The 128,138-nt window shown below is 38.1% G+C and overlaps 2 protein-coding genes across 6 annotated transcripts in view; one reads left to right on the top strand and one right to left on the bottom strand.

Annotated features, from left to right (window-relative positions):
* Positions 1 to 19,896: 19,896 nt before the first annotated feature.
* On the bottom strand, positions 19,897 to 118,943 carry LOC121952187 (rho GTPase-activating protein 26-like). Of its 3 annotated transcripts, none has more exons than XM_042498712.1 (25): positions 118,572 to 118,932; positions 118,217 to 118,496; positions 74,989 to 75,084; positions 72,817 to 72,878; positions 72,435 to 72,506; positions 66,828 to 66,929; positions 66,599 to 66,709; positions 65,764 to 65,868; positions 64,738 to 64,867; positions 64,170 to 64,270; positions 62,769 to 62,863; positions 61,195 to 61,273; positions 59,158 to 59,194; positions 58,786 to 58,851; positions 57,699 to 57,773; positions 57,525 to 57,609; positions 56,603 to 56,661; positions 45,337 to 45,442; positions 42,906 to 43,065; positions 40,953 to 41,097; positions 40,500 to 40,680; positions 27,242 to 27,277; positions 27,038 to 27,148; positions 25,183 to 25,274; positions 19,897 to 21,657 (listed from the first exon to the last, which is right to left on the bottom strand). In XM_042498712.1, the coding sequence occupies exons 2-25, from the start codon at positions 118,368 to 118,370 to the stop codon at positions 21,569 to 21,571; spliced, it is 2,349 nt and encodes a 782-aa protein (XP_042354646.1). In that variant the 5' UTR covers positions 118,371 to 118,496; positions 118,572 to 118,932; the 3' UTR covers positions 19,897 to 21,568. The 3 variants fall into 3 exon arrangements, with proteins under 3 accessions (XP_042354646.1, XP_042354647.1, XP_042354648.1); XM_042498713.1 differs by having other exon boundaries at positions 118,217 to 118,499; positions 118,726 to 118,932; XM_042498714.1 differs by lacking the exon at positions 27,242 to 27,277 and having other exon boundaries at positions 118,217 to 118,943.
* A 7,378-nt stretch (positions 118,944 to 126,321) lies between these two features.
* Positions 126,322 to 128,138, top strand: part of LOC121952412 (putative fibroblast growth factor 1) — a 4,453-nt gene continuing 2,636 nt past the window's right edge. Inside the window, exon 1 of one of the 3 annotated variants that reach the window (XM_042499075.1) lies at positions 126,322 to 126,453. In XM_042499075.1, coding sequence (XP_042355009.1) covers positions 126,412 to 126,453 — 42 coding nt within the window. In that variant the 5' untranslated portion in view covers positions 126,322 to 126,411. Of the gene's footprint in view, positions 126,454 to 126,923 lie in introns of those variants that run through there. The other 2 variants (XM_042499076.1, XM_042499077.1) reach the window with 2 other exon arrangements.

The raw sequence follows: 128,138 nt of genomic DNA, 5'->3' as shown, positions 1-128,138 counted from the left end.
AATGTCTATCATGGTTTTAGGTAGAAACTGGCATTACATCACCTTCAAAGTAGGCTTTAACCAGCTCCTCACAGCATGTCAGTGTGTCAGTGTGGTCCACCTACATGTTATAACACTTTTTGTTTTTTAACTTGCTTTTCTAACATTTGTTGGGATTCTTCCCCTTGTCATAACATTTAACTTTACATGTCACATTTAAATTCTGTTGTGTTGATAACAAAAACTGTGTTCGCTATTGTTTTCACTTGGTTCCTTCCTCTTTAGTGCAGGTGTGAACAATCAGTCTCTACCACCTGACTCTTCCTCGGCACAGGTGTGGGCAGTCAGTCTCTGAAGTGAGTATTTAGCGAGGTAAAGTCTGGCACAAGCCTTCTTAGGAAGTCGAAGGGTGAGTGTTAAACTGAACAGGGAGAATGTGATGAGAGGGTGGATACTGGGTGTGCACCCCCAGTGAAGCCACACAAACACTGTTATTTGTTTGATCCTTTGTTCAGTTGTTCATGAAAAGTCATAGTACAATATATGTATGCAGTGAAAAATCATATTATAGCATATTGTGAAAAATACAACATAGTATACAACATGTGACTTACAATGTCATTAAGAATATCATAAAAAGTCATAGTTCACCATGACATAAAAAAATATAAAAATAAAACTCAGTATTGTATGATGTTAAATCATGATGTTAAAGTCATAGTAGAGTGTGCTATGAAAATATCACAAAGCGTTATAGTATAATGTGACATTAAATATATTAATATGAAATTCATTATATAGGCTGGCGTTAAGAATATTATTGTAATGTCTTTTAAAATATAGTTTAAAAAATCATGAAAAAATGCCATAGTATAGTATGTCGTCACAAATGATGAAGAAACAGCTTAATTTAACATGTTTAAAAAAATGGCTGAAATCGACATTATATAGTATGTTGAAAAATGTCAAATTGACATTTGTCATCATACTGTAGTATGGCATTTTCTGCCGATTTTAGACATGCAATGCCAGGGTGTTTTTGACTGTTTTTGGAACACTGCTATGCTGTGTTTCGGCACGCCATTTTATGCGGATTTCAACTGTTTTTGGGACATGTCATATTTTGACATTTTCATACAACAATAACTTCTAATGGGGGGTGTTTTCTGATTTGCTGTTGTTTTCTTATTTTCACTTATGTTTTCTGATTTGCAGTTGTATTTTTTATTTTCGGTTGTGTTTTCATATTTGCAGTTGTGTTTTGTCATGTGCGGATGTGTTATCTGATTTGTCGTTGTGTTTTCTGTTTTACGGTTGTGTTATCTGATTTGTGATTGCGTTTTCTAATTTGTTATTGTGTTTTCTGATTGCAGTTGTGTTGAAAAGCAATTGAGAAGGCCAAAACCCTAAAAATTTAACATGTCAAAAAAATGGTGAGAAAGGCAATAGTATAGTATGTCGAAAAAGTCAAATTTTGACTACTCCCAAAAATGGCTAAAAACAACATAGAATAGCTTGTAGAGACGCGTTATAGTACACAAAGTAGGAAAAAAAGTCCAGAAAAGGCTAAAAACCTACTATTTTAGCATGTTAAAGAAATGGCAAGAAAGGCAATAGTATAGTATGTCGAAAACGTCAAATTTTGACTACTCACAAAAATGGCTAAAAACAACCTAGAATAGTTTGTAGAGATGCGTTATAGTCCACAAAGTGGGAATAAAGTCCAGAAAAGGCCAAAAACCTACTATTTTAGCATGTCAAAAAAAATGGCGAGAAAGGCAATAGTATAGTATGTCGAAAAAGTCAAATTTTGACTACTCCCAAAAATGGCTAAAAACAACATAGAATAGCTTGTAGAGACGCGTTATAGTACACAAAGTAGGAAAAAAAGTCCAGAAAAGGCTAAAAACCTACTATTTTAGCATGTTAAAGAAATGGCAAGAAAGGCAATAGTATAGTATGTCGAAAACGTCAAATTTTGACTACTCACAAAAATGGCTAAAAACAACCTAGAATAGTTTGTAGAGATGCGTTATAGTCCACAAAGTGGGAATAAAGTCCAGAAAAGGCCAAAAACCTACTATTTTAGCATGTCAAAAAAAATGGCGAGAAAGGCAATAGTATAGTATGTCGAAAAAGTCAAATTTTGACTACTCCCAAAAATGGCTAAAAACAACATAGAATAGTTCGTAGACACGCGTTATAGTATACAAAGTGGGAATAAAGTCCAGAAAAGGCCAAAAACCTACTATTTTAGCATGTCAAAAAAAATGGCGAGAAAGGCTATAGTATAGTATGTCGAAAAAGTCAAATTTTGACTACTCCCAAAAATGGCTAAAAACAACCTAGAATAGTTCGTAGACACGCGTTATAGTATACAAAGTGGGAATAAAGTCCAGAAAAGGCCAAAAACCTACTATTTTAGCATGTCAAAAAAAATGGCGAGAAAGGCAATAGTATAGTATGTCGAAAAAGTCAAATTTTGACTACTCCCAAAAATGGCTAAAAACAACATAGAATAGTTCGTAGACACGCGTTATAGTATACAAAGTGGGAATAAAGTCCAGAAAAGGCCAAAAACCTACTATTTTAGCATGTCAAAAAAAATGGCGAGAAAGGCAATAGTATAGTATGTCGAAAAAGTCAAATTTTGACTACTCCCAAAAATGGCTAAAAACAACATAGAATAGTTCGTAGACACGCGTTATAGTATACAAAGTGGGAATAAAGTCCAGAAAAGGCCAAAAACCTACTATTTTAGCATGTCAAAAAAAATGGCGAGAAAGGCAATAGTATAGTATGTCGAAAAAGTCAAATTTTGACTACTCCCAAAAATGGCTAAAAACAACATAGAATAGTTCGTAGACACGCGTTATAGTATACAAAGTGGGAATAAAGTCCAGAAAAGGCCAAAAACCTACTATTTTAGCATGTCAAAAAAAATGGCGAGAAAGGCAATAGTATAGTATGTCGAAAAAGTCAAATTTTGACTACTCCCAAAAATGGCTAAAAACAACATAGAATAGTTCGTAGACACGCGTTATAGTATACAAAGTGGGAATAAAGTCCAGAAAAGGCCAAAAACCTACTATTTTAGCATGTCAAAAAAAATGGCGAGAAAGGCAATAGTATAGTATGTCGAAAAAGTCAAATTTTGACTACTCCCAAAAATGGCTAAAAACAACATAGAATAGTTCGTAGACACGCGTTATAGTATACAAAGTGGGAATAAAGTCCAGAAAAGGCCAAAAACCTACTATTTTAGCATGTCAAAAAAAATGGCGAGAAAGGCAATAGTATAGTATGTCGAAAAAGTCAAATTTTGACTACTCCCAAAAATGGCTAAAAACAACATAGAATAGTTCGTAGACACGCGTTATAGTATACAAAGTGGGAATAAAGTCCAGAAAAGGCCAAAAACCTACTATTTTAGCATGTCAAAAAAAATGGCGAGAAAGGCAATAGTATAGTATGTCGAAAAAGTCAAATTTTGACTACTCCCAAAAATGGCTAAAAACAACATAGAATAGTTCGTAGACACGCGTTATAGTATACAAAGTGGGAATAAAGTCCAGAAAAGGCCAAAAACCTACTATTTTAGCATGTCAAAAAAAATGGCGAGAAAGGCAATAGTATAGTATGTCGAAAAAGTCAAATTTTGACTACTCCCAAAAATGGCTAAAAACAACATAGAATAGTTCGTAGACACGCGTTATAGTATACAAAGTGGGAATAAAGTCCAGAAAAGGCCAAAAACCTACTATTTTAGCATGTCAAAAAAAATGGCGAGAAAGGCAATAGTATAGTATGTCGAAAAAGTCAAATTTTGACTACTCCCAAAAATGGCTAAAAACAACATAGAATAGTTCGTAGACACGCGTTATAGTATACAAAGTGGGAATAAAGTCCAGAAAAGGCCAAAAACCTACTATTTTAGCATGTCAAAAAAAATGGCGAGAAAGGCAATAGTATAGTATGTCGAAAAAGTCAAATTTTGACTACTCCCAAAAATGGCTAAAAACAACATAGAATAGTTCGTAGACACGCGTTATAGTATACAAAGTGGGAATAAAGTCCAGAAAAGGCCAAAAACCTACTATTTTAGCATGTCAAAAAAAATGGCGAGAAAGGCAATAGTATAGTATGTCGAAAAAGTCAAATTTTGACTACTCCCAAAAATGGCTAAAAACAACATAGAATAGTTCGTAGACACGCGTTATAGTATACAAAGTGGGAATAAAGTCCAGAAAAGGCCAAAAACCTACTATTTTAGCATGTCAAAAAAAATGGCGAGAAAGGCAATAGTATAGTATGTCGAAAAAGTCAAATTTTGACTACTCCCAAAAATGGCTAAAAACAACATAGAATAGTTCGTAGACACGCGTTATAGTATACAAAGTGGGAATAAAGTCCAGAAAAGGCCAAAAACCTACTATTTTAGCATGTCAAAAAAAATGGCGAGAAAGGCAATAGTATAGTATGTCGAAAAAGTCAAATTTTGACTACTCCCAAAAATGGCTAAAAACAACATAGAATAGTTCGTAGACACGCGTTATAGTATACAAAGTGGGAATAAAGTCCAGAAAAGGCCAAAAACCTACTATTTTAGCATGTCAAAAAAAATGGCGAGAAAGGCAATAGTATAGTATGTCGAAAAAGTCAAATTTTGACTACTCCCAAAAATGGCTAAAAACAACATAGAATAGTTCGTAGACACGCGTTATAGTATACAAAGTGGGAATAAAGTCCAGAAAAGGCCAAAAACCTACTATTTTAGCATGTCAAAAAAAATGGCGAGAAAGGCAATAGTATAGTATGTCGAAAAAGTCAAATTTTGACTACTCCCAAAAATGGCTAAAAACAACATAGAATAGTTCGTAGACACGCGTTATAGTATACAAAGTGGGAATAAAGTCCAGAAAAGGCCAAAAACCTACTATTTTAGCATGTCAAAAAAAATGGCGAGAAAGGCAATAGTATAGTATGTCGAAAAAGTCAAATTTTGACTACTCCCAAAAATGGCTAAAAACAACATAGAATAGTTCGTAGACACGCGTTATAGTATACAAAGTGGGAATAAAGTCCAGAAAAGGCCAAAAACCTACTATTTTAGCATGTCAAAAAAAATGGCGAGAAAGGCAATAGTATAGTATGTCGAAAAAGTCAAATTTTGACTACTCCCAAAAATGGCTAAAAACAACATAGAATAGTTCGTAGACACGCGTTATAGTATACAAAGTGGGAATAAAGTCCAGAAAAGGCCAAAAACCTACTATTTTAGCATGTCAAAAAAAATGGCGAGAAAGGCAATAGTATAGTATGTCGAAAAAGTCAAATTTTGACTACTCCCAAAAATGGCTAAAAACAACATAGAATAGTTCGTAGACACGCGTTATAGTATACAAAGTGGGAATAAAGTCCAGAAAAGGCCAAAAACCTACTATTTTAGCATGTCAAAAAAAATGGCGAGAAAGGCAATAGTATAGTATGTCGAAAAAGTCAAATTTTGACTACTCCCAAAAATGGCTAAAAACAACATAGAATAGTTCGTAGACACGCGTTATAGTATACAAAGTGGGAATAAAGTCCAGAAAAGGCCAAAAACCTACTATTTTAGCATGTCAAAAAAAATGGCGAGAAAGGCAATAGTATAGTATGTCGAAAAAGTCAAATTTTGACTACTCCCAAAAATGGCTAAAAACAACATAGAATAGTTCGTAGACACGCGTTATAGTATACAAAGTGGGAATAAAGTCCAGAAAAGGCCAAAAACCTACTATTTTAGCATGTCAAAAAAAATGGCGAGAAAGGCAATAGTATAGTATGTCGAAAAAGTCAAATTTTGACTACTCCCAAAAATGGCTAAAAACAACATAGAATAGTTCGTAGACACGCGTTATAGTATACAAAGTGGGAATAAAGTCCAGAAAAGGCCAAAAACCTACTATTTTAGCATGTCAAAAAAAATGGCGAGAAAGGCAATAGTATAGTATGTCGAAAAAGTCAAATTTTGACTACTCCCAAAAATGGCTAAAAACAACATAGAATAGTTCGTAGACACGCGTTATAGTATACAAAGTGGGAATAAAGTCCAGAAAAGGCCAAAAACCTACTATTTTAGCATGTCAAAAAAAATGGCGAGAAAGGCAATAGTATAGTATGTCGAAAAAGTCAAATTTTGACTACTCCCAAAAATGGCTAAAAACAACATAGAATAGTTCGTAGACACGCGTTATAGTATACAAAGTGGGAATAAAGTCCAGAAAAGGCCAAAAACCTACTATTTTAGCATGTCAAAAAAAATGGCGAGAAAGGCAATAGTATAGTATGTCGAAAAAGTCAAATTTTGACTACTCCCAAAAATGGCTAAAAACAACATAGAATAGTTCGTAGACACGCGTTATAGTATACAAAGTGGGAATAAAGTCCAGAAAAGGCCAAAAACCTACTATTTTAGCATGTCAAAAAAAATGGCGAGAAAGGCAATAGTATAGTATGTCGAAAAAGTCAAATTTTGACTACTCCCAAAAATGGCTAAAAACAACATAGAATAGTTCGTAGACACGCGTTATAGTATACAAAGTGGGAATAAAGTCCAGAAAAGGCCAAAAACCTACTATTTTAGCATGTCAAAAAAAATGGCGAGAAAGGCAATAGTATAGTATGTCGAAAAAGTCAAATTTTGACTACTCCCAAAAATGGCTAAAAACAACATAGAATAGTTCGTAGACACGCGTTATAGTATACAAAGTGGGAATAAAGTCCAGAAAAGGCCAAAAACCTACTATTTTAGCATGTCAAAAAAAATGGCGAGAAAGGCAATAGTATAGTATGTCGAAAAAGTCAAATTTTGACTACTCCCAAAAATGGCTAAAAACAACATAGAATAGTTCGTAGACACGCGTTATAGTATACAAAGTGGGAATAAAGTCCAGAAAAGGCCAAAAACCTACTATTTTAGCATGTCAAAAAAAATGGCGAGAAAGGCAATAGTATAGTATGTCGAAAAAGTCAAATTTTGACTACTCCCAAAAATGGCTAAAAACAACATAGAATAGTTCGTAGACACGCGTTATAGTATACAAAGTGGGAATAAAGTCCAGAAAAGGCCAAAAACCTACTATTTTAGCATGTCAAAAAAAATGGCGAGAAAGGCAATAGTATAGTATGTCGAAAAAGTCAAATTTTGACTACTCCCAAAAATGGCTAAAAACAACATAGAATAGTTCGTAGACACGCGTTATAGTATACAAAGTGGGAATAAAGTCCAGAAAAGGCCAAAAACCTACTATTTTAGCATGTCAAAAAAAATGGCGAGAAAGGCAATAGTATAGTATGTCGAAAAAGTCAAATTTTGACTACTCCCAAAAATGGCTAAAAACAACATAGAATAGTTCGTAGACACGCGTTATAGTATACAAAGTGGGAATAAAGTCCAGAAAAGGCCAAAAACCTACTATTTTAGCATGTCAAAAAAAATGGCGAGAAAGGCAATAGTATAGTATGTCGAAAAAGTCAAATTTTGACTACTCCCAAAAATGGCTAAAAACAACATAGAATAGTTCGTAGACACGCGTTATAGTATACAAAGTGGGAATAAAGTCCAGAAAAGGCCAAAAACCTACTATTTTAGCATGTCAAAAAAAATGGCGAGAAAGGCAATAGTATAGTATGTCGAAAAAGTCAAATTTTGACTACTCCCAAAAATGGCTAAAAACAACATAGAATAGTTCGTAGACACGCGTTATAGTATACAAAGTGGGAATAAAGTCCAGAAAAGGCCAAAAACCTACTATTTTAGCATGTCAAAAAAAATGGCGAGAAAGGCAATAGTATAGTATGTCGAAAAAGTCAAATTTTGACTACTCCCAAAAATGGCTAAAAACAACATAGAATAGTTCGTAGACACGCGTTATAGTATACAAAGTGGGAATAAAGTCCAGAAAAGGCCAAAAACCTACTATTTTAGCATGTCAAAAAAAATGGCGAGAAAGGCAATAGTATAGTATGTCGAAAAAGTCAAATTTTGACTACTCCCAAAAATGGCTAAAAACAACATAGAATAGTTCGTAGACACGCGTTATAGTATACAAAGTGGGAATAAAGTCCAGAAAAGGCCAAAAACCTACTATTTTAGCATGTCAAAAAAAATGGCGAGAAAGGCAATAGTATAGTATGTCGAAAAAGTCAAATTTTGACTACTCCCAAAAATGGCTAAAAACAACATAGAATAGTTCGTAGACACGCGTTATAGTATACAAAGTGGGAATAAAGTCCAGAAAAGGCCAAAAACCTACTATTTTAGCATGTCAAAAAAAATGGCGAGAAAGGCAATAGTATAGTATGTCGAAAAAGTCAAATTTTGACTACTCCCAAAAATGGCTAAAAACAACATAGAATAGTTCGTAGACACGCGTTATAGTATACAAAGTGGGAATAAAGTCCAGAAAAGGCCAAAAACCTACTATTTTAGCATGTCAAAAAAAATGGCGAGAAAGGCAATAGTATAGTATGTCGAAAAAGTCAAATTTTGACTACTCCCAAAAATGGCTAAAAACAACATAGAATAGTTCGTAGACACGCGTTATAGTATACAAAGTGGGAATAAAGTCCAGAAAAGGCCAAAAACCTACTATTTTAGCATGTCAAAAAAAATGGCGAGAAAGGCAATAGTATAGTATGTCGAAAAAGTCAAATTTTGACTACTCCCAAAAATGGCTAAAAACAACATAGAATAGTTCGTAGACACGCGTTATAGTATACAAAGTGGGAATAAAGTCCAGAAAAGGCCAAAAACCTACTATTTTAGCATGTCAAAAAAAATGGCGAGAAAGGCAATAGTATAGTATGTCGAAAAAGTCAAATTTTGACTACTCCCAAAAATGGCTAAAAACAACATAGAATAGTTCGTAGACACGCGTTATAGTATACAAAGTGGGAATAAAGTCCAGAAAAGGCCAAAAACCTACTATTTTAGCATGTCAAAAAAAATGGCGAGAAAGGCAATAGTATAGTATGTCGAAAAAGTCAAATTTTGACTACTCCCAAAAATGGCTAAAAACAACATAGAATAGTTCGTAGACACGCGTTATAGTATACAAAGTGGGAATAAAGTCCAGAAAAGGCCAAAAACCTACTATTTTAGCATGTCAAAAAAAATGGCGAGAAAGGCAATAGTATAGTATGTCGAAAAAGTCAAATTTTGACTACTCCCAAAAATGGCTAAAAACAACATAGAATAGTTCGTAGACACGCGTTATAGTATACAAAGTGGGAATAAAGTCCAGAAAAGGCCAAAAACCTACTATTTTAGCATGTCAAAAAAAATGGCGAGAAAGGCAATAGTATAGTATGTCGAAAAAGTCAAATTTTGACTACTCCCAAAAATGGCTAAAAACAACATAGAATAGTTCGTAGACACGCGTTATAGTATACAAAGTGGGAATAAAGTCCAGAAAAGGCCAAAAACCTACTATTTTAGCATGTCAAAAAAAATGGCGAGAAAGGCAATAGTATAGTATGTCGAAAAAGTCAAATTTTGACTACTCCCAAAAATGGCTAAAAACAACATAGAATAGTTCGTAGACACGCGTTATAGTATACAAAGTGGGAATAAAGTCCAGAAAAGGCCAAAAACCTACTATTTTAGCATGTCAAAAAAAATGGCGAGAAAGGCAATAGTATAGTATGTCGAAAAAGTCAAATTTTGACTACTCCCAAAAATGGCTAAAAACAACATAGAATAGTTCGTAGACACGCGTTATAGTATACAAAGTGGGAATAAAGTCCAGAAAAGGCCAAAAACCTACTATTTTAGCATGTCAAAAAAAATGGCGAGAAAGGCAATAGTATAGTATGTCGAAAAAGTCAAATTTTGACTACTCCCAAAAATGGCTAAAAACAACATAGAATAGTTCGTAGACACGCGTTATAGTATACAAAGTGGGAATAAAGTCCAGAAAAGGCCAAAAACCTACTATTTTAGCATGTCAAAAAAAATGGCGAGAAAGGCAATAGTATAGTATGTCGAAAAAGTCAAATTTTGACTACTCCCAAAAATGGCTAAAAACAACATAGAATAGTTCGTAGACACGCGTTATAGTATACAAAGTGGGAATAAAGTCCAGAAAAGGCCAAAAACCTACTATTTTAGCATGTCAAAAAAAATGGCGAGAAAGGCAATAGTATAGTATGTCGAAAAAGTCAAATTTTGACTACTCCCAAAAATGGCTAAAAACAACATAGAATAGTTCGTAGACACGCGTTATAGTATACAAAGTGGGAATAAAGTCCAGAAAAGGCCAAAAACCTACTATTTTAGCATGTCAAAAAAAATGGCGAGAAAGGCAATAGTATAGTATGTCGAAAAAGTCAAATTTTGACTACTCCCAAAAATGGCTAAAAACAACATAGAATAGTTCGTAGACACGCGTTATAGTATACAAAGTGGGAATAAAGTCCAGAAAAGGCCAAAAACCTACTATTTTAGCATGTCAAAAAAAATGGCGAGAAAGGCAATAGTATAGTATGTCGAAAAAGTCAAATTTTGACTACTCCCAAAAATGGCTAAAAACAACATAGAATAGTTCGTAGACACGCGTTATAGTATACAAAGTGGGAATAAAGTCCAGAAAAGGCCAAAAACCTACTATTTTAGCATGTCAAAAAAAATGGCGAGAAAGGCAATAGTATAGTATGTCGAAAAAGTCAAATTTTGACTACTCCCAAAAATGGCTAAAAACAACATAGAATAGTTCGTAGACACGCGTTATAGTATACAAAGTGGGAATAAAGTCCAGAAAAGGCCAAAAACCTACTATTTTAGCATGTCAAAAAAAATGGCGAGAAAGGCAATAGTATAGTATGTCGAAAAAGTCAAATTTTGACTACTCCCAAAAATGGCTAAAAACAACATAGAATAGTTCGTAGACACGCGTTATAGTATACAAAGTGGGAATAAAGTCCAGAAAAGGCCAAAAACCTACTATTTTAGCATGTCAAAAAAAATGGCGAGAAAGGCAATAGTATAGTATGTCGAAAAAGTCAAATTTTGACTACTCCCAAAAATGGCTAAAAACAACATAGAATAGTTCGTAGACACGCGTTATAGTATACAAAGTGGGAATAAAGTCCAGAAAAGGCCAAAAACCTACTATTTTAGCATGTCAAAAAAAATGGCGAGAAAGGCAATAGTATAGTATGTCGAAAAAGTCAAATTTTGACTACTCCCAAAAATGGCTAAAAACAACATAGAATAGTTCGTAGACACGCGTTATAGTATACAAAGTGGGAATAAAGTCCAGAAAAGGCCAAAAACCTACTATTTTAGCATGTCAAAAAAAATGGCGAGAAAGGCAATAGTATAGTATGTCGAAAAAGTCAAATTTTGACTACTCCCAAAAATGGCTAAAAACAACATAGAATAGTTCGTAGACACGCGTTATAGTATACAAAGTGGGAATAAAGTCCAGAAAAGGCCAAAAACCTACTATTTTAGCATGTCAAAAAAAATGGCGAGAAAGGCAATAGTATAGTATGTCGAAAAAGTCAAATTTTGACTACTCCCAAAAATGGCTAAAAACAACATAGAATAGTTCGTAGACACGCGTTATAGTATACAAAGTGGGAATAAAGTCCAGAAAAGGCCAAAAACCTACTATTTTAGCATGTCAAAAAAAATGGCGAGAAAGGCAATAGTATAGTATGTCGAAAAAGTCAAATTTTGACTACTCCCAAAAATGGCTAAAAACAACATAGAATAGTTCGTAGACACGCGTTATAGTATACAAAGTGGGAATAAAGTCCAGAAAAGGCCAAAAACCTACTATTTTAGCATGTCAAAAAAAATGGCGAGAAAGGCAATAGTATAGTATGTCGAAAAAGTCAAATTTTGACTACTCCCAAAAATGGCTAAAAACAACATAGAATAGTTCGTAGACACGCGTTATAGTATACAAAGTGGGAATAAAGTCCAGAAAAGGCCAAAAACCTACTATTTTAGCATGTCAAAAAAAATGGCGAGAAAGGCAATAGTATAGTATGTCGAAAAAGTCAAATTTTGACTACTCCCAAAAATGGCTAAAAACAACATAGAATAGTTCGTAGACACGCGTTATAGTATACAAAGTGGGAATAAAGTCCAGAAAAGGCCAAAAACCTACTATTTTAGCATGTCAAAAAAAATGGCGAGAAAGGCAATAGTATAGTATGTCGAAAAAGTCAAATTTTGACTACTCCCAAAAATGGCTAAAAACAACATAGAATAGTTCGTAGACACGCGTTATAGTATACAAAGTGGGAATAAAGTCCAGAAAAGGCCAAAAACCTACTATTTTAGCATGTCAAAAAAAATGGCGAGAAAGGCAATAGTATAGTATGTCGAAAAAGTCAAATTTTGACTACTCCCAAAAATGGCTAAAAACAACATAGAATAGTTCGTAGACACGCGTTATAGTATACAAAGTGGGAATAAAGTCCAGAAAAGGCCAAAAACCTACTATTTTAGCATGTCAAAAAAAATGGCGAGAAAGGCAATAGTATAGTATGTCGAAAAAGTCAAATTTTGACTACTCCCAAAAATGGCTAAAAACAACATAGAATAGTTCGTAGACACGCGTTATAGTATACAAAGTGGGAATAAAGTCCAGAAAAGGCCAAAAACCTACTATTTTAGCATGTCAAAAAAAATGGCGAGAAAGGCAATAGTATAGTATGTCGAAAAAGTCAAATTTTGACTACTCCCAAAAATGGCTAAAAACAACATAGAATAGTTCGTAGACACGCGTTATAGTATACAAAGTGGGAATAAAGTCCAGAAAAGGCCAAAAACCTACTATTTTAGCATGTCAAAAAAAATGGCGAGAAAGGCAATAGTATAGTATGTCGAAAAAGTCAAATTTTGACTACTCCCAAAAATGGCTAAAAACAACATAGAATAGTTCGTAGACACGCGTTATAGTATACAAAGTGGGAATAAAGTCCAGAAAAGGCCAAAAACCTACTATTTTAGCATGTCAAAAAAAATGGCGAGAAAGGCAATAGTATAGTATGTCGAAAAAGTCAAATTTTGACTACTCCCAAAAATGGCTAAAAACAACATAGAATAGTTCGTAGACACGCGTTATAGTATACAAAGTGGGAATAAAGTCCAGAAAAGGCCAAAAACCTACTATTTTAGCATGTCAAAAAAAATGGCGAGAAAGGCAATAGTATAGTATGTCGAAAAAGTCAAATTTTGACTACTCCCAAAAATGGCTAAAAACAACATAGAATAGTTCGTAGACACGCGTTATAGTATACAAAGTGGGAATAAAGTCCAGAAAAGGCCAAAAACCTACTATTTTAGCATGTCAAAAAAAATGGCGAGAAAGGCAATAGTATAGTATGTCGAAAAAGTCAAATTTTGACTACTCCCAAAAATGGCTAAAAACAACATAGAATAGTTCGTAGACACGCGTTATAGTATACAAAGTGGGAATAAAGTCCAGAAAAGGCCAAAAACCTACTATTTTAGCATGTCAAAAAAAATGGCGAGAAAGGCAATAGTATAGTATGTCGAAAAAGTCAAATTTTGACTACTCCCAAAAATGGCTAAAAACAACATAGAATAGTTCGTAGACACGCGTTATAGTATACAAAGTGGGAATAAAGTCCAGAAAAGGCCAAAAACCTACTATTTTAGCATGTCAAAAAAAATGGCGAGAAAGGCAATAGTATAGTATGTCGAAAAAGTCAAATTTTGACTACTCCCAAAAATGGCTAAAAACAACATAGAATAGTTCGTAGACACGCGTTATAGTATACAAAGTGGGAATAAAGTCCAGAAAAGGCCAAAAACCTACTATTTTAGCATGTCAAAAAAAATGGCGAGAAAGGCAATAGTATAGTATGTCGAAAAAGTCAAATTTTGACTACTCCCAAAAATGGCTAAAAACAACATAGAATAGTTCGTAGACACGCGTTATAGTATACAAAGTGGGAATAAAGTCCAGAAAAGGCCAAAAACCTACTATTTTAGCATGTCAAAAAAAATGGCGAGAAAGGCAATAGTATAGTATGTCGAAAAAGTCAAATTTTGACTACTCCCAAAAATGGCTAAAAACAACATAGAATAGTTCGTAGACACGCGTTATAGTATACAAAGTGGGAATAAAGTCCAGAAAAGGCCAAAAACCTACTATTTTAGCATGTCAAAAAAAATGGCGAGAAAGGCAATAGTATAGTATGTCGAAAAAGTCAAATTTTGACTACTCCCAAAAATGGCTAAAAACAACATAGAATAGTTCGTAGACACGCGTTATAGTATACAAAGTGGGAATAAAGTCCAGAAAAGGCCAAAAACCTACTATTTTAGCATGTCAAAAAAAATGGCGAGAAAGGCAATAGTATAGTATGTCGAAAAAGTCAAATTTTGACTACTCCCAAAAATGGCTAAAAACAACATAGAATAGTTCGTAGACACGCGTTATAGTATACAAAGTGGGAATAAAGTCCAGAAAAGGCCAAAAACCTACTATTTTAGCATGTCAAAAAAAATGGCGAGAAAGGCAATAGTATAGTATGTCGAAAAAGTCAAATTTTGACTACTCCCAAAAATGGCTAAAAACAACATAGAATAGTTCGTAGACACGCGTTATAGTATACAAAGTGGGAATAAAGTCCAGAAAAGGCCAAAAACCTACTATTTTAGCATGTCAAAAAAAATGGCGAGAAAGGCAATAGTATAGTATGTCGAAAAAGTCAAATTTTGACTACTCCCAAAAATGGCTAAAAACAACATAGAATAGTTCGTAGACACGCGTTATAGTATACAAAGTGGGAATAAAGTCCAGAAAAGGCCAAAAACCTACTATTTTAGCATGTCAAAAAAAATGGCGAGAAAGGCAATAGTATAGTATGTCGAAAAAGTCAAATTTTGACTACTCCCAAAAATGGCTAAAAACAACATAGAATAGTTCGTAGACACGCGTTATAGTATACAAAGTGGGAATAAAGTCCAGAAAAGGCCAAAAACCTACTATTTTAGCATGTCAAAAAAAATGGCGAGAAAGGCAATAGTATAGTATGTCGAAAAAGTCAAATTTTGACTACTCCCAAAAATGGCTAAAAACAACATAGAATAGTTCGTAGACACGCGTTATAGTATACAAAGTGGGAATAAAGTCCAGAAAAGGCCAAAAACCTACTATTTTAGCATGTCAAAAAAAATGGCGAGAAAGGCAATAGTATAGTATGTCGAAAAAGTCAAATTTTGACTACTCCCAAAAATGGCTAAAAACAACATAGAATAGTTCGTAGACACGCGTTATAGTATACAAAGTGGGAATAAAGTCCAGAAAAGGCCAAAAACCTACTATTTTAGCATGTCAAAAAAAATGGCGAGAAAGGCAATAGTATAGTATGTCGAAAAAGTCAAATTTTGACTACTCCCAAAAATGGCTAAAAACAACATAGAATAGTTCGTAGACACGCGTTATAGTATACAAAGTGGGAATAAAGTCCAGAAAAGGCCAAAAACCTACTATTTTAGCATGTCAAAAAAAATGGCGAGAAAGGCAATAGTATAGTATGTCGAAAAAGTCAAATTTTGACTACTCCCAAAAATGGCTAAAAACAACATAGAATAGTTCGTAGACACGCGTTATAGTATACAAAGTGGGAATAAAGTCCAGAAAAGGCCAAAAACCTACTATTTTAGCATGTCAAAAAAAATGGCGAGAAAGGCAATAGTATAGTATGTCGAAAAAGTCAAATTTTGACTACTCCCAAAAATGGCTAAAAACAACATAGAATAGTTCGTAGACACGCGTTATAGTATACAAAGTGGGAATAAAGTCCAGAAAAGGCCAAAAACCTACTATTTTAGCATGTCAAAAAAAATGGCGAGAAAGGCAATAGTATAGTATGTCGAAAAAGTCAAATTTTGACTACTCCCAAAAATGGCTAAAAACAACATAGAATAGTTCGTAGACACGCGTTATAGTATACAAAGTGGGAATAAAGTCCAGAAAAGGCCAAAAACCTACTATTTTAGCATGTCAAAAAAAATGGCGAGAAAGGCAATAGTATAGTATGTCGAAAAAGTCAAATTTTGACTACTCCCAAAAATGGCTAAAAACAACATAGAATAGTTCGTAGACACGCGTTATAGTATACAAAGTGGGAATAAAGTCCAGAAAAGGCCAAAAACCTACTATTTTAGCATGTCAAAAAAAATGGCGAGAAAGGCAATAGTATAGTATGTCGAAAAAGTCAAATTTTGACTACTCCCAAAAATGGCTAAAAACGACATAGAATAGTTCGTAGAGACGCGTTATAGTACACAAAGTGGGAATAAAGTCCAGAAAAGGCCAAAAAACTCATATTTTAGCATGTCAAAAAAAATGGCGAGAAAGGCAATAGTATAGTATGTCGAAAAAGTCAAATTTTGACTACTCCCAAAAATGGCTAAAAACAACATAGAATAGTTCGTAGACACGCGTTATAGTATACAAAGTGGGAATAAAGTCCAGAAAAGGCCAAAAACCTACTATTTTAGCATGTCAAAAAAAATGGCGAGAAAGGCAATAGTATAGTATGTCGAAAAAGTCAAATTTTGACTACTCCCAAAAATGGCTAAAAACAACATAGAATAGTTCGTAGACACGCGTTATAGTATACAAAGTGGGAATAAAGTCCAGAAAAGGCCAAAAACCTACTATTTTAGCATGTCAAAAAAAATGGCGAGAAAGGCAATAGTATAGTATGTCGAAAAAGTCAAATTTTGACTACTCCCAAAAATGGCTAAAAACAACATAGAATAGTTCGTAGACACGCGTTATAGTATACAAAGTGGGAATAAAGTCCAGAAAAGGCCAAAAACCTACTATTTTAGCATGTCAAAAAAAATGGCGAGAAAGGCAATAGTATAGTATGTCGAAAAAGTCAAATTTTGACTACTCCCAAAAATGGCTAAAAACAACATAGAATAGTTCGTAGACACGCGTTATAGTATACAAAGTGGGAATAAAGTCCAGAAAAGGCCAAAAACCTACTATTTTAGCATGTCAAAAAAATGGCGAGAAAGGCTATAGTATAGTATGTCGAAAAAGTCAAATTTTGACTACTCCCAAAAATGGCTAAAAACAACATAGAGTAGTTCGTAGACACGCGTTATAATATACAAAGTGGGAATAAAGTCCAGAAAAGGCCAAAAACCTCATATTTTAGCATGTCAAAAAAATTGCGAGAAAGGCAATAGTATAGTATGTCGAAAAAGTCAAATTTTGACTACTCCCAAAAATGGCTAAAAACAACATATAATAGTTTGTAGAGATGCGTTATAGTACACAAAGTGGGAATAAAGTCTAGTAAAGGCCAAAAACCTACTATTTCAGCATGTCAAAAAAATGGCGAGAAAGGCAATAGTATAGTATGTCGAAAAAGTCAAATTTTGACTGCTCCCAAAAATGGCTAAAAGCAACATAGAATACCTCGTAGAGATGCATTATAGTACACAAAGTGGGAATAAAGTCCAGAAAAGGCCAAAAACCTACTATTTTAGCATGTCAAAAAAAATGGCAAGAAAGGCAATAGTATAGTATGTCAAAAAAGTCAAATTTTGACTACTCCCAAAAATGGCTAAAAACAACCTAGAATAGTTAGAAGAGATGCGTTATAGTACACAAAGTGGGAATAAAGTCCAGAAAAGGCCAAAAACCTACTATTTTAGCATGTCAAAAAAAATGGCGAGAAAGGCAATAGTATAGTATGTCGAAAAAGTCAAATATTGACTACTCCCAAAAATGGAATGAATAGTTTGTAGAGATGTGTCATAGTATACAAGTTGGGAATAAAGGTTAAAAAAGGCCAAAAACCTCAAAATTTTGCATGTCAAAAAAATGGCCAATACAGGCAATAGTATAGTGAGTCGAAAAATCTAATTTTGACCGCTCCTAAAAATGGTTGAAAATGACATGGAATAGCTTGTAGAGAAGTGTCATAGTATACAAATGGGAATAAAAACAAACAAACGCCACAAACCTCAAAATTTAGCATGTCAAAAAATGGCTAAAAAGGCAGTAGGCAAATGACAACACAACTGCAAATCAGAAAACATGACAGTACTTATCAAAACAAAACCAAATAAAAAAAATGCCACCACAAATAAGAACACACAAATACAAATAATTAAATGCAATATTAACTTCTACAGGGTTGTGTTTTCTGAATTAGAGTTTCTGTTTTTATTTGCAGTTGTGTTTTCTGATTTGTGGTTGTGTTTTGTATTTGTAGTTGTTTTTTCTGATTTTTGGTTGTGCTTTCTTATTTGTGATTGCGTTTTGTGGTTGTGTTTTGTGATTTGTCGTTTTTTTTTTTAATTTCACGGCCACGGTAAAAAACACCCTTAAGACCACAAATGCCATACAATAGTATGCCAAAAAATATGACATTTCAAAAACAGCTGAAAACTGCATAAAATAGCATGCAGAGACACATCATAGCATAGAATGTTGCAAAAAGGGCCATAAACACACTAATATGGCATGTCGAAAATGACATGTTTGGCAAAAAATGTCAAAATATGACATGTTCCATGTGATAATAATAAAGCATGTTGAGACGTGTCATATTATAACATGTTCAAAATACGTCCAAAACGTAACATGGCATGTCAAAGAAATAGCTGAAAACGTTTTTCATGGTTTTTGAGCGGCATATTATTTTATGACCTTTTTGATGATGTTTGGGCAACATACTATACTATGATGTTGTTAATGAGTTTTGTTGAGTTTTGATGATTTTTGAGCGACATCCTATCCTATGACAGTTCTGATTATTTTTTCAGCAACATACTATACTTTGATGTTTTTTGATGATTACTGAGCGATATACTATACCATGACCTTTTTTTTATGATTTTTAATGATTTTTGAGTGACATACTATTCTGTGACGTTTCTGATTATTTGTGAACGGTATACTATACTATGCATTTTTAAAGATTTTTGTGTGACATACTATACTATGACGCGTTTAATGATTTTTGGGGGACATACTATACTATGATGTTTTTGAAGATTTTTGATGATTTTTGGGGGACATACTACATTATGATGCTTTTTTTTCATGAGTTTTTGTAATTTTTGACGTTTTTCATAATTTTTTAATGGCATACTGCACTATGACTTTTGTCATAATTTATGTATGGCATATTATGCTATGATGTTTTTCATGATCTTTGGAAGACTTACTATGCTATGACTTTTTAAATGATTTTTAGACAACATATATCATAGCATAGTATGTCATTTCAAAAATCATAAAAATGTCAGTGCAGTATGTGATTCAAAAAATCATGAAACATCACATAATAGTATAGTACGTTGCTCAATAAAATTGTCAAAATGTCATTAATTTATGCTTTAAAAAAACATTGATGTAGAAGTATAGTGGCAAATCTGTGTTCTCATGTAGAAATTATTAAATCTCATTCATTTTTACATAAGGACAGGGACATTTATCATAAAAGCCCAACGTGACATATATGTAACTTTTCAAATCTCTGACTCTATGGATAGTACTTCAATAAAATTTGTTTTATTTTATATCCCCCATAATTTCCCTTGAAGGAGAAATGGTACCAGGTTAAGACAGTTTACAGTTGGTCAGTGGAGTGAATTTTTGTACGAAATCACATGCAAGTATAACCACACTGTGCAATTTGAATTTGCAGCTGCAAGCAAATTCATTTATTGCTGCTTTTCCATTGTTATTACTTGATTTCTATCTAAATTTTCACTAATGTAGATGCTAGTGTAACTCATTTGACACTGACGTCACACTTAAATACAAAATAAGCACTGCAGTATGTATGAATACAGCCACAGAATAAATATCTAGAAACTAAATCTGAAAGAAACATTAACAACCCCAGCTGCAACTGGTGAACATTTAGCTTTAATTCTGCAGAATCTTGTCAATTCACCAAAACATCTGAAAGAATACTTAAGGCTGTAGATAGACTTAAATGATACAAAAATCTGGTCAACAAAGATGAAATTAAGGAATTAAGTTAGTATACTAAAATACAAAATATAAAATTTCATACTTAAAAAAATTATACCTTATCAAATGCTGTGTATTTATTTACAATGTCAATAAAACACCTCAAAATGAATACAGTTCAGGATTGAGCCTTTAAGAAACTCTCATAAATAAGAAGTTCAGATATGAACAAAGTAGTCTCATTTCACATTAAAGTTTTTTTTGACTTAATCATTTGATTTTCCTGTTAAAATGCTAAAATGTCTTCCAATATTCTGTCCTAACAAAAAATAATCAATTGAACAAAGTAATTTGATACAGACGCTCACCAAGATGGTCAAGGAAATAGTTCAGCTTCGACTCATGAAATGAGGACAGTCACCGGTGCCCCGAAGCAGACCAGCTTGCCTATACGTATTTTATGTATTTCTGAAATAAGGTAAAAAAAAATTAGTCATGGTTTGGTACACAGGTGCTTTGTGATGAAAAAAATACAACATTCTGAAAATGGTGAAAACATGACTTAAAACTATGTACAATACTGGATTCAATTATTTCCAACATTCAAAAAGTAAGTAAGCTGGGGAAGCAGAGCGAGGCCTCACAGCTGGGCTCGTTTTCACCAGCAGGTATCAGTTGTAACTTCTATGCTGCAATGTAAACCGCTGACCTGCTTGTGGAGCTTGTTTTGAAATTTTTCACATTTTTGTAGGGGCTCTGCAGGGAGAGGCATTAAATAAGAATAAACCCAACTCTGCTGTTTAAATGGCGACCTCATCCTGTGCTGATCTGCCCCAGGGCTCCTGCTGCTGAACTGGAGATCTAAAATATTAGCCAAGTTCAGTCTTGTCCTGGGGAATTACCGGACCGCCACAGTAAGTGCTCACAATCACATTTCGAGCCATACAACCAAAACCCAATCACTAAAATTGGCTTTAAAAGCTCCAGTACCCTCAATGGGATTAGCAATCATCCAAACAGCGCACAGTGAGGAGATGAACTAGCAAGTCCAAAGTCAAAGGCCATTTGCTTTTTCTCTTGTTCCCTGTCATCATCTCCATCATCTCCATGGGAAGATTTTTCTATTTCTGGATGATAAAAAGAGGAGATTCTGAAGCTATGGCAGTGCAGTTCAGAGTAATAAAGCAAGGGCTAAAAAGCCTTATAGCTCAATATAAACTCATTCATATATTTGAATTTCTCTAAAATCCTCCAGTTTTTTTCACCCGCACACATTCTAGGTTAATTTCCACATCTTCTCTGCTAATCTAATAACAACTGGAACCACAGTGGAATTCATCTCTATTTTTTTTTGTGTGTGTTTTTTTCCAGTGCAATCCATGGGTTTCTCCTTCGATCCTGTGTTATATCCCAAAGATGCTGCTTGGTCCAGTTTCAATTTCCCAGTCCATTCGAGCCTCATTAACAATGGTCTAGTCCAGTATGATATATGATCAATTAGAGCCACCTCAGTCCTGTGCAGTCAAATCAAGTCCTCTAGTGTCCCATTTGGTCAACTTGAGTCCAGGATTGTCCACTTAAAGTCTTTTTTTCTTGGCTCTGGACTATAAAAACTCCACATAGTTTTCTGGTATCAATCCTGTGCGGCCGTCCAGGGTCCCCTCCAGCCAACCGGGTTCCCTGGAGGCATGAACTGGGGGGAGAGGAAGAAACATTAAAATTGTTTAAATTTCTCAAGATAGAGGGAAAAATATCCATAGAAATGTGACACTTTAACATATGGATGAACACATGAACACAGGCAAATGTACAGATAATATAAGAGAGAAAGAGTGGCGGGATGGCGTTGAAGCAACACGCCAATAACTGAGAACAGAGCAGTCAACAATTTCACATGTTCCTCATTATCAAAGTGTTTCATATCTAAATGTTTTCAACAGGCATCTCTGGCAGGGACATCACACAGCAATAGCTGCTAATAAGTGAGCATGCTAGATGAGAGATGAGGTGTTTCCAACAGCATCAACTATTTTCCTCAACTGTAAATGATGGTGAGGTGAGTGGTGATTAGCCTTGCTTTGTTTACTTTATATCTAACTATTAAGTGTATTTAAAATGTAGTTATATTTACTTGCTTTTGTGAAATTGTTGCAACTTAAAAATGACAAGTTTAATTACATCAATCTTTATACGTTTTAGCAACTTCAGTAAATCAAGTTTACTGTGCTATATATCTGTAATCTGCCGGTTGCATAATAGTCAATCATATTTGTGTTTTCTTAAACATGTTAAAACAGAACTTGCAGTTCTCCTCACTTCAGCTTTTGCAAGATCCTCTTTGTGATGATCAAGTTAAATCAGACTAACTTGGTTTACTGAAGTTGCTAACACTTAGGTAATTACACATCATTTTTAAGTTGCAACAACTTGACAAAATTAAGGAAATTCAGCTCATTTCTAAGTAAAGTTAACAATTAGATATAAAGTAAACATAAATTAAGATTAATAGTTATATTTACTTCCTTTCAAGGCAATCAGTTTCCAAGATTATTTTCATTAAGATCAAAGTATCAGAGTTTACAATGTGCTGAATTAATATTTTGGTAAAAGGTGTTAAATATTATTAAAAGCTGTGGTTTGCTGTTGAGGATTCTACTAAATTAAGTCCAGCATTATTAAATTGCTAGGATGTGGCATTCATGCCACTTGTCCTTGTCCTCTTAGCACTGTTTTTGTACAGTGTAGGTGCTTTTTTGTTTCAGCAAATGCTGGTCCACGTTGACTGTTTATCAGAAAAGTGCATAAACACCACTGTATAGTCTAACATGAATGGTGTGCCAAAGAAGCCATGGACAGTCTAATCTTCATGAACCTCTCAGGTTTAATGCACTTTTGTTTTGATTTTGGAAGAATATGGTATGTTATACAACTTTAACGTTCCTCAAACCATTAAAGCTGCAAGCAGCGATGAATGGGCCCTCACAACAACAGATATGTTGTGAACTGGTGAACTCCACCTAAAGCAGTCGTTCATTCTGTAAAAATCGGATAATGCACGCAGAGAGATTGGACCCTGGAGTGTGATAGTTCACGTGATTTAGTACTTCCAGCGCCCACTGGATGGCACTGGAGGGCACATAAGTTTCACATTATCTTGGTGTACATCATTCGTAGGCCAAACCATGAAAATTTCATGTAAACTATTACATTAATTAATATATATATACATACATACATATATATGTGTATATATACACACAGTATATAACATATACCTATTTGGAATGTTGAGTTTGAACTTTACCCAGGGTAGGTAAGTTTTACAGGCCGCTTCCCAGAGAAGAGTCTGAAGAACAACTTCAAACACACAACAAGGAGAAAGTTGTGTGTTTTTTACTGTTTAAGTGCTCATTGCAAAGTACATCATCATTGACTTATATCAGCAGAGCAGACAGATATATCAGCTGATATTTTATTTTATTTATGCCATAAAAGTCAAAAGTCACCTGTCCCAGCTAAGACTTGAACCAGCAACCTCAGTGAGACTTTCACAGAAATGAATGGCCGCTTTAGCTGGAGTTCACCGGTGCCCTGACATATGGGTGGGGTGCAAGGGCCCTTTCATTGCTGCTTGCAGCTTTCATTATTATTTTCATGCCAAATGAATCACATTTTTGGAGTTTTACCTATAACTATGAAATTCGATACATTTATGTATCATGCCCTGATGCACGAAAAAGCCAGTTAAACCCACCCGCCCAAACCCAACAAGAAGTTGGCTATTTTGAATTTTGTGCAAATTTTGGGCGTTTTTGGGCATCGTACTTTTGCGAACTTGTCCTACCGGATTGTTCCAATCGGCTACAAATTTGGTGTGTCCAATCTTAATTCCTTGGTGATGAAAACTTGCCAAAACAAAACGTTTTCCCGTGGTGCGACACAGAATTTTGATGTTAACCAACTTTGGTGTACATTGTCCGATCTGCCTGAAACCTCATAGATTTCAGACATCTGCATGACAATATTAACTAATTGTAATAGTGCCACCTACTGGCAACCGGAAGTAAGCCTTGAGGGACAATTATCATTGGATTTATATGATATTTAAATGCTTTGGTCTACAAATTATGTAAACCAAGATGATATGGAATTTGTGTCACTTCCACAGCCAACTAGTGGCCATTGGAAGTACTACACCATGTGAAATAGCTCACTCAAGGGTCCAAACTCTCTGCGTGCATTTTCCGACATTCACATAAATGAACGATGGCTTTAGCTGGAATCCCACCAGGACCCCAACATATGTGGAGATGCGTGGCCCTTTCATTGCTGTTTGCAGCTTTAATTATCCTTAAATTTGTGAATATATGGTCTTCATTAGGAGAGTTGAGCCAAAGAAAACTATGGGGAGATAGATGTGATTTATAGTTTTGGGCTTGAGGTTGTGGTGGCTGAAATTAGGCTAGAGAGGGCCCAGAGACTTTCAAAATCCCTACATGGAGGGGAAAAAGACAGAAGGGAATCTATTGGAAAAATAGGGGGGAAAAAAAAACTTTTATGTGTCTGTGTTATGTGTTTGTGTGTGTATGCAGGGTTACTTTCATATATTTACCTGTTGCTATTTTTGTTTTTTTGCCTAAAACAAAGAAAATTACTCAGCAGATCTGAAAGATATTAAGTACTTGGCTACATGCAAAATCAATGCATAACTGCATCTGTTCGACTCCAGTCTGCTTTCCGCCTCTAATATTCTCAGGAGAAGTGTGCAGTAAAAGCGAGTGCACATCCAAGCTTATTTTAAAGCCAGGTGTTGGATTAAAATTTACAAACAAATAATATGGATTCAAGCACTTAGTAAGTAACTGTAAAATGTCAACTAAACATCCAGCGTACCCTACGACTTTCCTCGCACATGACCACCACACTTCACTAAAGGAAAAAAACTTTGAGAAATGAAAGGAACGTCCACAATAAAAAAAAGGTAATCAAGGGAAAATGGTGTTTCAGTTATAATTTCTGGGCTAAATCCCTTCACTACTTGGATAAATTCAAACATATTTTAGGCCCCAAAGATGAAATCCAACACCACGGCTAAATGAAGTCCAGCGAACTCCCAAGGCTGACTTTTCATTTTGACAGTTATTGTTTGTTTTTTTCAAATACCAACCCACATTCTTTCCTTTTTCCTCTCTGCTCACAATTCCAGAGCCTGACTCACCGTTCTCAAAGATGGTACCAGCGATGAAGGACAGCTCAGAGTTATGCTCTGCTTTGCAGGCATATAGTGCTCGAGCCTTCCTGCCCGCAATACTGAAGAGAATGAGAGAGTGAGACAGAAAGGTCATTCAGGGAAGAAAAAAAAGGCAGTTTTCAGTTTGAAACAATTCTTAATTTAGACCACTCAAACCATAGATAGGTCGTTAGTTTACAAAACTGTTTTTTAAGTACCAAGTGGCTGTATTTACAAATGACAAATGATGTTCCACCATGAGTCAAACTTTGAGGATGTGATCTTTTTTGCAGTTATGGATTTACAGTTCTGATGTTTGCCCTTGTAATGCACACATAATGCCCATATACTGGCCATTTAAGGACACAATAAAGACTAGTTTTTGTTACACCACATTTGTTTACATTCCTACAACTTTCACAGAATGAGGGTTTGCTGCAGAATCTGCAAAGTGCCATGTTTAGGGTAGTGGTGGAAGGAAAGGATGGGGATTAGAGGGTACAAACCAGTATCAAGAAACTAGCAAGAAGTTTTGGGTGACCCTAAAAGCCTGCTTAATGATGAACTGAAGCCATCCTCGACATAATCCCTCCCCCACTATATAAAAGGAAGAACAAGCTGTGACACAACAGACTCTGGTTAGCAGCTAACTCAGCAGCACAAAGCAAACACGTCCCCCAAGCCAAAAAGCAAGCTGCCGTGCAGCTACAGACTGTTAGCAGTTTAACTGATAACAATCCACCCCTGGTGGAAGAACAAGACCCCCTTGCCTGGTGACGGACTCTCATTTTGCAGTTAATAGCAGCTAATTTTGGCACAAAGCACGCACTCAAAGCAGTGAGCAGAAACTGCCAGCAGACAGGGTAGCCAATCTGGTTAAAATGAATAAAAGGTATGTTAGTGATGAATATTATGCTTGTGTTTATATGATTGTGGCATTTAACAGACTTGTTAATGCATTTATTAGACTGAAAGAGCTAAGGGGGCTTTTAGAATTAAATAAACTCACAGCTCACACAGGGGGATGAATGAAACGCCAATATATAATTTAATGCTACAAGCTCAAACCAGAGAATACTGCTCTTTGTTTCATGATTTTGAAATTTAATTTCATATACATGGCATTGGGGCTTTTATTGCCTGTATTTGATAGGACAGGTTAAGCATGGAAGGGGGAGAGAGGGGGGATGATGTACAGCAAAGGGCTGTGAGTTCGACTCCAACCCAGCCAGGACATAGCTTTTGTACATGGGGCACCTGCTCCACCAGGTGACCTACTGGGCAACAACATGGCAGTTTTTTTAAAACCATTCATATTTGGCTGGGTAGTTCAAAAACAAATTGTGTGTGGTGTACAAGACTCATAACACATATTTATTTTTGCTTTACCTGGACTTTAAGAGCTTTTTTTTTTAATTACTTAACTTGCTGTTCTTCAGGAATTCAAAGGCAAGTGGCAACAGTAAAAATACCTGATATGATGAATTTTGAAGAGCTACTTATGGTAATAATAATAAAAATAAAAATAATAATAGTAATTATGCTAACATACTATTATGTTAGCATATTTCTAACAGAATTCATATAATTTACTGAATGATGCTTGATGAGTGCTTGAATCATATTGTCAGCACTACCAACAGTGAGAAGTAGAGCTTTTTACATGTAAAATAAACAAATGTTCTTTTTTTTCCCCTTTCCTGTCTTCTCTCTCTGCCTCGCAGACAGTCACACACCTTTGCTGCTAAGAAAGAGTTTCCCATCGCTGCGACAGTCTTTTAATGCTTGCCTGTGATTCATGACAAGCTGTGATTAAACCATTATACAAACAATGTCAACCAACCTGACAGGGGAGGAGTCACTGGAGGCGGAGGATGTTGGCTGAGGACTTGATGGGGCTGAGAACATTGGCCAGGAGGGCGAACGTGGTGACGTGGGGCTGGGAGACATTGCGCTGATGAACACATACACACAAAACGTGCAATTAATAGCACTGGCAGTTTTATACCGATTAAAAACTATATTATCATCAGCTGTGACCTGTTACCTGGTTGGTATGCTGCCACGACTCTTTGGGTTCAGCCTGGAAACACAAGACGAAACAAAAACCAGGATGAAGTAATCCATCCTAATGAATAAGCTATAAGGTTGAGTACTAAAATGCTCCTGGATTTGTATAAACAAAGGAAAGCTTTTTTAACCAGCCTGATATTAATTTGGACATTAAGTCTCCAGAGAGATCATATTACTGAGGGGGTTTCCCTCACACTGTCCTCTGGCTGAGGTCTATTTGCATTAGCTATCCAGCACATAAGGAACACATGACAAGTCCGTAGAGAAGACCTCCCAGCTTGCTTCTCTAAAGAAAAAAAAGTTAAAATAAAACCCAAATAATTTAGCTGCAAGGAGAAACTTATTCCTTAATAGCTCTCAATGGGTGATGTGAGCTGCTTTACTGTGCTACAGCCTTGACTACACTAACAACCGTAAATGAAGACTAATAGCCATGATAAAAAAAACCAGTACATTCAACAGATGAGGGATTTAGCTGACCTCACTTTAGATACACTCCTTGGCCCCGACATGATTCTGGTACCTGCATAATATATGAACTAATTGCTGCATTTCACAGTTTGTAAAAAGTGAGGACAGGTAACATCAATATGAAAGAACTAACTAATTTAAAGTTGGTTCATCTACCAACTGTAGTTACACATAGTTGCAGTGGGAGTGTATATCCACTAGAGCTGCAACAATAATCAATTAGTTATCAACTATTCAATCAATCCCCAACTAATCTGATACTTGAGCAATCAGTTTGAGTAATTTCTAAGAAAAACAAAGTCATAATTGTCCAATTCCAGCTTTTTTAATGTGAATATTTTCTACTCTTGTTTACTCTTCTATTACAGTAAACTAAAAATTTTTGGGTTGTGGAGAAAACATTTGAAGACGTTGTCTTTGGGCTTTCTAAACAAGCGGCATCCTCCCAAGCTGAAAAATAAACCCAACAGGGAAGTTTCAAAAACAGCACTTCTTTAAACAGCCACTTGAGGCTGGCTCTAAAACCGAGTCAATCCCCATAGACCTCAGTATTAAAATGCTCAGTGTTACAGCAGAACTACACAAGTTTACAACCTGGTACAAAAAATCCTTTTGGTCTCTATAGCTACTTTCCCCATTCATGAAAACTGTACAGAGGATGAATTTTTACATATTTTTTTAATATATAAATTTGATTAAGGCAAAAAGTTTTGAAAATTCTGGCTTAACGTCCAGCCTCGTGCAAATTTGGTCATTTCTGGTTCCAAAAATTCAAGATGGCGCAGGCCGGAACGCCAAACTCAAGGCTTCAAAATGCAAGTCCATTAACCATTAGGTGATGTCCCTATAGCTACGTCCATTTTACAGTTTATGTTTGGGAAACACTGATCAATATACATTTTATTGACCCCAAAACAAACTGATTAATCAAGAAAACAATGAAAAGATTAATTGATAATGAAAACCTATTTTTATTTCCAAATGGACGGACAACAATAATTCACTCTTCCATCTAAGCAAGCCGTGTGCCTTCATCAATCCATGCGTCATTCAAGCCATCTGATCTCACCCAGCAAGATGCCAAACACACACACACACACACACACACACACACACACACACACACACACACACACGTTGGATATTTCAAGTCTCAGTTTCTCTCTCAGAGATGACATGCAGGTCGCTATCCATCAAAGGCTGCCCTTAAGGATGAATCATGGTCTAGACTTGGTGAAAGACACAGAGAGAGAGAGGCATGTTGAAGATTCGAACAAGGAAACAGAGAGGCGTAATAAAGCAAGAAATCAAGTAAAAATGTGTCAAATTATGTAAAGGCTCGACTGGGTTTTCTAACAGGCTTTGAGATTATTTCTTTTGAGTTAATATCTTCCGTGATCATGCAGCCTTCGCAGAAAAATCAGTCATGAACAGAAACAAGGCCAACAGAGTCATGAGGACACCACTCAGCCAGGCTGCTGTGCATCACAACTGACTATGTGTGTTTCAGGCTAAAATGAGATTTTATGCTGCCTCCTCTTCTCCATTATCACACAGCCCAATGCGAACTGAACATAACACTGAAAAAGCCTTAAAGGCTGGATTCACTCATTGTTCCATCTACAGTACATCAACTGATGCTGCCACTTGTCTGATTTTAATAAAATTTAAGCAAGTGACAATAACAACTTTCTGTTAGAGATCTTGCAGGCCTCCTTGCTCATGAACTGAACTGCAAAGATAATCTTCCTTTATTGTTTAAAGGCTGGAAAACTACTTCTTGAGCCTTCTTCCCCTCATTCGTTCAGGATATATGATGTGAAATCAAGAGGGTTCCAAGCTGATTAGTCTATTGAGTTTAAATTACACTCAGTGCACTCTGACTGCTCCTATAATAACTGACATTTTATTGCAGCGACTGAGATAAATGGTACTATTGAAGTTAATAATGATGTTCACATCATGCTTTATTCAAGTTAAGGTGTGGAATAGACAATCTCTCCTAGAGCCCTATATTACCACACCCCACTGCTAGATGCAAGCCCACATTATTCCACTGACGTGCAAGTTGTGGAAAGAAAATTAATTTTGGCAAAGTTTTCTGGGCTTTTAAAAAAAAACATCTCAGTTTTTTTGTTTGAAATGATGCACATATCCAAAAGCTGCAAGAATAAATAGAAAGTGTAAAATTATGAATTATGTTGCCCTTAACTAGGGATGCACCAATTTATCAGCTGAACATCGGTGTCGGCTAATATTCGCCTTGCTGAATACCATCAGCCTAACTGCAGATAAGATTGCATTCAATGATGGCATTGGCAGATGCTTTAACATTGTGTCACATCAATATTCTGCAGTCTAAAAATTCAAAACTAACGGTTCTCCCAGACACAATATAAAACATGTTGGAGACATGTTTGATGTTATGACTCAAGAAAAAAATAGAAATCCTCAATTTGATAAACGTAATTTATAATATTAAATGAGTCTTTTTTTAAAAAAAAAATTAAATCAATTTTCTTTAATGAATAAATGTAAATGTTGGTGCTATTAGATTGCTGATAGACCATTACATTAATGCAGGTGCACACATGAAGAGCAAACAGTTTTGATGATGACCAGACACCCACAAATATAAACTGAAGCAAAATATTGTATTGGTAGGTAAAAATATGTAGTACATTTTGAAAATGGTCACTACTATCTGTTTCAATAATTTTCTATTTTTGGATTTCACAGCAATCTTAAGTTATTGGCAATGTTTGGATCAGACGAGCCAGACCTGATCTTTATCTGCAACTGATTTAAATAAATGAATAGACATGCAAAAAAAAGACAACATTTAAAACACTTAAATGCTTATTTAGACTCTGAAGGTAAACTTTAAGTTTTGAAGCTTCAAACTATTTCGTACAGTCATAAACTGCCTTCAGGTGATAATTATTTGCAGCTCACTACATGAATCCTTTCACATTAAACACAGTCATCCATTGTTAACATAAAAATACTGATTTAAGCAGCTTTAAGGTATATTGTTTGAAAATAAATGAAGTCTTCTGCAGCAAAGGCAGAATAATATTATTATATTTGCCTGCAGTGTCACACAGTTCACTCCCTATCGCATTTAGGTGAGTCAGGACATTAGTGCTTTTTTTTTATTTCCTATCTACCTCTCGGTACATAAAATCAACTTAATCACAGCAGAGCCCTTTTAATAGCACAGACTTTCCCTTTTTTTGATGAGGTAAAAATGTGGTTGCCATGGTGACACTACTATATCCGAAGGCTAGACTTGGGATCATCATCCACTTCAATAACCACCATTAATACCATCACTCGTTCAATAAAAAAAAGAGGAGAAGTGATGAATGTACATGCTGTAAGGAGTCCATTGGCTGATGCCAACAATGCACTCCAGCAGATAATATTGGCGATAACTGCAGTGACGTTTCAAGTTTCCAACATAGACATAGACAGAGTGATGGCTTTGAGATGGATTTAAGGTGGAAAGTTCAATCTTGACTTTGGAAACAGCAATTGTCAAAAGTGTTTCACCATGTGGTCTATTCAGTGGCTGTTTTGGAGCTTTGCAACATATCAAACGGATGATGGATGTTTGCAATGACAGCATTTTTGGACGGGATATCAACATTATAAAGTGACTTTGTAAATTTCCAAAATTTTGGATTGAGATTCTCAATAAATTGATTTTTTTTGACTGAGTGTTAAGCAGATGGTGCTCTGACTGATATCCCAAATGGATTGGAAACAGAACAGGAAATAAAATCAATTTTAATTCAGTGATACATTGCGAAACTGACCCGTTTTTTTCTTTTCCCCTTGACAGATCTCAATATTGGAACATGAGCTGTGGTAATAACTAGCCAGATGAGGCATGCTGTTTAGTATAAATAAGACTAAATAAACAAGCTCAATAAAACATATTAAAGCATTTTTTCCAGTGTAGATTCAACTTATCGGTCTGAACAACTTTCTCTATACAGTTCTGGTCAGTATCTTGTGTTCATTTTTTTTTTGGGAGATTGCTTTGTAATGTAGACCTAAAACTCAAAGGAAAATCCAGTAAAAAGTTGTGGTTGTGTTCATTCTTTATTTATTAAGCTGTCAGTCTGAGTGACTGTTTTAACGATCTACCTTCTCTCTTCATTTGTCACTCACTGCTTGTCTGTCAGCTCGCACTCTAATCTGCTTCCTCTGTTTCAATTTCTTTCCACCCTATCTATCTCCCTCCAACCCATTCTTCTTCTCACTACTCCTCCAGCAGAGCTGTTGGAAGAGACGAGATGGGATGATTTCCAGCTGACAATCAAGATATTTTGATAGAATATATAAATCAATAGAGTTTTCTTGTCTGAATTTCCCCCCTTTTTTCAGATAAGACTCACACATTTACTGGCATGGAGCACAAAAAAATGATAAACATTACAGGTGACAAAGTGAATGATTTTGTTTCAGGTGGATATTGTCCCCCATCACACTCACAGCACATTTGACAGCTAATTTAATTAAACCTATCCCTCATTTCTCAACACTTCTCCCTAACAGGCCATCAATTCACTGTGCTACAATGCACCCACACACTCAGTGCAAAACAAACACACATATAGAGTCACACACTTCCATCTCATTAAAAGTGAATGCAAAGACACGTGAGAGCTGCCAACACTGACATTAGGTATGTAAAATTTATAGACATGTAAGCAATTGACCTTTTCACAACCTTGACACTAAAAACAATAATCTCAAACTAAAGTGAAACAATATGTTCACCACCAATATGACATCAATTAATCTGTTTTTACTGCTGACATAAGCATACACTAAAAGCAAAATTTATTAAATACTGCTGCACTGAAACAACAGCATATGCATGTTTCCCTGTTGATTACATCTCTTACGGTGCATAATGAGGGAAGGGAAAGCATAGTTTTTTAACCAACCTAACTTGTTCAACCTCCTGCCTGTCCTCTGTATTGCTGTAGTTCACGGCATCTTGCTTTCATTGTAAAAATCTTAAGATAATGTCAGTGTTGCTTCTGTGACAACAGGAGAAACTAAAATTTATGATGCTCATTACGGAAATATTTCTGAGAGCTGTTCGCACCCTTGTGTTTTTTCTGGAGTCCAAACTTGATATTTGCAGGTCGTGCAGGTCACCCAGATTTATTTTGCAAAGTGCCTTTGAGCAGTACTCGATACATTCCTACTTAAAGAACCCTCCTTAGGTTATAAGCTTAAACTGTATTTGTCACCTTAAAAGGACATTTTATATTTATATGAATGATACGCTATAAACCACTATCTCATCGTTTTACTGTACATCTGAACTCTTTAACCCTGAGCTCCTGAAATGATTTACCACAATGGCAGCAAGAACTAGGCCTTTTTTTCCTTCTGAGGCTGCACAAAATATTGTTTGGGTTTTTTTTAATTTAATTTTATTTTTTTAATTACCATCAGGATGTCAATATGCATGATAAACACATCATTAAAGACAACAATGAATAAAACTATGCTGTGGGTGCTCTTTTGTCTGATAGGTGCCATGCTGTTAACTTTCTGGCCAATCAGACAGAGCTCTCACTGCTAAGTATGGTCTGATTGGTCAGACTGAGGGGCTAGAGTTGTGCTGCCATATTACTCATTTAAAATAGTTAAAGGAAAGTGTGAATGCCAGAGAGCAACTAATAGTATGTTGACCATATCTGACAATATTTTAGATAGAGGAGAAGCTACGTGGCACAAGCACAGGTCATGTTCAAATTTGAATCAAGAGCTGAGTACACTCACATATGTCTGTTTATCGCATAAAAAACTGTAATCACGATATTCAGCATAATGGCATATTGCCCTCATTCTTACTGTCCCCTGCTTCCCAGTTTAAAACAGGCTGAAATCTTACTTCATGTTTAACTGTAATGTCCATTTCCACAGAGCTTATTCAATTAGTACAACAGTCATGTCAAACTCATCACTTGGCTGCTCTGAATTTTTCTTCTCTAACAGAAATATTGTTTTCATTCACAAATTAATTCAAGTCTTTTTTCTGATTTTCCCAGTCAATGAATGGAACACAAGACCTGCAGATTTTTTATATTAAAAGTCTTCTAGCCTACTCATTACTGGTGGGATTTTAATGCAGTAAATCACCAGTAAAGTGTTGACTTTCATTAGCGGAAGCTTGACGTTAATTGGGAAAAAACAGAAAAATGTAAAAAGATTTCAAAACAGCAAAGTGGTGAGATTGGCCTTTGAGAATTCACAGCAAAAGATGTTTTATACTCATTCAATTGGAAAATAAGGCTTACTCACCTCTTGATTAATTTGTCTGCTTACTGATTATCATTTTGACTGTTTATGGTGAGTTTTCATCATCATTATCTCCTATACAGATCGAGCTGTAACACACTGCCACACTCATAACTGTGCAGCTTGAGTTGGTGGTCGGCATTACAGGTTCTTACAACAGATTAATTCTGTTTTCAGTGTTTTAGACGAGAAGGCAAGCCGCTAGTGAAGGCAGAGAACAGAAAAGGTCAGAGGGAGGAAGTCTACCCAGAACATTGTCTGATCTTAATGCCTTGGGCAAAATCAAAAATACCAAGTGTTATCAGGGTTTCAGCCTTATAAAACCATTTCAAAACTAAAGTGAATCCCTCATGAGCGACTGCCAGTGCTCGGTGTAATATCTGAAGATCAAAGAGCATGACAGAGAGACGTATTTTGTCTGTATAGTGCTGAAGGCAAAAATAGAGGAATAATAAATAAAATGGGAATGAGAGAAAATATCAAGAAACAGCTCATCAGTAAAGCCTCCAGACGCAGAGCCAAGCCATGTAACCTAGTGAGTGGCACTGCGTGTGTGTGTGTGTCTGTAAATGGGTGTTAGCTGTGGGGAGGAAATATTTCTATGGCAGGTTTTGTACAAACTTTCTAGTAACAATGGGGATTATTTTCAGCTTTTCACCGTGGCGTGTGGTTTTTTTCTTTTTTTGTGGAGGTAATTCAATTTTCCAGCTCTCTTTCTCTTTCTTTCACTCTATTCTCTCTCCATCCAATGCTCGCTCCTCACTTCTCTTTTGCTTTTTCTCTCAAATGCCAAACAGACAGGAGGAATAAATAAAAAATCACTGACTTTCCTCCAGGGACACAAGGAAGACAGAAAGAGACATTTTGCCATTTATTCTTTCACCTTAGTAGATCAAGTCCAAGTCCACGGGGTTAGCAGTCATATTAATCACATATGCTAGTGTAGAGTGTGTTACAGAGTCAGAGGCCAGACAGTAAACTTCTACTCACTTGCGCACTCGCCACATTTGCCAATAGGCCTTTGTTTTTCTTTCTTATGAACTTTTTTTTCCCTGCATTACTAGAAATAGTTATACTCATGTGATCTGCATGTGAGAGAACTTTAAAGAGAAATTATGAAAGAGGTGCAGGTCCTCCAGGCATTTCCCACCTGAACACAAACCAGAGTAGATGAACATAACCCCGGAAATGTATTTGAGGTACCAAAGCTGAAAATAACATCAGCCTCAGGGAGATGTGAGGTTTTTGAAGACCCAGTTGTTAACCTCTGTCCTTTGGACCCCTGCACTGTCTGTGATGAGGGTGCAGGCTGGCTTTTCTTGGAAATCCATACAGTTCAGGGAGACTGAAAATGGTCGAGCCTAGATTTGAGTCAAGCTCTCCAGACAGTCTCTGTTTACTGATTGTTGAAAACTGGAGACATTTTATGCTTTAAAAGGGCTTCAGTAAATCGAAATTTGAGCAGCTATTGTAAAAACATAAGCTACTTGTTCAAAAGAAAACTATCAATCATTGACTTTGCATGTAAAATAGGTTTTGTTGCAGTGATACTCTAAGTGTTACTGCTTGAAATGATGTGTTTGAACTGTATGATTTCAGCTGATGTTTCAGTTCCTGAACTTTATAAGAGCCTTTAAGGTACCTTGACACTATGACATTTGGAGTCTGGGCCGGGACTGCCTGCACACAGCTCTCATTTCTGATGTTACAAGCAAACATGGAGTGGCTGAGCCAAAGTGGCGGCTAGCTGCGCTAGCAGCGTTAAGCGTTAATACGTTAGGAATGTAACCGACATTGTAACTGTCTCACGAGTGCAGTGCAAAGCGGCAATGATAAACTAGCCAGTGGTACATGAATGAAACAAAGAACAAAGAAGCTCAGATTACAGCAGACACAGAGGAGGTGTAACTTCATTATCTGCTCAGGACATTATTACACTATATTTACATAGCAAATAGTTGTTTGCTGCAATAATAGTGTTCAAACTCTCATATATAGAACCTTTTATGAAATCAGTTTTCATTAAAGGTTCTATATATGAGAGTAGTTTCTATTGATCTTGACCTCAGATTCCTTCAAACTTGAACTCAACCCCCCATCAAAAGTGATACTGAGGCTCTATATCCTTATTATAATATCTTTAGAAAACTCATACAGCACACTGGTCCAAATATGACTTTTTATCGATGGAATGCGGTGAAAAAAATAATTGTGGTTCATGTCAAACTAAATCTAATTTGTTATGGCACAGTGTTTCTGTTAGTGTGAGCGTTTCTTCAAAACACAAAACATGAGGTTAGATCTGTTTCTTATAATTTGTGATGAGCTGAAAAGCCCCAGATTTTTTTTCTTTCATCCCATTTATCTTATTTTCTTATTCCTTGCATGATTAGATTGAATGGGTAAATTAGAACAACTTACATAATGTACAGCAAATCAAAGAGCCACATATAATCTATTTATCGTTAAGTTAGAAGTCTAGAGGACAGCACGGCCACTGTGCACAGACAAAATATCTGTTTGACCAGTTCTTTTTACAGGGACAAATTTTATTATCTTAAACTCCCATCCATCTCAACTGCCATTTCAAGATCATTTTACTGAGTCTCCTGGCTTCAAATATTTTACAATAACTATTTTAGTACAATGCTGAGATACATTTTTTCTCAGTAGATGCACACAGGCAGGTGTCTAGTTTTTGTTTGACCTATCATGCATTATTGTGATGCTCATATAAAACCTTTCATGTTCATTTCATTATCATTACCTGCAGACTTAAGCAGCAAGAGTGAGTAGCAGAGTGCATATTTATCTACATAAGAGTCTGGCTTATTACATCGAACAACATCAGAAGTAATACTTAATCAATTAGATGTTTGGTCTATAAAATGCCAAACAGTGGAACATATTGATCAGTGTTTCCCAAAGCCCAAGATGACATCCTTGAATGTCTTGTTTTGTCCACATACTGTTACTGTCATAGAGGAAACTAAGAAAATTATCACATATAAGAAGCTGGAATCTGAGAATTTTTGACTTTTCTTCTTAAAAAATTCCAACGGATTAAACAATTATCAAGTTAGCTGGCCATTATTTTAACAGCTGACGACTAATGGATTGATTAACCATTTAATTTTAGCAGCTCTACAATGGAAAGCAGCATGAAGGCCAGCGAAAATGTTATGGGTTTTCTCCACCTTTATCTATACTACTTCTTTAATCTCTTTCAAACTCCATGCCAACAAATATGGAATGATGTTCGCGTGCTGCTTGGACACAGACAAATGGAATTTGCAGCAATGTGTCCTTGCATTGCAGGAGAAAATGGGCAAAAATGAGCTCATCCACACATGTGTCATTTTGCCATAGGAGCTTGAGCTGACAAATACCTGTGGATACTAGAGTCATTTGTCCCGAGAATGAAGGCTGATTGTGACCTTTCACACTAAAGACAAAAGCCAGATGTTAGTGGGTGTGTTGGGGTTCTTTGTCCCTTGGGAAAGGGGCCTAAGAAGATGCACACTTTTGAGACCAATGCTTTAAAAACGACAGGTTGATACAATCTTGAGAATTTCATCGGATCTTTCTAGGCCTTGACAGCTCTTTTGAGATATGCATTTCACTGACTACTCCAGCTACACAGCTTTGGCAATACATTTTCTTTCCACCTTAGCCTGTAGTGTTTTCATTGTGGTTGGCTGCTGAAAGACTTAATATCACTCAGCAGCACTGTCATTTAATCTAAAATAAAATGTGTCCACACTAAGCTATGAGACTTTGGACCACACATTGCCCTTTTCCTGTTAAAGGCATTAAAATTAAATTTATCCTAGTGCAAAGGGTGTAAAGACTTCCATCTGAGAAATTGCAAGATGCTAACGACTAATAAAACACTTGACAGCACTCTATCCCACACAACCGTAACCTTAAGAGGAGAAAAGGCACACACAAAAAAATTGGATAGAAGATTGTGAACATATCATTTCATGCATCATTAGGTGCCTCATCAGGACCAACAGGTTGTTCACTTCAGTCACTGAATTTCTCTTTAGTGTGACTCATTTGTTCTCTATGTTCTTGAATATCTCTTTTCATGGCTCTACTGTTTTTTTTTTTGTCTTTTTCTCTTCCCTCTTCATATCGCCAACAAGCAGTTTTAGATGCTTTCTCTCCCTCTCTTTCTTATTTTTGCATAACATGCTAAGATAGACCCTACCCTTAGTTCAAGAAATGTTAAAAAAAAATCAATATTTCAATATTTAGAGCATGTGCTTTTGTTGCCTCAATAAAAAGCAAAGTAGAGAGTAGGAGAGGACTTTTATCTTCATAAAATTTAAGACATTTCCAACATAAATTGGTGCAGAAAAATTAACCCAAGGGCAGGAAATCAGGTGATTAATGCTCATAATATTTTGGAAGAGGACCCCCAAACGGGGGGGGTGCTCAACCCAATTTGGCACACATGGCCTCCTCCATTGTACACAAACCAAGTAGCCAACAGTTTGCAAGGTTGTGGGGTAGGTTGTGGTGGGAAGGAGAAACACACATTACTTATGAACATTTTGAAAGACCTGGATATCAACGGGTTTTTGGATAAGCGCAAGTATTAAGCATTTATTAGGAGGTACATCGTTGAGGTGTAAAACCTCAATCTAAGTAAGAACATCTGCATTTAAATAGGAATATTAGTGTAAAATTCATTTTCATTAGCCATGTAAACAGCTTATTGAAAATATTGTCTTTTTTGAAATAAGGGCAAAAACCAGAGTTGCCACCTACATTAAGAACTCTGCACGCATATATAAAGATATGTTCACTTTTACAAAGCAAATGACTTGAGTTTATTGCTGCAAGTGTGGTGGATGTTCAAACATGTTGCTTAAATTGATCACGTCAGTCAGATTATGGACTGATGCCCTCATCAGTGAAAGAGCAAACGACCCAAGGGGTATCCCATGAGTGGACAGACACACAGAGCAATGAGGAGAAATAAATACCAGACACAGAATTCTTGGCTAGAGGTGAGTGCATAAATAAAAGTTGGGTGTTACAACCTTCTGTGAATGAAAGATTAAAAGAATGAGTATGGGTGGGGGTTAAGGGGAGATGGAGTAGAGGTGGCAGTGGGGAGACAGAGGGAGAAAAGTAATCAGAGGGGATGTGCAATCGTTTTAGTGACAGACTGCACTTGAAGGATTCTTCGGTCAATAAGTGTGATGACTGGTAGTTTGTATCTTCCCTTGATCAAACAAGGTGTATATCAACATCCACGTGGCTTGTAGAAAAAAAAACATGAAAGATGCATGATGACAGACTCTGTGTGTTTGTGTGTTTGTGTGTGTGTGTGTGTGTGTGTGTGTGTGTGTTCAGCCCCATGTTGCTGTGAATTCCATATGCAGGCGTGTGTTTACACCTGTTAATAACTTCATCCTGACTGTGGTGCTTTTTCAGACCAGTGAAAATATTTTTTGTTTTAAGTTGGTCTTTGGTTTTGGCTGTGTGAACTGCTGTTGAGACAGAGAAAGCCTGAAAAGGGGGCACACTGTGTAAGGTAATCCAAAACATATGCCAAGTACCTGCTACATAATATATTTGTGTGCGCATGCATGTGAATGGTATTTTGTGTACTCATTTTAATTTTAAATTTCCCTAACTCAGAAGAAGTAGACTCAGTCTTCTATTGTTGGTACAATTGAAGTTCAGTTGCTTTTGAAAAAAGTTTCCCCGATGCTTTTGGGGTTTAAACCAACAACCTGCCTGTCATAAGACTTGATCTCCTAGCTCTTAGCTGCTACGTATGCATGTGTGCGTGCTGACATGTATGCATATGTGCTTGTGCATTCCTGTAAATTTCCGTGTGTGCTTGAAAAAAATGGGTGTGTACATTCTTGAACCTATGTGTTTGTGACTGTATTAGAAGTTCATGTTTGCATGTGTACATGTTTGTCTCTTTGTGAATACAAATGGGTCCAAACACCTGAAAATCCTTCACCTCTCACTCAAAAACATCTGCGAAAGTGTAAATCTATTTTTGCTTTTGTTGAGATTTCCCTTTGTGTTGTTTCTCTCTTGTCTTTTTCATCTTCACATATGCATCTTTCTTGATGTTGTATGTATGTCCATCCGAAAGTGTTTCCTCCAACACTAAAACACCTTTTCACTTCAACTTACAGTAACAATGGATAGCTCAGAAAATATTACAGGCAATAGAACATTTAAAATATGGGAAAATATGAAAAGGAGATCTCTTAAAGTTGTTAACTAACTCAAAAATGGTTGAACTGCAGTGACTCTGAAATGCAAGTAGTAGTTTTAAAATCGGGCTTTCACTGTTTTTCATTTAAAAATAAAAAACTGTAAATAACAGGGTCTGCAGCAGGTAGGTTACCACAAAGGTTAAATGCTGCTTCAGATTCTGAGAAATCACTCACAGTGAGCTGGGCCGGATTTGCCGGGTGTCCTGCTCTCCGTCGTTGCTGGTCAGGCTGTGTCTCGGGGTTCGACCTTGGCTGCTGCTGCTGCTACTGCTGCTGCTGTTACAGTTGGTTGAGGAGGAAACCGGCTGCTGCAGCTCGGTGACTGTGGCATTGACAAGACTGTTCTTCTTTTCACCTACAAGAATAAAGAAAAATGTAGATAGTCTTTTGTGTTTTCAGCCAGAGAGTGCTGTCGATGTTTTCTCTAAGTAGCCACTTTCATAGTGACATGCGCCTACAAGAGAACTTTCGGTGACCAGTGTGAACTCAACAAAAGGAGGTGGCTACAGGTCTTTTTCTCTTTCAAAGCCAAATTAAATGATAAAACCCAGCAACAGGGGGGAGAAAAACAACTTATCAAGAATTATGACTATTTTAATCAGGGGATAACTGGGTGGTTCAGCTCACCTTTCTGGGAATGTGTTGGTGTGTGGAAGAGTGTGAGAGGCCTCTCACTGCAGGACGGAGCTTTACTCTCTGCACTTCTCCTCCTGGACAGGTTGAGCTGCATGTTGGTCGGACCGCCTGCAGAAGTCGGCACATCCCTGAATATCTGCACAAACAAAACAGTCAAGTGTGAGTACAACTAAAGAAACAAAATATAAATTTACAAAAAGAAAATGCCAGTGAAAAGCTGAAAATGTATATATGTTTTGTCCATTGAACAACATGTGTCCGACATGTTTTTGCTGCTGTCAAGACATTCATAGTCTCGTATGTAAATGCAGGGAAATGTGGCTTATCCCATTTAAGACAGATATAGTGATCACAATGTTGTGCTTAAATGTTAAAACCTTTACATCAATGCAACAATATGCAAGGTTGTGATTTGACAGAAAAACAATTCTTGAAGAATATCTATATCTTATATTAATTCCTGAATTCATGGTAGTGAATTGCAACCTTTTTCTTTTTTTTGTGTCTTTTTCTGCTTAACACAGTGACAAAGCTACTTGTCGAAAAGTTGTGTTACATATATAATTACATATGGAGAAACTTAACAACGGGGGACATTGTGTGCTTCCGTTGTGGCACTTATTGTGACTGAAATGTATTTCTACTTGTTGTAGCACTATTATGCAAGATGCACAAAACACCATGCTGTGATAAAAGTATACTGCACACTGTGTGTTTTTTCACACCATCACTTACTTATCTCTTGATTTTTCAAACTTGATGTTTTTTCCTCTAATGCTGCTCTGCTTGTATTTTTTTTTCTTTCAGCTTAAGTAAAACATAATCATCCCCACATCCATTTAACTGTCAGCACCTTTTTCCTGCTTTTCAGCCATATCCACACCCATAGCTCCACTCAAGGCAGAAAGGGGAGGAATAACAGATTGGAGTGCTGGATAACCCATTTGAACATATTGGATTTTGTTGTTTTGGTTGCAAAAGAGCACAACAAAATGTAATGAGTGGGATCAAATGAAACCTTCAGATGTTTTAGTTCAGTACATGAGTGTATGAGAATGCTTGGGTAAATAAGGTTAATACTGTTTACACCTAAATGAAAACTTTTCATTTTATAAGACAATTATATATCCAAGGAGGGGGAAATAAAAAGCACTTTACACAAGCTACAGGCTGAAATCAGCAAACAGAATGCACAAAACGTCTGAAAAATGGAGCTAATAATCCTTTTGCTTGTGTAGAGAGGGCAGATATGTGAAGTGCGGGGCGTCATTATTCTACAGCGTCTACAGCAGGAGGCAGTGACACAAGGACTGTGATGAGATGTCTTTAAGGATTGAGAGCTGCTCTGTTGCAGCATGTATACTCCGTTTGTTTTGTTTTATTGCACTAGAGACAGCTGTTGTCTAGGCAGTCTGGATGAGGGACAGGTGTGTGTTTGTGTATGTGTGTGTGTATTTCAGTCTTTCAACACATTGGCAGGTGTCAGACATGTGCCATTTGTGTGTATGACCATTTGTTTCCTTTGTTGGCTGAACATACTCTGTGTGCATAATTCTAGGGTCAGAAACAGTCATGCTGATTTGTCTGTTGCCATGGTGACATCTGTAAGCAGCTTTGCCTATCAATAAGCTACTTGGATCTTAAGGAGATATGAAATTAGCTTTGAAGTGTACATATAGTATATTTATAGTTATGGTGTGTGTGTGTATGTGTGTGTGTGTGTGTGTGTGTGTGTGTGTGTGAGCGTGTGTGTGTGTGTGTGTGTGTGTGTGTGTGTGGCAGGTGCTCATTCAGATATAAAAAGTTACTTGAATTAATAGTTGTTTAATGCACAATTTAACAAATGTTTACCCCCTTGACAAAGCCAAGGGATTCATATAACTCTCAACCGACTCTGTTGCTTATGTGGTTCACTTGTACACATTCACACTTGCACCCTCTTACCCTCTCATGGTGCTCTATGAGGATCTCGACTACAATGTTCTGGAACTTGATGTCCATGATGGCTGCCACCGTCTCCTCCTGCGGGCGGAGCAGAGTTGGCCCGAAGACCACGCCCAGATTGGCGATGGTCATCAGGTTCTGCTGATGGTGATTGGCCACACTGTTGAGGTGGGGAAAAGTGAGAGGAGGAGAGTTAGTGAGTACCATTTGTATCACCGTCGGTAGGCTAAATAAAAGAAACACCTCTCTAAAATTTGGGACCCCTTTCTCTCCTACATTAAGTCTCTACTTCAATAGACATTTTATCTGATTACTACCTCTCTCCATATTTGTTTGTTTTTGTTTTGTCATGATTCTTTTTTTTCTTCTTCTTCCTCATCTGTAGCTTTGTGTTATGTGCCTGTTAGGACATGTGGGAGGGTGGGTGGGAGGTTGATCCTGGAGTGAAGGGTTTGCACTGTGCTGTTTGTTTACAGGTCAGAAGATTTAACATTTCAGAAAAATGTCATACTTCTGTTTTGCAATTAATATCATTTCTTTCTATAACATGCTTTCAAGTCTGTTTAATAAAGCATTTTTCTTTAAAGAAAAAGGAAAAGACAAACCCCTCTGTATAGGGCAAAATACAGCTCAGGATCCTGCAAAATGGACAGGAAGTTAAAGGTCCCATATTATGCTCATTTTCATACTTGTATATTGGGTGTCTACTAAAACATTATTTTATGCTTTTATGTTCAAAAAAACACTGTATTTCTTTATTACGGTCTGCCTGGTTATACCTGGATTCACCTAGCGCCTGTCTCTTTAAGCCCCCTCCCGGAGAAGCGTGGTTTGCTCTGATTGGTCAGTGTTTCAGAGTCAACCACATCTGCGTGCTTGACATCTTTTCACTGGCATTGAAGCCTGGGAATGTGACATCACAACTTCACAGAAGTCCTGACAGCTTGTTTAAAGTCAAAGATCTCTGAGTACAGACTGTGCATTTCTCTGTGGATTTGGTATTTTGATACTTCCACAGTACATATAAAGTATCTATATCTGCTTTATATTAAACAAGACATTGAAATCTGACTTTTTACAAAAAGAGACCTATGAAATTCACACATTTCTAAAACATTTTAACTTTATTGAAGGTAGTATTTATTGTTGTGTAAGTTTAGTAGACAGAAAGCTGAGAAAAGCTAAAGTGTGTTTACTGTGATCCCGTCATTCAACCTGTAAGCCAGTGATGATGATGACGATGAGCACCAGCAGGTATAATCCACTAAGCAGGTAAAGATGTCTATGTCTTCAGAATGCACTTATGCTCACGTACATGTTGTATAACCATGGCTGACGTCCCATTTGTCACACATTATATCAAGCTGCTGTTGTTGAAGAAAAGCCTGATAAAGCGCAGGGGGATTAGACGGGGCTTTGGAGTGAAAACACAATGCCAGTCAGCTGCTTTAGAGGAATAATTACATATAAGCCAACTGTGCCATGCCCTGCTTTTTAGCTTATGGGCTGCAGCAGCTTGTGGTTATGTAATCAACAGACAGATGACCTGTTTGATTTACAAAGTCTCTTGTCTATACAGTTTATTGTTGCTGAAACCATCCAAAATGTGGAGGAAATGGCGGGATTCAAGTCCTAGGAGGGAAAAAATGAAGAGGCAGTAGTCAGGGAACGGCCTTCATAAGAGAAAAATTAGATCTTTGCAGGAGTCTTAAAACTGACTTGTTGAACCCAATGAACCTGAGTGCTCATCAGTATCCGCCCCACTGAAATGTCCTTGAGCAAAACACTGAATTTCAATCAACTCAAAGGGTGAGCAGAATCCTTTTATCTCCCAGTCAGCACTGATTTGTCAGAAGACATTTAGATAAAAACTGGGCTGAATTAGTTTGAAATGTTTTTGAACGTTCATGTTATATATAAGATTCTTTCAACAGCATCAATGACTGTGAAGTATTTAGTGGTTAAAACTAAAGCTATATGTAAACTAAATGTATGAAAACTTTATCATGGGGACATCTTTTGCCCTGCAAATGGCAGAATAAGACCTCACTGGGCTACAATCATGGCACCTCCTACACTTCCTGGCATCCACATTAAGACCTGCACCTGACCATTAACCCCTCTTTCCCTTCAAGGGATAAGTCGGAAAATAGATTTGGCCTGATGGCTGCTGGATGGGTTTCTATTTTCAGAACCCACTGCCTTAATGCATGTGGTCAAGAGATTACGGAGTCCTAATCCTCCTCGAGGATGGACAACAACAACAATCGAAACAAGGAGTATTACTGCAATGTGGTCAAAGAAAGAGGAGAGGGCATGAGAGAAAAGGAGAGGAGAAAGATCCCTATTGCTGTTAACACAACATAATAAAATTAAACACTGCCGTTTTTAGGAACATAATGTCTGATACGGCATTTGTTTCTCCACCTACTTGGCCAGGTGCTTCATTAGCAGCTCCAGCATCTGTCTGTTCTTCTCAGGCAGCCGGTGCACCAGCGCATGGATCTCTGTCACTCTGGCTTCTTGGTTATCCAACTCTGTACAAAGACAGGGACAGACTGTTGAAGACTTAAGCGAGTCACATTTGATGACTTCTTTAATGCACATTCATGTATGGAGCAAAAACAAACACTGAATTGGGTGAAATAAAGTGTCTTCCACTGGTATGCAACCATCCGTTTATTCTTGTTACAAAGGTGAGACATAATGTGTGTTCATGTGTCTGACATTTGAAAGACGTTGGTGTTAACACATACACTAAATCACATTCTATAAGAATGAGCTAAGAATAGAAAAGATTCAAGTACAAGGACTGTAGGTGAAATAACAGCTCTTTTTATGTGGTAAATATCAGTCATATTTAATGTATGTGTTATGCAGAGGTCTTCATAGCTATAGTATGTGAATATAATTGCTCAAGATGTGAAGGACTAGGCTGGAGATAAAATCACCAAAACCAACAGTGAATTGCTCTGTCTAACACACAGTATCTATGTAGTGAAATTCTGATATGACTTATTCCTCTGTCCCATAGTGTTTCACTCCTTTCAAAAAACAATCTAAAAAAGCATAACAGCAAGCCTCAGCATTGCACTAGCCGACAAGCTTTTTCAATGCCATGAACGCAGACACTGTATTTTACTTTAAGTTAATCCCGCATATACCTTCCTGCTGTCCTACATACTCTGTAGAGCGTGAAATGTGTATCAATCTGTGACTGAAAATAGTCCTAAACAAATGCACTATTTTCTCCTTGTTGAGTAACTTCTGTTAGAAACTATTGTGCTCTGTTGTTTTAGGTAATTGTTTAAATTCAACAAAACAAGAGCTTATGAGATATCAACACAAAAATCCACCTTCTTTTCTCTCTCTCTTTATTTTGTAACGTGTCCTGGATGGCTTCTTGCCTTGTCATTTTCTTTTACTCCACTGCTCTTCTCATATACTCTACTCCACCATACCCATCAATTCTTTGGATGATTCTGGATGATTTTCCCCTTCTTCTATTTTTTCATATTTATTTATTTATTTGTTTTTTTGGCCAACCTCTCAATGGCATCCTGCAGGATGGTAGGTAGGAAGATTCGCCACTGAGTAAGAACCAGTGGACTTGGGGCTGGGTGCAAAAGATAGTGAAGATGTATTCAGGGACTACTGCATCTTTTGTTTTAGTCTTTTCATTGGATTTGATGACAGTAAATAATACAGAATTACGCCAGTCTTACGCTTGAAGTTTGAATCAGAATTTAGTTAATTAGTAAAGTAATATTGAACACTTTCTAACACTCATAACACAGACTAACAGACCGTTTTGCCTCTATAAAACAGAGGAACAGAGATTCAGACAAAAAGACTACTGGAGTCAGACAAATGAAGAGGTCTTTCAGTCACTGAGTGTTTAACTCCGTTGCAAAGTGCAAAATCTCTGTGTCCTGGTGATTAACAGGTCATGCAGAGCAGACAGACAGGCACAGAGATCTATTGTTGATAGATGACAATAACAAGTATGGGCTGCAGAGCTAGTCGATTGAGAAATGACAGCAGACTCATAATAGATCAACCCTCAGGCCTTGGCTGTCAGCGCCAGGCAATTCACTCGCTAATGGCACAGTATCTCACACACAAACACACACACGAACACAGACACACAAGCAAAAACAAAAACACACCAACACTTAAATATACAGTGAATGTAGACCAAATATTTACAAGTATTTGCCCTCACATAAAAAGAAAATAATTTAGTAGATGCACGCAAACAAAAAATCATGTAACCAGTCAGTCACACACACAAACATACAAACTGAAATACCTATAACATACACAAGCATGTACACTTCCACTGCACCCATACATACCTCCAAACAGATGCATGCACATGAAAACAGCAACACTAGCGACTTTATTCTTGTAATTTCCGACTTTTTGTCTTAGGAGAGTATGACTTTATTCTCGTTAAATTACAACTTAATTCTCATAATATTATGATTGTTTTCTCAAAATTATGAATTAATACTTGCAATATCATGACTTAATTCTGAAATGATTTTTTCTTCAATGTAGCATTAATGATCCGTTGTAGAATTTAAAGCTGATTTCAACATTTTGTTTTTACACTTGATTTTCTATTCCAGTCCCACTAATGTCACTAATACAAGGAGACAAGTAAACTGAATATAAATTACTCATAAGCTACATATTAATGTGCATGATATTAATTACTTGTATCAACTAATAACCAAGACAGCCGAAAATGTAATGAACATTGTGTTTCGGGTGCTTTCAGAAGTGTATAAACTACAGGCATCCAATTGTTATAATTACAGTCGTATTTTCAGATAGACTGAATTACATTCTTAGGTGTACTTTCAAAATAATCGCTACTGCTACTCTTTGCAATCTTCTTTGCCAATCCAAGAGCAACATTGAGTATTCTCATTTTGTTTTCTTGTTTACATTTCTAATTTGAATATTTTTTTTAATATAAATTTCAAAATAAATTCAGTCTAAAAATACATACATTTACATTTTAATTATACATTTAGGGCAATGGACAAGGATCAGTATGTAGATGCTTCATGTAGTTGAAATACTGATAATTTAGTCTTTAATGATATCAAATGTCACAGACATTCATTCCAAAATTCTTTGGGAAATATGCTTATTTCCTTTATTGCTGGGAGTTAGATGAACTTATGGATATTAACCTCAATAGACACAAAGCTGAAGCCAGGAGGCAATATAGCCATGTAGCTGTTTTCATACCTGAATCAAAAGAAAATCACTTAAAAGGATTCATAATAAAATAAAAAATAACATTTGATGGGTTTTTTCTATTCACATATACTGTGCACACACTCACTCACACACACACACACACACACACACGCACACGCACACGCACACACACACACACACACACACACAGCAGCAGCATCTGTGATGAGTCAGAAAACAAAACACACGCACTAAACGTAGGCTGAATGTCTATGTAACACTGCATTCAGTAGCTATGGTGCTGAGTCACAAGTGATTACACCAAGCAGAAGTCATTTATCATCGCAGCCTCCAACTCATCCATCACTTAACAGATGACCTTTTCAAGCCACTTTCCTTCTCACCTTGAATTTCAGCCCTTCAGACAAACGAATAAATAAACTATGTTCCCAGTATTCATGGCGTGTCTTCTAACATACTGTGGGGGTGCAGGCATTTGAACAGCCAGCAGCTGCACCTGCACACAAGGACGTTGATATTCACAGAAAACATCTAATCAAAATGCATGCATATTCTCTTCTTGTCATACCTGCATGTTTGCATGTCTACGTGCACATGAATTCAGCTGAAACTGAATTTTCTGGCAGCCACTGAATCAGATAAGAATTCAGCAAATAATAAGAAGTTTCATCCATCTCAACTGTAATCAGCACAGGATCATTTCAGATAGCATAAAATCTGCTTTTTTCTGCAAATTAATTGTGCTTGAATGTAATTGCAAATGTATTTAGAGCAGAGCATACCTATAAAAATAATAGCCAGCATGTTTCCATAGTATATGCACACTATGTGCAATTTGGGATAATCAGGACATAAAGTATCCACATTGTTTGGTTATGATTTGCTAACACTATCTAACCCAGGCAGGCTGATAGCAGTGGTTCCCAGCAGGTGGGTCAGGGTACAAAATTGGGTTGCAAGTTATTTCTGAGTTGACAGCAAGAAACTCTAAAGTTGGCAATTTTGTAAAAAAAAAAAATCCAGCACAGAGCTTTTAATTTGAAGTGCCACTTCTGTTTATTCTTGTTATAATTTCCTTGCGTTCTAAGCCGATGTATTGTTTACATTTTGTGAAATAAAATTGAATATGTGGCAGTTTATTTAATGTGTGGATCTTGAATCAATAACTAGGAAGAAATCTGGACCTCATGCCTGTACTAGAAGGGAACCACTGGCTTAGTTGCTAGTTTTACAGACACTTCTAACTTTTAATTTGAAATCAAATACATGAGCATACCTTTAGTAAACTACCACCTTCCTTAAAGCTCATGGCTCTGAGAAATGAAATGAGAAAAAAACAAGTCTGGGTGTCCCTTCATCAAAACTTCATCTGTACATCTCTTAAGCAAGAGGCGATTTTGATTATGCATGGAGAACACGCTTTTACAATCAAAGGCGGGAAAGCAAACACCCACATACAATAAATGAAGCATGCCTCACTTCAAGAAGCTTGCCACATCTGCTGACCATTAGCTGATTCTTAACTCCAGTACTCCCACCTGTTCTACTTTTTACCATTCATTATTCATACTGGACATCTCTCAGTCTGCACAGTATATCCCATTTATTTTCATTTTCAACCAAATTGCCAAGTTTTTTTAAGAGTGGGGTCCTGTGTATAAACTGTATGTTTCACATTTTTATATTAAACCAGAACAAGAGACCAGATGATATTAATTTATCCAGAGCATGACTGATAAAATTTAAGGAAAAGAAAGTCAAATGTTTTCCATTTCCTTAAAGACACTATTGAGTTCTTAAACAATATTTCTAGGCTTAATTTGAAATGTATCTTTCCAAGTAGTTACTGTCAACTAAATGCATTATCTTCAAAGCTGCACTCATTCATCAATATATAACAATGGGTGAAACGATTCCATGTCATGTGGTGACAAACCAACAGAGAATTATCACCAGACTCTTCACTCTATCGCTTATCGTAAGGTGAGTATATGTCAATGTTGTGTTTCCAGCTTGTTCTGCTACCCCCAAATGGCCAATTAAATTAATCAATACTGCTTAAAATAAGTATTTTGCCACAGGAAAGATGATTGTTTCATAAAACTGGGCAGTCTATGCAGTGGAAAGATGGAAATGCTTTTGAAACTATTGCTATATGGCCAGAGAAAACAGAGAAAAAGGATGATGGCATTTGTTTTTGCTCAAGAGGTAGAAAACCTACAACTATCAAAATACAGAATGATGCACCTGATGGGTGACGTAATGCAAACTTCTCCATTTGACACAGTGCTGGCTAGATGGTCACAAACAATCTTGTATTAAATGGAAGGCTAAAGAATATTTCTGAAAACATTTTAGGCAAGAAATAGGCAGTAGAAATAGACCTAGTTTTACTGTTTGATCAGAGTTTGGTCTGAGTTTCTGAGTCTGAGTTAGTCTCTTGGTCCACTTCTGCATGTGAAGCAAGCATTTCATTTCAGTAACAGGCATCAAACTTCATGGACTGACTGTCATAAATCTGAAAGCAAAACGATGAGGAGGTGGCTGACGTATGGGTAAACAACAGGTGCTTGTCTTTGTCTCAGTAAATCTCCAGTTCTCTGTTTCCCATTTCATGTAATCTATGTCTTGTCAAACTGAAAGCTGGGGGCTGCCTGGCTTTCACTGGCCGAGATGATCAGAATTATTATGCAGGAGATGAGAAAACATTATGTTTGACCACCGTTTTAGATGCAGGCTGAAATCACACCACCTGGCTAGGAACAACATAACATTGACTACATCTGGGAATGAACACAGAGCAGCATGAATTTTTGACTGCCAAGGCTCCTACAGCTTAAGGCAAGGTAGATTCAAACTTTTACAGACTTTTTTAATTCTATTTTGAATTAAGTTTAAGACCAATTTTTCAAATAATCAAAATTGAAGAAAGACAACTGCTTTTTGGTCTCATGGAAAAGTTTGATCATCTACGTCAAATGTTGGAAAAACAACCTTTTCAGAGTGGAACGCATGGAAGACAGTTCATATTATCACAAAGGTTCCTATTTTGTTTACAAACAGAAATAGAAAATATCTGGCATTTCTGTCATGTTTTCTAGACTATTTTGTGTTTCTCAATATGCATTTGAGATTCCACTGCTTGAATTCCCATCATGACAAGTTTACGAAATCATAAAAATAGATGTTATCATTTATTTCAAGATTTTACAATGCAATGCCAGAGAAAAAGATTCATAAAATTATACATCCCATGTCTGAGCATTTCTAAGACTTTTGAAACATAAATTTAAGTCACTATAATACCAATTAAGACCTTATTTTTAGATTAATGAACTCAATGCCTTTTAAGAGTTTTTAAGGATCCGCTAGAAGCCTGACTACAGTCTTTTTATTGTTGGGACTGATGCCAGCATGCTTGCTGTTTAGTGGGAAGATAATACTGTTGGCCAGGCTTTTAGCTCAGCTCAAACCCTCACTGTAATGTCCCTTGAAATGTCATCATATGCCATGCTTCAAAAGATGACATCCAGTGACACTTTCTAACAATCTGATATTCTCCTCTTTGTCGCAAAGCCATGTCGGTCTTTCCAGCAAACCTTCACAGCGAGTTAAGTAGGATATTGTGATGATTAATAATGAAAACATACCAAGGAAACAGAAAAGGGAAAAAAGAGGGTTGGTTGGAGTATGAGATCAACACATAGATTGCTACAATGTGATCTGTAATGTGGGTGTCTCAGTTTTCCAGCTTATTTAAATACCATCGCTCACCTTGGGTTTGTGAGCTCAACAGAACAGAGTGAGAAGTTGAGACATTTAAAAAGCTCTCTGGGCAGAACTACTGATTTTTTTTGCTTTGAAAACATGCCAGTTGAGGTGGGTCAGGCTTCTGATTAGTATGCTGCCTGGACACCTACCTGTGGAGGTACTCCAGAGACGTCCAACTGATAGGAGACCCCGGGGCAAACCCAGAACATGCCAGAAGGATTTCTGTATCTCCCCTGGCCTGAGATTGCCTTGGGATCCCCCAGGAGGACCTGGAGGAAGTAGCTAGTGGGCAGGGCATCCAGGCTACTTCGCTTAAAGCCAGGGTATTCTCTTGAAATCAACAAATTCAGACCACATCTAGGTGAAAAGCCTACCATTGCAGAAAAAGGCTTAAAGACTGTTTTTTTTCATCTGCATTTGTCGCATGTGTAAAACTACAAACTCATGTTGTTTCAATCATGTTTGCATACTGACTCTAAAACTTTTGTCCATTGTTTAAGTTTTACAAACAGGTTCAAATTGCTTCATTTTTCACATCTGTCAAAAGCATTTAGCAAATGTGGCAGCAGGACACATCAGTGTCAAGAGAGTGGAGCGGAGCACACTGTATCTTCCCATAACTCAAAGATGACTCACTTTCAGCAGGTCGGATAGTAATATTCAGATGGACAATGATGCCAAGAAGGAGGAGGACATGGGCTGCACACAGACAGAGAAAGTGAAAGTGTGGGGACAGAGAGGACAGCTCAGTCCATTCATACGGCTGCAAAACGCAAGACGCAGGCAGAGTGAGGTGAGATAGAAGGGTACCTCGAGTGAAAAGAAGCAAAGGAGCAAATGTGTCACATATTGCCAGTTTTCACAACCAACAGAACAATTAAACTCATCGGACTCAGTATGGTTTCTGTGTGTAACGTTTTTGTTTTTTTTTCAGATGACAAATTTAAAAAATGCATAAAAAAGGAATCAGTGTGCAAAGATCTTATTGCTGAAAACTACTGCACAGTCTCTAAAGCAATGGGTTGTACACACAAAGAGCAATGGAAATAGTGTGAAGAATGAAAAAAAAAAGTCCTACATCCTTTGTCAAGCATTGCATGAAGTAAGTTGCTTGACGGATAGTTGGTTCAGAAAGTTAAAGAAATTGCTGAATGCAATCACACTAATTTAGACATTGGAAAGGTGTAAGGGGAGCAGGATTCCAGACCCTGTTCGACAATCCAACAACAACTTCATCTGATGGAGGATGGATAGATAACAAGATCATATTTTGATAACAAAAAAGTAAAATGAAACAAAACAAAAGAAACAAAAGAACCCCCATCAGCTCAGTTGCTTGAAAAGAGTAATAGGATCTTTTGAAGCCTGTGAAATATGTGCCACGCAGGTTAGACTCTCAATGTCAAACTGTACAATGGCTTTAAATTCAAGTCACGGTCATCATCTCTTACCCGTAAAGCATCTCTTGTCCTTTCATCTCTTTCTTTTATGTACTAGGTATAAAGCAGAAAAATTAGAATGAAAATAAAAGTGAATAATGTCCGGTCCAGCTTTTTAGTACCTCAACTGAACCGTCACCTTGCAGCACTGAAAAGTGAAGGCCAATGAGAAGTGAGGTGGAGGAATTCACGCAATTTACACAAGAGAAAAAAGAAAATAATGGTGAAATATGAGGACCAAATTGATGAATAAAATGAGACAGAGATACAGCAAGCAAAATCTAATGACTCGAGACAGAATAATTACTGTATGTGTGTTTTCTTGGTACTGGGCTGGCACATGCCCGAGGCAGGTATGTGTAATCCAGGTGGCACTTCACCCTCCCTCTTTCCATCTCCCTCTCAAAGTCTACATTTTATGGTCTAAATCAGTTAGAGATCCCCAAACTTCATTTTGAGACTCACATGAGAAGATTCATATACACTTAAATTATTGCAATGACTATTTGAAAGTTTAAGCAATCTATCTTCAAAACAAAATAACTTATCCTGACTCCGCCCACCGCACAAATTTTACAGCTGCTGTTTGACCCAACTAAACCTCAAAACATGAAGCTCTCCACTTAAAAACAGACATTTAAAACCAGATTAGCATGGGATGGGAGAAAGTAAGCTGAGACGAAACTAGAGACAGAGGTGCATGTAAGGTTCACGAGCAGGCTTGTGGGAGGAGCTGAAGAAGATCGTCAGAGAGAAGGAAAAAAGGGAAGAGCAAAAAGAGTGAGCTCCATCAGGGACATTGTCCTCAAATCACCCTGCTGCTTCTGCAAAATTTGGCCTTGAATAAAAATACAAAAGAGCACTTACGTAAGCAGACACAATTCTGCACATACGCGTTCACGCACAAAATCATCACATGCAAATGACAGACACCCCTATAAACAGAAACTGATGAATGGCAGAGGGAAGAAGAGAGATAGGTTCTATAGAGGGAAAGAACTGAAGTGAAATGAGATATATAAATCTGTAAACTTATATAAGTAGTTGGCGAGTACATGTAACATTTTACAGTTATTACAAATCCATGAATGCATGCATTATATAGTTTGGGTGATCCAAGTTGGTATCAAACCAATTACCTTGGCCTTCATAACTGCCACGCTCTACTGCTTTCCCTGCATACACACTTTGCTCTTTTTCTCTCCAGCTGGCCTCACTATGGGACCATTTCCTGGTACCGTTGCCACAGACACACGGTCATTTCCTGGAGTTCCTTCCCCTGTCAGTTTGGCTTTATAGAGGCTTAGCTACCAACAAACAAAAAAAACAGGTCAATGACGCATTCTGTATTACATTAAACCAGACTGAACTGGACCAACTGCACCTGGGCTCGCTAGAACATCACTAACTGTAAAAAGTAGATATACAGTAGCAGGATTGGACTAGAGCATACAAAGCCGAGCAAAGCTAAACTAGACCAAAAAAGGCCAGACGAGACCTTTAAATATTAAGTACTACATTCTGCAGCGAAGAGTCCTCATATAAAGTCTCTTTTTTATGTTGTAGATCAATTAGTGCTTGTAAATGTTTATTTTGTAGCCTAGGAGCCACATGCTAAAAATAAAATATGCTGAAATAATTGCAGTGACTGTTGGAGAGTTTAGGCAATTTGTCTTCGAGACAGTCAAGTGTTTTTTTTAAAAAAATCTGATTATGTAACACAGCTCAATACACCACACCCATCAGGTGCTGGTGAATAAAATTAAAGAAATTCAAAGATTTTGCAGCTGCTATTGAACCCAACAGACCTGAAAACTCCCTTCAGCTTTTTTGATCAGCTCCCAATCACTTTTTCTCTTCCTTAGGAGTTTGGATCTCATATAAAAACTGTGTAAAAACACTTGACACAGCAGATCAGTCACATACTGTGCATACTAAACATAAAGCAGCAGTCAGAGGGCTCAGCTTACAGAGCGAATGAATAGACAAAGGCGACCTGGTGGCACAGTGGATGCCCTTTTATCTCAGTAGGTGAACCATTTATTTGTTACTGGTTTAATAGGAAGTTGTGACCTCACTCATGAGATGATTCATGTGATATGTGGTCATTCTTTAAATTAAACTGAGAAGGAATGCTTAAGAAATTGCTTTAAGCAGACATTCATTCGGAGAGGAAAGAGGACAAAGAATCCCTGTTTCAATAAAAATGAAAAAATCATCTGATCTATCTGTAATCCATTCATAAGATGTACATACTACATCAACATGACATGACTCGAGGGGATTTCATCTTAATTCAATAACAAACCAAAGGCTATTTAAGGATTATCCTGTTTAGCCTAAAGCATAGGTTTCATTTAAATATTTTGGGGGGACATATATGAAACTGTGGGTTTGGGGTTCAAACACTCTATTTCCTGCATGCTGGTGAATATTTATGCACAACTTTTTTTGCATTTTCTGCATCAACTTGTGGTGTAAATGTCTTGAATTTTGTCAAAACAAAAGTCCTCTGGTACTTGAAAATCGAAGCCAACGAGAAAGTCTGAAAAAAATCTAAAAACTGTAGTTCCATGAATGGCCACTTGAGGCTGGCTTGAAAAGCGAGCACCCAAACACCCAAATTTATAGCAGTAGCCTGGTACAAAAAAACAACAACAAATCAATTTTAAAAAAAAACTGTTTCAGTCTTTGTAGCTAATTTTAACATTAATGACAACTATCCTGAGGGTTGAATTCTTAAATACTTAGTTTGCACAATAAAATTTCATCAAAGCTCAAAGTAATGCATTATCAAGCACAAGTCATGTTGAGTGACGGGCAGTCTGCAAAAGTGTCCTCGGCCTGTCAATCAGATCCACCCTTCACTTCCCCACTCTGCCATTGCCTTGCCTTAATATGGTTATTTCTGGCTCGAAATAAAGATGGTGACAGATGAAATGTTGAACTCTACGCTTCAAAACAGAAGTCAACAAACCAATGGGTGACATCACTGTGGCTGGCTACGACCATCATATTTTCAGTCTTCTTTTTTTTCTGGGAGGGGAGGATGCCCTTGATGTAAATATGTGCACGCCCAAAGCAGAAATAGACACAGCTTGTTGTATTCTCTTCATGTAAACCGGATGGTCCATTATATAGTACGGTTAACCTCAGTGGGAAACTAAAAACCTTAAACTGCAGGAGAGTCTGTTTTCGGCTGAACCCACATTGTAGAGGCAAATAAGACACATAAAGGAAAACACTCACTGGCAGCTTTGATGAAGCTCCTCTGGTACTGGTATGTCATAAGAGGAGCCGGCAGCACTCTGGAAACACACGAGAGGGAGACTTCAGGTGCAGAATGTCAGCTTGGAAAATGGAGCTTTGCAAAAATTAATAAATCTGGACAGTTCTGGAAGCACACCCGTCTAACTATGCTCTCCTCGACTTATCTACACCGTGCCTGCTTGCACAGCTGGACATCAGTTTATCGCTGCTGCCTGAGGAATGTAATGACTCCTGCTGGTTGTCAATGAGGCCTGATAATCCTAATGCTGTTAATGTTTAGTATGGTGACTGAGTGTGGATAGTCAGTCTCTCTGTGAAGCAGTCCATTTATGTTCCAATGAAGCACCTGTGTGTGTATGAATGTGTCTATATGTGAATGTTTGTTTACCAGTGTGTATGTGTGTTGTTCACAGTGTAGATTAATTCAGGTACAATAGATTGCACACAGCTTGAGCACCACTTCTCTCTGTGCCTCTCCTTCTACTTGGCCGCCTACTCCTGGCCTCCAAGGAAAGATAGTCATTTAAAGGAATACATCAGCCCCCAAATGGTGAGGTGTATCCCTTTATCAACTTCTATACAGTGACCAGCAGGTAAGACTAGGGCTATACTGTGGAAATATGATTGTGATCAACTGTGTGAATAGAAAGTATAAGAAAAGATCATTTGTGCTACAATTAATTGGAAAAATAAAAACAAGAAAATACTGTTAAAAAGCTGAAGAATTAACAAATTATTGAGCTGGATCCAGGCCAGAGATCTGTTTTTTTTAACAAAATGCTGAGACTGTAAGCAGCATCATGCTTTTATTCAAGACCTCAGAAATTTGTGTTTCCCAGTATTTGCTTTTTTAAAAAATTATACATTGTATATGAATTTCTTTCAGTGTTTTCACACAAACCTGAGATAATGCTTGATAGCACTCGTGATAGTCTTGATCTCCCACTCTTGGTTTTCCAGCTCCACATCAGCACATGTCTTGGGATCTGATGGACAAAAACATGAAGATTACCAATAGATAAGGAGAAAATCTATTTTACTTTTGGTTTTCTAAAAAATATGTGTTTGTGTTTACCCATTGCGAGGCTCAGTAGTTTTTGGACTCTTGAGTTGACGCCAACGATTCTGTACAAGCCCTGGTCATCGATACCTGGTATAATTAAGGTAAAGGCAAGGTAAGGCACACCATCGAGAATCTTTCTACTAAAATGTTAATTCACCCTCTTAGAAATCAAATCCTCAAAATTCAAGCACTTTAAGCACCTATTACAAACCCTGTGATAATAAGATGCCACATCTCTATGCTTACATAGAAGCTTTTTTTTTAAACCTGGCACCACCCAAAGACTGCAATTCAATTAATCTGTCACAGAAAATCAAATTGCTGAATCTAAAAAGGGGTATGAAGAATGTTATCTAGTGCAGTGTACATTCCTTTTTTAAAATTCGTTTTCATCCTTATTTATCACTTATTTCTTTTCCTTTTTTCTCTTGCTCTGACTCTTGAGCTACTGTAACGTGTAAATTTCCCCAGTGTGGGATTGATAAAGTCTAATTTTACACACTTAATGGGGAATAAGAGCAGGAAAGCCAGCAAGGTTTACATCAGTGATGAACTATTTCAGTGCATCTCAAGTAAATTTAGCATCCAAGTACATATACATTTGCCTTGACATTTAATATATTAACATCCAGTTTTTTTTTTTTTTTGATCCACTTCTATTTCATATACGTCCCTCATGTAAAGCGCAATCCTGGCAGCTCAGAAACACAAGGGCCATCATTATATACAGTATAAATGGAAATGCATTTGCGGTGCGATGAAAAGCCAAGGAGGGATCTGTAATAGATGCTCTTTAAGCAGCCGATGTGCTGTGACATTTCAGGAGAAAATCTGTAGAGAGGGACCTCCAGGTGCATCACGAGACAATATGCTCAGAGGGTGGAGGGTTTAAATCCCCCTGATGACCTTTGACATCTGTCATTTCAAACCCCCCTTGACAGCTTCTGTGTTGCACAATTGGGTCTTAGATGAGTGTATATATTTTTATTTCTACCATACACATCTCTTACCAGGAAGTCTCTTAATATTGGATTGATTGTCAAGCTTTCACTGGCAGGAAATCCACAGAACAAAAAAAATAAAACATGTATCTGAGTACCTCGAGTCTCCACCGCGTAAATGAATTTTTTCATCACGTTAAACCCGATCACATCCAGCTGAGCCACTGGCAGAGAGGGAGACAAACAGAATGATTACAGTGAGAGAAAGAAAATATTTGTCAATTTGAATTTGCTTTGATTTCTTCAATGACATAAAAATATAAAAATGAAAGAGTACTGAAATACTTATATTGTAGAGATGTTGAATCAAAAAGCTCAGATATTTTTCGGCCAAATCAAAACAAGCAAAGTATTTTGAATACTCAAATTGAAATCTAGCATCCATGTCAATACAGAAAGGGAGATGATAACGATAAATCATACTCTACCCTTGAATAAGCAGTTATATGATACCCATTCGAGCTACTTACTGCCTTCAGCCTGGTTGTCTTTGTTCAGATTGTATACCTGAAAATAAAAAACACCAACTCCTTCAGACAGAAAATGGTTTACAACTTAGCCTAATGAGGGCAGAATATTTTTGTACATCACAACATCTGTAGTCAACATTTTACTGACAAAAAAAAGAAAAACACACCTGTTATGTTCTGTTGTGCAGTTTACAAGCTATTAGGCTTTGAATGCTTGTTAGAAAATGCTGCTTATTCCACTACTGAGGAAACCTGAACACATTATCTGTGATACATCAGGACATTGGAAAACGTATTATTTGTTAAATGTTTATTCTTGGCTTTTCTGCAATCTACAAAAACTCAGTTCCCATAATAATGATGAGAATATTATGCTTATTGAGGCTCTTTGTTAATTCCAAAACTTTTCATTTTTGAAAAACAAAAAAACATTGTTAGAGAATATCCATGAGTGGCCAAATGTAGAATTCACAAGTTTTTCACATTAAAATAATAAAAGTAATAAACCGACTTTCATATAGAAAATACAGTAAATATAAAGTACGTAACTATTTGTGTTCTAAATCCACCCCATCTGTATGGGTTTGTACAGAATGAACTGTACCTGATGTGGTTGCATTGTGCAGATGTGGTTACAGACAACGAAATAGCAGACAAAAACAAAGGTCGGGTGAGTTTAAGTGAAACATGAACATGAACCTCTCTTGTTTTATTACAGATTGCCTGAGCTCAGCAACTGCTTGTTTGAGCCTGCGGTGGCTTTATTGACAGTGATTACCTTTGCACGTTTGAATGTAGACATGGGGATGAGAGATGTGTTGGGACATGAATGTGACTAAATGAGAGTGTGGAAAAAAGCACTAACACAAGCTTCAAGCCTTTAAGCTGAAAATTAAATAGGTATAAACAAATACTTGGGGGAACAGGCTGTCAACTTTCCTATTAGGACCATGAACACCAAAATTATCTATGGGGTAATGACTCTGTGTCAGTGCCATTTTTTTGCTTGCAACTCTTCAAATGAAGCCCTCATTGCAGGTTGCATACTATATGTGAAGGGTTGTGAGCAGCTCCACCCAAAGACTGATTTTCCCTTCCAACCTTTTCAGATAGTTTCTTTGTTACACGCCCAAAGTAGCTAAATCACCAAGTATTTGGCAAGAAAAAGAGGAGAAAAAAGTGCTGAGTTTCCCCTTTTGCTATCTGATTGATCATAATTTGTTCTCCATTTTATCATGTGAGTCCTCAAGGCCAAGACACACCAAACCAGCATCAAAAACTAGTGGCAATGATGTTGCATTGCCTCATGTCAACTGCGTCATGGCCAAAAAACTGCACTTGAACACACTGCGAAGACTAAAGCCAACAGCCATCTAGCATGTACTGTATGTCCTGCATCTGCATGAGAGGAAATAGATCTCCATAACAGCAGGCGGCAGTAATCTGTATTCTTCATTAAAAAAGCAAAACTGGAAAACTGATGGGGTAAATTCAAGATGCTAGTTATCTAGTACATGAACACTACAGCCTGACATAATAAATTTGTTTTGATCTCAAGACCTCTTGACTTTAGTCATTTGTTTGCTCTCTTTACTTCTGCCTCTCTTCTTGTGCACTGAGCTTAAGTGTCAATCAGAGTGATTACATTCACGCCATCTCCAACGCTGATTCAACATGCAGATTCAGCTGGGAAAAAAGGCAGACAACGGACAGCAAGTGCCAACGATGCATAACACACCAAATAGTAGGATGACATGCTCACTGATGGCCCAAGACTGACCGACAACCGAATGTCAGCTTGGTGTGTCAGGGCACTGAGAGGTGTCCTGAGCTCCTGACTAAGAAGCAGTGCCTTGTATTAGCAGGTGACATCATATTATGTACATCCTGACAGCTTGTGCAGAAGTCAAACCAATGCCACAAAAATCATTCTTAACATCAGAGCTCTTGTTTTGCTAAACAGACTTGTTGTCCCACTGCCTCTCTCTCTTCACTCATTTGTCACGTATGAACAAACTGGTAACCGTGGTAACCTACCGGTTCTCTCCCATCCATGGCCTCCATCCACAACCTGCGGTCTTCTTCTGACAGAGCCTGCATGGTAATTACGCCTGGCCTTCACACACACAAACACACAAACGGTACATAGGCTTTAAAAACATCAAGATTTGAATGGCAAAGACAGACCATTAAATGCAACCAACAAGCCTCACAAATACTGGCCGAACACGCACACAAGGATGAACATGCAGATACATCATTATAACAATTATAATATATAAAAGTACACCTAATTAAAAGTACTTTATTTACACTGTTTTTGAATGCCCTTCAGGTGAACAGACTGTTGTTGGGGAAAAAAAAAAAAAAAAAAAAGATCCCTGCATGCAAATGTCATACTTATTCAAAAGCAAAGCATATTTATTAGTGGGTGCCAGAGGTATGACTACTGTATCACCTTCCAGTAAAAACAGATGATCAACAGCTTTTTCACCATAAAAGGATCCAAAAAGGACAAAGAATTTAGCCAGACAATTCACTGAGGATTAAATTAACTGAGCAACTAAGATATATCAACCTGATACAGGCAACCTTCAGTGTGCAAACACACACACACACAGTCTCATTGGTCATGTGCATGCCAGTCTTCTAAGGTTTCCAATTGGTCCTATAGAGTCTGTCATCCTGTCACTGGCAGCAGTCTCACCTTCAGCTGTCACCACCCAAACTGCCCCCTCCACACAGACCAATCTATACACTGTCCTTCAATCATGACATACCATCCGCAACACAATCGCACTCAGGTGCATGTGTACAGACAAGTTCTGAACATGGGTGCAGAATCCATGCAAAGTAAAACAAATGTTTACAAAAAATGACTTAGTCAAATGTATTCATGTAATTATGCAATGCACAAATTATGTGTAAACACACAGTCTGAGGAAATACCACCTACACTCATGACGGTAAAATAATTAAAGGCACAATAGGGAAACAAGTAGAGGAGATGATGACAAGGTGAACTGATTTGATGGAGGAAGGTCAAAGTTGTTGAGGAGTACACAGGAAGGGGGAAAGAGGAGGGTTTAGGAGGAATGGATGAAGTGAAGCATCACAGGAGGCCAAGCCTGAGAGGAAAAACGGCAACAATGTCTCATCTTCAGCTCCAAATCAACTGAGCACCCCCATGTGTTTGTTAGCTTTCATTACACCATAAGAGCACTGACGCTGTAATGAGCTACATGAGGACGGCATTTACTGGTGTCAAATTCCTCAATGCTTCCATTACATTCGACAACAAAGCCCTTAATCCCTAAGCCCAAAATATCTAACTCTTTCCTGGCTTCCTTGTGTGCTTTTCCACTACAGCTGTTGGGTTGCTGGGAAGAAAATCACCTAAAAAAACATTATCTAATTAAATGTATGTTTGAAACAAGTTGTGAAATAGAATCTGGTGTATTCATTCCCTGACATTCCCAAGAGAATTTGACAAATTCCCTTTTTTTAAGCTGCTGTAGATTTCCACAATATTCTGGAGATGGAAAAACTATGAAATAAAAGCCTTCATGTCCCTAATTTAAACAGGAGACACAAATCACACACTCACTGACCTGTCCACAGCCTCCACATCAAAACAGAACCTCTTTTCTATTGAGTCTGTCTTCCTCCTGGTGCACGACTTGAGGGTAAAGCTCTCCTCTTCTCCCTGACAAAGAGAGTAAAAGAGAAAAAATGTCATATTACTTTAAAACAGTAATTTTGATGCATGCATAATAGCATGTACAGCCTAAAAATGGTGAGAAAACACGCTGGTTATTTTAATGTACTCAACACAAGAAAAGAACAGCCCTAACAGTAGAGCAACCACATCATGGGTGTTAACTGAGATAATGGATGTTTTCTTGAACAAGACTGATAATTCTGACATATTGAGCAAAACCCTCTGTAATTTTTTAGATTTAATATGCTTTTAATACTTTATGACTCACTTTCATTCTTGTCATGTTGGATACCAACTGCTCAACTTCCAATTGGAAGAACATTGAGATAATTTTGGACAAACACTTCTGGTGTGAGATGGGCAATAACACAAATCTCTGCAGGAGCTGGATAACAAGACATGAGTTTGAAACTGAAAAAATGTTTAAATAGTTTGTTTTATTCATTTCATTTATTTTTCTAATCTCTAATTAAGCACCATGTTTAAACTACTGCTTTATACACATTCAGCATACATGCACAGCATTGCTGTTTGAAACAATAACGGGCCCCTGTCTGATGTTATCATCTTGACTCTATGATCCGCTATATGTTCTTTAGATATTACCGTGTGGGAGCTGAGAGGCTTTCTGTGACATTCAGTGTTTCTTCTTTGCCTTCAGTTATACATTCAAAATGCTCTGTTAAAGCCTTCAGAAAACAGGCCTGAACTTGCACCAGCTTTAGGTTATTTAGTGTGTAGGTGGAGAGAGTGATAACAGATAGCACTTTGAGAAAATAGTTGGAGTCATGCTGCCTACTCAAAACATCTTTGACGACGCTGAACTCTCATCTTTTGAGGCTGCCACTGTGGGAGAAATTGTTAAAACTGATATCTGCCCGGATGACTGTTCACTGGTGTAAAATGGCACCAGGCATCAGAAACGCTCCTCAAATGGCTCTGAAGGACTGAAGCAAAACGCGACATTTTTATTGGTGATTATTTGAACTAGCTGAAGAGTTTCCTGCCTGCAAAAATCCATTGCAGCCTCCCTGGAAACATCTTGTGACATCATGTATTTGGGAATTATCAAAAAAATACACCCAAGAGCTTATTGTGTTGGAGAGCAGCCCAGTGGGAGATCTGGGAGAGAATAAACTGTAAATCAGACAACATGATGTTGTGTATATGTATGCGCATTTGTGCATAAGAGTGTGTTTGTCTAAGTCTTTGAAACACATAGATAACTAGACGGATGAAAAACCTGGATGTTAAGTGATACCATGACCTCACAATGGCCAAAGGTACTTACTGTTTTCCCTCCTGATTTAGGGTCAAAAAGGACCATGGTGACCCTCTTGGGCTCACGATGATATGTGCAGTAGTACTTCACCCAGGTAGAAACAAATGAGCCTGAGGAAAAAAGGAAAATAACTGGTGAGGAGGTTAAAAACAAAACCACAGGAGAAAAGAGGAATACAGAGAAAACAGTGATGTCAAACAATCAGGGAAAAACAGAGACAGAGGCAGGAGGGGGTGACAGTCTTAGTCATGCCTGCGTTAGTGCTGGATAGGTTACCATGGCAACCGCACGCTGTCAGAGCTGCTGTCACATCTCCAACAGATGAGACTTGACTTCGTCAACAGCAGGTTCATTATAGTTTGTTTGTTCCACTGCTCTGACAGTGTTTGTGTGCATGTGTGTGAACTGAATAACATGCCCCCGACATGCATGTACTGCATCTATACACACACACACACACACACACACACACACACACACACACACAAACACACACTCATGTCTCCATGGTACTGCAACACAGTGAACTATTGCTGAATTGTGCCCTCATTGTAAGATGAAATGGGCTGATACATACGCTTCTCCTGCACAAACAGGTATCCCTCCATGGTGTGCTGGCTGACACTCTTGTGTTCATGTGGATTCTCCTTCATCTTCCTCATCAGACTCTCCACCTCCGACCGCGTGCTCTCAAAGCGGTTCCTCGTCTGTCAACACAAGCATAGAGGAGCACACGCCTTAGGCCTTTCATCGAATGCTCCCTTTTTTATCGAGAGGCTGTTGGATGTCCTGTTTTGCAATTTTAGATAACTGCAGGTGCTTTCATTATGCTTCCTCATGTCCTCTCGCCTCATGACCCTGCAACTGTTTCCCCTCTACTGTCATGGAGGATCATTCAATCTTCTTAATGCACCTTGAGGGTAGAGGAGACCTCTGAAGAAGCTTAGAGCGAAGACACACAAGTGTATCCTTGAGTTGCAATGGTTTGAGATTTTCAAAGCATTATAACTGTCTCCGAAAAGATCACAGTTTGGCTGTGTCATGGTATACAGTACAGTTTACACAAATTTATTGTTATTATTATTATTATGATTAGTTATTATTATTATATTTTTTCCCAATACCATAGAAAAGCAAATTTATACAATACGATAACTGTATATTTTCATACCAAGATTAACTGTTTCACGGTATGGCGCTGCAACCCCTAGTGAATCCTATACAAAGTCCTCTATCCAACAGTGCGATGTAGAACTGCCACACCTCCACATGTGGCACAGCAAGTCATAAATAACTAACTGCTTGAGACTGACGCTATAGAATCAAGGATTTCTCATTCAGCAGCTATTGCTCCACTTTCCTCTCATCTCTGTCTTGTATCTCTTCCTCACATTTAACTCTCATATCTTCACTTGATGGAGCTAAAATGTGAGGAAGAGACATGAGTGAGGGAAGTGAGGAGAAGAATTAGTATAATGAAAAGCCATTTGGGTAAATGTTCAACCTCAGAGCATATTTGGAGGATTATTTTCTCTTGGACATCATCTACTCTTTGAAATGTTTCCACTGAGCTAATGAAGCATGAGGCATTGATGGACCGTACATTCTGTATGCTGATGGTGAGATCAGTCTTGAAGTGGTTGAAGTCCTTTGCCAGCTCATAGCCATGGTGATAGTAGGTGAACAGGCCTTGGAGGAACGCCAAAAGCTGTGGGAAACAAAAGCAGCGTGACAATTAAATAGATGTAGGAAGAAAAAGACGGGATAAAGATATCTGGCAGGAGAAAAAAAAGGAAAGGACAACAAGGTAGATGAGGACACAGAAGAATAAATGAAGGCGCACTGTGAGAACAAAGAGGTCAAGAGGAAAGGAAAATATAAGAATGTGGAGGAGCAGAAAAAGGTTGAGGATTTAAAAGAAAAAAGAAAGTAAGTGCAGAAGGACTACAAAGTGGAGAAAACACAGATAGGTTAGAGATAAGGGCTAAGATTAAGGGGAGGAGCTGTGAAAAAAAGATGCAAAAAAAACCCAAAAGAAAGAGCAGAAATTGGACATACAGTTTATATTTTATCTAGTAGATTCACAGAACAGCAAGTTTGGAAAATTTACAACTATGTATAGAATATCTTATTTTCAAGACACAGCATTAAACAGAGGCAGCAAATTTGTTAAAACTTAGGTTTGTGTTGTGTATGTGCAACAAATTGTCTATTTCTTCAGCAGCCAGCAATGAGGTGCCCTCAAGCAAGCCAACAAAACCTCAAAACTGCTGTTTGTCACCATCAGTGGACTGTGAGTGTAATGAGCAGCTGTTTGATGTGGATATGTCATAGTGAGTAAATGAACTACAGACCACTGACGAAAAAAAGCATGTGTGTGTAGAAGAGTTTAAAACACAGGCATATTACATAAAAGAGAAAAACATGTGTCATCTTACGGGCTCCACAAAGTCAAACATCTTCCTCTCTTGGACCTCCTGCACCTTGAAGACGTACTCAAGAGAGACTTCGTAGAAATGCTGCCGTACGTTATCTACCTGGTTGTCCGCCTAGAACAGGGAAGGACGTTAAGAAAAGTGGCAGACTAATATGCACTGAAAAATGTGAGAATGTCACCTATCAGGTGATAGAAAGTGGAGCGATGTGAACTCGGAAGCAACATGTTACCTCATGCAGATGTGCCTCTTTTTTCCGCGCTGAAAGGCTAAGGTGCTTCTCCAGCACTGCACAATACTTCTCTGTTTCTTTGTCATATTTTTTCTTGGCTTCCTGTAACAGATTTTAAAAAACAACAATTCTAAAATGGGTAACAGAGTAATCAACCTTCTTCTCAGCTAATTATAAGCCAAATATTTATTCTAATTCTCATCATTTTGACATTGTTGCTACTAGCAATTCAATCAGTGACTACCATCTGCAATCAGCTATAGCCTTTGCAGCTTGAGCTGCAGGTTTTGAGATCAGAGAGGAAGGCAAAATTCACTTAATGTGAATTTATTTAGCTTTCACACAATATCTTCCATTTTTCAGGAACTCTCCAGTATGAAAGTGTTCCTCCGGGGAGCACAGCTGCTTATAAAACAACTGACTGTTTCATCAGAGCTGACATCACTGACTCAAGAGATGGATGATAAACCAGGGAAAGCTAGAGCTGGGTGTGTGTTTCATAACACTGAAAAATAAAGAGAGAAACTGAAAAGTTGCCAAGAGAATCATTACTTCTGACCCTGTTCTTATGGTCCTATTAGGATCATTAAATTCCAATTAATGCCAGTTAAAGGGGGAGATAAGGATATTAGCGAGACTAAAAAGAGAGCCAGAGAGGGTAACACGAGGCGAATAGTGGACACCCAAACAGAGGAGGGGCAGATCAGGGTGGGTCTCTCTGTCAGAGAGGCCCTGGGGTATTGTTATAGTACATCTGTCTTAGTCAGTTAGCACTGTTGCATGTCTTTATAACAAAACTATAATATGATGGGGCTTGAGCTTCAAAAACAAGATCAAAAATGAAACCTACACTAACTGATTTGGTGCTTCTATCGTTCAAGGGTTTCATCATGAAAAACACGTACAATTGACTTCAATATTTGAGTGATAGAAAACTAGGTTGTTGCATTAATCAGTACAGCATTTAAATCATATATAAAGAAATAATGCTAAACATTTACTGGTTCCAGCTTTTAAAATGTGAGCCCTTGCTACTTCTCTGTTTCATATCACTGTAAACTGAATATTTTGGGGTTTTGACCTGCTGGTACAGCGAAGCAAGCTGTAAAAGAAATTTGAAATTGCTGTCAATGTTTTTGAGTATTTTGACAGAATTTTTCTACTTTTACACTTTACTCAGTTAACCAGTTAACAGACAAAAAGAGTGATTAGAAATGAAAAGTTTCTAATGTCAGTTAAAAGCCTCTGTGCACACTTCAGAGAGTACGTTGTCTTGATACGGTTCTCAGCACAGAGGTGGCCAAGCCGGCAGCCAGCAGCTAATGCTTAAAACTCCATAAACAGCGCTAAGTTAGGACAACAGTGCTGACAGAGCACATGATGTTTAGGAGGTGGGAACTGTAGGACGGGTGCTACACCTCTGTGACAACGCCATCCCAAAACAGTGATAACAAGCAATGGCAATGAGCTAGCCAGTGGGAAATAACATGCATGTTTACCACAACATAAAACAGAGAAACTCAGATTATAACACACACAAAGGGAGCGTGACTTCATTCTCTGCTCAGGAAATCCTCACCACAACGCTACATGGCAAATCATTGTTTGCTGCTATTTTAGTGCTCTGAATATTGCAACAGACTATAGTATCCACTGTGCTATAAACAACTTATTCAAACTTAGATTCACAGGGAAATGCAAATATACTAAATTTATCACCAAAATAATCCATCCCATAATTTTGTAGGATCCAATGAGCTCTATGCATGTACACCTTAAACCCGTGAGCCAAATGACTGTTTGCTAATTATGTTTTATTTTCAGTAAGTTTTTACTGATGCAGGAAAATATGGGGATATATATTGCATACTGTGGATGAAGGCAAACTGTCTGTCATGAAAATGTTATTAATCACTGAGCAGCAGTGTTTTATGGTGTTTTGGGGTTTACAGGTTCTTATGCATTAATGTGACGAACTGCCTCATCTCACGTATTTAATTTGCTAGATTCACCAGTCTCCTGTTTGGTCATTTTCATTTGTGTGAATTAGTTTTTCCAACAGCCTCTTGGAAAGAAAAAACTCCCAGATTATTGAAAAGAACAACACAATGCCACAATCAATCATGTCAATAATGTGAAAATGATGTCAACCCCTGCTGCAGTCACATGACACAGGTGCTTCATTGCCAAGCCAGTTTCAACAACAAGCAGCGTCCTCAAAGGAGGAACAGACAGCAGCTGCAGAACGCATCAGAGATGATGAACATTCCTCTAAACAACAAGGCCTCTGTTTAAAGTCTGCCTCTATGACTCTTCATATTCACTGTGGAAAGCACGTCTGAAATGACTGCTGCTGCTCTTGTGTGTCCCTGATTAGGAGTTTAATGACATAATTACTTACTTTTACTAACTCCTTTTTAAATATGTAAACCAAGTCAATTTGTAGTTGACCATTTATTTTGCTTTATGTTTTTCAACATTATTACTTTTTTGTCTGCCTGTTTTTGTAAATTGATTCCTCTATTTTCTTTTTTACATGTTTGAAATAAATAAATCAAATTCTGATTATAAATACATTTTGAAAAAGTGACGGAAGCTTAATTGTCTGACTTAATGTATGAATGTAATGTGTCAGTGAAAAAACTATAATTTTTTTTTTTTATCAATTATCATTTTGTCAAACAAATTTGATGGTAAAAGTTAGGCATTTACAATTACTTAAGTTTGAGTTACTTCCATATTCAGCCAGCAGGTGGAAGTCTCCTCCCAGAATGATGGCTCACTGGTGATGTTTCTTCTCCAGCCATACTAAAGTAAATGAAATGTTTTGATACTGGGTCATGCCCTGCGACCAGCCTGACTCATCACAGCTACAATCAAGTTTTACTCCACATTCCACTGCTTTGTCATGTCAACAATTCCCAGGAGGCCTCACTGAGACATGAAGCCAACCAATGCATCATCACTCTGCTCGTTTCTGCACACAGCACATGGCATGAAACTTTGTGTAAACATTCCCTGTATTCATGCTTCTTGGGGGTTTACCACAGAACAAAAGTTCACTAACAGTAAAATTGCACTGTACTATATAATGTGATATATACTTAACAGAAGCAGCATCTGTCTTGCCTTACAGCTGGCTTCATGTGACTTTAATCTCACATCTATCTGTGAAACTGTAATTGTTTAAACCTAAATGCGTTGTCATTAAAACTTAAATTCACTTTACTGCCAAAATGGCCAAATCAGAATATCAATATGTTTATAATGCTGCTTAATCAGTGGAAAGTATAACATTATAATTATAAAAGCCATTAATTCTGCTTATTTGCGCGTTTATTTAAGCATTTCTTCGCGATCTAACCTAGTTTATGAAACTTAATAACACCCCTCAGAAATCATTACAGCCATAGCTCTTTTTAGAGAAGGTTCTTTGTTGCTGCAGGACTGATGTATTTGTTTTGACACAAACATAGCCATCACATTACCAATTCTATGTCCTTAAAAGTGCAAAAGTGCTAGCCTCGTGTTAGTCTTAAAAGCAGTGTTGTGATATTTAAGTTTACAGTGACTTTTTGGGATGTAATTACTTGTTCAATGTGTGTTTTCTGAGACTTTTATTTGCATGAATTCCTGGACCTGAATTTTCCTTAAATCAACTCTTTCAAACATGCTTTATCTTTTCTTTATCCACTCAATGCAATTCTCCGAAAACTCCTCTTGTGTCAGAGGACTGGCAGCTCAGGAGCTTTAGGACAAGGTGAAACTGTGCCAGGAGAAGATCTTTCTTCAGTTCTTTTAGGGCTAAACTGGGATTAGTACATCGCTCATGGTGACCTAACTGCACAGATTATGCGTTCACTTCTTAATCTGGCCACCATGTACAATCAAACAATGACCTGCTCCAAGAGGGATGGATTAGCATAGTATACTCTGATGACATGCTAAATACCGCATGTATCAGGGGAACCCCCTGTGGTTACTTATCTAGGTCCTATGGCTAATGACTGTGCAGGGTAAGTGCACCATGACCTGATGTAAGGCGATTTAAATATCAAAACATGACATATTTAAAACATGGAGCAAGGGAGGAATTACTGAAAATGTACAGTATGACACTTACCCTTTAACCTGAGTGATTTTTTTTTGTTAAATTGAAATTAAAAACTTAAGTGGATGTATTATTTATATAGTAAATCTTAAGTTAAAGAGTAAACATGCTCGTGTCTCAGTGTTTTTGTACCCTCCTGTACATTCAGCCAAGGTATAAAAAGATTTACACACACTGAAAGTCTAAGACAACACTGGGAGTACTGCTGGAGTGGGAAACCCCCCAGTGATTTATAGCAGGATTATATATTCCTCTAATCTCCTATCTAGGTCATGCAGTGATGGTTCAGACCTTGATTTATGGATGATCATCTGAGACACATGTAGTAAATATTATGTCAATGTATGTATACTATAGCTTTCTATTACAAGTCTAAATAGTAAAAAGAAAATTCCTGCATATTATGTCTTTAACCTACAATAAGACATCACATTTTTTGTTGATTATATATCATATCATTAATTTCAATCCACAAAGTAAATAGTAACTTAAGTTATCCATTGAATATAGTTGAGTAACATTATGGAAATTGCCTCTGAAATGTAATGAAGTAAAGGTATACATTATCAGAATTGGAAAACATTCAAGTAAAGCACAACTACCTCAAAAATGTACGTAAGTTCAGTACTAAGTTAATGTACATAAATAATTTCCACCACCTGTATCAGATACTGATAGTATTTGTCTTGTTATTATCTTATTGCTCCGAGTAAAGCTGTTATGCCGGCACTTTCAGACAAATGTAGTGTATTTGGTTATCAAATATCAAGAAATTCCTCATTTTATTGTGTATACTTTTTCAATCACTGAATATAGACTCAAAATATTGTTCTTAATATCGTCGTACACTGAACATTAATTCAAGCACAAGGAAATACTGCACTTATCTTGCATTAAGGAGGATCTCACTGGAATTTTAATATGTGCCAATTGTTTTAAAAAAGGCTATGCAAGCAGGAGAACTGCCATTTTTCTGGAACTGCTGTGATTAAAATATTTCAAGGGAAAGTAAAGAACACAGTGAATACAGAATATATTATATGGATAATTCTACCCAGATGTTAATACAAAATAAAGTTACACTCCAGTATTTGAAAATGAGATAAACCGCAGTAATGTCTAAAAGGTGATAGTGATATGAAGGTGATGTAGAGGTGCCAAAGTTGCCCAGGCTGCAATTTTTTCACCCGCAGTCCTCCGTGAAAAGGTCAAAGGTCGCACATCGATTACAGTCTCCAGAATGCTGAGATCTTTACTGGAGTCTAACAATCATCAATATATCACAGAGGTTCAAAATCTATTATTAGCTGTATGTTTTTGAGTGGATGTTTTGAGAGTGCCTCTCTAAAAGCCTCTCTAAAAGAAGAATTTTATTGATTTACTGTTTGTTTTTTTTTTCATTTCACTGCAAACGTATCAATACAAATGCACAGTACATGCTTAGCCAAAGTCATGTAAGTCACTAGTCCTGTGTAAGTGCACTGTCCTATCCTTACCTTAGCTGCACTTATCTGTTCTTTCCTGAACCGCTCCAGAGGCATAATGAGCACATCATTGGCGTTCTCAATCTGGGGGGGCACAAACACACAAACCAAAGTCAAAGCCTATTCATGAATATTGCAGACAGGACATAATATTCAAGGAATGACAAAGGAGTAAATAAAAATACAGCTAATCCACTAAAAATGTCTTAGTTTACCCTATTCTAAAAATTAACCGCCTGTCCTCTGAGTCAGTTATAATAATTGAGGGGTTAAGGGGTTAGCCCAATCACTATCAAAATATTTGCTGAGTAATGGAAAGCTCTTTGTGCAAAACACACTTTTTGCACCCTCCCATCAACAACCTACTCCTTATAGTAGTATTTAGGTCACTCACCATCCGTGTCCTCTCATCCTCCAGGTTCTGAAGGACTGCTGCAAACTCCTGAAGAGACTTGGCTATGGACAGACGGAGAGAGACAGAGGGAAAGAGAGAGAAAGTTTTTAGTTATTTCAAATAGTTATCATGGGAATCACACAAGTACACACAAACAAAAGAGGGAGAGAGTCTGAAGAGAGTTTGAACAGAGTTGGCACGAGGTGGCGGGGATGACGCTTTGTTTTCAGCCCTTGAACCTCTTACAAATGTTTCTAAAGTCATGACACAGCAGAGTAATTAACTGGAAATGCAACCGCAATTTCGATGGTTTGTTTCTATGGTGCTTTCACGGCAAGCACAGCTCAATGCTTGTTTCCTTGCACGCTGGCAAGCGAGGACTGGCTACATTGTTTTGGGTCAGAGTTTCCACTTAAATTGCCTCCGTCCCTGTCCAACACTTCACACGCATGCACTTAGCTCCTCTGACAAAGTCAGTGCACATGCATACTGAGCACGTGCAGCATGTGCACTGGCAAGTCACACATGCAAGCCCATAGACAACAGAGCCCAAGCGTATTCACGACACACACTTTCACTCTGCTTTTAAACATCAGACTTCTAGTTATAGGATTTGGTTTTTGGAGTCTAGATCCATCTAAAAGGGAGCAAAACCTCAGGCCTATGCAAGGAATGCATTAAAAAACAGTGTAATAAAGCTCATAAAAAGTAGTTAAGCTCAATCACACATTATTAATCAATCATGTAGAATATTAAAAATATGATACCCAGAGAAGTAGTCCAAGTAAAACAACAGAGCCTATTTGTAGGCCAATTTTTCCATTAATATGTAAGGAAACTTTTTCGTTAATTACTAAGAGCAACATTTTTAAACCGATATGCTGCGGAGCCATTTGAAGTTAAATTATCACCGTACCAGAGAGTAGAAACGAGTTTTGACATGAGCATAACTATGAATATCCTTAGAACAACAGTTCCAGTTTGCAGCCCAGTTGAGCAGCAAGCTGTTCAGGAAAGATAGCTGGGGTTAGTTAAACAACAGTAGTGGGTGGGTCAGGCCAGTGAGAAGCTGCAGCCTGCACAGACAGAACCAGGCAGCATGGGAGGGTGTGGTGACTGCTGCGTGTTTCACAGCAGGCTGCTTGGACACTGACGAAAAGAGCACTGCAAGGCCTGGATGAGCTCATGGAATTAAAGATTCTTATGTTTTGCATACCATTATTTTACACAATATTCTAATGTATGTATGCTTCAGCATGAAGTTTATAACACCGGTTGGGGAGCAACATTATAACAAGCTTTAGCAAGAGCTGTGAAAAAAGTCACTTCAAGTCGGATACTTTACCATGTCTTTATTATAAGAGGATAAGACAACATTGACGTTGTAATAATGACATAATCTCTTATGTAAATATAAAGTATAAACCTTAATTGTGGACAATGAACTGGACTCTATGCTGTAAACTGGACTGTAGAGCTCATGTTATCTGCACAACAGATGTGTCTGGTGCTACTGGAAAAATCTGCTTATTGATTGTCAGCACATCACATAATGACAACAGACAAATGTAGAGAGGAGAGTGAGGATTCGTTTTTGCACATTATGACTGGCTTTACCTTCTGTTACCTAGTAAAGGGCTCGTTTTCATTTAATGATATAGTTTATATTAAATGTACATTATATGAAATTATGCTTTAAATATTCCAACACCGAAATGAAAAATATGATTTAGATAAAAGTTAAATAGGTACACATAAAGATAATGAAACACCAAATCACTACCAAAATTAAATCAGTTCATCGCTGAGTGTAAGTGGACATTTGTGCTTAATTTGAAGAGATTCCCTCAAGGCATTCCTGAAAAACAGCATTCACAAAACTAGGACATGCGTTTGTACAGGCAATTTGAAATGCCTCTGTCCTCAGCTATCGCCAGTGTGAAGGCATAAAAATTGGGACCCTAACAGATTTAGGGCAGAGTCATAATTTGAGAGCGATTGTTATGGTTTCCTATTTAATAGCACTGAATAGCAAGCTGGCTTCTAAATCAAGGATGCTGCTGTGTTCTGTTTCAGCGACTATAAATGACAGAGAATTGTCTGCTCTATATTTACAGGCTGTCCTTTCCACTGATACAGGGATTATTTTGGATTTCATATCATCAGACTCACCTATGCATATCTCATCATCCGTCTCAGCATCTCCAATACACTGGAATTTAAACTCGTTGAGAGAATCAGCAAACTTCCTTTTGGCTGTTGACAGACCTGAGAGAACGAGAGAAGAGAAAAAGAGGCAGTTAGGTTTACTGATGATATATTTCACCAGTGAGGACCATATAAAACATTGCATTCTTACTTTTAACTTTGGTTACCTAGCCTTAAAACAGTAATACACCCCTTAAAGAAAATATCACCGTCTTGTCCTGATAAGACTTTTCTTATTACGCTGTTTCTGAATGTGAGAGTGAGTGGAAAGGGGCTATATGCAGACAGGCAGATACTGAGAGTGGATCCCCAGTGGTGTTAGTGACGACGGTCGACAGCTCCTACACTTTATGGAGATTTTTGTGTCTACGAATGAGTGTGTGTGCTAGGAAGTGTAAAAAGTTCCATTAAACTTAAGTCACATTAGTCAAGTGAGGCGGTGAAAAGCCTCGAACAGATGGATGCCTTTCAAATAATACATGAGGCGCTAAGAGCTCCTAGGAGACAGACACTCATGGCGAGTTTGGCCTCCCATCCATTTAAACTCAAGGCAGGGTCACCTTTACAACAATATTTCCTGTTGCCAGGCTGGCCGAGTTCAGCCACATATACATGATCGAACTGAAAAAGACTCAGCTTTCTGAGAAACTACATACATTGAGGAACAACACCAGCAATTGCACGTTATACTGAGTTACAGGACTTTTAAAATGATCATCATCTCAAGATGCTCTCCTTTTAGGACAGAAACTATGCAGAAAATATGAGTTTTGCAAACTACTGGTGGAACTTAACATGAAGACAAGGATGCAGAGAAATAAAGAGAGAAAGAAGAGAAAACAGATCAAGAGTCTCATGGAAAGACAAATGGGAGTCAGGGAGAGGACAGTGAGTGTAGAGAAGACAGACAGAGTGTAATTGACCATGTTCATGAAAATACCCCACCATGCAGATATCTCTGTGTGTGTGTGCGTGTGTGTGTGTGTGTGTGTGTGTGTGTGGGCGTGTGCAAGAGAGAGAGAAAGAACATTTGGAAAGATGTTCTGCAGCTTGCCAATGGGCGAAATGAAACACAGACCTAGGAGCTCCTGCATGTGCTGCCAGAAACGCACACATGCTGGCACAACAAAAATGTGCGCGCGAACACACACACACACACACACACACACACACACACACACACACACACACACACACACACACACACACACACACACACACACACACACACACACTACTGTCTCTCCTGGGATAGACTCAGTGAAACATGCAGTCATAGCGGCTCTGTAGCATCATCTGAAGTGTGACCATACTTCGACCACACTCCAACCTTAAAGGATAAACTGTGGATTTTTGGTGCCAGTGTCCAGTAAAGTTAAGAATTACTAAAGTTCTTCCAGTGTTCCCTTAATACCCTTTACATTGCCACAATTCATTCAACAGCAGTAGTCCTAAGACGAATTATCATAATATTAAAACTTTCAGAAAGTTGTAGTGAAAAAAACTTAAGTTAAAGCCCAAAAAGAAATCTTTAAAAAATGCATTCTTTGTTGTAAAAAGATGCGATATTCAATCAAATGAATTTCCTTGTAATTGTGTGTCATATCATTGATAAATTAATAGCATAAATAGCAACAGTAACCTGTTTGTTTGTCGTTTTTGTTAAAACCTCTTCACTGACAGATATGAAATCTGACAGCTTACGGTAGCCTGTAGTGGACATGAATATTAAAGAATTATGGAAATGGGACAGCTGTGGCTGAGAAGGTAAAGCAGGTTGTCCACTAGTCGTAAGATTGGCAGTCAATCTCTCGAGCCTCCACTCTGCATGTCAAAGTATTCTTGGGCAAGGCACTGAACCCCAAATTGCTCCAGATGACAATCAGTGTCAAAAACTGTAGTTCATCGAATGGCCACTTGAGGCAGACTCCAAAATAGAGTGCAGCCCTGTGCAACCATGATACAAAAAAAAAAAAACGGTTTGGTCCTAACTTCAACACTTAACAGGGGAGGGGTTTAAGGCCCAGAGTTACACATATTTTAAGGAGAAGTTGCTTGAGTGACAGGCTGTCTGCAAGGTGTTGCTATGTCTATGAATCACATCCACCCATCACTTCTCCATCGTGCCAACCTCCTGTCCATATATGGTCATCTCTGGCTCCAACGAAACAAGATGGCAACAGCCAAAATACCCAACTCGAGGCTTCAAAACGGCAGTCCACAAACCATTGAGGTTGAGTCACAGTTGCTGCATCCATTTTTTAAGCAGTCTATGGTGAGTGCATATGAATGTTTAACTGTAGCAGGTAGCACCTTGTATGGTAGCCTCCACCATAAGTGTATAAAATGTATGTGTGAATAGGTAAATGTGACATGTAGTGTCCAAGTGCTTTATTTGGTCAGAAGACTCGAAAAGCACATTAAAGGTGGAATCTGCCGTGTGTGCATCCACAGCTTTGAAAGCCAGAAACGTCAAGATCTAGAAAAAGTCATGTGTGAAATATGAGCAGTGACTCAACAACAACAGTGAAAGCTCTGCAGATATACAAGTGTGCTTTTGTACTGTACTTGATTATAATAACTGTTTGCTTTCTTTTCTTGCAGGAAGAAAAAAAAAATATGGAGAAGGTAAAGAATTATTATTTGCATGTTTTAAAAAACATACAGTGTAGCACTAAAGTGGTAATCAACCCAAAATCTAGCAAAATCACCCAACTTAAAGAGTTATATTAGATTTCAGTAACCTGGGTGACCTCAGTGTGACTGATGTCATGCTCTGTGTCCACTGACTGACTATACAAAACTATATCTCTTTCTACACCCTCCTCCTCACTCTTGCTTCTCTGCTGTCTATTTATTTTTGTCCTCCACCTCCCCTCCCTCTCCTTTCTGCCACTGACAGTTCCTCTCAGCACCTTGTGAGTGAAACGTGCCTGTAGTTGTTAATTTCTCCACTCTGGCTCCTGCCACACTCCTCGTGCTCCCCTTCATAAACATCAAAACCAGCCACAGGCTAAGGAGTAGGAAAACAGAAGGTTTTTTTTTTTTTTTTTAAAAAACACAGCCTCACATACATAAACACTGTTAGACTGTGTATCAGTCATGCACTTCTACTTCATTTTACCATTTCACACATTTTGTTCTGCCAACAGCAGTTGGTTTGAGTTGAATATTATGTTGCTAGTAGCAACCATGCTGGCAGTTTCATAGCAGTTTAACTGACATTGTTACATCCACCATTTTGTCAGATCTGCTCTGCTTCCAAGCAAATGCTGACTGGCATTTTTTTATCTGCTCTTTAAATGCTCGTGTTGGAGCGTTATCAGTTGAAACTCCTTTTATTATCTCCAGCAAGCAAAAGCCTAGAGTGGACTGGGTGCATGTACCCGTGTGTGCCGTTCTGTAGCTAAGCTCGCATACTACTAGACCCATCAGCCTAATATGTTTTATGCACATTTATGAATGTGTGCCTCTCATGGTTATGGTGATTCACATTTTTTGACTGATTTTATACTGTCACTGACTCGTCACTCCTCTTAACTGGCTGGTAGGGGTCTCAAGTGATCAATAAAATCACGATAGCAAAAGGCATTTCCCGCAATCAACTTGGCTATAAACAAGCCTTACATAGTCTGTTCCAGGTCACATTTTAGCCTTTACTGTCACTAAAAAACATGGAGCATCTAAGAATTAATTCCATCGCAATATGGTAAGTATGGCACATTACAAGATAAATCAATTTGTTTTTGTCATCTCTGTAGCCATCTTGACTATCAGGAAAGTGGGAGGAACAGGTGAATGAGATTTCACTCTTTATTGTCTGGGATGGTAGGGTTTATTGGACACTGTGTCCAAGGTTTCTGTCCATACAGTGAATCTACTCTGGGAACACCTTGATAAAGTAACATATTATCTCCTCTTCATTCCCATGCATATACGCTGGACACACAGTCTGCCCTGCACTGCCTGTTCCCCACCTACATGCCCACACTTGACATACATTTTCACTCTACTGAATGTACTTTTCTCGTTACAGCAGTTTTGTGATTTAGTAGAAATATTTAAATAATCAACCCCCTGCTTACTAAGCTGGTCACCATGCCAGCTGCCTGGAGCTAATATTATTATTATACATAATTATTATTATTAATTCATAGTAACTGTTGAATTAAAACTACTGTTGGGGGAGCTACTGTGTATCTTATTCTTTTAACATTTACACTTGTTGACTCTTGTATATTTACACAATTAATTTATGTGTTTTGCATCCTCATAGAGCTTAATAATGTTTATCTGGTGATATTTAGTTTCTTCAGTCAATAAATTGACTGCTATTCTGTACTTTTGTGAATCCAGTTTTCTTGTTACTGTACTTGTTCATTTTCACAGCACCTTTGAGCTAACTCTTGTTTACAGTAAATGTCATAATATCTGATGTCTTTTTCTAATTTCTCAGTTGTACAACTGCCTCCAGAAAAAATCTCAAAGGTAATCTAGGTGGTTGTTTTCAGCTTGACTCTTTTGTTGGTTTGTTTTCCAGCAAGATTACAGAGAAACTACTGCCTCGATTTTCATGAAACTTGGTGAAATGTTGTAGCAAGAGCCAAGGAGGAACCCATTACATTTTGGAGCAAATCCAAATCACAAGGTGGATACACAAATTATTTTCCCCTTTTTTTAACATTGTGAGACATGGACTTTGGTCTTGGTGGAAATTTGGCTCTCTGAGTGCCCTTCATGTTGTCAGTGTTAAGCTCAATGAGTATGTATGTACCTAAATGCATAGTGAGGAAGATATCAGATATTTCCCCAAATGGTTTTTGATAAGCCAAAGGGGTCAACAAAGACTTCTGTCGGGATAGAGCAACAGAGTGTCTTCCAGTTGGTTAACCCTTCCATAAAATATGTTGCTGCTTTCTGATCTATCGAGTCTGTGGCCACAGAAACATGCTTGTAGCACCTGTGATAACACTCACATCTGGAGACCTTGAGCCTTAATAGCTAGTGGAAAAACGATTTTCACAACTGCCACCAAGGCCAGAATTAGAAGACATGAAACTGGCTGCTAATCCCCTAATTCTGATGAATAAAAAAATGTAATAGGTTATAGTGTTTGTTTTTCCAGGACACGTTAAATACAGTTATGGAATATGAACAAACAAAGTGAAACCAGAATCTTGCGCCGTTACAAAAACTGCATTTTTAAAGAAACATGCAGACATGGTGACTGTTGCTTGACTGTGAGTGGAAAAATTGTTCTATGATGAATTTCTTCCTGTATGACCTCCGAACATCTACCCGAAACATTGTGTTTGTAGAGAAGCCCCTCCTATGATTCTGTGGGACTTGCGGCAGAAAGTGTTTGGTGCTGATGTTTTAAATAGACCCTGAATGCACACAGGAGTACATGATAAATACAATGTCAGCTTTTCATACCAAAACTCAAGTGTTTTAGGGTAGACACAAAAGAAACTGATACCCTGATGGGTCTGATTGTCCATGGTTTATAGTTGCTGCTGAAATTATGATAAATGCTTATTTTAACTAACAAATACATTCCTTCTTGTTTAATATTTCTTATCAGCTCAAAATACATTGAAAGTGTTGAAGTGTTGGTTATAGAGAACAATACCTAAAATGTTACAAACCACTTCTCTAAATACGTTTCTTTTGTTACTGATTAGACTTATCTGCAAAATCAACCCAAACCAAGCTAATATGTAGCTATTGCAGCATACAAAGTAACTGTTGAATTAAAATTACTGTTTGTTTGTATAGAAGCTCTACAACAACCAACCCAAACTTTCAAAGAAAAATCCTACACTTGCTCGGAGAGAAACATTTTACATTTTAGACTTTTACTTTGAAAATTCAGAACAACAAACTGTCCTCATTGAGACCAGTGCACATAAACTCCCCTGAAAAAGGCCGATCTGGATATTGTCAGTTCATAGTCGAACCGCTGAGTCAGAGTTGACCACATTTTTTAATTTAATTTAAAAAAATCTTTAATTTAGCATCAAACTCAGATTTACTGTTGTTGTTTAAATTGTTGTAAATTTAAATACACCTCAAGCAGAACATTAAAACATTCTTAATAGGATTTCCCTGGTGGAGTGTCGCCTAACCTCTAGCACTAAATGCTTGTGGAGTCACATTAGGTCAGACCATTATGTTTTATGTGGGCATTAAAAAGCACAGCATTTGCCACAGTTTATGCGCAAGTAAAATAAGCATCCAAAAGGTTTAAACTCATTCTGAAAAGAAAGTGCTAAAGACCTCAAAGAGTGAATTTATACATAGGGTGAACATCTGATAATGCACATTCTGCAGCTTTCCTTTTATAGTATCATTTTTTAAAAATGTATGCACTTCATTCTGGATACAGTCTATATTAATTTGTGGCAGGTTTGTCATTTCTAACTTGTGTTTAGATGACTGCATTAATTCAGCAACAGTAACCATAATCTGCTGGAATGTGTGCAGAAACTACTATGATTACACTATTGTTCATATTATTGTTTGTCATTTACTTGACAGTGTTGCTAACGAAATAATGACATGTTTTCAAATGTTACAAGGTCCAAGTTGTATTTGCATGCAACAAGGACTTTCACTGTTTATCTCTATTTGTGCTGGTGCACTGAGTAAATACCCTGATGACTGAAGTAGAACTTTATTCATCTTTGGAAACAATGAGTTCAGGTTGCATCACTTAAAACTGTGATGAAAAACAAACTTAGCAGCATGCACTTGTGTTTAGCTTACTTGCCCTTGGAGGATGTCTCACTGTACATTTTGGCAAACAATGCGATGAGGTAAGGTTAGAATTTTTTCTGGCTCGTATATACAGATACATCATGCATGTCGTATCACTCCCCATAGCCATGTTCATAGATGCTGGCAACAGCGGCACACTCAGACACGAGCAAACACACATAAACTTTCACGCATCTGTACACAAGCACACATCAGCTCAGAGCAGGGCTCTCGGCTCACTCAGACTATTTTTCCAAATCGAAAACACATTGTTGGCCAATATGATTCTGTAAGATCTCGCCAACACAAATGAATTACTACAAAACAAAGAAGGAATTACATGCCACAACAAGTACATTGTCCAGAGTGTAAGAGAACATCTACTTACAGATGGAGCCAGCACTGATGCCTTACCATTTATGGTGCTGTAGCAATTTCATTGCAGTGATTCACAAGTTCAAGCCGATAAAATATACCTCTCCAACTTGTAGATAGAAGTGACATCAAAAGTATATCGAGAACTAGCTAGTCATAGTGTCATATCACTGATTATCTCTGAGGTGTGCACTTGATTGCCACTCACTGCAGCAGCCATTTGTGTTACAACGGTTTAACAAACATATGCCAGGAAATATTTACGGCCACAAGTAAAAGTAAAATAAGCTCCTTCATGCTTGCCTTTCTTAGAGAGAATTTTGGTGCGACCTTTTAAAACAGTACCTAACCACTGACTACCCATGACATTTGCTATTTTTAAGTACCTTTTAGGGGCATTTTTTATCCATTATTGCAGACAGTAGTGAGGAGATGACATTAAATGAGGACGCAGAACTTCATGGTCTGTGTCTTAACCCTTAAGTTACAGGGCTGCCCTCTGACATTAGCAATTTTTGAGTAACACTGGCCTGTTTCATCATCCTCTTCTCATACATTGTTTGCTTTGAAAAGTAATGCATCAAAATTCGTATATATCCTATGTTATGCTGACACAATAATTTGTGCATAACCCACTATTTTGGAAGGCTGCGATGACATCACCAATGCCCTGACAGGAGTAAAGAAGCAGGTAGTCCTGAGTTATTTTAAGATATGTTGTCACCATGTTTCTTTGCCGAAACCTAACCACAGTAACTTAACTTGCTTTAACCTAACCTCCGTAAATTTACGTGAATTGCTTAACTTTACATTGAGGACAGAACATCATTCTTAGGGTGTTAATTCTTGGGATATCAATCAAACTGTTATGTGTGCACTGTTGTAGGATACCATACTGTTGTATGAGGATATAGTCCATGTAAATAAATCAATCACCAAACAGAGTTGAATTTCACATTACTTTGCCCCTGCTGCTACAGAAGCATTCCATCATTGGTATTGCTGCGTGGGTCAGTTGTTTAACTGATAAAAATCAACCAATGAATGGAAAATATTTGAAATATTTTATATATGCAATATCTGATCCTGATATTGTACTCCGTTTTCCTCCCACAGTCCAAAGTCATGCAGGTTAAAATAATGGGTGATTCTAAATTGCCTGTAGGTGTGATTGTGAGCATGAATGGTTGTCTTTATGTATCCACCCTGTGATTGACTGACAACATGTCCAGGGTTTCACCCACCTCTAACCCAATGTCGGCTGGGCTCGGCTCTTAGCCTCCCTCTTAGGATGAGCCGTTAAAGATATTGGATTTATGGAATATCTGATTTGCAAATGAACAGGAAAAAACAACACTGTTGGGGGATCCCAGATGCATAAATGATGCTATTCTGCCACTGCAATTTATTGTTTGCGTGTGTCTCTATGTCCGTGTCCAGGCAGGAAGGACAACTAAGGACAGTGACAGCTAAAAATAAGTGGCCCTGTTGACACACGCCTCTCTGTCCTCTTCCCCTCTTCTTTCACACTTGTGCAACAGAATTCCCCCCATTCATCTCCCTTTTTCTCCCCACTGAGCTCACGACAAAGCCCATTGGAGACACATACAAATAAAAAAACAATGGCAACATCGCTATAAAGAAGTTGTTAAGAAAACAAACTCCTGTGACAGTCAAACTCACTTGGAAGGGAAAATGACTGTGAACAGTTAAATTATTTACGGACCAAATTATTGGTGATCTTTCAGGTGCATTCATTTGTCGCAATGCTGCTGTTTTCCCAGAGCTTAGCGATTACTTATAGGAGCATTTCACTTAACTTTTCTTCACTTTAATGGCTGTGCAACCAAAGTTAGTAGATTTTTCTTTGGGTTCAAGCATGGCAAAAATGATCAGTACACAGTGTCAGGAGCATAACTTAGCCTACAGGCTGACTGACTATGTTATCATAATTCATAGAAATGATTGCCACAGCTGCTTGGCTGGGTCCAGATCTTGGAATCTGCCCATATTACTAAGTTTGAGTTGACTGATTCATCTGGCATTGCTTTGTGAAACAGCAGTTTCTCTGTAAAAATTGCCAATGAGCTCTGCAAAAGGACTTGAATAGCAGCTCCACGGGTGGGACTTAAACTGTGGTCAAGCTATTCCCTTGTGTTCAAGTGGTGTGCAAGAACCAATGAAAAGCACTTAAAACAATGGTGAGTGCAATAGACGAGATAGATGCTGCATTTGAGGCTAATCTAAATCTATATACCTTTTAAATTTTACTAGACATCATATTTTAGTCCACTCTGACAAAATACGTCAGTGTGGACCTACAATGACATTAGATTGAGGCGAATACATGAGTCCGTAGTGATTGGCCAAGAAAAATCAAATCCCCCTTTCCCCCACGGCAATCATTTACAGTGGACGCAATGTAGGACTGAAGATGGAAACGGAGTGCAACAAGTTGGCAATTCTGTCTGACATCAGGCAACACAGCTGAAACAATAAGATCCAAGTTGTGTCCTGAATATTGTGGCACCACAGTCTCCTAAAAATCCAATGAACAGAGATGTCTGCATGGTCAGCTGTAACACAGGGATATTACAGATGCTTTGTTACTGCCATGGCATGTTGACGTTAATTGCAAAAGGGAGGCAAAACTTAGTTTCTTAGTTTCTACATCTGGTCACCCCTCTCTGAAGTGTCACACAGATATTTCTTACAGAGGGTTTGCTTGTGCATTAGTGGTGAGGGATGTTCTGTCAGCCACAAAAATGTCCATCACATGCTCTGCCTGCAGTTTGACAATGACATTTGAAGGACAGTGGTTCGGATACTGCTGGAATGAGGCATCCTGCTCACAACGGCACACAGAAAACACACACACACACACACACACACACACACACACACACACACACACACACACATGTATATATATATATAAACACATAGCACTGTAAGCTACACAAAGAGAATTTGTAATTAACCACAACCATGCAGCAGCGCTGTACAACGGCTGCTATGTGTATTAACTCACACACGCACACATACACAGTCGAAAGAATGGGCCTGTGTGATATCAACAGGATATCCAGCAGTAGCTTGAACTCTGCAGTAGCTTTGTTCCAAAAGCATGTGAATAGAAACGCTATTCATCAAGTGGGACAAATACACAGACACCACCACACACACATATACACCATTCAACTGTGGAGACAAAGACAGATTTCAGTATTCTCATCCAATTCTTTACATGACCCAGCAGCCAAGCAAGGAGAGGAATTTGAAGGAATGTGAAATCATACTAGACACTGCACTGGCACAATTTATGTTCTTGTAATAAAACTGTGATTTAATCAGATTGTACTTCCTAGACTGGCATTATCTAAATAATAATGGACTGACACATTTAAATGTCAAGATAAAATGATCTAGCACAGAGTTTTACTTGAGACACTTTTGTTTTGATCTTGTTCTTGAAAAATCAATGTCACAGTATAAATATTACTTTGTGGTTACCATGGTTCCAGGACAAATGTGGCGTTTTAATTCAATTTAATTCCACATGTGGCTTCAGACTTGTACAATATTCGCTGAGTCGATGTAGATGTAACATCTGTTAGCATGGCTCCAGCTACAGTGTGTTTCATGTTAGTTGAGTTACAGCCCTGTGGGTAAGTAGGACTTATAATAAACGTTTGTAACTGCCAAAAAAATGCTTATCATGTTTTATTATTTGCACAAACATGATGTCCTTGGGGCGGCCTCTAATTCACCTGCTGGAGTGTGCACCCTGTATACCACGGCCTTTACAGTGGCCTGGGTTCGATTCCAGCCTGTGGCTCTTTGCTGCGTGTCAACCCCTCTCTCTCTCTCCCACACACACAGCTTTGTGGAGCTGGACCATTCATCCTGAGCTCTAATGGAATGATAATATTGTTTGCTTATTTATAACACTACACTGTCAGAGCGCAGAGCATACTTGGGGCAGAGATAGAGCAGCAGAATGCCAGGTGCATTGAAAGGGAAATTTAACTGTCTATGCTGCTTGCTGGCAAGTTTGCATTCAATCACAGCAGCTGCTCCTCTCATCCATTAATCTGATCTGATCAGTTCCGAACGGATCAACAGATCAGTTATAAAATGCTCCTGAGGAAAAAAGAGCTCATGGAGAGCTTTCACAGACCTGCAAAAACTCTAAATTTAGAGAGGGAACACAGAACAATACATCAGTACAACTATATTGTTAGTTAGCTTATATCACCTGGGCTGTTTTTTGGTCAGGCTCCACAGCATTGAGAATGTGGAAGAAAACCCTTTCTTGAAGAGTCCAATGTCAGACTTGTAATACAACATTTCTAAAGCCTGACTGTGAAAAAGGTGTGCAACGTTGCAACATGAGCAGACTGGAGTGAACAAAACACAGCAGAGTACAGTGAAGCAAGCAGCCAATCCCTTCACCTCTCTTTGGAAAATCCTGTGAAATCGACCCTGATATCCGACAGCCAATGACCTCCCCCCTGGCCAAACAGTCTTGTTTTCTTATATAGCTTGTTCTCTGTCTGTGTGTGTGTTTTTGAGTTCATATGGTTGATTAAGAGACATGGAGGCAGAGGGAGGAACATACAGAGAGTATCTGATACTGAAAAGGTCAATACTGTCAACCTCAAATATCACCGTGGCATTCTGAATGCTTTACGCTGAAACAAATACACTCTAATTGAAACCTTGTGAGTTTGAATTAAATGCAATTGCTGTTCAGCCTCTTTCCTTCCTCAACAATAAAACAGGAGTGGCTCGAGATCAAAAACAAAGAATGTCCTATGTATCATCAAACATTGTGCATGAATCTACAGCACTGCTGGGTTTTCCTGTGAGAACATGAGGTCAGTTGGACATTTAGCAGGGAGGAAACACTACTTTCATGGCAACAATACACTACAGAAGCAGGGAAAGTGTGAGAAAGAAAAGGAAAGCAAGGAAGTGGAGATAGGCTCTTTCAGGCGTTGCCACAGTGACAACAGGTTGGGGGGAAGCAGAGGTTAAAGGTCACTCTTCGTCTGTCCATTCTGCTCACTCAGCTTTATGGGAGGCAGACTGGCTCGACGCACAATACTGTCTCATCACTCTTCTTGTGCCCACAGTGGAGCATATATGGGTGATTAAGGTCAAATCTGGCCATGAATGTAGATCCTGTTACAGATCCACATTTCAGGTCCATCATCCGCCTGTAATGCGATCCACCAACACAGCTGGAGAGCAGCAGAAATAACGCTCACTGTCCTGTAACATTATGTCTATACCTTCTAATACCTTTTCATGCAGCCCCTGCAGGCTGTGTAAAGTGGGTTAATGTTTAGAGGTTAAAGGTAGATTACTATCGCTGTTGAATCAAATTCAGCATGTTCAGTCACTGGAAAATCAAGGCATGAGTGGTGTTAATTTTTTGGCTGACTTGAAAAACAGCATATGAGTGGGTATTCCACTACGTGCAAACAAAAAAGTCAAATTTGACATGTTTTGTTATGGCACAAGAGAGGTTATATCTAAGGCCATTTCAACACTGTGTAAGTTTGAGTTGGATGCAACAGAGCTAACGTCACTTCACGGGTCGAAAAAAGAGTGAGAGATTGGCAAAGAAATTGGGAGAAAGAGGAAAAACAGCTCAGAGCTGTATTTTATCTCATCACTTTCCAGCGGCAAAGCTGGCTGCCTGTACATTCGATATGTCATCAGGACAAACTGCTGCCAGGATGTTTGAGAAGACCACCAGCTTGTGGTTAACGCTTCACACAAACATCCCTGCATACATGCAGAAAACACATGCATTCATGTATGATCTAGAGCAAGTATATGCACACCATAGGGTTGAATTAGAAAGTCTTTTTTAGTATGCTGTATGTCATATTACTGAGATAGTAGCAAGTTGTATACATGAGCAGGACTAAGAGTCTAAAGCCAAGCTAGCAGATCTGTGAGGCTGTGCTTAGGCACAACAGTGCCTTGTATTAAATGCTAATAGCAACATGATAACATGCTCATAATGAAAAAGTTGATATCATACTTTGTGGCTGGTGGGAATGTTGTTCAAATAATACAATAAACCAAAGTATTGGACAAATAAAACTTTGACCTGATCATGGCACTAGATGAAAAGTCAGATAATCACCAAAGACAATACAATTAATCCTAATGGGGGCATGGTTTTCTGAATCAAATTTCAATGCAATCTCCCCAATAGTTGTCAGAACATTTCACTCAAAAGCAAATGTGAACCTGATGGTTGCCACAGGTGAAAAATTTGAGGAATTTATAACAAGTAACAAGGCTTCATGCCCTGGGGACCATGAATGTCTGTACAAAATTTCACAGCCATTTATTCAAAATGTTTTGAGATATTTTAAGTGTCAGTCAAAAAGACCGACCAACCAGCTAATCGACATTGCCATCCCTAAATGACCAAGCCGCTCGCATGGCTTAAAATGTTAGTTGTTACTGGATGCTATAATTGATAGCATTCCCTAAAATGTGACAAAATAATTTTTACTTCCTTTCTCAGTAATACTACTAGAAGCTGCTGAGACAATTAGTCGAGTCACTGATTATTTAATTTCCACGCTTTTTAAATTAGATCCTTATTTTCACTGTTTTAACATCTGTCTGATGTTCAAGGTGATATGAGAAAAAGAACACAAAAAGCATGATTGTCGCACACATCCAAGAACAGTGTAAGGCAGGTGCTGGACCAATAAAAGATAGCAATAAAATATCAAGAAAGGTCTGCACACTGTGGCTCCCTCAAATACAATATATTAGCACACCCACAAGTGACGTTTCAAGCTAATAAACTTCTTCAAACGAGTCTGAAGTATGTGCATGTGGATGTGCTAATAAATTACACTTAAGGGAGCTACAGCGTGCAGATCTGTCTTCATGTTTCATCTGATACAGATCAGCCTTTCATCGGCCACATAGCTCCACTTCCTATTAGCAGCATGGTGCCCCTGAACGTGTGCTCCAAGGCAAAAGCACTCTACCACATCCACTGTAGTGGTTTCAAAAGAGAAAATGTTAAAAGACACGTGCACATGTGTGTGCACACTCTCGCACACCGTTTCTACATACCTCTCAATCACACACTAATTGCCGCCACTTGTATAAATATTCCTGATGGTGGTTTAACTACAGGCTGACACAGAGACCCCCCAGCAACCCCCTAATGCCAGCCATTCACTGTCGGTTTTATTTTTAACACACGTTTAACCACAGAAGGCAATGAAGGAGGAAATGAGGTAATATTAAAGCCACAATTTAGTACTTAAATTTGACACTGTTTTATAATATTTGTACACATTTTAAAACAGTGAATGAAACTATACTGCTGTTAGCTTTTCCAGTATATTAAGTAATGTGCGTATGTCATGTGTTTTTATGGACAGGATTAAGCCAAACTGCATGATTCGGGTTCTTCAGCTTACAACTATAATTCGGAAAAGACTTAAAGACTCACAACCTTCAATTTCATAAATCCCAAAAGATGTGTAACGTGGTAACAACTACCTTTTGTTTATACTGAGTGTCAAAGGCCATGAAGAGATTACGAACATTTGTTTTTATATTTACTAGGATAATGTTGTGAAAACCTTTGTGTGTTTGCCAGCAGCTGCTCCGTGGACCATAAACACCACTAAGCTGTGATGGAACTCCCTCGCATGTGGGAGTCATGACAGTAAACACACACACACACACACACACACACACACACACACACACACACACACACACACACACACACACACACACACACACACAGAGGAACTAACAGGGGCACTCACTGGCCCGCATTTGGAACCACTTATGAAAGCAAACATGGGCCAACACATGACACAGCACTGGAGTTGACAAAGCAGACCCAGCATACACACACACACACACACACACACACACACACACTGGAAACACTCCCTTTGTCTCTCTCAGCAGATGGCTTTCATCACATCTGAATGTGTCAGTGCAGCGACTGAGAGGACAAGTGTTTGTGTGTACAAGAGCGTGTGTGTACTGAAAAAGTTCACTGTAATTAGCCGAGAACAGTCAGAACTTTTTCATTTTCCCTATACAGTAGGTCCGACGTTACAAACAATCTAAAAACAACACACACTAAGAGTCCGCACACACCCCACTTGCATCTTCATTCCTGTCTAATGAGTGTCAAACTGCCCATCCCAAAGAGGAATCCCATGGAAGGAATTTATAGGAGCAAAAAGACAGAAAAGCACAGAACACAAGATGAAATCATCTCCTCCAAATCTCACAGAGATTATAAAGTCAATGAAGCTCTGTGCTAGTTTATAAAAAGTTCTCTTTGCTCTTTCATAGTACTTTGCTCATCAGAAAAAAAACTGTCTGAATGGTGGTCTGAGGCCAACAGAGTGATTAACAATGGCTAAATGAAGCCTGGCCACAAAAGGAGCCGAACAATGACACACAGAGTCCCGACTAGAATGAACTGAGAGTCAGATGGTTGAGAGGGGGCAGCAAGAGTTGGGGGAAACAGGGAGAAGCAAGAGGAAGAAAGTCGTATAGTTTTAGTGAGGGACGGAGGGAGCTGAGCTGAGCTGAGAAACAGCTGTAGGTGAAGGATGTGAACTATTTCTGGCTGGATTTAAGGAATCAGAGAGGAAAAGGAATAAAAAGATATTTAAGGATTTATTAAGGAAAGAGAAGCCTGGAGGGAGGAGGTACAAATTGACATTTGACAATTTAATTTCAAAGTTTCACACACACACACACACACACACACACACACACACACACACACACACACATTCACACACACCAAGAACATTACAATTGCTTTGACCATGTCTCATGCAGAATTTTTCTGATACAGATGCCTCAGAGATGCCTCAGATAATATCTTAAATGTTGAATCTGGCATGGGCGATGCACAAGTCTATGCACAGATTCGACACTGCGTAATTATTGATAAACTTTAAAGTAGTTTTTTCCAACTTCCAATACTACTGTATGATGCTTTTATGATATCACCTTTTCAATGGATTTTTGTTGAGTGTCTTTCTGTTCCTTAAGTCGTATCCATATAAAAGGCATTTGTGTCATGGGCCTATGTTAAATATATCATCTGATGTATATTTGTCAAACAAAATAATCTCTATTTGGATTGTAACTTATGATTTACAACACCAATTCATCTGTAGATTATTAATTTTGTGAATTTATTGAACATTTAGTTGCTTAAATTGTCCATCACAAGTTCCCTGAGTTCAAGACAAAGCTTTCAGATTGGTCATTTTGTTCCAATTATAGTTCAAACACAGAGATTAGAGTTGATCCAATACTGATAAATGCATCCCATACTATCTAAAATGCTTGCATGGAGTTTGCAAGTAAACTAGTGTATGCACTAATCCAATACCACATAATTTACGGGTGAACTTCAAAGTAGTTTCAATCCCACATAAAACAGCAATTTTCCCAGAAATCAATTTTTTCAAGTTCAGGAATCAAAACTGGTATCAGGAGGGGAAAAAATCTGCCTCAAAATCCAGTACTGGTCATGCTCTAAGAAACACACAAAATGTCAGATCTGTATGAAGTATAAATGAAAAAAATGTGACCATTCACTTCATATCTTCACCAAGACAATGAAACATTGAGCTTCCAAACTATTTCCAGTGTCTGTGGGTCAGATTATATTACTGACTCTATAATTGTATAATTGACTCTAATAGTTGGAAGTAGCTTTGGGAATAAAAGAGAGAAACACTGTACATCATTGAGGCTTTCACGTTCTCCCTCCTCTCGTCCCAGGCCACATAGCTGTTGTATCCTAGCAACAGGCACAAAGAAGCCAGGACACCACAAGGAGCAAGAAGTTTAGTTTCTGTCTTTTTTCTTTAAATCTCTTGCAGTATTCTTCTTATGTCTTTGTCTCTCATCTTTCTCTTTCAATAGCTTCCTCTCTCTTTCTATATTTTCCTGTTCATCACTCGTATGCTCTACCACACTCTTCCCCCCTCTCTCTCCCTGATTTACTCTCTGTAACCCTCTTTCAACCTCTCTCCCGCTCTGATTTTGGCACTGCCACGCCTGTTGCTGACACAGCGAACAGAGACAACTGGGGAGGTTTTCCTCTCTCTCTCTCTCTCCCTTTTTTTTTTTTTTTAAAAAAAAGAGCGTCTGTGGGGTGAAATCATCCTGTGGATCGCCGGCTGCCGCTGGAAAAATCCACAACAGGAATGTGGGACAATCTGACTTGGAATCCGTGCGGAGGACACGGGGCCAGAAATGCCCCGCTCTGGCTAAAACTGACCTCCTAATTTGAAGGAAAACACCAAGTTTTCGGCCAGATTTATAACATTCTTGTGAAGCGAGGGGGAACACAGATGCCACAAGTATCCATGGGTATCCAGTAGCATTTCCTTTACAGCTTTATTCATGATATGTAGTTTGCAGCAAGCATTAGAAAGAAAAGAAAAGTGAGGATTAAACTGTTAAAGCAAATCCAGATTATTTATATTTATTTTATTATTTTGTCAACTTTTGATTGTTTCCTGAGAAACAATCATAAAAAAGTGAGCAGTCCATAAAGATTAAAATAGCTTGAAATTTTTATTTATTTTTTTTGCTAATTAACATTAGCATTTGAATAAATTACTTACTTACTTAAGCATTACCTGATCCAAACTACTCAAATATAAGAATAAACAGATTAATTGGTAATGAAAACAATCATTAGTTGCAGCCCTAGAAAGCAGTTCCTCATCATTTAAAGCTTATTTTTGTACCATATTTTGCTTTTTTTTTTATTTAAAATCAATTACAGCAAACCTGTCACACTGTAATGCATTTAATGTGATGCAGAAAGTAGCTGCCCAAATTTTATGAAGATTTTTTTTTGCAAAAACACATAAAAGCGCAGCATGAAAGCAAGGAACAGTCATTTTGAAGCTAAATCTGGGGATTGAAACGTCCCCAGAATCACACTGGACACTGACTTGAAAAAAAATAAATAAAAACACAGCTTGACTCTAAGATTCACTGAGTGTTCTCCAACCAATAATTCAAACCTTTGACTGTAACTGGGCTAAGTTTAAGCTTCTCATTTGTAAGTAGTAACTGCATTTCTTTGTCTTTTGTGATACTAACTTGAATAGCTTTGATTTTTCCAGCCAACAGTCCAATACCCAATCATATTAAAGAGATTGTGATGGCAATTTTTCTCTATTTCCTACCATTTAACAGATCAAACCTCTATCTAATAATTCAGAAGATTAATAGTTGCTTACTTGCTAATGAAAAAGGTAATGCGTTGCAGCCTTAAAAATGAACAATGCTCCGATACTCCCAAAAACCACTCATCTAAAAGAATTCCCTGATCTGATGACCATGACTTAAAACGGAGCCCTGGCATCCTCTTAAAAACAGGAAATGTAAGAGAATAAATGACCTTCCCTTTACACAGAGCTGACAGCGACTGCAAAGAACACGGGATGCTACAGACACACTAAGATACACACACTTACATACACACCCAAAGACAAGGTGAGAGACACAAAGAAGGAAACAAGAGCCAGAGGATGACAGAGTAGTTTTCCTTCTGTTGTGGCTTGTTGTCGTTGTTCTGAGCTGCCTGTGAGACTCCGCTGTCCCACTTTAGGTCATCGCTGGTACAAGACAAACTAAGTGCCATTCCAACACAAACAGTGGAAAAAGAACATTTGGTCTTTATTATTATGTCAATAGGTTGTGAATAAATCATATTAAAGCAACAGTGCTGAGGCAACACTGTTCACACATTTTTCCATCAGCTTTGCCCAAAATCTCTCTCTTCATTAGGCAGTTTTCTCAAATAATGAACCAAAACAGTTCAGCTACTTGAGTCTCGACTTGTAGTTAAGCATCTCATGCAAACATCTCAATGTTCAAGCAGCAGTCAGTAGTGTTAGAAGGCTGTTTGGCACAGATCAGTATGGCAAGAGTGGTGATAGGAGAAAGAGAAAGAAGAGAGGGTGGAAACCACGCTAACCAGATTAGCGCCAGTCTCCAAATAGCCTTTGTCCACTTCCTCCCCTACGCCCGGCACAAACCTGACCTCTGTTCCAGACAACAACACAAATATATAGCAAAACACTGCCTACAACCCTCTCCGGGAGCTTAACTGTGACCTTGTGAGCTCACTTAAACTAAAGCCTACTGATGGTTACTATAAATCTGAAACTTACTCTGTCTCTCTGTTATATACTGTTGACTGAATTTTGATTACTTGATGTGTTCACATGAGGAACAGTGAGTGGTTTTAACATGCCATTATACAAACTAAAATTCTTTGAGTTTTGAGTGTGGTGTTGATAAAAATGTACATGAGCTTAATGTGAAATTCACAGCATATGGACACATTTCTGAACATCTGAGCATCTGCTGCAGAGGCAAGTAATGCAAACTTTTAGACCCAGTGCAATGCAAGTTTCATCCTCATTGTGCCTGATGTTCTGCTGCTCAGTCTGTGCCCAGAGTACAGTCTGCGCTCTTAAGAGTGTTGTGCAATGCATAACCAAACAGTGTATTTACATATTCCGACAGCACTGCCGAGGAACAAGCTTCAAAGCTTCAAAAATCTAAAATCAATACATGATAGCAGATGTTGATGTCATGGCAAGACTCCACAAATAAATTAATGCATGGGAAACCTTGTTTTATGTTACAGATAGGCCATTTTCCCATGGATACACATCTACATGTTACATGTTCAAGTTCAACATCTTACTAATTCTGACTGAAACAGTGAGGGCATGACGTATGAGGTATGAACAACCAATCTGACCTTTCTGTTTGTGCCTTCATTGTTCAATAAAAACTACACAAAGTCTCAGTAAAGGACTTAAAAATCTCTAAAAACAGAAGACCCACTCAGGAGATGTTGGCATCATGTTGATGCAGAATTGACCTACATAAGTGGAATGTGTTTCATCTATAATACCTATTATGTCTGCCATGCCAGTCTTAAACACATTACATGGTTAATGGAGGAGGCTATCCATCAGACGCCAGCTCTACAGCATGGCAACTTGCCTTCTATTGATGCCAACCTCACTTACAACTGAATGCCTGGATAAAATGCCAGCGAATTAGCTGCTAACATGCTGTCTGAGAGCCAGCGCTGACTGGATTGAAGACTTTTGCGTAAATGCCAATCTTCTCTGTCTAAGACGACACAGGACAGCAGCTCTGAACACGGGCTCGGCTCGATATTAACAAGGAAATAAATCAGCAGTCTCTAACAGGATTGGCTGAAACCTTCCCTGACCTCATTCCTTCAACTCTTCAGGGACACACGAAGGAAAGGATTAACGGAGAAGCCAAAAAAGAGAGAAAGTTCTTATTGAAGGAAGAAATGGGAGACAGAGATTAACAAGCGTTTTTTGTAAAAAAAAAAAAAAAAAAAAAAAAATTTGTGTTATTCCCAAATTTGTTTAATCTAGCCACCGATGCAGGTAAAGTCACGTGTTGCAGTCCTGCCCTACTTTTAGTCTATTTAAAATCCAAAATATAATGGCTTGTTAAATAGCAAAAGCTGGCAGTCACCAGAGGAATTTATATGTGGTAAATGTGGCTTGTGGTCCTAAAACTGTTGCTCTAAATCAGCAACTCTTTACACAGTATCAATGTGGCAAGCAGGTTGAAATTAGTTGGAAAAATGACAAAATGTTCAATAACCCTAACTCTACATCATTTGTACATCATTCATACTAAGCAAAATCCATCCACTGAGAAGACAATGAGATGTGGCTGAAAGCGCTGCAGAAAACTTCTAAGTAGAACTGGAGTTAAGATTTTTTTAAAGCTAAAATTAATAATGAAGCCATTACTTGATCAACAGAAAATTAAAAGGCAACTATTTTGATAATCTATTTATTCTTTTAATCCTTAATCCTATGATGTTCTTTGTTATATACGATAATTTACAAAATAGTTTAGGGTTTTTAATTGTTGACTGGACAAATCACGACAACTGAAGATGTTGGGCATTTTTAACCTCTTTTCTGAGATTTCACAGACAAAATAATTGACTGATTGAGAAACTAATCCGTAGATTAATCTGAAAAATGATGGTTACTTGCAGTCCTAAATTTTTTGATGAACTAATCATACACATCAAACACATAGTGCAGTTTGCTATGTCAAAGTGTTACAGCTGTGCATATTGTTCAAACTGAAAGTTTTCCCAGGCTTACAATGGCCACCCTCTTGACTTTCTTTGTCGTAGCTCTGGGACATTTGAAACAGGAAGTGCCAAACAAGAACAGGAAGAGGAAGAGGGTTCTCAATCCAGACTTTTTCCCAACCAGAAAAACTCAACCTAAATGCTGACATGGGAACACTCTTGCATATTAGCACAGGAAACATCTCATGAACTGTGGTGTCAAAACATTTATTTAGAATGAATCACGGAACAGTCAATATTGAATGTAATGCTGCGTTCAGCTTCACTAAATGATGTTTTTTTTGGAACGATGTTATCAATTGCATCAAAGCTATCAATTGAGACAAAGCTGATGCTTGACTGACTGGTTACATCTTATTTCTTAATCTGCTGTTGTTTTTAATTTCATGTGAACTGATTTAAAATAATCATTTTACAAAAACATAAAAATGAGAAGAGCAAATATCTTCACATTTTTGAGTAGAAAAAAATTCATGTTTAGCACGACAAGTTACAGGTTTTACCACAAATTATTTATTTGTGGTGACCCGCTACAATATCAACATCTTGCGCCACATATTGATTTTCTGTTTTGGACCTGGACTGTTATCTAGGTGCCCTATTGTAGTTTATATACACTACCATTCAGTAATTCATTGCACCACACTTACAGAGCATAATCTGAGCACAGGTGGAGCAGCAGAACATCAGGCGCAGTGAAAGTGAAACTCAAACGTAATAAAGGGCTTTAACTCTGCAGCGGCCGAGCCTCTCGTCATCAATCTTATCTGAACAGCTCAGATTGGATTCACTGATCAATCATCACTGCAACTTAAACTCCAAAACACAGATTCTAATCTTGTGGGAAACAGTGAGTTATTAATTCATCAATTTTCAAAACTTGTGACAATAAATTATAAAAACAACTAATCAATTAACTATTTATTATGCCATTACATACATATGCTTGCATTTAAAGGTTGTATAAAAAGTGATTTTCTAAATCTACTAATTTCTTGCAATTAGTGAGTGTAATGTCATTTGTGAAAGGCATCTGAAAGCAGTACAAGAAAAGATGTTGCAGGTCTCAAAGGATTAATATAACTCACCACAAAATCAAAAGACAAAGCCTGGGTGTGCTGTATGTAAATGTGCGCTTGAAATACTACTGAAACAGTTTACTTCAAACAAATCAAAAACAAAAACTGTGATCCCATTTGTTTTTCTAAGTCAGTGAACACACACACACAGTCTGAATGGCCACCAAATGGCAACCTTTAACTTGGCCAAGCACCAGTTATCCGCTGAGCAGATACAGAGAAGTCATCTCGCTGTGTATCCAATGCCATCTGACATTTGCCAGCCAGCCTAGCAACCCTGCCCCCCATCCTCCCCGCACCTCGTGGCCTTTTATGTGTTGTGGCAGCAGAGAATTTTCTGGAGGTGTTGGAAATATGCACAGAAATCCAGCTTCAAACAGAATCCAAAAGAAGGAATAAGAAATTTCACTTTGATCTAGACGTGGAGTCTAGCCTGCTGGTCTGAATGTCTCTTTTTTAAACCTCTTTCTCAGTCTAGCTAATTCTCCATCCCCCTCTCTCCCCAGAGGCTGAGAAATATGCCTTTAAATTAATATTCTCTTAGCTCCATGACTGAGCCTCCAAGTCATTCCCCCCAACCCCAACCCCCAACCGACCCCCATCATCACCAGCACTGAAACCTCAACCTTTAGCAAGCCAAACTGCACACCAAGTACCTCTCAGCTGTAATCTCCCTTCCCTCTCTTCTTCAATCGTTAATCCCTCATTCTCCTGTTTGCTCCTGTCCTGTCAAGATGTTACCACGTTATCAGGGCAATCCTATTAATTCACCGAGCTTTAAGTGTTAAATTTGACACCTTTCCTGACATGCATCTGTGCTTGAGTGAGAAGAAAACTCAAGGTGCAAATTTGTGGATGTGAATTTTGTGTGGCCATAGCTACCAGACAAACTAATGGGGCAAGTGTGTGTCTCAGTGCACATGTTTTCATGCTGCTGTGCGTACGCATGCATGTGTGAGCAAGCTGTCTCTGACACCTGCTGCCGCCTGGGGCAAGCTGCTGTGAGGTTAAGAGAGGCCGGGAGCCAAGTCACTACATAATGGTCGAGTAATGTTGCATAAACGTTATGATGTTATGTTCAAATCATTTAAAAGTGGCGATACTGTCACACATTTTCAGACAGTCTCCCCTGGAAGTTATTACTTGGTTGTTCACATGAAAAGTGACACAAATAGCTGTGTCAAGAATGACAAATGACAGCTAACAAGAGGAGCTCAATCCTGGACTCCATCACTGCTGCAAAGCTGGCCAATCACAGCGTGAAGGTGCGAATGAGGGATTGTTATAATTACTGAAAATGGTCAGACACAACTTTGCCTAATTCAACACTTGAAAGATTTTGGAAGAGGAAGATTGCAAAGCTATCCGACTGTCCATCGAGCACTTCTGAGCAAGCATTTTTGCAGTTCAATTCTCACACAGTCCCAGCAATATTTAAATGTTAAGGACGAGTTGTGATCTGGGCCAGCCACAAGGAGGACAGAGGGTTTAGGGGATAAGGGGAGAGTGTGCAGAGATAGCGTGCAGTGTTGGGCTTTCCACTTTACACACACAGCACGACAGATACGACGATGGCCATATGAATCCCTCATTCTGCCATTTTCAATTATTTTAACTTCACCTGATCAATCTGTGAGCTTTGAGCAGATGGTTCTGTGTCAAAACACTGAGGGGTTAACTTAAATTGAAAAAGGCTTATTCCTTTGTTCTCTGTTATTTTACACTTCTGAAATGCAGAACCACTCCCCCCCGTACCTTCATACGCTTCACCATTTTTTTTTTTACACCTTGTGTCTCTATTTCTGTCTCTGTTTGTCAGATCACACCATCTCTCTCTGAGTAAAGGGAGCCAATGAGCGCAAAATCATACTGTGAACATAGTCCAATCAAAGGAAAAGAAGAAATGACAAGTTCTAGATTAATTACGTGAATACTGCAACTCAAAAAGACTTGCAAGTTCAACCAAACATTGAGTGGTTCAAAGAATGTTCAGACACATTTTGGCAATCTTCAACATGATAAATGCCTTGTTCAAGGGCACCAGAACAGAGAGGCGCAGTATTGCTGTCTATAATGATTGCATGCAACTTTTCAATAACCATTCTTTTTATCAAATCAGGCCTCACTTGTGCCACGATTTGAAAATATTTTTTAAAAGACATTGCATGATAGAGGAAAGTGCTGTAACTTTAAGTTTATCTAATAAAGTGTTAATCAAAGGCCTTTACACATTGGTGCATTTTTTTTCTTCAGGTGATTAATTTGCCTGGTGGTATAGTTTTTCAAGTGGTTTGTTTTTTACAAGAACTTTCACACAGAACGCAAGTATTATGTGAATATTATTCAAAAAGTAACAGACGTCACGTCAAACACAAGCACGTCCAGCACTTTACATTAATGGTAATAAAACACAACTGATTAGCTTGTCTTAAATATATCTGCACACACACACACATACACATCTGATTTATTACAGAAACAAAAGAAAAGCTGAACACTCCACCCCACCACCTCCTCGTCTCTTTCCTAGTAGGGAACTAATAGCAGCCCTGCAGGCACCATCATACGCTTTATTAGCATCCAACCACATACACACACATACAGGCTCATTTTCTGTTCAGAGGCTATTAAAGTGTGCACAGATCGCACAGATAAAAAGAGAGTACATGTTCTGTCCTCTGAGTCTGTTCCAGTCTTTTGTTAGTGCAGCCATTAGTCCCTCTCTCTCTGCTTCTCTTCACCCCGCTTCTCTCTGTGTCTCTCTCTGTCAGGACAGATCACAGCAGCCTGAGGGATTTGTGGCAGAGTGGCTGCTGCTCGGTGGCTTGTCAGTTTAAGTCCTTCCTCTGAGGCCAGCATGACACAGAGAGAGACAGGGATGAGAGAGACACAAGAGACAGAGGGACCGGAGGTTCAAAACAGAGCAAGACAACGACTGAAATGCCACCCTGATGATGCACTTGAAAAAGAATTTGGAAGGAACAAGCGGAAGGTTTAACTTTGAAGGCATAATATACGCTTTTGCCTCAAGGCAACAAAGCAGTGTATTAGGAATTCCACCCCTCTTTCTGTCGTTTGGGCAGGTTCATGCCCCACAAATGTCTTTCTCTTCTTCATGAGCTGACAGTAAAATGACTAGTATTCTCACAACTAAGCAGCCACAAAACATACTAAAATTCCAAATACTTTACATTACCAAAAAATACTCTGTATACATAAATACATAAAAGGAGAGATGAAAGCTCTAATGATAATGATGCCACATAACATTTGATAGCAAAATAGCCATGAGCATCAACATAGTGGTAGCTGGATTTTTTAGACCATGAAAAGATTTGAATCTACAGAGACAATATTGTAAAAATTAGGGCTGACCCTAATGACTTGAGGCTTCAAAGCTTCAATCGTTGCCATTGCAATCGATGTCCAAATCTGTATTTGAATGCTTCCATTTTTTTTAATAGACTATAGCTCTGAAGTTGAGGGTGCATATTACCTGTAGCTCATTATAATGGTATCAAGAAGAAATACCCCAAAATTAAGCAGACAGGAAATTCAGTGTGCTTAATGGGGGAAATCATCTCAGTGTGAGACTTTAGTGTCAATCTGTGAAATCACAGTGGACAACCTACGAATGAGACAGAGGGCTGGTTTACAGGGAAGATGAAGGGGGGGTTTCACTCAATTTACAATTTTAACATGTTATTCATTTGGAGTTATTTGAGTTTCTTTAAGTGGCTATTGATTAGACTGTTCTGTACAAATTAACTGGAAATCAGATAAAGAGTCCAACATGTGATGGTCTGTTGACAGTGGATGGGAAACTGACTTTGTGGGAACTTAGGCGTACAGCAAGACAAATGAGCTTTACATTATTGTGGTTTTGGTGTTTCAGTTGTGGGCCAGAAAATTTGTTTTTATCGCCATATGATCCTCCGCAGTTCCTGCAGTGAGCTTTTGATTTACACTGGAAGTCTCTTGATGTGACATCTTCAATTTAAAAGATGATTTTTTTATTTCTTTGCCAGCTGTGTGAAGAAGGAGTGACGGTAATGGTACATTACATAACATTCGCCCATACAAATGAAAACTGAGCACCAATCCAATAATATTACAAACGAGCAGCATGTCAAAATAATTTATTGAGAATATTCAAATTATGTAATTGTTTTGAGAATGTTGGTAAAAATAACACAACCATAAATGCAAGATATCAAGACATTTTTAGAGTTATGACAGCTTCCATTCATTTTTCTTTTGCCCTACTCCTTCTATTCTATTTATTTATAATTTGGCAGTCTTGTTTGAGTTGTGCCCTCAGCTTCCTCTTCAAAAAAGAAGCCACAACAAAACGATTCACTTTTGGAAAGATTCTGTCAGCTTATATAAGGGTCTAAATTTAGAGTAGGGAAGAATTTTCTTTGTGCAAACTCCTGACATGATTTCAATGTTATGTCTTTCTGGACGAGAAAGGTCATCTGTCATGACAAGGAAAAACAGACAATGAGTCAATGTGGTTTTCTGTATCAGCATAGGAGATGGTGATGCCACAACATCTAAGTGATAAGATGTAAGAAGAGCGGAATATACTCTAATTTCTTAGTGCTTATACAAAGGAAACCTAGTGCCATCCAATGCATCCAAATGACAATAATGACAAATGTTACCAAGATAAAGGGGTACATTTGTCGTCAACGTCTGTATGTCAACAGGCAGCAAAAAGGACAATAATTACGGCACCATATGTAAATGAGACTGAGAGAGACACCACTTGTTCAGCTTGATAAGCTAATATCACTCAGGCAAACAAAAACCTGGGACAGACTGAACCAGCTCAGCAGACAGAATAAACGCAGCTATATTTCCACACTAGTGAATCTTCTTTGAACTCCATTTCAACTTGAAAGTCAGAAACAGCCTGTTCAAAGCTGAGAAATCGCTGAGCTAGACATACCTGACTGTAGATAACAATTCAGAAATACAAGGCAAGTTTCAATCATCCATCAACCAGGAGCTGTTTTCCCTTTGAGGGAATGATACTTTTCAGTTGGACAAAGCTCCGGCTAGGAGACACTGAATAGAAGCAGTTTAAGATGAAGAGTAATGTCTGATCTCCTTGGAGGAAAAAATAATCCAGACATTCAGTCACTTTGCCTTGATGCATAATGAACCAGTAGCTCTGAAATTTTGCTGTCTTTAACTAAAACCTGCATTAAGTTGCTGTAAAACCGACAATAAATGAACAAATGTGACTTTAAAGCAAGTCAGTTTAAGATTAAAGGGTACTGTTCAAACGACACTTTTCATACAAGGAATATGATGAGTCAAGTCCACTCAGTTTTATGTGTGCCCTTCAAAATCACAAATAAAATCACATTCAATCAGTATATCATATGCCACACTGTATCCTTAGATCATATTTGTTCAAAGTGCAGCCTGCAGCCAACAGCAGCTTTCAATAACATTTTTAGTGGCCCCCTGACATGACATGAATGTATGCATATTTTAATCACCTGTTGTCCAAATGAATACTTCTACTTTCAAAAGCTTACAATGAAAGCCATTCTCCACAATATCAAACTGCAAGCGTCTGTCAGGTTAGGAATGACAACTTGTAAAAAGTTACTGGTTGCATGACAACTTTTGGCGTGCTGTTAGCTAAATTTAAATATATCAGTTAGCAACTCACAGCTGCATTTCTCTTTTGCATCCCTCAATCATGTGCTGGCTCCCTAAATTGGTACTCAATCATCAAAACTTTGAGTACCCCAGCCTTAGATCACTATTACATATGACTATATATATGTTAGCAGATTAGATAACATGTTATAAATCTATTACAAAATAAGATGGTTCTTGAACATTAACATCCATATGTATCATAATAATCCTTTACTTTTATCTGGTTATTATACACAAGAACACTCCTTAAATACTGCACTTGTGTTCCATGGCCTGCAGAGTCAGATTGAATTGTTTACTGAGCACAGCTTCAGCTTGCAGAGATGACCTTGGACCCTGCAGTAATCACACCACAGATCACCCACATTAAGTTCGGCCTTGAATGGCGCTTGGACCAAGTATCATCACACCTTACCAACTCACCACCTCATCTCACAAGATAATATCCTCTCACACAGAGGTGGACAAATATTCACTGTGAAAGCTTTTGGAAGAAAATGTTCACAAAATTCAATGTGACCTGAAAATGAGGCACACTGTCCATCCCTTAATTTCTGTGTCATTTCTGTATTTAACAATTCATGTCCTGAAATAGTTGGTTTGACCTTACAATCAAAACATCTGCAACACTTTGTAGAGTAACAAAACACTGTTGGTCCTCCAGAGCAGAGCCCCACCCTCTGCCACCAGCAGCAACCACAAGCCACCACATAAAAGCTCTGTTTGCTACAATTTTCCCGCAGAGATGGACATGAATCCCTACCCCCCCAAACTCAATCGTCTGCCACCTACACCACCCCAAACCCCCCCTCCAGCTCTCTAGCATTAATCTTGGTTTGCACCACTGACCCCAGCGTCTCTGCAGGATGTGATCAGAACCGAAGGGCAGAATGAAATAGCTCCCGAATCCTTAGGAAGACAAAAAATTATCCAAAACGAATAATAATAGAGATTCCCTCATCCTGTAGGCCTAAGCCAGAGCCAGACATCAGACCAAGCCAACCAATTTATCCCCAACAATGACACACCAGACCCGTGAAAACAGATAAACCAGCACCCAGCGACCAGATTACCCCCACTAAGCCTGAGTTTTGGCTGGCTTTACACCAGGCGACCAACCCCCCACACCACCCCTGCATATCTGTGAGTATGTAAGTGTGTGTACAGTTTGCACATCAAATGTGTGAGGGTGCGATAAAGAGCAAGGCACAACGGGAAGAGAGAGCGGTGCGGTAACCTGGGGATTAAATAATCTTAGCAGGGGGTTATTTTTGGAGCAGGATGGGAGCTGCACGCAGACACGCACACTGTTAAATACACACACACTTCCTCGCTCTCCATGCCAGTGGACTGTGGTTTGTTTGGGTTGGCTCTGGGCGGCAGTGGAGACGAGTCTTCCCCTCAGCCCACCCTTGAGTTCACACACACAGATACAGATTGAGCACAAATTTGCATGTTTCTATCTTACTATGAAAGTATACTGCAGACCTGAAGATCAACATGGAGTTAATATCAGTAAAGGGAAAAGTGGGGCAGTGAGACAATGTATGAAAGTAGTTCATTACATACATATAATAGGTTGTGACTGGAAGGCTGCCAGTTCAAATCCCTCAACCAGCTGGGAAAATCTAGGTGGTGGAAGTCAAGCAGTAGCACACTTCCTTTTCCCAACAAACACTACTGAAGTGTTCCACGTTGGAGATGGAAAGAGTATAACCTCTAACCAGATTGCTCCATTGCTGTTTATTGGTCAATCATTCATTGCAACAGTCGGCAACTAGCTGACACACTGCCCTAAATAATTATTGCCTTATACTATTGCTATGGTGCACATGTTAGCAAATTATTGCCTATTTGCACATCCAGCAGACATGGAGCAACTTTTGCCTTCATTTGTAATGTTGGACCAAACTGCAGAGACAACTGATTTTACAGTCTGTATCTTCGATGAATTAAGAAATGAACCGCTGCCTTGATCAGTTAATTAGTTTGTGCTGATGTGTGATTTTGGTGAATCTGATCTTACTCATTAAAGCAGCTAAGTCACACAAAAACTGATTGAGACAGCTGTAGATCAGCAGCTCCTGTGTTCAGCAAGGTAAAATTACTGTTTTTCTTACTGCAGTCTGGCTTTAAAGAGAGCAATATACTGTAATGGCTTCAGTTCCCCAAATGGAAATCACGGCAAGGTAAAGCTGTGAATATGTGTGAAAAAGCTGTGTTGTACTCCTGCATGCTTCTTTAAACTAAGGGCGTGCCGACCGAAATCTACTGTATGTAACATACTGACTATGGATAAGTACCTCATGAAACCCCACTTCAAAAAGACCAGAACTGTCCCTTTAGGTTGGATCCATTTCACTGCCTTGAAACCTGAAACCTGACACTTGAAACTTTGCCTACTTCAACTGACTTTGCATGCATTTGCACCACCTCCTGCTTTTATTTCCTGGGTTTATTTTGAATACACAGTATGATAAGACTACTATCTCTGAACAGGTATATAATATTGTCTCTCTCACAATAAAATGGGTTTTTCTACGAGTCTCTTACTACAAGTCTTAATTTACTTGCTCTCCTTTGTTACTGCAGTTTCTATCTCTACCTCCATGTGTAAAACTGCTGACTCTCCACTAGACCAGGACAGCAATAGTTACTCAGATGGCACGCTTTAGCTCAGGTCACTGCATTGTGTTCAATAATTCAGTGCATCCGTTCCTTTTTAAGACCATTTTGCATTCATCTCTAGCACATACTGCATATTACTGTAACATAAAAAGCAAGCGTCTGGCTGAGTGTGATCACACAACGAAATACACTTTTCAGTATGTGTGTCTCAGAATTAGAAATCCTACAAACAACTAACAATCTACCGACTGCTGCTAGTTTTCTGAATCACATCATTACACCAGCCTACTGTGTTTGCTTCGGACCAATGCCCGGTATGATTACTTCACCACAGTGGGGGTTTGCTCGTTTCTCGTTGTTATAAAAATAACACAACCTCTGGCAAAACGCATCACAAGGCCTGGCCTGCGAGCAGTCATGTCTGCCATGGTACAAAATGAAACAATGGTAGTGATGGCAAAAGTTAGAGGCTCCTGCACTTCATTTACTTCACCCCTCCGCCACAACATTTCCAACAACAGCCAGGTTTCTCTGCAAGCGCTTATCCTATTTTAATAACACGAAACAGAGTTGCGTTAGGGAGGGAAACAGGATGAGAGAGACTTGAGGAGAGAAGCAGCAGGCATTTCCATGTCAGATTGACAAAAGGAAATGAGGAGCGACAGGAGGATGAGACAAAAGAAGGTGAAGGAGGAGGAGGTTATGTGTAAATGTGTGCGTATGAGGATGGAGGAAAGCAAGAGGAAGAGGAAGAGGAGGAGAAGGGAAAGTAGAAACATTGTTTTGGAAGGTGAACTCTCCTTCAATGCCAGTCTGGCCGAGCACAATAAGACCTCTTAAGACTTACTCGCCTTTCATTCATGACTTGTTTAAAGAATCCTGCCAGGAGATTAAGCTGCGATAAAGATGCAATAAAGAATCTCTTTAAGGTGAAGAGAAGGATGTTGACATTACGTTTGACATGTCAATGATTAAACGCTTTAACACCATGCTTTATTACCTTTATCAAAAACACTTATGGAGGGCTGGTGAAGGAAATCTGGTCTGTTAAATAGCCTAAAACTGAATATCAAGCTTTCTGAGAAGTATAGTTATACAGGTTATACAGGTTTCAAAAACCCTGTCCAAGGTTACAATTTTTTTAGAGAATTTTTCACACGGATGTTTTTTCAAATAAAACAGACTCTTGCTCGTCCTTGATAACGATGGAAAGGAAGGCTGTTGGTTCACCTTTCCCTGGAAAGGCACATCTTGTTATTTGCTTGTCTGAAACACAACAATTAACCTCATGAAACCTGGAAATAGATCTGTTTTCTTGTCATGTAGACACCTTTCACGTACATGTAAACCTTTGAAACCTGAGCAAATTTATTTGACTTCATTTGAAAACATGGATAAAAAAGGCAATGAGAAACTTGGCAAGAGGTGTCCCACAAACTGCAATAAATTAGAAAAAAAAATGATCAGATTTTTTTAAAAAGAGAGATAGAGAAATTATTTGACGTTAATAAAAATACAAAGGGAAAAATGGGCAAAAACATTATTATTATTATTAATAATAATATTGGTAGTAGTAGGAGTAGTAGTAGTTTTATTAGTATTAATATTCTTATATTATCATTATTTAGTTGTCGTTATTATCATTTTCATCAACTATTTTATCAGTACATTTACGAAGATTTATTTTAACTTTTTTTTTAGCCTTTTTTCTTTTATTTTCTTTTTTTTTTCAAATTTCCAGTGATTTTCTTGTAACTCATAATTTGTAACTTCTTCCCATATTTTTGAAAGACATCAAGCCAATTTTCTCAGGTTTCCAAGGATGAATCAGTATATCGTACAAGATGGTAGTCTTTTTGTAACAGTCTTCCTTGATAGGCATAAAACCTGTCATGCTGGACGCAGAAAAGAGAGCATGAAAGTCATGGTTCATGGAAAAGAATTCAAACCAAAAAACACCAGGAGATACAGCTCAATGAGATCAAATTTAGCACATGAGCTTTGACCCATCAGTTTGAATCCATGTTTCTTATGTTTATTTTATAAATATGGTAGAAGTTATCCATGTTGGTGTTTTGTGGCTCATATTTTTAGTATGGCCCTCAAGCTGATTTGTATTATTTTGCATCAGTTCCTACATTTCCCTCAATGTCCCATTACACGCACAGAAGAACATGCCTGAACTTGACTCACTTTGCTACAAAGGTATGCAGTTGCAATCAAGACTTAGTAACAGCAATTCAGACAGTATTGTTAGTCATATGTGGAAAAATTTAGTTTATTAAAACTATAAATTTCCTAGCAAAATGGCTTTCAAAGTTCCAGTATTGGCAAAAATTGATATTCATAGCTATGTTTTCATTGCTCACAATCAGCTAAAAATGAGAATCATTGTGTTTTTGTTAACTTAGAATCAGCCATTTATCAACATACGGAGTGGGTACTTGTCTATGGAGTCCAACATATTGATCTACAGTAGCCCAGAATGGAGCAGCATGTTAAAACTACAAAACAAATACACACACAAAAATACACGTAGCAGCTTTCACAATATACAAACAGGCAAGTGCACCCAGAGCCAAGGAACCAGATAAGAATAAAGTGCATACAGGAATTTTAGAAGTCGGCAACCTCACCGCTTGATGCCAATAAATCCTTTAAGCATCAAAAGTAAACACACTCACTATATTATACTATTATATATCATATTATTTTTACTTATGCATTTATTTTTACTTATGCATCAATATTTAGTAGTTGCTAAAGGTGGACCTAATGTTAAAGTCTTAGTTCTAACAATACATTTTGTAACCATTTTATATTTGGTTTGTGTAAACTAACTAAAAAGTTAAAAGTGCAATATGTCTTTCTGAATTATAGTGGGACAGAAGTATAAAATGTCATGAAGGTTAAGTAGAGGAACCTAAAACTGGTACTAACTGCAGTACTTAATTATAGTACTTGAATAAATGTAATCAGCATAATGTCAAGCAGCCACTGGAAACCAAAACTTGTTTACTCATCCGTGCCCACAAGAGAATGAGCTTTCAAAACTCAAAATCCCTGGAGCTTAACATAAAAACCTGAGTCACATCTTAGACCCAACAAAGAAATATTGTTCTTTTGTGTATCAAAGACAGTTTCGTCCCCCCTGGACAAAAACAACCTGCTTTCACCTCCAGACTCACAAATCCCTGAAAACAGGCTGAATACAAACACCATGCCGGCCTCTGACTTGCTACACTGGCTCTTCTCCCTTTGCTCTGACTCACTTTCAGAGCTTTGATGTGGGAAGAAAATAGTTATTTTATCAACAACATGTGGCAGCGTGTGTGTGTGTGTGTGTGGGTGTTTTTGCACATTATCTGCCTGATTTAAGCCACACCTGTCAGGACTTCTGTAACTGTTCCTGGTAAAATATCTGGGCGGCAAGTTCGACAGTGGCCTAAGGTGTCTGGTTTAAGGGAAGAAAGTCAGAGCCACACCTTCACCTCAATCTTCCACAGGCTGAGAGTTTCAGAGTTTCAAGTTCATTATCACACTCTTCTTGAATTTGGGACTGACAGCTCAACACTGCAGGCTACGGAGTTAATAATAACCACAAGCTAAAGATTGACTTTTAAGAGGTTCAGATAAATCTTCCAGTCTTCCCCTGACATTTCTGTTTTCCTATAGGACAGAAAAAACTGCTTTTCACTCCCAAGGTATTCAGTAATTAACCTGAATTTGCAGCTTCCTGTTTCAACAACATAGGTACTTTTATTATATTGAAGCATATTGTCCATAAAGCGTCATGTGACACTTTATGGACAGTAACAACATCCAGCGTAGCATCCTGTCAGGTGGGAGAGTTAAAACAAGGCTTATCGCCACTAAACCAATAAGAAAAAAAGTGCCTTTGAAAGATCAGATCTACGACACAACACACACTCAAACCAACAAAATTACTCAGTAAAACATACTCAAAGTCCTGAATATCCCTCCAGGGGTTAGTAAAGGTTTATCTTATCTTATCTCATCTCATCTTATCTTATCTTATATAGTGTGTATGTAACCTTTGACTCATAGGGGGACTTCTGGCAGTCAAATTGAAAAGCACCTAAAAACATTTCCTGAAGCTCTTTTTCAAAAAAATTAAAATGAGTTCAGACCTGTACTCAAACAGAAAGGATCTTTTTTATCTGCTGCATTAGGTGCCGATCAGACATAAAATCCTATTCCATGAACAAGATAACGGCCCTTCTGTTTGTCATAAATTTCCAAGTGAAATGCAAACTTGACAATAAAGGTCCACCGGGCTGCTGTTCCTCTTTTGTGCAGGAGGACGAGAGTAGGGTGTCAGATACGATGACTCACAGCCTTCCATCTGCTCTAAAACCAGCTCCAATTAAACAATTTGTGTCTATAACTACCTGCAGTAAAAGCAGGTTTTTTAAGCAGCTGTGAAAAGCACAGCTGTCTCTTTTATGACCTAACAGCAGCGATCAGGTGGCGGAGTACAAAAAATTATAGAGCATTCCTTAGAGTTCACTTTCCCTTCTCTCTCTCTGCTTCACTCCTGGTGCTTCAATGATGTAGGTGTTTTCTGATCAAAGTAATTCTGCTCTGAAAAATGTCATTATACAAGAAACCCCGGATTTTCTATATCAACATTGATAGAGATTGATTGATAGAGAAATGAAAATTGTTTTAGAGATCTCTTTAAACAGAACTTTAACTTTGCAGCTGAGCAGGTATACAGCATGATGAGTCATGTGTATGCATATTCAAAGGTCCACTATAGACGCTGCTTGCAGTTCTGTAATTAACTTACTGTAATGTGTCAGAGGAGCATTTTCCGTCACTGAAGGTGATTTGGGGGTTGTGCTGAAGCACGAGTGATTCAGATTTAAACATACCAGTGTGTATGTGTGAATCCCACTTCCTTCTTTACAGTTTCATGTTCACAGTTTGAATTATAATTAACTGATTGCCCTAGTGAATTTATAAAGATGCCTAAACAAACCTGTTTCTTTTGCAGTTCTTCTTTCAGTTCCCCTGATACACTTTCTATGTAACCCTGTAAATCTCTGAAATGTCACCTTCCTAAATCCATCCCCAGCTCTACACTCCTCTCTTGGCTCTGTCCAAAGACATACTGCACATGTAACCTGCTTTTCAAACTATCAGAAGACTGCCTGTAGGCATGTGACCTGAGTAAAGCACAGGCAAGGGGGTGGCATATGTGAAAATAAACACCTCCGAATGGCTGCAACAGCAATAGGAAGCAAAAGGAAATACATAATTGTGTTACATCTGCATGTGCATGCATCTTTGGGGCCTATAGCCAAGGAGGCATACCAGCAAAATAAGTCTCACTGTCATGAGAAAAAAAAAAAACACACACAAGTAGGTAATACCACAGAGCATCTAGGGGCTGAGTCAGTGTGTCTTTGTCAGGCAGTGTAACTAAATAAGCCCCCAAGCTAAAATATTTACCAACTTCAGTCCAGCTGGAGTCCAGGGCCAATACACCACATCAAAGATTCAACTGATGAGATGAAGCAGCGCACTGGCTGGAGATCTATTTCTGTGGTGATTGTTACGAGCTCTGTCTCTGCCATTTCTGCAACAAATCTGTTTGCTAAGAAGTGCTTTTTAAATACACTTCATGACCTGATTTATGACCCCAATAGATCTTTAATGAGCATAATAATTATAGAAGTACCAAGAAATAAAGATGTTCCTAATCAATGCAATCTGTTGATGAGTTTCCCCATATTGCCACTGGGGCTCTGAAAATCTAAGGATCCATGCTCATGTATAATGGGACATGCTAGTGTGCAACAAAAAAAGACCTTGCATCAAGGGATGCACGACAATATCAGCACATCATCAGTATCAGTAGTTAACAGCTTTAAAGTGAAATATCAGCATCTACCCGAAATGAACTTTTCTGCCAATATCACAGGCCAACAAGAGGATGCTTAAAAGAAAATTTAATTGGTTTTGGCTATTGTCAGGATTTTCTTGGGGAGAGCATAATACAAGCCTGTTAAAGTGGGAGGAATTTTACAGTTTTGTTTAAAACTTGTTTCATAAGAATAAATATGGCATGTTTTACATGTAACCTTGTATAATAGTTTCATTGTTTTTCCCACTGATTTTTTACATTTTGAAAAGCATTGTATTTTATGTCTGCATCTGCCACCAGTGGGCCATCACTATAAGAGTAGGTTTAATATGTCAATTCCACCACAAGAGAGACTCAATGTTGTCTGCAATTAGGTGAAAAAACACATATGCATGTAGTCATTTTGGCATTAGCAATTAACTAAAATGAGACAGAAAATATCAGCAAACTGACAAAAATCAGATATTGTAGATCCCTGCTTGTATCACATGCATAAGGAGTTAAAAGTCAGTGACTGCGTATGTGTGCATGCATGTCTGTGCGCGCGCACCTGTGTGTGTGTGTGTGTGTGTGTGTGTGTGTGTGTATGCGTGCCTGCGTGCATGTGTGCGTGTTTCACAGTCTGCCCTGACAAAAGCGAGGCAACAATAGCACCAGAGCTGGGCTGAGTCGTGCCCTAATTTCCTTCTCCTCCACACTACGTCACAGCCTGAGGAAGACCCCCAACCCCCACTGTGCTGTAATGCAGTGGCAACACACACACACTCACACACAGATGCATGTGCATGTTCACTGAGCACACACATCTTCTCACAAGCAGAAATGTAAAGCTATAATGGAAAACATGCATGTTGTGCAAATCCAGAACATTAATAACCGCAATGTGCTGCACACAAACCCTTCACTCCTCTTTGTTCCTGTGTGACGTCTGCATAGGAATGTCTTCAGACAGTGACACCCCGTCTCGCTTTTCTCTCCCTGTTTCTTGCTTCTATCCTCCTCCATCCTCAATCCCTTCCCCTCCTCTTCTTCCCACCACAACCTAGATTGCTCTGCTCCTCTGTCGGCTAAAAAATAAGGCCATGTTGGCTTTTAAAGCACCATTGTGAAAGACGACAACAACACCCCCACCTACTCTTTCTCTCACACACACTCTTTTTCTCTTTCTTTTGCCCCTCGGCACACACTCTTCCTTTGCTCTGGACCTTTTTCAAAGAGAGTTCACTCCCTCCATCAGACATAATTGAGAATTAGTTATGGTGCTGTGTGCATTTGTGTGTGTGTGTGACCCTCATCCATCAGTGCAGTTGACAGTTGAGCCACTGAAGGACTGCTATTACCCTTCTTATTACTCACCAACAGCACAGTGTGTGGCTGCAGAAAAACAAAGGCAGAAGGTAAAGAGAGAAGACTTAGAGCTCGATATGGATTGCAAAAATCCACGGCCCGTCACTGGGAATTCCCACTTCGCCTTCTGCGGGACATTACACACGAGCTCTCATAGCCCGCGGCCTGTTTTAGAGGTTGCTCAGGGCAGTTAATGGTTCAATTTGAAGCCAGAGTAAATGCCTGAAAACAAAGCCATTATCAAGACAGTGCTAATGGGTGTAGGACTGTTTTTAACCAGTAACAGGCCGCACACTACAGAGCATACATGCCTGAACAATGAGTGTGCTTTTAGGCTCAAGCCTTTGATATGCTGTACTTTTTGGAACAGAACAACCAGTTTCCTATGTCATTGTAGGTCTTAAAGAGTAATTTTAGTTTTGGGGTAAAAGAGTTATGAAAGTTTAGGGATCAACTATTTCCCTCAAGGCCTACAGGCATTGTTTCATTGGCTAAATCTGGACATGGCTGAAATAGTCCTTGAATTTTTTTATGGTTCAGCCTGCCCATTTTTGTCCAAATTATCCCAAAGACAGACTTCCTTGTCAAGCCCTTTTGATAAATTGAAACAATTTCAAGCTTAATTTGTGTTTTTATGCTCAAATAAATCTGTATATACAGTAATATTCCTTAAAAAATACATTTAACTTTTCACTGCTTCTGCAACATCTTCTCAACTTCAAACCAAACTGTCATCTATTTTTCATTCAACATGAAGTTCTTGTTTTAGCGCAAAGTTGAATTTGATGGTGTGTTTCAAAATATTTTGAAAAGTTTTATGCTACAGCACACCCTCTTTTCTTGGGTTGTCCATTTTCCTTGTCTTGTCTTTGTATGTCTCTGTATCACTGTCCTGACATGTCAACCCTGCATCATTTCGCATCATCGCATTAGGTCTTTGAAGATCAGAAGACACACACAGTGCACACAGAGGTCACTAGTCCACAAATGTACTTGTTAAGGAATGAACTATATTCACTGCATACGTGCACAAATATAAAACTACACATACACACACACAGGCAACGCTAACAGAGGACTCAAACTAACCAGCTGTGGTCTCTCATGTTTCAGCACTCCGGGCCCTAAAAGCTCTATTTCATGGTTAAGAAAAATGATCTATGTGACAGACTGATACGTCATGCTTTCACTGTGTATGTGAGTGTGCGCAACTGTGCATGACAATGTGATTATTACGTGTCTTAATGGTAGGATGACTCTCAGACTAAAACATCCCTAAATCCAGGAAGCAGTGCTGTCAGTGCAGCGGACGATGACCTCATTGTGAAAAACTAGTCCATGACAGCTGAGTATCGGGACTCCAAGGTAGTAACAGGCATTTGAAATAACCCTTCCTCAGTCCTGCTCCTTTTCGTTCTGTGCTCCAGTAACAGTTGAGCAAGCTTTGTACCTGGCAGAACCTCTATCAACTTTCCCCTTTTCTGTTACGGCCTACTAGGATAATGCTATGTGCTACTTGGGATTTTTGTAATAATAAAAAAAGGAGAACATAATAATGATTTGGACATTGATTACCATGGCAACAATCAAAGCTTCAAAGCTTTAGCACAAAAAGCATTAGTTTAACAAATAAGGCAGAACATGTGATACTGATAATATCTTTCAGTTGACACCTATTTGTCAACACTTGCCTAAAATCCACTTGAAATCTTACACTGAGTTTTGCTTATGAATTTCATCTCTGAAAATCTATGGGGGTGTTTGAACAACTGCAACACAACCAATCCAGCTGGTAATTTTGAACAGTGCTTCCAGACATTTCTGCCACATTGCACAGTGAGGATGATGATAGTAAAGAAAGGATCTGGAGTCCCACTCAGTGATAGATGAGACACAAAAATAGCTCAATTACTCTGCACACTTTTAGCTGAAAACATGGCAACATCATGTGTTGGTGACACATAAACTGTCTAAACACAGTGTCGCGTTTCCCCTCGCAGCACTAGTGAGAGCCAAGCTGGCAATTAGGGTTTGTTTGGCTGATTGAGCCGTGTCATGTTAGAGGTGGAGCAGAGAACCAAACATTTCTACAGGCTCCATAATAACAAGCTAGATCTGCCCTTAAACAACATCTGGCTATCACACGATTAAACTGACACATATATGTGTCTCTGTGTTCATGTGTGTATCTGTGTGTGTGCATGTGCCATCTTATTTTGTGTGTGTTTCAAAGGTACTTATTCAGGGGAAGCTTTGTGGTTTTCTTTAAACAGAGTAGCGTGTGTGTGTGTGTGTGTGTGATAAGTGTACAGACATTTCTTTGAATGTGCCTACATATTGAATTGTTACAAAACCAGATGGCACCCACAAACAGGATAGAGCTGCTGTAAATCTGCAGTAGCGGTGACGATATCTCATGTGAAACCCTCCTCTATATGAAGAATTACACTAATGAGCAATGACATGTCAAAATGTCTAACTCAAATAAGAAGAGAAGAAGAAACTAGCTTATCACAGATGCATCAGTATGAGTGCACTTTTTTTTCTTTTATGCAAAAAGATTAACTTTATATTTTTCTCCTATTCAAATATGTTATGATCAATGTTTAGTAACATTTATTACTCCCTGTTAGTGTCATCAGATACATACATTATATGTAGTACAATAACTGTTGTTTATGCAATCTACAACCACACTCTCTACACTTGGCAACATTACTTATTTAAAAAAAAAACAAAAAAAAAAACATCAGGTGCCAGCTTCTCACGCACACAAAATGAATCTATAACAGAGATGTGCTGTACGGTCTTGTGGTGGGTAATATGCATATAATGTACATTCAGTTGGCAGTTCATTAGGTAAACCTAAAACAAATGCATAATAATATAACAGTCCTGTAATAAATTCTATCCTCATGCAGGTTACAATGTCAAGAGGCGTTATTTCAACTGAACCTGATAAACTGGCAATGTGTGCCTTTCACAATAAAATTACGTATGGCATCTGTTATTTAAGAATGCTATATAACACGATACAGGGGGGAGATGTCAATGGTCTGTTAACTTCAAAGAACATTTTTGACCTGTTACAGTCAAATTAACATTGTCTCACCATCATATCACCTAACCCTATTAAGTTGTTAAACTACTGAAAACACAGAGAACCCAGAGATGCCACGGCAGGCTTCACTAACTCCACAGTAGCACTCAACAAGCTCTGAGCAGCATGTTGTAAATGTTTCACTTTCTCCTTCTGTGGTAACATGCATGTAGTCCTTACAACAAAAACACATGTGAAAGCTGTCAGGAGACTTTGGGCCTCCTCCTCCAGCAGCAATTAGTGACTAGCAAAACTTCGGGGGCTTCCCTGGACAATCACACATCCTCTGAATGCCTCAAGAAAAGCAGAGGAGGTCAAGGTGTGTTGAAAGATGCAGCAGAAAAAATTGACAGTGCAGAGAGAACTTCAATGCGCTGTCAGAAAAGACAGCAACCGATCCATCTCATGCGCTGGCAAAGGGCAACAGCGCTGTGTAGTACAGGTATAAAAAGATTAACGAGGACAATTTGCTGACTTGCTCTTTGTTCGGCAGCACCCTGCTACAATGGCACAGAACAAGCAAATGACTCACTCTCATCGCAGTGAGTCGGGCTATGCTGTTTGATTTCTAGATCTCACCAGGGGACAAAAGCAGAATTGTCTTTATAGCCGCACGTCAGCTGACTGAGCTTTGTCGTGACAGAGGACTGAGCTAGTTTGTTTTTAAAGGTACAGCCCATAACACAGAGGGTGGAAAGTTCAGGTTAACCCACAGGCTGGACTTTCCAGGATTTTACTATCTGTATATGAGCAATGTGAATAATAATCTATATACTATAACACAATACACTATCAGGAGTTTGCATGTACAGTGCTGCACTATGCAAAGTATACACAAATTTAGCACACAGAGCTTAAACAGCTGCCAGTTTGTAAATGCAAAAGTGAAGAGACTTCAGAGTATATGAATAAAACTAATTCAATGTTGTGCCAAAATATATTCCATTAAATAATCTTATGTTTTGCAGGGTGGAGACAACTGAATCAACATTTATCCAACACTGAACGTTAATGTTGATAACAATAACAAAATATATCCATATTCAACTGTACAACACTCAAACAAACAAATTAGTGTCATCTTAATGGGGAATATTGAGAAGATTCATATCAAATATCAAGAAACATGTCACCACACTGTCCACTCAGAACCTATTTTAATTTTCATGTATGCTGAAAGGGTGGGATTACAAAATTAAGCCCCACTATGCTGTATGGATTTTTCCCCCACCGCTGATCATTTCTGATACTTGCATTGAAATTCTCAGAGGTTCGGGGATGATTGATGTGAAGTGATGTGAAGTATTTTGGTTAAAGCTATGGTTCACATAGTGTAATCTAAAAAAAAAACATTTTCTGTAAGTTGATAAGATCACAAGAAGGTTCATACATTATGTAAAACATGTTACTATAGGATACAGTATGCTCCAAAACAACACTAAAGCCTTACCCAACTCCAAAACTACCAAAACAATCACATCTAGTCTTGTAATACCAAGAAGCTTGAACCTAAGCTTCCTTTTAGTGTTTCTGGCCAAAACTCACCTGTCCAGGTTTTATATTCAAACAGGCTTATGAAAACAAGCAAACTCACCTCTTCAAGTCTAAACAAGCAAACTCACCTCTTCAAGTCTATTGAAGACGTCTAAAATCTATTTTATAGGAAGGTTGTGGTAGTAACATTTCTTAACAACATTAAAGAAAATCACAGCTTTTAACACAGTATCGGTGTGAGTAAAACATGCTCTACACACTCCCTCTAAATGCTTTAAGCTGATGGGAACAAATGTGCTGACAGCATCAGGGCTCACACAAGTTCACCTGCCTCGCCTCTTAACTTCTGAAATGTGCTTTATCAGTAACACACACACACACACAGCGGGAGTGTGGACTTTTCATCTGATGCCAATATTACTGAGACAAGCATTCTTTTTCACAAGCACTCACCTGAAGGCAATCTCAACTTTGTCAAAGCCTTCAGTGACTCAAAACTGATTTTTGTGTCAATATAGACAGCATGCATGAATGTCAGCCAATAAACACACACACACACACACACACACACACACACACACACACACACTTACTTTTCAAAGCCTGGATCAGCGCTTTGCCGTCTTTAATCAGCTCCTTGATGAACTTGTTGGTCTTGTCCAGCTCCAGCTCGTGGGACTTGAGTCTGTCCCTGAACTGCGGGCTGTCCAGGTAGCAGTCACTGAACTCCAGAGCAGGTAGTCCCATCTTCTTTTCCACCAGCCGGCAAAAAGCTCCCAACAGGAGGAACAGGAGGAGGAGAAGGAGGGAGGAGAAGGAGGAAACCCTGTGCTGCTGCTGCTGCTGCTACTACTGCTGCTGCTGCTGCTTCTGCTGCTGGAAATGATGGAAAATCCAATTACAACATGTAAACAACGGGGCGAAGAGGTATCCGACAGTAGTGCCTACCTACATAACCTTGCTTTTCTTTATTTTAAGGCAAACACTCAAGCTGACACAAGCACGAGTCCTCCTTGAATGGCAGCAGTCCGACACGGCATCCAATTAAATGAAATAAAAAAGTAGCAGAGTAAGTGTTTGATGGAGTTACAAGAAAACACACTCGCTCAGGTGAAGCGGTGCTGCACTCCTCTCGACCGAGTCATTGTGGTCCGGACAAAGTCAACCCGGGACGACGAGGGAAGGAGGGAAGCAGCCGAAAACAAAACTAGCCTCGTAAATGCGGTGTCTTCCCTGGGCGGTTTTAAATGCACTGCTTTCCGCACAGCCCCGCTCGGCTCAGCGCTGCAGAGCGTAATCAACCTACCCGGACACGGATAATCCTCTGACTGACGGCCCTCTCGGCCAATCAGATGGCTGGACCGGAGAGCTGACCCTTCGAGGGGCGGGTGTGCGGCGAACTACTCCAGAGCAAAGATAAGGAAAATAGTGAAGAGGGCTCACTCTCAGCTTGTTTCTTGTTTTTTTTTTTTTTTTTATCTTGGAAAGAGTTAGGATTGTTGCTTTCCACCAGGTGCTGCACAGTGGCGACCCCGGAATCTTTTTTATAAGGGTGGCCAGATGGGGCCACTAAATATCTTTAGGTGGCACACCAAAACTAAAAGTCATTACTGATTTTACGAATTCTATTACTATTGTTATTATTAACTGCACTCTTACACACAGATGTGTATTAGCTAAAACAGTTTAGTTTGAGTAAATCTAACTGAAGTCAAATTCCTTGTTTGTGTAAGCATGATTGGCCAATAAAGCTGATTCTGATTCTGACTGTTATTATTATTATTATTATCATTATTATTATTATAATTATTATTACTTGATTTCATGATTTATGGTTTTATCTTAGGGTTTTAAGCACTTAAGCACTGTTATGCTATGCTCATTCTGTCTTCTGTGAAGCACTCTGTGCTCATAATGCCCTTATTATTATTATTATTATTATTGATAAGACCAATACAGAACTTTTCCAAGTCCTTAAAGATGCAAATGCAATTTAAAAAACAAAAACACAAAATAAAAAATATACAGTACTGAAAGATGTTTACATGAAACACAAGGACAAATACAAAGACACAAAGTAAGATGAAGCATTTTAAAGAATTGCAGCTGTCTGAAATGTAAAAAGAAGAGCTTTAGAAAGACAGAGCTGGTTAAAAGCTAGAGTGAACAGATGTGTTTTTAGCTGTCTTTTAAAAATATGTAGTGAGCTGAATTCTCTGATATCTATAGTGTGTTCCATAGCTTTGGGGCATAATTGACAAAGGCTGCTTCCCTGATTTTCTTTCAGCTGATGCTGGGAACTTCCAATAAACCAGCAGCAGATGATTGCAATGTTTCCAAAGGTAAATCTTTGACAAGGGAGTTAGCAATGTAGCTTGGCCCAAGCCCATTTAGAGCTTTGTATCCAAGAAGGGGGATCTTGAAATCAGTTCTAAACATCACAGGAAGCCAGTGCAAAGAAACTAAAACTGGTCTAATGTACTCTCAAGCTGCTAAGTTTTGAATATTTCAATCACCTGTCATTGGTGCATCTGACCTTGACCAATGAAAAAAACACATCAGCACCCTCTATACAACCAATAGCCACTTAAGCAAAGAGCATAATGATGCATTTTCCGAAAATAAATACAAGCAGGTCGCACATTAGTGTGCAGCTAATCATTGGAAATAGTGGAACAAGCAAGAAAGATGGACTGCAGACATCAGTCAGTCAAGCTATCATAACCAATGTAAGCATTTAATGCCATTTTATAACTTGTAGAAAATAATGGATGAACATTTTAAGAGGGGAATTCCCTATTCACAACAGTTAAGAAGTCCAGAGATGCCGTGCATGCAGGGCCAAATATCTGTGCAGTATTACATCTTGTCGTGCATGCACAATCTTTGCATACAGCGGGCCGGGAGCGGAGCCTGGTTGGTGGGAGGAGACGCTGATGTCATTTCAGGCAGAGCGGGGAATTTCTGTGCAGCGGCGTCTGCCTTGGATTAAAGCCGGCTCCGCTCTCTGGCGCCATCTGCTGGTACGATGCAGCACCGAAACCGTTTTTTTAAATTTATTTCAACTTTTTGTGACTTCTTTCACTCCAAACTTATTGTTGTTTATCTAAAACAATAAATTAAAATTAAATAAACCCGTTATTAGGATAAACAGCCACCAGGCCTACTGAATTTGCTTCACGTGGACTTAAAATGTGACCATATATTGTACCACTGCTGCCTTACAATTGGAATGATGGCATTTTTTAAACATGACATGCATGTCATCTTCACATGCACAGTTTGCGTTTGTGGTTATTGTGTGAAAACAGCTCAGATTAAGGACGCTACTTCCTCCGCCAGAGCACAGCACAGCATCTGGTCGCCTGCTCATTTCTCCATCTGTCACAGTGTGGTGTTCAGAGATGGCTAGATAGATAGATTTACAGGAAGTCATGTTGTTGTTTGTGCATAAAGTCTAACATGTGGCAGGCTAGCTCAAGAATGAAAGAATTTTAAAAAATGATTGATAACATATGATGCACTTTAAAGAACGGAAGTAATAGTAGAAATAAATCATTGAATCCAAAGTTTTATCATTTGATTGTTCATCTCAAACAGCACAAATTGTCATTTAATGCACTGAAAGATCGGAACTTTTTGTGACTTACATATGGAAAACACCCTTTTTTCAAAAGCTATATTTTCTCAAAATGCAAATCTGTTTTACTTCAAATTCATGTTTAACCATCACACACTTTTAGTTCCTTTTACAAGCTCATGTAAATAGCTGGGAAGAAATTAAAAGACTAAGTCTGTAATGTGGCCGGTGTTGGTGCACAGTGAGTACATTAAATAGAGTTTGAGTCTTACTTTTTCTTCAATAACTCTGACCTCTGACTTATCGCTGAAGAGGGGTTGAGTAAAACAAGAATTTCCACTCACATTAGTGTTCAATAAATGTATCTAAAAACAATGGCTTCAATCAATATCACCGCTAAGATGCATTATGGCCATCAAGATGCTGTTAATTAGATTTTTCTCTTCCCTTTCTAATTTCATCCTCTGCATCAACTTCTCCTCCCACAGAAAGCTTCCTGTTGAGAGAACAGTAACATCATTATCGACAGCTAAAAATACATGCGCATATTTCCATTTCATAACTCCACTATCCCCCTCAATTTCAACCCTAAAGTTAGAATACATTTGTAACACTGTACAACAATCTGACATTTGTTGTAGCAAGCTAAATGCTTTATGATCCAAATAACTTTTAAAGATATTATGGAGAAAAAACTATGTCAGTATATTCCATTATTTTGCAGACATTTACTTAGAATTCAGACCGACTTTAAGGAAACCTTGTTATCTTGGTTAGAAAATAGAGATCTGCAGCTTTAAAGCAACGGCTGGAGGGTCTGGTATGTTTTAGACGTTCCCTTTTATTCCGACAAGCTGCCAGTCACATCAATCACTTTCCTATTCACAGTCCTGTTCATTGTTCCTCAAGTTCCCTGTCATTTCTATCCAGTATTTAATTACTTTCTTTCCCATTTTCCTCTCACAGGAGGACAGTGAAGCCAGAGACCCACTTGTGTCATATTGTCAGCCAAAAGTGCTTCCTCTACGGTGAGTCAGAGGATGTCCTTCTGCCCATAGCAGAAAGACAGGCAGTGGTAAAAAACAGGACGCTGATACCGTTTAGTTGACACTATTTCTGAGCACAATATCCGGCCACTGCAATAGGTACATTCATTGTAGGAGTTCTAGATATGCAGAGTGCACTCCTGTACATTTGTGTGTAAGTACAATGAGAGCCTGAGAGACCTGAATCAAATTCTCTTAATGTCCAGACAAACTTGGCAAATAAAGCTGATCTAATTATTAGGATTAAATCTTTCATTTAGATGATGATTTTCGTAATGTGCAATACTAATTATAACAAAGATGGGACAGTGGGTACTGACATTTCTGGGTTTTGGGTTCATTTGTCCCATTATGAGGAGAATGAAGCCTAAATAAACCCAGGCTGAGTGCTGACATGCAAATATACTGACAGCGTAATCATTTCTACTCCCTGGGTGCAAGATAGTTGTAAAGATTTAGGTGGAATTATTATAGCATAAGGATAGTGGCCTGTGAGACTGAGGGGTACATGACAGTCAAATAAAGAGTGGTATCAGTCTGAAGTACCTTTTTAGGCTTTAGTGAAGACAATATTATTGCTTGAAAGGTGGGGGGCAGCAAATTTGATGGACATAGCATCTTAAATCCAGTGAGCACCATAAGGTCCATCTCAAAAATATGATATGCGATCTCTCATATACAGTATATACCTATCCTCCAGCAATTGTATTTTCAACAAAAAAGTGATGAGTAGTCTACACGATACAAATCTAAGTTTGTTTTTTTATGAAATAAAACAAAGTCTGAAAGACAGAACAAACCAAAATAACATAAACAATAAACTAAATCTATCACAATGCAGTATGTGGCCCTTCTCATCAGTTCAACTTGGTTAAATGAATAAATGACCTGGTGAGGCCTTACTTGCGAGCTTCCTTTATAGTGCAACTGTTCATTAAACAGAAATTATTATCAGTTGTCAGACTATTTTTTCTAGGCTATAACATTAAATCTGTTACAATTAATATTTCAATAATGAATTAAATGGTTATGTGTACATTAAATGAGTTATGCTACAGAAGGTTACCACCAGGTTGCAGTTCTACTCTTTAGCATTTTAGCATCTTTCAGCTCATTGTTTTGATTTGATGCAGAAAAGCTCTGATGAAACCACTACACACTCCCGGCCAAGCACCTAAAGGTAGACAGACAAAGTTAGTAAGTAGTTGCTGAACACAGTGGAGCATTTAGCACTTGCAGAGACAGATATTGTCCTCCAGGGTTGTGGAGGGAAAATCAGTGCTAAAAGCAGAGTGGATTGACTTGAATTCATCAGGTGGGCGCAAACACAACCAGATGAATCCTAATGTTACACATCGCTTCTGTCCGGCACAAACCTACTGTCTCCAAAATTTTTCAGGAATTAGAGAAAACTCTTTTTTTTAAAAAGGATCCAATGGAGATAGGAGGTTTAGTCACACGGTTTTTAAAATACATTTCATTGATTGAGAAAGGGTAAAACCCACTGATAGATGTAGAGGGAGACCAATAGAATTAATTTATGACAAAAAATTAAAATAGTGAAATGTGGCGATACAAGGTTTGCGTCTGACAATGACAACATATTGTATGTGTAAAAAGTCAACACTTTCAAAGTATCATTTTTATAAGGTGATATTCTATGTCAACATAATTACAAAAAAGAATCTAGGTGTAAACATCACCAGAGCTAAAATAAAAATATATAATATGTAAATATGCAGTTTACTCTTAATGTGTTTTTCACCTCAAAAGTGAGGTGGTGTCTCACAGTTCTTATTTTTACACATATAAATGTAAAATAAAAACAGATTCTTTTCACATATTGTGCAAAAACAGCCAGCTAAAGTGTCATTGGAATTTTACACTTGTGGAAATGTTTTATGTTGTGTAGTAATACTGCAACAGGCAGCCAAACTGGTTATTCTGCCATCTGTTGGTATACAGAGGTAAAACAGCTACCTGACTAAAAAGAAGGAAAAATCTCAGTTCTCAACAGGTGAAAGAAAAGTAGGTCAAGCTCTTAACTTTTTGGCAGAGTCATTTCTCTTTTTCTGCTGCACATTCTCTAGATAGCCTTACATCTCCTACAACTTGGAAAGACAGAGTGAGTTTAAAATGCAGATGTACTGCAGAGAATGAATTATAGAGAGAACAGCGTGAAGTTTCCATTAGGAGAAGACAGAGGCAAGGCAACCACTGTGAATAATTCACCAAGACTGCACACCACGGCTGTTTATTGCCGTGCAAGTGCGAGACAGACAGTGAAAGTGTGCAAAAATAGATTCTGAGATTGATGCAACCTTAGAACCCATTTCCACAATTTTGAGAAATCCCCCCCCCCCCCCACACACACACACACACAGTGCATATCCAAATATATATTTTTCAGCTAAGTACATTCACTTTAAAATGTATCACGGTGTAGATGACAGGGCTTTGGGGAATGCCTTTGGTGTATCCTGTAAAATTATGAATTATAAAACACGGCTACCATCTGTCTTCCTACATTAATACTGCTATTTCTCTTGCTTTTAGGTCAGGAGCTGTTTAGGTGTGAGTGACAGTCTTAAGTTGGTCAGTATATTTGTTTACAGACAGACACTGTCGACAAAGGGTTTTAAAGTTTCTGTTTGCAAAGTTTTTGTTTGCTCACTCCTGCTGAAGCCCCAATTACAAAACCGGAATCTGAGTGGCAGAGTGACACTTGTTTAAAAATTAGAAACTGATTCTTGCTTTTGTTTACAAAGTATTTAATCTGAAATCAAATGCCACCCTCCCCTTTCACCTCATGCCTCTAATGATTGTATTTGCTTTAATGTATTAAGAACATGTAGAGCTCCATGGACAAGGACTTGCTCCTTACGTAGATATAAATGGCTCATTCTAAGGTAACAAAACCACAATGATTTTTATTTTCAGGCAATTGAACACTAAGGAAACCATACTTATACATTATAATCCATTTCTGCCAACATACCACCCTAAATCCTACACACTGGACCTTTAATGTATGTGGGAGTATTTGCTGTCAGTGTATTTTTTGGTGCATGTATGTTTTAACTTTGTAGGAAAGTGAAGCAAGTCACCACTGGAGCTACAATGGCAGAGCATGTTGTCCAATAATTGGAAGATTAGCTGTTCAGTCCTCTAGCCCTAGTGTGCATGTAAAGCATCCAATAAATGCTAAATAGACCTGCACTTTTCTTGTCAATTTTTGACCACTCAAAGCGCTTTCACTCACAACAAGTCACATTCACCCACTCACACACACAATCATTAACTGGTGGCCAAAGCTGCTGTACAAGGTGCCATCTGCTACTCAGTTTTTAACCACTTGCATGCACTCACACACCAGTGGAACAGATATCAGCTGCAATTTGGGGTTCAGTATCTTGCCCAAGGATACTTCAACATGTTGACTGGAGGAGCAAACTGCCAACCCTCTGAGTAGAGGACAACCTGCTCTACCTCTGAGACACAGAACCTCAAATTGCTCCCAATCCACCCAGTGGTGCGTGAGTGCATGTGAATGTTTAGGTGAACAGGTGGCACCTTCTATGATAGCCTCAGCCATCAGTCTATGAAGATGCGTGTGAACGTGTGAATATGACAGGTGGTGTAAAAGCACTTAAAGTGGTCGGAAGACTAGAAAGGCGCCATACAAATGTAAATCCATTTGCTACTGGGCATCTGGGCTGAGCATCTAAGCAGCAGAGCACTGGTACTGGCGTTATGTAAGATTAATTGTGGAAACTGAAGTCACCGTCTTTGTGTCTTTTCTAAATGTTTATATTGTGTTGCTCACCAGTGTCTCCAGGAGGACGTCGCTGTAAGAATGTATCAGCGCTCAGTCAGACGGGCAGCCCTGCTCATTTCCAGGCTCTGGCTGGATACCATCGCCTGGACACTTGCGTCACTCTGTCTCAGTCTCTCTCTCTCTATTATAGTGTGGTAATTTTAGTCCTGACGTTGGCCTGTTAAAATGAGTCCTCTGACGTTGCTGGAAGGGTGGTGAAGTGAGGAGGGGGTACAAATACACATAAAAAGTCCAGTTACTTCTCTGGTGGGGAAAAGAGGAAGAAAGTTTGGCACAAACGAGCTGGTTTCACCCAAACCTCAGTGAAAAAGAGGAAAAGAGGACATGCTGGCTCATCAGGGGCGCTGCCACATGACTTTCTCACAGGTAGGTGACTCACTCATTAGATCAGAGGAGACTTGAGCGTTAATCATGTCTGCTGATTCACTAATTACACATGCTGTTATGAAAGCAAGTTGATCTTACTTTTTTTTAATCAATTAATTAAGCTGATGTGTGTGTTTGTGCCCAATAAAATGTGACAAGTTGATCTTACTTAAAATAATCTTGGAAACTGATTGCCTTATAAGATATGTAAATATAACTAGAAATCTGAATTTATGTTTACTTTGCATTTAAGTGTTAAGTTTACTTGAAATTTGTGAAGTCGTTGCACCTTAAAAGTGACAGGTGAAATTAAGTGATAGCAAACTTAGAAAATCTGTGAGTTCTGTTTTCTTAATATGTTTAAGACAATGCAAATATTGACTTCACCTGGATATATAGCACAGCAAACTTGGTTTACTGAAGTTGCTAAAACTTGGAAGTTTGAAAGATTGATTGAATTAAACTTCTGTTTACGTAGCAACTTCACAATACCAAGTAAATATAACTGCATTTCAAGTAAACTTAATAAGATATAAAGTTAACCTAAATTAAGACTATTTATGGACATTTTTCAAGGCAATCAGTCCTGAAAGCTCTTTTTTTTAAGTAAAATGAACTTGTCAAATTTTAAAGTGTGCATGTTAAGAATCACAGGTTTGTTCAACATCTGTTAATGCCTTTTTTTCTGACACATATCTGTTAATCGACAACATTTCATCCCCCTCAGAACTTTGCTCTACTTTCGCCTTAATGTCATCCACTTCAACTATCTTCACCCCAACCCAAACATATACACAGGTTCAATCCACCCACGCGTCCGCACTGTGACTCGGTCACTTAGTGGACTTTTGACGTCATTCCCACCAGCAGCTCCGTCCGAAGGTCCCTGTGGACATAACATAACCTCTCATATCCCGTAACACAGCATTCTTCCCCAGGTCCTGTTCCCAGGAAAAAAACGTCTGTGAGTGGGTAGGCCGCACATTCCTCTTGTGGCTTTGCACTGCTCTGTCTTTCGCTTCTCCTTCTTCCTCTCTCTGTTTCTTATGCTTTTCCAAGGCATTCCAGATGTGGGTTAGCGTGGGTCTCTTACAGTTGTTCTCTACCTCTGGCTACACATGATAACATCAGCCAGTGTTGTACTGTTCCACTGTCTCCTGGCTTAGTCCTTCACTTCTTCCCTTTTACTTTTCCATTTGACAAGACAGACTTTATGACAGCCACTGCTGCTCTGGGATCTCTACCCTCCAGGATACTGAGATTACTCTGACATTGTGGCTTTAAAATGAGCTTGATTGTTTTTTGGATAAGCTTTTGAGGAAGCAGACAGTCCAAGGGTGAGACAGACAAAGCTGGCTGGATTCCTGTTCCTTGAGTGGAAAGATAAAAAGTGTTTGGCTGCTGTAGAATCTGTTTGATTGTTAAAATATAGTCGGCTAAGGCAGGCTGGATGCAGGGAAGTTAATAATCACTTGTGGATTACCATGCTTTTAACTGCTGCATACACTTAATAGACTGTTGCAGGCACTTGCAACATTTCCAGCAGGGGAGTAAAACCATTACCGCAAATTTTCTCTGCCTTGTTGTGTCCACGTGTTGTTTATTTTGTTGTCTGGCCTTGCTGATTTCAGGTGAAAGTTACATCACTGCCATCTGGAAATGATAAGCATCTGAGAGATGTTCAG

Source organism: Plectropomus leopardus, chromosome 13, assembly GCF_008729295.1.
Source record: "Plectropomus leopardus isolate mb chromosome 13, YSFRI_Pleo_2.0, whole genome shotgun sequence".
NCBI lineage: Eukaryota > Metazoa > Chordata > Actinopteri > Perciformes > Serranidae > Plectropomus > Plectropomus leopardus.
This window is presented reverse-complemented; position numbering and strand designations above follow the sequence as displayed.

Coding starts and splice junctions, on each gene's coding strand:
- LOC121952187 (XM_042498712.1), bottom strand. CDS start 118,370: ATGGGACTACCTGCTCTGGAGTTCAGTGACTGCTACCTGGACAGCCCG. Junction 72,879..74,988: donor GGATGATGAGATATGCATAG/GTGAGTCTGATG, acceptor GTCTGTCCATAG/CCAAGTCTCTTCAGGAGTTT. Junction 64,868..65,763: donor TCACCATCAGCATACAGAAT/GTACGGTCCATC, acceptor TTGTGTTGACAG/ACGAGGAACCGCTTTGAGAG.